Source organism: Dermacentor albipictus, unplaced genomic scaffold, assembly GCF_038994185.2.
Source record: "Dermacentor albipictus isolate Rhodes 1998 colony unplaced genomic scaffold, USDA_Dalb.pri_finalv2 scaffold_19, whole genome shotgun sequence".
Taxonomy (NCBI): Eukaryota; Metazoa; Arthropoda; class Arachnida; order Ixodida; family Ixodidae; genus Dermacentor; species Dermacentor albipictus.
Window position 1 is genome coordinate 5,463,523 of NW_027225573.1, and position 144,179 is coordinate 5,607,701.

Sequence of the window (144,179 nt, forward strand, 5' to 3'; positions counted from 1 at the left end):
GCGCTGCAACTTTTTTCACTTTATCGAATGTACCCACTCCTCTCTCTAATGCCCTCGTGCTCTGAGGGTAATGAAGTAAGCAAAATAAACAAATAAATATAAAACACAACTGAGCCCATCACAGGATATCACAGTGTATTTCGCACGCGCAAATTGCACCAAAAATGAGAAAATGGCACTTAAATCCTGTATAACAATCTAGTGCCGATTCCTTCACATTCATAGTGAAATCACAAATGCGACAGGTCTACGACCTTCACCCACCGCCATTTGTAATTGCTGCCGCTCCGTTCGCACGGTTGTGCCGGAGAAATGCAACAGGGCTTGTACACGCAATGAAATGTGGTATGGAGCACCACCGATCAAACCTATCCTGCTTTTTGTGTGTTTTTACTGTTCGCCTGCAAACAATGTTCCAACATCAACATCTGCTCTTGTATTATGTAACTGGCGGTGAGTGCAGAGACCATCTTTTCTTTATATTCTTTGCACGTTTATTTTTCGCTCATAACAATCTCATTTGCCCTCCACCTGAAATTACGGACAGCTCTCCGTATTTCAAAAACAGAGCTCACCTGCGTTTCGTTTACGTAGAATCACGCCGTTTTTCATAAGACACGTAATGTTTACGTAGGTTTTGCCTGCAAAATAACGGCAATTTTTCGCACTTTATGTGATATGAGGAATAAACATGAGCTTTGAGTCTAAAAGATTCGTAGGACTTGATGCTGGTTGCTTACTGAGAGGTTGCCTCCCTGGTCTGCAATAATTGAAATTGGTGTTAGATCACTCTTTCTTCAGAAGAGTACGAAAATACTATTTTTAGTGTCAATTCTAAACCCATTTTCATCTGCCTATTCGGTCAATTTGCTTGTTCCAAGGTGTCCTTCTCCATCGCAAATTGTGAATGGAGTAGCGGCACGACTGTCGCCTATAGAGCAAGTGAACAAAAAGATGGCTCACTTGCATGTATCGCGAGAAAAAAAAGATAATAAATGACAACAGTTCTTTTCTTCACCGCCAGATTCATGGGTGAAACCCGAGAGTGGGTTGCGCCATTTCACTAGGAAAAAAGAACAAGAACACAATAGCCCACTCTACCTGAGGGGCCGCGGTATCCGCTGCTCCCGAGATCACACGGCACCATGGCCGGCAGTCTTAAATAAACCGTGGCACGGCGGCTGTCCCCTTGCGCCGCCTCCCACGAATTGATGAACCGCATGACCGAGCCCATCCATGCCAGCGTCAGCGCAGCGACTCTACCAAGGCGTGAGTGACGTGGCGTCACGCGGTCCGGTGGACGATACGCGGTTGTAGAAAGTCCGGGAATGCTACATCCACATGCGGGACATCTTGTTTCTCTAGCCGGTCAGCCGGTTCCGTATCAACAAGGTTCCAGCTTTCCGTTGCCACACCCCGGCCCCGGCTTCTACGACGACTTGCAGGCCGCCGACATTGCTCACTATGCCACCTCGAGCGCTCAGTCACAACAACGCTCCATATTTGAACCGTCGCGTCCTTACGCGTTATGTCGTCCCATAACACGTGCGTCCACCCCACTGCGTCTACCCGGACACACACCTTCAGCGCCTGTATATCTCATAATAGTTCATGTGTGTGTGAATGCCTTTTCACCAAGTGCGCTGCTTCACCAAAATCATAGATCGCCATCTAGCCCGTCAGTTTTTATTGTGCTGAACGTTTCAATGAGATTCCTGCGATCTCAGTCAGTAATCTCCTCGATGATGATGATGATTATTATGATGATGAAGCGCCTTCAAAGTATGACATAATTTGCTTTGTAGCAGTTGCTACGAACGGGAGGATGTCGGATTTTCCCTTAAAAATTACCTACCCACAGCGGTGAAAAAAAAAACAACTGTTGGCCATCATAATCAACTGGCACGATAGAATTGCATCACTGTAAAAAATTTCCGTAATTTTACAGTCAAGGCTGTCGTAAAATAACGTAGACCATTCTGTTTCATGAAAAACGGCAGCGTTCCACGTAAAGAAACAACGGAAGTGAGCTCTGTTTTTGAAATACGGAGAGCCGTCCGTAATTTCACATGGAGGGCAACTGCACATGTTAAGAGCGAAACATCAACGCGCAAAGAATATAAAGAAAATACACACCCCACTCTCACCGGCAGTAACATCAACATAGGTAACGCTATATGAACATTATTCATATGCGAATGGCAAATGGTAAAGAAACGGAAGAGCAGAAGAACATCAGGAAACGGAAGAGGTTTTAGCGCTGGCGTTGTTACCACCCTTCATCGCTCCTACGTGACGGGTTGCATTTCTCCGGGACAACAGTACAGAGTGCACAGCGACTGGAAATGGCGGTGTGCGGAGGTGGTATGCCTCTTGTATTTGGGATTTCACTCAGAGAATAGGAAGGAATCGATGATGGATTGCTATGCAGGTGAGTGCCTCTTTTCCGTTGTTAGCGCACGTCAATGGCCGGTCACGGGCTCAACTGTGTTGTGGGAGCATGCCCTGTAACGACATGCCCGTTTGTCCATGAGGATTGATAAAGCGACGACATTGCGAGTCTGTGATAAAGGATGTAGCGTTTTTTGTGCTCATTTCATATATAGTACATTGAGAAACGTAGAGGATATCAGCGTCGATAACGTCGGTAGCAGTGCTTTATCGGCTCGGCTGTATGCAGCAGCTGGTTTACTGACCTTGGCATTGCAGTTTGCACTGTGTTGTGCTGTGTTATTCGCATTCAAAAATTAAGTGAAGTCAGTGTTCCCCTTAGCAATCTCTCACGCCGCTGTGCTAGCCGTATTCGGCGGCGCATTGCTTCACAGTGAAATTCTTAGCCGTTATTATTTTCCCTTGAGCACAGGACGCAGTGTCCTTGCTGGGCGTGCATTATCGCTGTGTTCATACCCGTAATTGCGTCTCAGTCATGGGGCCTGCTTGCAATACAAGTGGGCCACAGCCGTCTGTCGAGTGGTGCTCTTTGTTATGGTAAAATGCGCCGTTCTATCGTATAGCGGTCTTGCATATGCAGTCTTAATGGACAATGACTACAGATGTTGGTGGAATGACGGGATCTATGCAAGTAGAGTAATTTTCGCGCATACATCCAAAAGATAATTGATTTGTTTTCCTATGGCAAGTAAATTGGCTCAGCATGAGCACATCGACTTGAAGGGTATATTGTTTCATACCTGACTTGGGTGCACATATTAGTGGCGTTTATTGGTGCACCATATTAGTGTTTCAAAAACACTAATAGTGCCAGAATTCAGGATTTGAGGCAACAGATAAACCATGCACCAATAAAATAATTGTTTGCCTAATGTTGCCTTAATGAGTATGCAAAAACACTGCACACTGATCACTAGCACTGTCATGCATGCGCTCCATGGAAACTAAGTTTAGCCATTAGCAAGCTCACTCTGAGCTAGCGTTGAGCTAGCTATAATAGGGCGAATATGTGACGACGTAATTATTTAAGTGCGACTTTGGTAGAGAACATAACAATATAAAATTATAGTCGCAGCTCGCAACTGTGTCGTGCGGTCAGGCGACCAAAATAAGTGAGTATTTGAAAGATCATTGAAAGTGCTACTGTCAGTACGAAGTGACGGCGAGTGACACAGCAACATATTCCCTTGGTACTGTCTGTAGCCCTGTTGGATTCGCTTCTAAATAGGCACCAAGCAGCGCAATTCAGAACGCTCTGCAGTTTGATTTAATACATTAATTTTCAAAGCCGGTTAAGTAATGGCACGCTAGTATCATCATCAGCAGCAGCCTATTTTATGTCCACTGCAAGACTAAGGACGCTCCCTGCGATCTCCAATTACTCCTGTCCTGCGCCAACCGATTCCAACTAGCACCCGCAAATTTCCTAACTTCGTCGCACCACCTAGTCTTCTGCCGTCCTCTACTGCGCTTCCTTTCTCTTGGTACCCATTCTGTCACTCTAATGGTCCAACAGTCATCTAATCTGCGCATTACATGGCCTGCCCAGCGCCAATTTTTTCTCTTAATGTCTATTAGAATGTCGTCTATACCCATTTTCTCTCTGATACAAGCCGCCCTCTTTCTGTCTTCTGAAGTTATGCCTAGCATTTTTCGTTCCATCGCTCTTCGCACGGTCCTTGTTCTCAAGCTTCTTTGTCAGTATCCAAGTCTCTGCCCCATATGTCAGCACCGGTAAAATGCACTGATTGTATACTTTCCTTTTCAATTATCACGGTAAGCTCCCAGTCAGGAGCTCACGATGTCAGCCGTGTGCGATCCAGCATAGTAGGAGATATGCTGCAAGTTGAGTATCTTTTGAAAATGTGTCATGAAGATACTTCACTGCTAAATTTGGTGTACAACTGCACAAAGCAGCATCAATAGCTACGCTGCTCCCCCATGACGTGTCAAAGGTCTGTCCATGTTTCGTAAGATAATCCTTGAGTCGTCGGCCGGTTTGTCCAACGTAATTGCTGCTGCAGGACAGTGGGCTGTTGTAACCAGCACCAACGTTACTTTGTATGAACTATGAACTATGAACTATGCAAACTTCACGTCTCGGCCTAGTCTGGTTAACAGTTTGCACACGCCCAGGCTGCTTGGCGCTGAAAATTAAAAGGTGTGGTTCCAACTCTCCAAGAAAATTGGTTGAATTCACGGCTGTCTTTGTGTACAGACTGTATTAGCCCCGAGAGCGAACTACAGGGGCGCTGCGAGCGCCGCTTGCGTGACGTCAGGGCACGGACGCGCGCCTGTCGTCTGCTGCAGTTCGGGCTTTAGTTCGGGTGATGTCTGGGCGCAAGCTACAGTGTTTTCGTTTGTTCGCTCTCGTTCCCTCTCCGTGTATACTTATCGGGGTCGTCTCAAATATATTTTTATGGTGTCATCGTTCGCGAACATTCAATCAAGGAGCTAATTTCTTTGACGACAATACGTTTCTCAAAGGCAATGGTCGGCCGATGGAGCGCAGGCTACTCCATTGCACGTTTTTCATGCGGGGATAGACAACCGCAAAACTATAGGATATGAAAATCCAGTTATGGGATACCGTACCTGCAGCGCTGCAATACGTATGTCAGAAATGCTGGCTATATTTGACTTCTACAACAGTTGCCTTGATTTTAGTCCGCTAAAACAGGTTTGCTCACGACGAGTAGTTCATGGTATAACATTAAATTTTTGCATTTCTTCACAGAAACGCTCGGCAGTAACACGAGGACCTAATACTGCAGTTTAAGTTCTACCACCACCAGTTGCTTCTTTAAAGGGACACTAAAGTGAAAAGTGATTTCTTCTGCATCAGTAAATCACCGTTCTACAACACCAAAAACACCACTCTTACAACGATAAGACGTTTGGTAAGCCAGAAACAGCGCAAGAACGAAATGCGGGTGGCGACGCCTACTTGAGTTCCCGCACCTGGGGGCTGTGATGTCTTGGATTTTGATGGCATCTTCTAGGGCCTACTAATTATATATAGCGGTACAGATTGACTACATTGTGTTCTAAAGGAACCAAATATTAAACATGCCAAGTTTCGAGAACCTTTATTCAGCCAACACGGCCCAAATGCGCAAACAAACTTTGGAATCCCTGACGTCACGCTGATGTACCGGCGCTGGCGTTTCGGCGCGAAATTCAAATACTGATACTTGGACCTTCATTTTCTCATCTAATATTCAAACTATTTTCTTGAAATGACTGCCTGCAGGTTTCTCAAACAATGCTTTATTAGTCGAAACTGATTTATTGTTTCCCTTTAGTGTCCCTTTAACTGTTTCTCAAAATTAGGCGGATAAAAATATATGGTTTTACGTGCCAAAATCACTTTCTGATAATGAAGCACGCCGTAGTCGGGGACTCTGGAAATTCGGACCACCCGGAGCTCGTTAACGTGCACCTAAATCTAAGTACACGGGTGTTTTCGTCTTTCGCCCCCATCAAGATGTGGCCACCGTGGCTGGGATTCGATCCGGCAACCTCGTAGCTTACCAGCCCAACATCATAGCCGCTAAGTAACCATGGCGGGTAAAATTAAGCGGTTCTTTACGTGTTTATTTAAGTGGCGGTAATAATAAGCAAAGTTGATTGAGGCTTACAGCTGTTTGCAGGATACGAGAAGGAATGTACCAATATATAGGTATGTTCCCTTTTCCGTGCTACACGTTAAACTCCTTTGAGGTATATAGTGTTTGTTGCTTGAGGAATAGACATGACGAATCTGTGCGGCGAACTGACACAGGCTGCTCGGCCCACATTTTTTTGTGAAATATGCCTTTTGGGCAGTATGGCTGTAGCTAGAAAGAAGCCAAAGCGTCATTTATAAGTAGCATGGGACATATTGAAGATATCATAATTCCCCGGTGGAGAGTCAAAATCAAGTGGAATATATAAGGCTTGTGGTGTCTTCCTTATGAAGGTTTGCGAAATTCTCTTTTATGTACAGACGAAGCAAATAGTTCTCCGTTGTTATAATTAATTGTGGCCATGTTGTCCCTGCAAACTTCTTAATCTCATCCGCCCACCTAATTTTCTGCCGCCCTCTGTTACGCTTCCCTTCCCTTGGAATCCATTCCGTAACTCTTAATGACAATCGGTTATCTTCCCTCCTTATTACGTGTCCTGCCCATGCCCATTTCTTTTTCTAGATTTCAACTAAGATATCACTAACTCGCGTTTGTTCCCTCACCCAATCTGTTCTTTTCTGATCCCTTAACGTTACACCTACCATTCTTCTTTCCATAGCTCTTTGCGTCGTCCTCAATTTAAGTAGTATAATTAAGGAACGCTGGATCGAGACACGGTGAGGCAAAAGGTGCTTGAATTTCACTTTTCCAGACAGCCTAAGCTGCGCTGTAGTACCTCGAATGTACCTTAGGCATTGCGTTTGGCGCTGTAAACAACTGCTTCATGGTTTCAATTCGAAGTGGGAAAAACGACAAAGTGCGGCGACGGCTCGGATGGGCTGCACATCCTCTCTGAATCTCTTCAGTGATCTTACTCCCTTCGCCTTCCCGACTTCACACCTATAGTTCAGGCGGAATTATTAGCGATTATATTAGCATTATGAAAATTGCCCCAAAATGACCCATTAGCTGTTATTGTGACCGACTCGCTATCTGTATGCACAGCACTAACTGCATCTTTAAATTCAGCAATTCAAAGAACATTTCGTTCGATGGTGCCTCCGTACTTACGAAAAGTACGTTTTCTTTGGGTACTGGGACATCACGGGTTGCACTTGAATGAAATGGCTGATTCACTCGCACGAGCTGCCCTGAACGGCCCTATCATATCTGTTTTGCCGACATCAGCTTATGTCACCGCGGCTGGGTACAGAAATTTTGCTATACCTGAAAACTCTGCAGTATCCATTCTTACACGGTCTTCTGATTTCCACCATCTTGGCTTCCCATGGAATGCTAATTGGTGTCCTTCAAGGCAATTGGAAGTTTCTATTAGAAAATTGAGAGGTCGCATACCTCCTCTAAATTTTACTTACACAGGTCTGGTCTCGCAGTGTCCCCTCTATGTTCTTCTTGCAGTGAACCTGAAACTATCGAACATTACTTTCTCTCGTGCCGCCGCTTTCTAAGACAAAGAAAACTATTAGAATACTCATTTACCAAACTTCGCCTCTCGCTAACCTCGCCAACCATTCTTTTTTTGGGGGGCGACTTCACTGGGATCCAGCCACAGGGATGCTTTTCTGGCAGTTTACAATTTTATTAGAGTCACAAAAAGACTACCTTGGTGAATTTCTAAAATTACCCATAATTTAAAATATTTCATTTCGTTACGTTTACTTAGTTTATCGGAATTGCTAACAATATTTAATTACACTTCTAAATTACAGTACTATCGTCCCACGCTCCACTATACAAATCTAGTTTCTCTCTACTTCTAACCATACGGAAAACCACCTGCTTCTTGGCCAATCCCCCATAGTGGGTACCCGCCACTGTCTGGGACACAAGACAAGACAAGACATCTGCTAGGCACAGAAGCCACATTTCCGGCGAAATCACCTCGGCACCCAGATTCTACGTAATAAGCGTATGTCTGAAGTCAGCCAGAGCACGCCTACACCGAAGTTGAGGTTGTAAGTGCTATATTTTGCATTTTATGCTCACATCAAGTTTCGAAGCAGGGCCGCCCCGCTAAACCCACTACGCTAGTGGCGGGATCTCTGACCAGGTCCGCACGGTAGCAGGACACCCGGTCGCCGGTCATCGAGCGTTGAACTGCCGTTCTGCCAGCTGCCATTCGAGACTTCCGCTCGCTCTCACGCTCTGCGCGCTCTGCACGCCGCTTCCTTGTTGGTGGCACGTCGTCTTCTTCTGCCATCACCATCACCAATTCTCTTCTTGTTGCTGACACAACACAATCATCATTCCAAGCGGGTTGTCATCGCCACACGCCCCTATCCACATCATCACAACATGTATGTTGATCCCTTCTGCTACCAAGTTCGAGCGTTTACTTTTGAACGTGCAGGTTTAGTAGATAGTGTAGACGCGCTCTGTCCGAGACACACGTCGGGCCTTTACTAAAAGGTTTGACGAGATTTGAGGATGTCGGCGTGTGTTTGTGTGTGAACAGTGATGTGGTACCAGCGCGATTTGCTTATTTTTGTGTGACAATGTGCCGCTGAAATTTCGCAGCAATGAATGAGCTGATTTAAATACAGCGGTAATGAGCACAAAGAGCAACAGCGCTATGTACACTGTGCTTTGTGAACATGTTGAATGTGCTCAGGCTGCGATTCCAGCACCCAAGCTTTATCGTTGCGTCTGCGACATGGCGTCTGAGACTGCGCCATTTTGGAGGCCACGCTGCTGGATTCACTCGGTCAGGCGCTATGTACAACTAGCCAAGAGTAGACGACGGCAGCCAGGAGAGTGACTTCCGATCACAGTGCTTTCAAACAAAACCTCGGACAGTTCCCGACAGCTAGATCACGTAACTGTGATGCACTCCTCTGTCAGTGCTATACAGACCGGAAGGGACAGGCGGTTTGCGGAAACTCTCGGGCTGCATACTCGAACAGGACCAGTGATCTCACATACAATATGTCCACTGCCCAAAGGGGCTTTTTCCTAGTAATCTGTAAATATATCAGGCTTGCGTCAGCCGACTCCGTCCTATGGTTGCACATCTACAAATATCGTATTAGTGCCTAGTTCTTTACCGTCTTCAACAGCATCTTATTTATTTATCATGCGCATAATTTTTGTCATTCCGTTGCTTGTTGAGCAAGTTTTCGCTTCTGAAGCTTCATTTTTATCATGCCAGGTTTCACTCTCTCTTAGGCTAGTGTTAGCACAACGCAATGATGCTACTTTTTAAGAATAATAGTATGCTATATATTGTGACTCAGTAGTGTGTGTGTATGACATAAGCGTTCCAAACAATTTTTAGTCCTTAAATTTTTTTTCTACTGATCCAGGACTTCTGTGAAAAATTGCCTTCAGTGACTGATCGTTACGGAAGGATCAAAAAAGACAGGGGCAGAAGAAGATTGTGAGACATTGGCTGCTGCGTGTCGTTGGTAGTCAGCCATCTTCATTGCCCTCTTGCCTTAGAAAATATAACTGGTGCCTTTGTACTGGACATGTCTGGCGACCTGCCTGAGCCTGACCACAACGAAATCAACATTAGTTTCGCGAGAACAAAAGGTGTCCTTACTATATATATATATATATATATATATATATATATATATATATATATATATATATATATATATATATATTTATATATTATCACGTGTTTAGTTAAAAGCATTTTCCCTGGATTTTACCGAATCAGCATGTTGGATAGATCCCGAAGAAAAAGTGTTGTGGCTGCGGCTCTAAAATTATTTTGTCCCACACTGTTGGCCAATAGCAATAATTCCAATTAATTACTACAGAGTAGCCCCACTACGGTATAAAGAAGAAAAAAAAACACGTAACATTATAGGCAAAGCTTTTTCTTTGCGATTATTAGGAGCACAATATAGAATTTATTGATAGGAAAGACAGCGAGGTCGACGTGAGCTAGTGCGCTCTAGTCTGCTACTCTGCACTGGGGAAGAGGGAAGGGGAGTGAAAGTATTGGGATGGATGATGATGATAAGAGAAGTGGTGAGTGCTTATGTATACATGAGACAGTTGCCTCGCTAGAGCCGCTCGTCGAGCTTGGTGTCCTGCAGGAACTTCAACAATACTTTTGTTGCACGCACTGAAATTGCAGTGTCTGGCCATGGGCCGAGGATAGCTTCCTCCGACAGTAGTTGTCTGCCAACGCTGGCTAGGAAACTGTCTAACGTCCTTCGCTCCAGCATATATGCTGGGCAGTCGCACAATACGTGCACAAAATTTAGCTATCCTGTTGCCATGAAAGTCGCAGAAATGTGAGAAAATAGCTCTGTTGTCATTGGCTCTCAAAGTCCAAGCGAAGTGCTCATGTTCGGGCATGTTGATGAATTACCCTACTATAAGCTTTTTTAGGAGAGGCCTGATCCACTGCAGAATATTCCCGAATTAAGCGCATTCACATTGGGGATAAGAGTTAATGGAGAATACCTTAGTAACTTGCGATTCGCTGATTATATTGCCTTGCTTAGTAACTCTGGGGACCAATTGCAATGCATGCTCACTGACCTGGAGAGGCAAAGCTGAAGGGTGGGTCTAAAAATCAATCTGCAGAAAAGTAAAGTAATGTTTAACAGTCTCGGAAGAGAACACCAGTGCAGTGGAAGCAGTGGAAGAGGTAAGTGGGTACATCTACTTGGGGCCGGTAGTGTCCGTGGATCCGGATCATGAGACTGAAATAATCAGATGAATATAAATGGGCTGGGGTGCGCTTGGCAAGCATTCTCAGATCATGAACAGCAGGTTGCCATTAACCCCCAAGAAAAAAACGTACAACAGCGGTGTCTTACCAGTACTCACCTAGGGGGCAGAAGCCTGGAGGCTTGCGAAAAGGGTTCTACTTAAATTGAAAACGACACAACGAGCTATGGAAAGAAAAATGATGGGTGTAACGTTAAGGGGGCGGGGGGGATAAGCAGAGAACAGATTGTGTGAGGGAACAAACACGAGTTAGTGACATTTTAGTTGAAATCGAGAAAAAGAAATGGGCATGGGCAGGGCATGTAATGAGGAGGATTACGGAGTGGATTCCAAAAGAAAGGAAGCGTAGCTGGGGGCGGCGGAAAGTTTGGTAGGCGGATGAGATCATGAAGTTTGCAGGGACAACATGGCCACAATTAGCACATTGCCGAGATAGTTGGAGAAGTATGGGAGAGGACTTTGCCCTGCAGTGGGCGTAGCCAGGCTGATTAGTACTATTATTATTATTAACCCATTAAAGACCAGCGTGACCATATGGTCACGGTAGTCTGCACAGTGGATTTCAAAAAATTACGATTAACAACACGGCACCAAAATCGCCTTTGACGTGCCGTTTGACAGATTAGTGTTCCCTTTATGGATACCAAGTGGCAGCAGCTGTCAGTCGTTTTGTGGGAGACCCTTGCAAAGGAGGGAAGAAGTGTTGCTCTGAGAGTTGCGTTGCCATGCATTGCTCCAAGGGGTAAGCGTGTTTTTTTTTTTTCACTACTTCTGTAAGCAATAGTCAGACGTCCTTACCTCCGCATTGTTCTTCGAATACGTGACCTTCGATGAGCATTTGTGAAGGATTAATGTTTTATTTATCCATGAACGAGCGTGTTATCTTGCGTGTTGCCATATGGTCACGCTGGGCCTTTAAGCTACCTAACTTTTCATTCATTTTTTAACTGCATTCTCCTCTCTTGCATGGCTGTTGGCGCGTTCTCGCAGTGATTATTTCTTATTTGATTGTCTGAAAAGGTTGATCTTGGAAGAAATAGCAAAGCAGTCGTAGAGGAACATGACGACGTGTCAGTGATTTATATCGAGCCGCCAGAGGCTAGCACCTATTCGGGTGAAAACTCGGCCGATGAAGACTCAGGTGGGCTCATTGACATTCTAAGCAGGTGGTACCTATTAGCCGGGGCTGAAACTGTTTTCTCTGACGGACGCCACATTGGTGGATGCGACTCGGACAATAACGACCCCGGCGAGCAAGGTGACAGAATATCAGAGGCTTCTTCTTCTGTAGTTGATGCGGCCATCCACTGCTATTATCCACTGCTTCTAAGTGGACGAAGGGTGATCTCCAGAGAAGCCTTGGCATATTTCCCGACCCAAACTTTGCTGCTTAAAGGGACTTTTCACCAGTTGAGTTGTTCGATCTTTTTGACAACGCCGTACTCGATAGGGCAAGTACGCGTGTGTTGAGAAAAAGCGAATCAAGGTGGCCCATCCAAATACTGTTGCTAAGTACAAGATTTATAGGAGGTACGGACCAAATGGATGCAAATGCAGGCGCCTATAGGATTGCAATCCGTGGCAAAAAGTGGTGGTGGCTGATTTTCACTTCACTTTGTGATGTATCTGTCAGCAACGCTTGGGCGCTAATTCGTAGCACAGGGTTCAACGTCACGCAGGTAGAATTCTCCAGGCAAATTGCACAAAGCTACCTGATGCGATGGGACAATACGCATAGAGGACCTGGTCAATGCAGAATACCAAAGACTGGAGATGTCCTGACTGGTACGCGGTGACCAAGTGGCCCACTTTGTTGCACCAATACCTAATGGCAAGAGGTGGAGGTCTGCATGAGATAGTTGCAACAGCGTGGTGCACACACAATGCACAAAGTATGACGTCAGCACGTATATTCCAAGATTTAAACCATATCACACTAAATAAGTGCTCGACTATTCGCTATATATGTTTTTTGTGATGTTTCATGGCTTGAAATAAATGTTTTTAACTTCGCATTCTTTGCTGTAGCGTAAGAGCCCAGTGTGACCATATGGTCACGGGCTATATTTCAAAAACTAATTAGGCAAGAGTAATAATTTCTTGCATGTGAATTATTAGTATAAATGTAAGTTAAGATATGGCACTTATTTCAAGAGAGCAAGAAAATAAAGAAACCGGTCCCTAATGGGTTAATATTATTCATATTATTATTATTATTATTACAAGAAGGAACGCAATCTAGAAAAAGATGCTCAATTATTTGTTTGGTTGTGGAATTGCAAGTCAAGGAACGGACAGAATAAACAGTAGGCTGCAGTAGCCATGTATGGGGTCCAGGCATAGTTGCAGGTTCCTTTACGTCAAGAAAATCCTACAGGTTGCTTCAAAAAGTACAAACTAACAAAATGGCAAGTTTTGGGGTGAACACAGTGCAATATTATAAACTTTTAAAAAGATGGGGAGGGTACGTTCATCCATGCATGACCGTTACTTTCAATTTTCACTGCTTGAGTAAAAAGAATATCACAGATTGATACTTCTTTCGTCAGACAACAAGCCATATCTGAAAAGGCCTGACAGCTGTTGTGATACAGTTATCGTGCAGGCATGGTTTCTTTGTATTGTTGCTATGCTATCAGCTTGTCAGCTGGACAGTATCTTTGGCTTGCTTGTTCTGCGTCGGAAGTAAACAACATGCAAGGTTTGAGCTTGTTTTAAGAGTGCTTCATTGTTTTGGGAAACTGTAAAATCTGTAAGTTTCTTTAATGTGGCAGTGAAGGTTGAAAGCTATTATCCGCAGTATGTGGCCATGGCATCTAAACCTAAATGTGGGAAATGTAATCTCTGAATGTCATAATGTGTACGTGACATCTTTGCCTGTTCCAAGCAAACCATGAACTGACTTGGGTCCTTTCCATCTGAAGCTTTTTATGCGATAAGGCTACGAATGAATATTACTAAAATGACTGAATATGAACCATTTTTTTGTGAGGAGCACTTTTAATGAAAGTTCTCATTTAGAAACCATTTGCTTATCAGAGTAACAATGCTGCTGATGGTGGTAATATTGAAGAGCCTTCATCAATTAGTGTTTGGTTTTGTTTTCAGGCAAAGCCGAAGGCATCTGCAAGCAGCCAGTCATTCCAAATCTCAACAACCTTTCCCATAGTCAGTCGATTTCTAGTGTATAGTAATGCAAGTTCTTTTTTTCAGTAAAGCAGAATAAACACAGTTTTGTTCAGATTCAAGTGGCTTGTTGTTTCTCTTACACTAATTTGTATGTATGCTGTGTACATGTCATGTGCAGAACCCAAGTGCAACATGACAACACTGACACGAAGAAGAAATGATGTAGAAGACAATGACACTAGGAGGAAACGTGCAAACACAGGACGTTCGGTGAGGTGTATGTCCTATGTGCTTTGAGTTCTGCCCCGTTTCCAGCTATATCTTAAATGTTGTGAGTTATCCACATGTTAATGTACGCCTTGGTTGGTTCATCACCCAAAATTGGTTATTTCGATGAACGAAAAGTTTGACTGGAGATATACCCCAGCATTATCATTTACAAAATATAGAAGTTTTGCAAACAGCATTTGCACCTGTCAATACGACGCAAAATAAAAGTCTTGCAATTATTCTTTTCGTTCTTTTTGTGTCTTATGTTCATACATTTCCTTACCACGGTCTGTCCGCTTTTAAATCACTAGTAGTCTTTTCACTACCAAAGTGTGGGTATGTACTGTAATCACAAGTAATTTACAGAAGTTCCAGTTTACAGAACCCACAGTTTTTCTTATTTGCAATATACGGGCAATTGCGTGATCACAACTACAGATCCCTCCGTTTTTCATTTAACGGAAATTATTTTTAGGGGCTGACCATTTCACGTCGCACTCCGGCAGCAGTCCACTTTGGCATCGCACACTAAATCTCCGCCTCTTTCAGGTGAAAAATTTCCAGCTGCATTTAGCAGCAGATAAACTTCGCAAGCTGTGCACTGCTGCCGGACGTACTGTACTTGTCTTTGATGCTTTGGTAGTGATTTCATTTGTGTTGGCTAACTATGTCTAAAGAGGCGCGCGATACCGCCAAAGCCATTGAAGACTAACGACGTGAATTGAGAAAGGAACTTCGAGATATAAAAGATACTTTGAAGGAAGTGAAAGATCTGAGAGAAGATATTCAGTCAGTAATGAGGGTAAACGAAGAGCTCTAAGCTGAACATGACAGACGGCACCGCAGGATAGAGGAGGTTGAACAATATCAGTGCTAAAATATTTTGGAAATTAAGGGTGTTCCACCTGATGTTGAACCACTTGTAGCCGTTAAGAAAATCAGTGTTCTCATTCAAGAAGACGCAACTGCTGATGACGTCCATATCTGCCAAAGCACCCGCCTTGGTTACTGAGTGGCTATGGTGTTAGGCTGCTGAGCACAAGTTCGCGGGATCGAATCCCAGCCACGGCGGCCGCATTTCGATAGGGGCGAAATGCGAAAACACCCGTGTGCTTAGATTTAGGTTCACGTTAAAGAACCCCAGGTGGTCGAAATTTCCGGAGTCCCCCACTGCAGCGTGCCTCATAATCAGAAAGTGGTTTTGGCACGTAAAACCCCATAATTTTTAATATCTGCCACAGAGTACCGACTTCTCATCATGACCAAAGTAACATAATTGTCCGATTTGTACGTAGGACAAAGACGGCTGCTGTTTTAAGCTGGTCAAAGAAAGTCAGAATTGGTAGCAAGGAACTGGGCAGCCAGACGTCCTCTGCAGTATATGTCAATGAGTATATGACGAAACACGGCAAACAGCTTCTCTGGTCAGCTATACAGAGAAAGAAGGAAATGCGGTGGAAATTTGTTGGGACATCGGGCGGCAATGTCTTTTCACGTAGAAACGAGTGCTCGCCCGTACTGAAAATAAGAAACGCTAACGACCTCGATAAGAAGACTGCAGAAGCAGCAGGAACTGCTGGAGAATAAACACGGTATCTGAATGTGCCCAAATTTACAGATGGTCGCAAGTTTCAGGAACACTATTAGAGGAACACCTAGTGATGATTATCATGACAGCCATTCCTTGAATTGTCTACTTCGGGATGCGCACAGGCACATCAAGGCCTTTCATCTAAACACACGCAGTATACGCAAGAAGACAGACGTAATCCTTGATATCCTTAGCTCCTTTTCATTTAGTTTTGACTTCCTATTGTTTTCTGAAAGATGGCTATCTGTAGGAGAAGATCCACCATACTTTGAAAACTATATTTACAATGGCCTAGTGCGTCCTTTAGAACGAGGAGGTGCTGTGGCTATTTACGTTAAGCAGTCAATAAAACATGATGTTATCTCCCATTTCTCCATTATTAACGAGGTTGTAGAAAGTCTTGTGATATGCCTAGAAAAAGCATTTGCTGTGGTCATTTATCAACCACCTTCTGGGAGTAAATCTGGATTGGCTAAGTTCATGGAAGACGTGCTGGAATATTTGTGTCACACTGGCTTTCCATTTGTGGTAATGGGCGACGTGAATATCGATATGTTATCTCAGGATGCATCGTCACGCCAGTTAAGAGTACTAGCGAAATATTTTGCTTGCAAAAACGTAATTTCTAAGGCAACCCATCTCACTGCACAAACTGCGACTTTCCTTGATATCTGTTTGACGAACATACACCCGCCGCATTGCGTTGCTGGAGTGTTGGTGGTTGAAGTAAGCGAGCATTTACTTATCTCTTGTGCCCTTCCTTCTTCCAATGATAGTCACGAAGCTAATAAAGTGCGGTCATGCCTGACCAACACTAGGAAACTAGGAATATTCCGGCATCACGTTATTCAAACCGATTGGAATCACGTTTTTTTGAGAAAAGGATCCTAACTTGGCATACAACGTATTCATGTCAAAGCTGATCAAATGTTATGATTCTTTCCCGGTATCTGTAAGGTACGTAAAACGGCAGAAAATGAGAAAAGTCTAGATAACTAATATCTTACTTCCAAATAAAATAGAAGAATAGCATGTTCCATGAATTTGTAAAGACATGCGACATAAATTTATTATTTGAGTTTAAAAAGCACAGAAGCCAGCTAAATGGAGAACTAAGATGTGCAAAGTTCAGATATTATGAGAATTTATTTTGTAAAATTAGTAATGATCACAGGAGAATTTGGAATGAGGTTAGAAATCTTTCCGGTTGAATAAAACAAAACCACGTCACTAGCACTCTAGCTAACTCTAGCGGCCTTGGCAACAGAGAGGTTGCAACGGAAATGAACGATTACTTCGTTACTAGTAGTGGTTACGATGACATATGTGAGGACGATGATCCAAGATTATCGATAAATGACCGTAGTTTACCTAACTCCATACTTTTGCATTCTATTTCATGTCATGAGATTGAAGAATTAATTACCAAGATTAAAAACAACTGTGCGGCAGGACATGATGAAATCAAACCTATGCCAATAAAATACGTTGCTGATGTGATATCACGCGCGCTCTCTTAACTTAACTTTCTCTACTGGCATTTTTTCTGATCAACTGGAAATAGCTCGTGTGTGCCCGGTCTACAAATGTGGTAATGACAAAGAAATTGCAAATTATCGACCAATATCGGTACTTCGGATACTGTCGAAAGTGTTTGAAAGTGCTATTAATATTAGATTACGAATTTTTTAATAACTATTATATCATAAGTGAGGCCCAGTTTGGCTTTCAAGCAGGCAAATCCACCGAGCTTGCATTACTCGATATTAAAAGTGAGATACTAAATAATTTCAAGGGAAATCTTTACACGCTCGGACTGTTTGTAGATTTCCGTAAAGCATTCGATACCGTGTTTCATAGCGTTCTTATACAAAAACTGAAAAATTACGGCATCGATGGTATTGCCAATAGGTTACTACAAAATTACTTGACAGACCGTTAGCAATATGTAGTTATTATTCAGGAGACATCCTCTCATGCTAAGGTTAACAAAGGTGCCCCACAAGGATCTATACTCGGTCCATTGTTATTTATAATTTACGTAAATTCCGGATTCTCCTCAAGTAATTATGTATGCACATGATACATTTTTTTTGCGTCCACTGCAGGACGAAGGCCTGTCCCCGCGATCTCCAATTACCCCTGTCCTGCGCCAACCGATTCCAACTAGTGCCCGCGAGTTTCCTCATTTCATGGCTCCACCTAGTATTCTGCCGTCGTCGATTGCGTTTCCCTTCTTTTAGTACCCATTCTGTAACCCTTATGGTCCAATGCTTATCTTACCAGCGCATTACACAACCTCGATCTTGTTCTTTTTTCTCAAGAGCTCCATTTTTTTATCTTGATGTCAATTAGAATATTCACCTATACCCGTTTGCTCTCTGATCCAAACCACTCTCTTTTTGTCTCTTAACGTTAGTCCTAGCAATCTGCGTTCCATCGCTCTTTACACGGTCCTTCACTTGTCTCAAATTTCTTTGTCAGTCTCCAAGTCTCTGCCCCATATGTTAGCACTGGTAAAATGCGTTGATTGTACACCTTCCTTTTCAATGATAATGGTAAGTTTCCAGTCGGGAGCTGACGATGTCTGCCGTATGCTATCTCAATCCATTTTTATTCTTCTATGAATTTCCTTCTCATGACAAGGGTTCCCTGTGATTAATTGGCTTAGGTAAATTCTAGAGGCTCACTGGCGATCTTGAACTCTTGAACCCGGCTATTTATCATAATCTTTGTCTTCTACATATTATTCTTCAACCGCACTCTTACGCTCGCTCTGTTAAAGTCATCACTCATTTGTTGTAACTCGTCTGCATTGTTCCTGCATAGAAAAATGTGATCGGCAAACCGAAGTTTGCTAAGATATTCGCCGTCGATGCTCATTCCTAAGCCTTCCCAGTTTAATACCTTGAATGCTTCTTCGAAGCACGCAGTGAATATTGAAGAGATATTGTCTCCCTGCCTGACGCCTTCTTTATAGGTATCTTCCTGCTTTTATTGTGTAGAATTAAGGTAGCTGTTCAACCTCTGTAAATATTTTCGAAGGTATTTACGTAAGTGTTCTGTACTCCTTTATAACATAATGCCTCTATGAGTCCTGGTATCTCAATTGAGCCAAATTGCTTTTCATAGTCTATGAAAGCCACATAGAGAGGCTAATTGTACTCTGCGGATTTTTGGATAACCTGATTAATGATATGTGTGCGATCCATTGTGAAATATTCCTTCTTGACGTAATAGTTCTGCGGAAACCCGCAAGGCGGAGAGGTAAATTTAAGAAGGGTTTTCTTTGTAGCAATTGCTACGAACGGGTGGATGTCTGTTTTTCCCTTTATTCAATATTCATTCTTGAAGCCAGCCTGTTCCCTTGCTTGACTGAAGTCCAGTGTTGCCTGACGTTATTTTGGTAAAGACGTTATTTGGTAAATAATTTATATAATACTGGGAGTAAGCTAATGGGCCGATAATGTTTCAAATCTTTGACGTCTCCCTTTTTGTGAATTAGTATAGTACTTCCATTCTTCCAGTTTTCTGGGACCCTTGCACTCGATAGACACTTCGCATAAAGAGCCGCCAGTTTTCCAAGCATTATGTCTCCTCCATCTTTGAATAACTCGACTGTTATTCAATCTTCTCCTGCCACTCTTCCCTGTTTCATGCCTTGCAAGGCCCTTCTGCTATAGGAATTATAGGAGGAGTCTCTGCAACATGTTCATTACTGCTTCGAATGGAGGTATCGTGGCTCCTCTGGGTACTGTACAGGTCAGTATGCAATTCTTCCGCTACTTTTACTATACCTTCCAAATTTCTGATGATGTTACCGTGCTTATTTTTCAATGCATACTTTTTTTGTTTGTCTTATGCCAAGTTTTCTTCTCATTGATTTCAGGCTGCGTCCATCTTTTACTGCTTGTTCAGTCTTTCTTAGGTTATAATTTCGAATATCACTTATTTCCGCCTTGTTTATCACTTTTGACAGTTTCACGTATTCTATCTGATCTCTTGAGTTGGACGCTTTCTTTCTTTGTCGTTGCTATATTAGGTCCTTTGTTACCAGGGGGAGCTTGCCTACTGGTTGCCTTGGTGCCTTGCCTCCCAGTTACGCTGCTGCCTCTGAAGCCCGTCTAGTTACGATTTCATTCATTAGTTCTATTTCATCATCATCTCTCTGTACTAAAGCTACGTATTTTGTTTGCAATACCAGCCTGAATATGACTGCTTTTACCCTTACTGCCTATAGGTTGACCTGTTTCTTCTTGACCAATTTTGCTCGGTCGCTCTTCAAATTGAGGTGAATCCTAGCCCTGACTAACCTATGATCGCTGCACTTTACCCTACCTATCCCTTCTACATCCTGTATTATGCTGGGATCAGCAGAAAGTGTTAAGTCAATTTCATTCCTTGTTTCATTATTAGGGCTTTTACAGATCCACTTTCTCTTGTTCATCATCATTATCAGCCTGGTAACACCTACTACAGGGCAAAGGCCTCACCCATACTTCTCCAACTACTCCGGTCATGTACTAATTGTGGCCACGCTGTCCCTGAAAACTTCTTAATCTCCTCCGCCCACCTAACTTTCTGCTGCCCCCTGCTACGCTTCCCTTCCCTTGGAATTCAAACCGCAGCCCTTAATGACCATCAGTTATCTTCCCTCCTCATGACATGTCCTGCCCATGCCCTCTTGCTACGCTTCCTGAAAAAGGCGTTCATTATTCGAAGCTCATTCTTTTCTGCCGATTCTACCAGCATCTCTCCTCTAGCGTTCGTAAAATCGACAGCGTTGTTGCCAATTGCTTGTTCACCAGCATGCTTTTACCCCATTTTTGCATTGAAGTCACCCATTACTACAATATACTGAGTTTGCACTTTTCTCATCGCTCTTTCAACATCTTTATAAAGCTGATCTACTTACTCATAATGGTTACTGAATGTTAGAGCGTAGGCTTGTGGTACCTTTAATCTATGCCTATTATTAAGTTTGATTACGAATACAGCTACCCTCTCGTTAATGATGTAGAATTCATCAATATTGCCGGCTATGTTTTTCTGGATTAGGAATCGGACACCGTATTGCTTCTTGCCTAGGAGACTTTTACAGCAGAGGGTATGTCCGTTATTACGGTATGTATAAGCCTCACCAGTTCTAATCTCATTAAGGCCGATGGTATCCCAAACAATGTCTGATAGCTCATCAAAGAGTGCTGCTAAGCTAGCCTCACTCGAGAGGGTTCGGGTGTTGAACGATGCAACGGTTATTTTCTGTTGGCGGCTTGTCCGGACCCAAAGATGCTCAGCACCCTCTCCTGCGTGACAGGTCTGACCGCCGCCGTGGTCACGTGCTCCGCAGCTGCTGGGGACTGAGGGTTCATAGGGTAATTGAGTGAGTACTTTGGAGGGAGTGGTGGAATAGTGCACCAGGGTGGCCAAATCCTGTTCTGGTGAGCGAGTGTCTTGTTGATGCTTAGTGGGCCTTCCTAACGTGGTTGTACCTTGATTAGTGTAGCCCCTCTTGCTTTCGGCAACTTTTGCCGGTGACACGCGTCCCTCAAAGCCTGCAGATGTTGTGCAATGGAGGAGGTGAACTTCACGCTCACCATCGTCGAAGAAAAAATAAACTTTATAGAGGGATTTGAACTTCCGACTATGGCAGCCGAGCATTCAACATAGCTTAGTCAGATAATTCTACGGAAGGCAAGGCTACCTTATAGCCGACAAGTACAGCCCAGAGGGCTCTACGCGCCTAAAAGCTCATTTGATTTATCTGCAATAGATATACGCGGAAACTTTCGCCCCTGAAGGAATCGGAAGGTTCCGCCACCGGGTTCTCTGCGACAAAGGGCTCATACCGCTACTTGCGTTTTAAATAATAATACCGTGCACGATGCGCTCGCTTTGCACGCAAAAAAGGCGGCATCTCAATAGGCACATATCGGCAGCGCGCTTAGGAAATCTCTGCAACCCATTTCGTAATCCTTACGTGCCTAAAAACTTGTTGATGTAGCCGTGATAGAGGTGTTTTCCTGATCGCGATGGGGGAACCCAATATAGCACAATTTCTTAACGGTTCTAGCCTCCTACTTCCGTTTTCTCACGTGCGCATATGGCCATGAACTTGGCTGGGCAAACCGTACAGGCGTACCAACGACCTTTAGCAGTTGGGAATGCATGCTCGTGATCTACAGGAATACAAACAAAAACCCGCGACAACGAAAATAACTGCAAATGTAGAAGAAATAAACGGATGCAAGGAAGATCTGTATGTGAACTTTGCAACATTTGAAGTTCCGTTATTTATTTCTTATTGTTTGCATGCTACTCCAAACGTTCCTATCATTTTTTGTATTCTTTTAGCGTTGCAATATTTTTTTTGGGGGGGGGGGGGTGTGGCTCTCATTAGAAAATCAGCATGAGGCATGTCGGTAGAGTCAGTCTAAGTCAATTTAGTATGTCTCAGATGCCTGGAAACATGCTTGAATTGTCCGCGGTATACGGCTTTTGGTGATCGCGGCAGGTGGCACGGCATAATATTTCTCAATGGCTCTAACGTCATGGATTCGGAGTCAGCCATACGGAAGCAGCCATGAACGCGGCTAGATACACGATATACTTTCTGCGGAATTTAACAGCAATTAAAACTCATCATAACCATCATCAGCCTGTTTTATGCCCACTGCAGGACGAAGGCCTCTCCCTGCGATCGCCATTTACCCCTGTCCTGCGCCAACCGATTCCAAATAGCGCCAGCGAATTTCCTAATTTCATCACTCCACCAAGTCGTCTGCCGTCCTCGACTGCGTTTTCCTGCTCTTGGTACCCATTCTGTAACCCTAATGATCCAACGGTTATCTAACCGGCACATTACATGACCTGCCCAGACAGACAGACAGACAGACAGACAGACAGACAATGAACTTTAATGAGGTCCTGAGGGACTAGCCGGTGGAGACCCGTTGGGGCCCCCGGCTCGCCGCTGGCTGCTCCCATGTCGGAATCGGGAGGCCAAGCCTCTCCGCTCTTTCACGGGCCCTCTGGACGGCCATGGACTGGAACTTGAGTTGCGTACTCGATATGGCCTCGTCCCAGTCCTGTTCGCTGGTGAGGGACGTATCCCGTAACGCAGGACACTGCCAGAGCATATGAGGTAGCGTGCTAACCTCCCCACAATCCGGGCACTGTGGGTTAATTTCTGGATAAATCCTGCTTAAGAAACTTCGCGAGGGATATGACCTCGTCTGAAGCATCCTAAGCGTGATCGATTGTGATCTGCATAAATTTGGATGTGGAGGCGGGAAGCGCCTGCGTTCCTCTTTATAATGGGAGACAATCTCGTGAAATGTTAATAACGGGTCGCTATGGCCGAGCTCCTCCGGATCCAATGTAGCCCCATCGCCGTCGCGGCGCGTTAATTCTCGCGCACGGCGGTGAGCAATTTCATTGGGGTTCGGACGGCCCGGCAGCACGTTGTCGCCCTTGGCGCAGCATAGCCTCAGCCGCTTTTGCGCCACTAAACCCCATTTAACTAACTAACTAACGTTGTCGCCCATGTGAGCTGGGAACCATGTAATATAATGCACGGGGTCACAATTAGTACCGGACTTGTTTTTCAGAATCGCCTCCACCTGTCTCGCAACCATTCCCGAAGCGAAAGCCCTGACGGCCGCGCGTGAGTCAGTGTAGATATATGGCCTTTTTGAATCCTGCATCGCCAGCGCCACCGCCACCTGTTCTGCCACGTCGGCCGTCACAGCGCCTACCGAGGCCGCAGATAGGAGCTCGCCCTTTTCGCTGACCGCCGTGACCGTGAATTTACCGGAGCGCCCATATTGAGCTGCGTCCACGAAGGCTTCCATGCCGACCGTTTTCTTCAATATCGCCCTGGCACGAGCTGCTCGCCTGCCCGCATTATGTTGCGGGTGAACGTTTCTAGGGAACGGACTGACAACGTAGGTCCCTCTGGAGTTCTCGTCCAGCTGAACCACCTCGCTGTGATTGAAACGTGGCTGCAAGCCCGCAGCCTCCAAGAGGCACCTACCGGCGCTGGAGCCCGAAAGCCTCGTGATCTGCGCCGCTCGTTGCGCCTCTATGAGTTCGAGGGTCGTGTTATGAACGCCGAGCTGCATTAGCCTGTCCGTGCTCGCCGTGATCGGAATACCCAGTACCTTCTTGACGCTTTTCCGCATCAACGTGTCAAGCTTGTCCCTTTCAGTCTTTGTCCACTGCAGGGCCGAGACCACATAATTGATGTGGCTCATAAGAAAAGCGTGATGCACCCTAAGTAGGTTGTCCTCGCCTAGGCCCCCCTTCTTATTGGAGACTCTCATGATTAATCTGAGAATATTCTCGGTTTTGGCGGTCAGGTGCGCAATGGTTTTGGCATTACAGCCCCTGGCATCGAGCAACAATCCTAGAACTCTAATCGAATTCACCCTGGGGATCTTCTGGCCGTCCCGCGTGTATACATCTATGGGGATTTGCTCGAGCGGCACGAGCCCCCGAACCCCCTGCCTTGCCGGTCTGTATAACATAAGCTCTGACTTGGTCGGGGAGAGTTGGAGACCCGTGCCCTCCAGGAAGGACTGGGCATGACCTGCCCAGCTCCAGTTTTTTCTCTTTATGTCAATTAGAACATCGTCTATACCCGTTTGCTCTCTGATACAAACCGCTACCTTTCGGTCTCGTAACGTTATGCCTAGCAATCTTCTTTGCATCGCTCTTTGCGCGGCCCTTAACTTGTTCTCAAGCTTCTTTGTCAGTCTCGAAGTCTGTGTCCCATATGTAGTGTGAAAAAAAAGAGAATTAGAAAATGAGAAAGCTTTCAGCGCTTACCGCGAATTCACTAGTCGCGTCTGGAGGGAGGCACACCGAACAGTTCACGATCTCGGCTGCCTGTCTCATGCATCGAAGAAGTCTTTCCGAACGAAATAGAACAGGTACTGAACTGGAAACGAAACTCGTAGCGTAGATAATTGTACACTATTCAATGCTAATTCCATAGATATTGGGAAATTTATGCTCTTTATTAATTTGGAATATTCCGCCCATTTCTTGGCCAATCCGCCATCGTGGGTAGGAGCTACGCGCGTGATAGGCAACAACAACAATCGCCGTTTGCTTTGGTGCGGATCGAGTATCTTCGGGCTCCCAGCTTAGCCATGAGTGGGTCCCACGGAGACAGCATTGAAGAACTGCATGAGTTGCCGACGACTGGTAGTCCACTGCAGTCGCCGTCAGACATCCCGAGTGACATGTTCGACTGGAGGAGCGTTACGGTTGACGCTAGGCAAAGGCGCGAACCTACTCAGCGAGAATACGTGCGTCAGATGGACAATATGTCGCTAGATGGGAACGGGTTCGCTATGCAGGTCTTCTGGCGTGACGATTCGTCTTGGGTAGCCTTGCTGGAGCTAACCATGTGGAAGTTGAACATGATGCAGGCGAATATAGGTTAGGACGAATTCGACAAGGTGTTTTCGGTGGCAATCCTGAAAGTTCGCGTACTAAACGCTGTAGTCCGCTGTATCTATCTTGATATAAGGCATACCATGATCGTAGACGCGTCACACATTTCCATGGGGGCAAAATGCGAAAGCACCCGTGTACTTAGATTTAGGTGCACGTTAAAAAACCCCAGGTGGTCGAAATTTCCAGAGTCCCCCACTACGGCGTCCCTCATAATCAGAAAGTGGCTTCGGCACATAAAACCACATAATTTAAAATTTAAATGCCGTAACTCCCCCTCCCTCCCCACCCCCCGGGATTCCTGGCGGCGGCTACATTCTGCCACGCCAACCACCAAGGCACAACAACCATCTAGCGGATGGCGCTATGAACCCCACGGTGTTCGCGTTTGATTGCACAATGCCCGGTGGCTTGACGACCAACACGGCAACCGGTACTCAGCCACTATGTCATGAAGGCTCATTGGTCAACTTGACAAGGCAGTGTGACGGGAGGAGAAGGTTGTAGCGGAGCCAAGCCTGGCGGCTCAGCTGTGCGCGTGCCGAGGCGCACCGTTCCGACCATGACTGCGAGCATTCGTTCTGCTGCGACGCACGGAACTATGCCTTCGGGAATCCACACCTTTATTCTTTCTGCGATGGACCTCTTGACGCAGAGGATGTTGACAAGAAGTGAGCACGAGGAACAAGAGAGGGCCCGTTTCCTCACTGGATGGGTGACGCGCCATGGCAGCGGGACTACGCTTCTCATGACATCAGCTCAAAGAACGACACTGCCTAAGCTGCCAGCGATCGCTGTTATATGCTGGCACAAATAAAAAAAAGAATGAAACGTCTGGAAAGACTGCTGCCTCGCCTATTCGCAGTCTTTTCTAATATCACATAACTTCCAAAAAATTTCAGCAAATTTTATTACTTCCAGTAAGGGGCCTTCGGCTTTCTTGTCTTTGAGCGTAGCGCATGTAGCCTGTAACATTTGGATGCTCTCACGCAGTTGCTGCATAAAGAGGAAATCAATCGGGACTACAGTAGGCCAACTCGTTACTGTATCCGGCCGCAATCTACAACTTCACGATGATGAATTTGATGTTTTCTGGCGCAAGGGTCATATATAGCCAAAACGCACAAGGCTGGCTTTAATTAGTTGGCAAGGGAGCGATGAATTATGAGAGGTCCATGTGACGTGGCTGTAAAGGAGCCTAGAAACAGTCACTGCAAGCTGCGTAAAATGTACACGTAGGAAAATAATTACTATGAGTTGTGAGTTGTAATAATGAATATAAAGCATGCAGTTTGCAAGGATGATATGCTAAGAAGTAGCATGTAGTTCGCAAGGATGATATGCTATGACAGTAGCTCTACTGTTTCAGGGCACTTAAATACACGCCTTTGGAGGCACATGATATACCGGATGTAACTAACGGAGCATAAGCCTCTGCTGTTACGGTTGGCATCTAGCACGCCGTGCAAGAAGGATTTTCGCCCACCATGCATCGTCGAAACGAGGCGTGACTTCACAATTCGTCATGGTCATCTCGAGCGTCTGCCGGTCTGGCGGAAGCCCGCAGTATTTTCAGGTCTCGTGTGTGTTTGCACGACTTTAGAGGGACCCTTTCCTCGAACTGTCAAACTCTACAAGGAGAACTTCCACGAACCAGCAAGGCGCAAAAGAGGACAAGCGTCTACAATTCCCGGAGGCTTGGTATAGCCAGAGGCTTAGTATAAAGGGAGGTGGGGCCCTCTTTCCGCGAATGAGAGTCTGTGCCTGTCACGTGACGCCGACGGAAGCAAGATCCCTCCCTCGATTGTAGAGAGCCTATTTAGGGGCTCCGAAATGTGCCTATTGAACACTTCATTCTCTTCTCTTCATCTTTCACCAACCCTTGAATAAACCGTGCAAGTCTCGCACTAGAAATCGTCTCATCCCTGCTTGGTCACCATGGTCTGCTAGATGCCTGCAGCCCGCCGACAACGCCACGCTACCATATAGTAACGTCGGTCAAGCTTCGATAGGCAGGCGTCGCTACAACTTGGCAGCAGTACGATAAGCTACCCTAGAGTAGGCAACAAACTGGCTGGCAGCTATTGGGATACGCAACCCTGGAGACCCCAACTTGGTTGACAACTACGAGATCGTAGCCTCTTCCTGGTGACAACGTTCGGAAGGAAAGCGTGAGGATTCATGACTGCATATGGTGAGCGCACGGCTTTTCTTCACTAAGATATCACTAGGCTTTACGAATTTTTTGGAAAGTACAGTGCAGTGATTTTTCTTTAGCCGTTGACAGAAGTTTGAGCACGTCAAAGTTGTTATAGAGTGAAGAGTTAGCAGCACTAAGGGCCGCCTTGAACTTGAAGTCACTAAAGAAGCCGGAATTGTTGAGCTTGGCCAAATAGTTGGGCCTCCAAATTGCCGAATCAATGAGAAAGCCGGAGATCATTGAGGCGATCGAAGCGATCGGGGCAGACGACGATGAACTGAAGGAATGCCTAGAGAGCATTGCAGAGAAGGAAGAGCGTAAGCACCTGGAGGAAAAAGAAGGGGGCGACCGTGTTGCACGCGACGCACTCGAAATGAAGCACGTAGAGAGTGAAGGGCGCGAGCGGGTCGCACGCGAAGCCAAAGAAGAGCGCGACCTCGAAATGAAGCTCCCAGAGATTGAGCTTCTTAAAGCCCGAACTACTGAAAGACCTAGCACAGAGGCACGTGAAAGCGAGCGCAGAATGACAGACTTGATGGCACCCTACGAAGTAGGAGGGGACATAGTTCTTTTTCTGGTACAGTGTGAGCGCACGTGGGAAAAGACAAAATTCGCGAGAAACACGTGGCTGCAACGCTTGCTTACGTTACTGCCACGTGAGGTAGCTGATATCATTTCCCGCATGGGGAATGAAGAAGCAGAGGTCTTCGATGAAATCAAAGCGAATCTGCTTAAAAAGTATAGATTATCAGTTGAAGCATTCAGGCCAAAATTCAGAGAATTCGAGAAGGCCAAAAGGGAATCATACTCAGATTTTGCGTACACCTTGATAGTAAACCTAAAGGAATGGCTCAGAGAAGAGGGTGCACTCGGCGACGCCGAAAACACAGTGCAGTGCATTGCTTTAGAACAATTCTACCGCCGGCTGCCAGTAAACATCAGGTATTGGCTTCAGGATAGGCCAGGCGTAGACACTATAAGGAGAGCGGGAGATCTCGTTGAGGTGTACGTAACTCGCCGTGCGGACGAAGGCAACGAAGCTCCTAAGAAGGAGATCAATAAATACAGACTCGACAAGCCAAAGCGACGGTCAGCCGAGTTGATATAAAACAATGGAAAGGTCAGATTCCGTGAAAAATACTGAGGAGGACAGCGAGGGAGAGAAGGAACCACCCGAGCAGAGTGCAGAAAGGCAGAAGGAAAGAACTTTCGAGGCAAAGAAACCAGTAGTTTCCTACAACTGCCAGCAAACGGGGCATATCTGCGTGGGGTGATGAAATACAAGACTAATATTGATGGCACTAAGTAGTAACGTAGAAAATCTGAACTTGCTAGAAGCATACATTCGAGTCCTCGTGGTAAACGGGAAACCGTGTAGAGTGCTTCGCCACTCGGCAGCCACAATGGACGTGGTGCATCCGTCGTACGTAGAGGAAGGACAGTTTATGAGAGAATGTGCTTGGATAAGGCAAGCCGTGGAAACCTCCAGTATTTGGCTCCCTGTGGCCAAGATTCGTATCGAAGGCCCTTTTGGAGTACTGGACACTGAAGCTGCCGTCTCAGTACATCTCCCGCCTCAGTATCCATATTAGTTTTCTAACAAACCTGAGGATTTGCTACGACGCAAGGGAATCGGGTTTAGTGAGGGAACAGTGCAAGCCCTAGCTCGTTCCAAGGCACGGGAGCTCGCGGCTAAGGCAGTGAACGAATGTTCAGTGGTGGAGGAAACAGGTTTGACAGAGGATTCGTCAACCAGCACCAAACAGGACAGCCCTATAGGGCATAATGTGGAAAGAGCACCAGCTAAGGAAGAGGTCAGGCAAGCGCCGGAGCCTGAAATGTCTCGATAGGTAGAATGCAGGAGAAAGTTGCTGAACGTAAGCCTTGCCACAATGATTGCTGAGCAGGAAATGCGTAAGGCTTAACGCCATGCTAACAATTACTATGACAGGACAGCTCGGATGCGACGCTTTGAAGTTGGGGAAAAGGTAATGATCCTGAAATCCGCTGCAAAAAACAAACTAGAGGTTCAATGGAAAGGACCAGTTGACATAATTTAGAAATTATCTGAAACAAACTACGTAATCACGGTACCGGCAAAACGAAGGACACCACAAGTGTACCATAGCAATATACTTAAACCCTACCGGCAGAGGGAAGCCATTGTGAACATGTCCCTTGACTAACCTGGCGAGAAGCCTGTCGACTTTCTGGAGTTAACAGTAGCAACGGAGACAAAATACATTCACGAGGCCATTGACGAGCTAGTAGAACTGGCGGAGCTGAATCCCAATCAAAAGGCCGAACTGAGGGAACTCGTGTTTGAATTTAAAGATGTATTTTCAGACACACCGGGCAGGACCACTGCGATCGTTCACGATATCGAGTTAACCTCGTTGGACCCAATTCGTTCAAAAGCTTATCGCGTTTCACCTCGTCCTCGTGAAGTCATGGCCGCTGAAATAAACAAGATGTTAAAGCTAGGTGTAATTGAGCCAGGAGAGAGTGATTATACCTCGCTTATTATCTTGGTTGAGGTCCCAGGAAAGGAGCCGCGACCATGTATTGAATACCGCAGGCTCAATTTAGTCACGAATGTCCAGACTTATCCAATACCGCATATCGAGGCAGGCTTGAGAATGTGAGCAATGCTAATTTCATCTCTACGCTCGATTTAGTCAGAGGGTACTGCCAGGTACCGTTGACCGAGAATGCAAGCCGGCTTGCGGTGTTTATTTCCCCGATGGGAACCTATTTGCAATTCCGTATCTCGATGACATAGCAAATCTTTTCATCATCATGGGCGGACCAGATGCGACATCTGCGAACCGTGCTGTGTCATCTATGAGAGGCCAACTTAAGGCTCCCAAATGCCAATTAGGGCGCGCGGAGGTCGCTTATCTAAGTCATGTAACAGGGCAAGGCCATCGTCGGCCTTCCGAAGTTAAACTGACCGCAAGAGACAACTTCCCGCAACCACGCACCAAGTGGGACATCAGGTCATTTCTTGGCTTGGTGGGTTATTACCAAAGCTATATCCCACGGTATTCCTAGATTGCGAGTTCTTTAACGGATACTCTCAGAAAAACAGAACCACGAACGGTAAAGTGGGATGACGCAAAAGAAAAGGCGTTTTGAGAAGAAAGCACTAACGAGTCAGCCAGTGTTGAACACGCCCGACTACTCTAAGCCATTCATTCTTCAGTGCGATGCCAGTGACAGGGGTATGGGGGTGGTGCGCTGTCAAAAGAGAGATGACGAGAACGAACACCCGGTACTGTACCCCAGTAGACAGCTTTCATCTCGTGAGGAAGCATACCGTGCATCATAAAAGGAGTGCGCCTGCGTAGTATACTGAACTTGTTATCTGGTTGCTGTGCTCTCTTTAGTAGCCAATGCTTTTTTTTAAGATTTACTTATGGTCAGGATCCAGTGTGACAAATCCGGATCTTGCTTAGCATTGGGAGCTAGCTATCGCTTAAGCGTGTGAGATATTAACAAACATATTCAAGGAAAATCAATATTTAGAGCTCGATGTAATTGCAGAACATGACAAGGACGAAAGAACGATACACCGCATTACAACCAGGACAGGAACCCGAGGGCCTGCCTAAAACAGAAGACGTTATCTGGTATTTCTTCTACATTTTAATCTTTCCCTCGCCAGACTCATCTCGAATATCAGAGGAGTCGCGATCTTCCACGACAACTCTTCGCGTGCTATTAAGAGTCAAACGACCCATACACAAATGTTGACTCTTGTTTTGTGACTCCTCCCGCGCGAAAATGGGTCTTCGTAAGAAAAAAGAGAGTCAAGTTGCCGTGACTCACTTTTAACTCTCTTTTTCTTAGAGTGAACATATCACTGATATTTGCTCTACCGCTGAAAAAAAGTTATGGTTCGTACGTCGAAAACTAAAACTCGCTCCAGCCCCCGTAAAGGTAACAGCGTATTTAAGAATAGTAAGGCCTACACTGGAATATGCAAGCATCATATGGGCCCCCTACCAAAAAGTATTAATTCATAAAATTTAGTGAGTGCAATGAAGGGAGGCTAGATTTATTCTTTCAAGGTACTCCCGTACTGATTCTGTAACAGAGATGTTGCAAGAACTAAATTTACCCCCCCCCCCCCCCCCAACTCTTGGAACACCGTCGCATAGCCAGATTAAAATTCTTGTTTTTGCTTTCTCAAAATTTATTTAACTTTGATGCAGCGCAGTACCTAATTCCGCGACAAGTCCGGAGCCTACGAAGTGACTACCGCAGTAACTTTGTAGTATGTCAATCTCGTGTGAACACATATGCATACTCTTTATTCCCTGGAACCATAAGAGACTGGAATGATTTACCGAATGCGCTATGTGATTCTCAAACTGTAGAACATGTTGAAACCAAGGTTACAAAATATTTTCTAAATGAATTCTCATGATCTAACATTTCTCGTGTAAGTTGTAGAATGTAGTATTGTTATGTATATTGTTGCGATGCATGTGATGTAATATGTATCATGTAAGTTGTAGTATGTAGTATCGCGATGCATTTTCCGCTACACATTGCTGCTTTATGTTTGACATGATGGTTATTAAGTCAGATTTTGTATTATATTTATGTATAATGGCATGTTATGACTTGCAAATCTATGTATTAGCTATACAGTGCTGCTTTATGTAAGCCATGATGCGTTTTGTGCCATATTTGTACCCCACCCCTGCAACGGCCCAATCAGCCAACAATACCTGCAAATAAATAAATAAAAAGATGCCTGTGGCCCGATTACCTGCAGCACCCGGTCCATAACGGTCACTTGTGTATGATGGCCTCAAAGTGCGGAGCGCGAGCCTGTGCACTGCTGTAAATTTTAGCGCCGTGTTGCAGCAGATAAATGAAGAATACATAAGTTCCATCAGTTAGCTTTCGAAAGGGCTCTCTCTGCTTTGACGCCGGTGCTTTGTCGTTTCATTGCTCCCTTAGGTCATTGGTTACGTACTCGCACTAATAAGGTCTATCACTTCGCGACACATGGTCCCATCAACGCTCAGAATACTGAACATTACTGGTGGTTAAAGCGTCCACTAGTGAGGCAGCGGGGTCACATAAGGGACGTACAGCAGCCGCAAAGAGCCAGCGCGTGCAGTTCAATGAACCCCAGATTTTGTTTGGTTTGTGTGTGGTTTCTCTTTATTTTCTTTCTTTTAGTTCGTCCCTGGTTGCAGCGAACACGTCCGTGGGTATCGCTAAGAAAAGAAAAGTGTGGTTTGTACATGACGCGCATGTCAGATTTACGCGCCTGATTTCGCAAGTAATTTTGCCATCTGTGTGTCTCGCGACGCGATGGTCGTCAGAGCAAGGACGATCGAACAGCAATGACGTGTTCCGTTGTTAAAAAACGAGCAGGTGCGGCAAATCCGGCGGCCCAATTTCTGGAAGTGTCCTCCAGCTCGAAGAACCATCATCTAGCCTCACTACTGTAAGATCATAAGAAAAAATGGAAAACTACAGGAGCCCTCGGCAGCTGTGTATCCAATCCATCACGGGTAGTGCGGAGCAGGTGGGCTATCGAATGACCATTGTTCTTTGTCCGATCACGGAGTAATTCAGCGAAGTCAATATTAATTTTTATAAAAAGCTGAGGACTCCTAAGCACTTCTTGTGAGTTGTGAATGCGAAAGCATTGGGGTCCATTTGAGCGCCTCGGAGCGGTCCTTCGAGTTATTAATTCCTCGCGGGCAAATGAGCGCGTTGAGGCGCTTGGCCTGGTTTAGTCAAGTGCGTAAGGCACTCGGCTTCTGAGCGTGGGGTCGCGGGTTCAAAACTCATTACCACTAACGTTGTTCCTTTCGAATTTATTGTTTTTTATGCATTAATTTCTGTATAGCGATTGCCGAAGCAATGTTCAAGCGCAGGCAAGAGCTTGCGCGGATAACACCATATTGCGAGAGCGAGGATGACGTGGCGTCGCGGCGACGCCCTCTCCACTCACGCAACACCTGGCGCGCCTGCGCTGCAGCAAGTGTCCCCTTTCACCCACTCTGCTCCGTTGAGGCGTGTAGGCGACGTGGAGTCGCAGCCACTGGAAATTTAAGAGCCGCTTCACTGCAACCGACGCCGGCTTTCTCGCTCACTGGACCATTTCATGCTTTTGCGTAAAAAATAATATTAAGACAGCATGAGCCTCGCTAGTTCACAATCTTCTCATCTCGCAAACTTGGAAGGTGATATAAATATATGACGCTGGGGCTTCGCCGTTCCGAAGCCATCAAATTAGAAGAACTCTCACCGGTCTAAGCATGTACGTACGTTGAAGCAAGGTGTGATAGTGAACATATAAGTAGTTGCAAATTAAGATTTTTCATTTTATTGATATATGGCTTGGGTGCACTCAAGATCACTGGGAAATGAGAGTGCATCACTCGTGACGGATGAATGTTAAACACGAAGAGAGAGATGAATACAGAAAGGCAGGCAGATAAGCCGAACCAGAGGCGGGTTGGCTACCCTCGCAGGAGAAGGCGATTGCTGAAAGATTGCAGAATGAAACATAAGTGTCGTTGCAGGGTCATCATATGGATCTGGGAGAACGAACCTTTTTGCACATAAGCCTCGTGGTTTGGCTACAGCAGCACACAAGAAGCGGAATATTTTATACAGACATGCCGGTGAAGAACATCCTTCAATCATATTAATATACTATACTATTATCGTGAATTATTTAGCTATAACTGCACTTAATAGAACAACCACGAAAAACTGGGTCAAAAGGTAAAGTCACGGAGCGCTTATGTCGTGCTGAACCGTGACTCTACTGTTCTCTATGCTACTTTTCTCATTTCTAACAAAAGTAACGTATCCAAATGATCGCATAATAATAGGGACCATTTGGCAATCCGACTATTCTAAAGCGTTGTTTTACAGCAATAATGCTCGTCAACTTGCTGTATTTTGCAAGACAAGGCAGCTAACGCCAACGTGCTCGAAATAACGCTGTAAGCGAGCGTAGATTTAACGATAGCAATGAGCGGAGAAAACAGGCTATAGTAATGAAGAGCAAGTCACATTGGTTGCTTTTAACATGCGCAAAGAAAATGCCACGCAGTCGAAGGCGGTTACATAGGCATGTTGATAATAAAGGTCCGGAATGTGTTCCGAAATGGTGGTATCATTAAAGAGATCGTGTCTGAATGTAATAAAAGAGACACAGCTTCGTGCTTTGAATGAGAAATTGCATCTTCAATTCCACGCAACTATTCACGGCAACGCTGGATCAGCAGACACAGAGAAGTGAAACATTTCAATAAGATAGGTTGTCGTATCCACGTGTCACCGGATAATAAATTCGCATGCCTTCGCTGCTACTAAGTACGCAGTTTCTCATCTAAATTATGCGCTGCTAGCCTCTTACGCATTCATATTATTTTTCGGCGGGTCGCTACGGGGAGTTCAACGAAAAATTGTCCTTCTCTCGCGTCATCTTGTGCCACATCACCTACTGCGGGTAGCCTCGCGCCCATTAGTGTATACCGTTGCACTTTGACTCGCACGTTTAATTTATGCGCACCTGTCTTCCCCCGTCCGTCTTCCTCATGGAGTTCCGCGTGTAGATTGCATTTTCTTGTGGTTGCCAGTTTTCTCACATTCCCTCTCTAAGCAGTACCACCATCCGGCGAGTACCATCGCCGTCTTTCTAATGTGCGCAGGTAGCTGAAATGCACTTGCTTAATTACAATAGCAAGAAAATAATAAGAATAATGTCAGTATTATATTGCCAAAGTGTTACCGAAGCTTGCGACCCTTTGCGACACCAGCTGGCTGCTCTTGCCGTCACCTTCGCGACCTCAAGTAAACAGCCCCATTCATCCGTAAGGGTCATAAGCGGTCTCCTTCGCGCGTAATAATATTTTGTGTGCTGTCAACTATATAGATAATAAAGCTTTCTTTTTTCGACTGCTGCACTCGTACCTAGCTCAATTTTCGCCGCGTGAAATCGCTATTGCTTTCTGCTATTGTCCTTACTGACGCTTTTATATAAGTAATCAAGAGACCGAGTTGATTTCAAAAATAAAAGAGGCACATATAAATACTATTTATAATACGTCTCTTTTTTATTTTGTGAAGAAACAACTACGGTAAATCACTTTTGTGGAAATCCGCAGTGTGGGGAAATGTTTTTAAAGGAAACATGTGTCACATATTCGACTGTAGCACAAGGCTACATAGGAAACCCGTACGTTTTTTTCAAAAATGGAACTGTTCGTCTAATCTCATCTGTCGCACATAAAGTTTGATTGCTTACAACGCCAGACTGTCTAGTCTTCTACAAAGCATGCGCAAAGCGGCGCGTGTAATTGCTTCGCCGCACGTACGTTGCCTAAACGTAACTGTTATGAGGCAGTGGTTAGAACATCTCTTTACAGCAAGCGAAAGGTCATAAGCTTGAACCCCGACCGGAGCCACAATGTGTGCGACAATGTGTGGCCAAACACTGTCGATCGTTTTCTATGCCGGAGCAATGACAGTGGCGTGGCTAAGCTTTAGCTAACACTGATGTTGACCAGCACGCTAGGAACACTGTTGGCAAGCATGTTGTGTGGCATTAGGAAAGCATTTGCTGCAGTGTGAACAGGCCGTAAGCAATGCAGCTGACGTCGAAGTTGCACTATAGGTACGCAGGCTTCGCAATTTGCCGGGCAGAGATTTCGCCAAAAACTTAGAGCTGCACTACCGGCTTTCTTCCACCTCCCCGTCCCTCACTTAACTCGTCGTATATGTCAGCTATTTTCATCTGACTTTCGTCATTATTAGCGCAATCTTTCTAACCCTTGCATGGTGCGGTGATGAATAGTGAACTCAAACTTCTGTTGCTTTGTGGCTACGGTGTTGGGCTGCTGAGCACGAGGTCGCGGGATCGAATCTCGGCCACGGCGGCCGCATTTCGATGGGGGCGAAATGCGAAAACACCCGTGTGCTTAGATTTAGGTGCACGTTAAAGAACCCCAGGTGGTCGAAACTTCCGGAGTCCTCCACTACGGCGCGCCTCATAATCAGGAAGTGGTTTTGGCAAGTAAAACCCCGCAATTTAATTTTTTTTTCTGTTGCTTTGTTAAAATGATTCCTTGCTTTCCCTTCATGCCCAGCGCATTACTACAGCTGCTTTAGCTTCTTCGCGCGCGTGTCAGTGCTAATGGCCATCGGCGCATTTTACATTACAGTGGTTAAGGAATTACTTGCATTGAGAGTATGAGGGAGACCAACTTTATTTAGGAACGACTTGTCGCCGAGGCCGTCGGCGTTGGTAACACGATGTCGAGTAGTGCTCCATAAACTTTAATTGTGGGTCAGCCAGACATTGGTTGACGACTATATGTATGATAATCGACGTTTGATTCGTCTCACAACCAATAAATAAAATAGAGCAGAAGGATATTGGCATAATCAGCACAGCGGGAATGTAAAATTTATGAAATATACCGTTCAATTCGTGTGGTAACCGTGCTGAAGATTTTTTTTTGTCTGTATAAGGAACACTGAAGCCAACAGGTCGACGTACAGACGTCCCTTATTTTCCACTAAGAACCTAGCGTTGTTACGAATAGTCCTATATATGGCAATTAGTCAGGCCGAACTTCTTTTAGAATAAGCGAAGATTTCGCCCCTGATTTTTTTTTTCGAAGCTGTCCTGCCTTTGTCTCACCTGTTGACAAGTTTCTTGACGGGCCGAGCAACTGTTTTTTGTCGACAATGCCGGGATTCAACTGGACAGGTCTACAGCTGGTCGATATCTGATGATCATATAAATATTTTTTACAAAAACACTTTACAATCCAGATTTTTAAACCTGCTATTTCTTCCTGCTTTTAAAACAGCTCATTTGGATTTGTTATAACCGTGCAGCTATATAAGACGGAAGCAACTGAACGCGTAAGAAGGTATGCGTGCGTTTTTAGAAACCCTCACTTATGTTTATGTTTTCCATTTCAAGTAATTATTTTTGCTATTCACCAACGTTCAGCAATACGCAGCCTTTGTTGTATCTGAGCAAGCGACCCCCCCCCCCCAAAAAAAAAAAGATTTTAAATTGTCAGGTTATAATGCTTCTGAGGTGAGAAAAGACGTTCAACACGTCTCGACGCTTCTTAACGCAGCTCCATTCGCAACTTGAAAAAAAAAAAATATGGATCTGCTGTTGGAGAAGGCGTCCACAAGCATGTGCATATATAACTAGGTGCAGATGGCTGCCACGAAGTTGGGTTGAAGTGTCAGGAGTTGCCTGGGCTACCGATTTGTAAGGTAAGCGCCGATAAATGTAGGATAGTGATAAAACACATATTATTTAATAATGTGATTAGCACGTGCAAACCCTAAAATTGCAGTGCCAGTAGCATTAACTGCTCACATGATACAACCGATAACATTTATGCATGTCGAATAGTAGCCTACACGTGCAGAATAACTGAAAAAAAATTGAAATGCTGGGCATATGTGAATGGAACACAGCCGCTTAAGCGGGGGGTATCGCGAGTTCTCCACAATGCAGCTATTTTCTCGAACGCTTTCGTTCAGCGTGGAAACTTGGCTACCGCGCGCTCATTTTATTCACAATTTGTCACATTTCTCACGTAAGTTCCTTTTGTAAAGCTTAACAAATCTGCAGTGACAGAAAAAAGTACAAGTAGCACAGCAGCAAAAGTTGCAAGCAAAGGATACATTCTGAAGCTTATTGATTTAAATCAAGACTTGCGTTTGCGTTCACCACAGTGCATCTCTGAATTTAAAGAAATTTTGTTTTCTTTCTTTTTTTTTCACGGCCTCCCGTACGTGGTAAGAAAAACTTTTGCTCGTGTACGAAAACCCCTATACTAAAACCATTATACGGAAAGCTGAGCACTGAACACTCTAGGAAAGAGAACAGATATGTTTGATGTCGAGCATCTTTTCAAACCTCTGAATCCCTCCACGCTTCACCTTTTGACAATTGAGACATCTCGGCTTGCGCTATTGAAATGTCGGTCACCCCGCATTGTATGGAGTGCAGTGAACTGTTTCGTTGATATACGTTTTCGCTCTAACAGGACTACGCAGAAGAGACCACAAGTTTTGCTAGGGCAAACCTTCGTAGAAGAATGATTAAGCCACTGCCCACAGTAGCCTCCATGCTTCTAATAGCAGCTGGTGAGTAGAAACAACCCTCGATGAAAATGTGCCACAAATGGTGAAGTTTTATCTGGACCTTAGCTTTATGGCAGCATGGATTATCGCCATGAAAGAGACTGCATTTAGAATTTTTTAATGAGATTCTCAATGTGAGCTTATCTTTCGTATACGACTTTAATAGTGTGATATGTTAACAACCGCGATTATAACAGCACGTATGTTTGCTTAAGATAACCTTTGAAATGAAGACTGCGCATTAAATGGTTAAACGATAAAAAGTGCTGTCGTGTTCATTTCATGGCTTCATTAATGGGAACATCTACGTGTTAAGACTCTGTGCAAGAAAAGCGCTTAGTTCTTTCGACTGAGAGCCGTCAACAAGTTATAATGTGATTAGCATTCTTAGGGTACTTTATATACTTTCCGGAATTCTTCCATCACGGCCGCTGGATAAAAAAAGAAAGGTGCGGCCTGCTGCGTGCGCCGAAAACGCTGTTATCCGCCGCGGAGCTACCAGTCGTGGTCTGTTGTCCGGGATCGGCATAGAAAATGCACCGAAAGCTGCTGTCAGGCTGTATAGCCTTTTGCGTTTGCTTCGATTTCTGTTGATGTACAGAAAAAAAAATCAATAAATCAAATCAAATCAAATCAAATGCGCGAGGAACGCGCTTTGAACGCCGTCGCCCGCGGAAACCGACGCGTCGCGTCCCCGAGAGCTAGCGCCGTTCGGCCCGGCCAAGCGGCCGAGAATGCAACTTCGGCTGAGAAATTCGCTCCCATTGCAGCCTGCCTGACGTGATAGGCCGCGCCTTCTTTTTTTTTTGTCCAGCGGCCATGCTTCTATCTTTGTTTCCATGCCTCTAACCATTTTCCTGCCAACTTGGCCAACCGCGTGGTCCATGGTATAATGGGTAGAGCATCAGGCTGCTATGCTGAATGGACCATATTCTAAACCGACCGTCGGACCAACTTGGGTCTCTGGGTATGTGAGAGTCGGTACGTACCGCATTTCAATGAACCACTCTCACACCAACTTTGGTGTCTAGCTATATGCCACTATGTACGTTACGTTCTTAAATGTCAAAAAAACACTCCTTTAATGTTCCTCGGTGGCTGGACGGAAGAGAATCAGCGTCATATAGCATATATATTGATGCACACGCCACTCGCGAACTTCGTGGCGGTGGTGCCAGATGGCGCAGCGTACTCAGGGAGAGGCGCAAGAAAGGAGCCTCATACACACACATACAGGCATGATGCAGAAAAAGAAAGAAAGAGAGTAAGCACTGAGTGCCTGTGGGGGGGACACTATACACAGGGGCACTATAAACTGTCTCTTAAGTCGGTACACTTCAAGCCTTGCACTAGTGCACGAATCGCTTTTGGTGCCAGTGACGGGTGTGGCAACAGTACGAATATCTTTGACTTGGTGAACGGTCTTGAGTCCTCTTTCTCTTCCCCTTTCCCCAACCCCCAGTGTAGGGTAGCAAACCGGGTGCTCTTCTGGTTGACATTCCTGCCTTTCCTGTCCTTGCTTTCTCTCTCTCTCTCTCTATCTGATGCAGGACACCTTTTGGCAAAGGCAATACGATGCGTCGCTACATTGCTTCAATGCTGACCGCATTAGCGTAGACATTCATCGTTAGACGGCTTCTGCCAGAATTTTTTGCTGTTTAAGGAGTGATTGTTTAGCGCTTTCCGGCACATGGGTCATTCTGCCAGTGTGGTGAATTGCGCGACCAGCTGCTTCAGAAGGTTTGACGTATTGAAAATGCATCGGCTGCCGAAAGGCAAAGGTCGCATACAATATTATCCTTTTATTTTTCAATTCTCATCCAGGGATGGCTTTTGCAGCTCCACAAACACCTCCAGGGACCGTAGCCTTGGATGCGCTTCAGCATATGAACTTATTCGCTACTACACCAATTAAAACAGGTGAACAACTTTTTTTCTAGAAGCCGTGTAATTAGTCGAATAAGTGACGCGACGTATGTCCCTTGCCGTTCTTACGAAAGTAGCCCCAGTCACGTAAAGCCCACAGGAAAGAAGGTAATCATTAACTCTGATCAATAACTACTGATGTGAAACTTTCGCAGCAGCATGCCCGTAGGTAACAAAGAACGTGGTTGCTTCCCTCTCGTTGGGCTTGGGCTGCCGTCCTTGTTGTATTCCCGAGTTCAACTGCATATTTTGCCAGGTACCTAGCCTAAAATTAAATTTACCGTTCAGAAATTTTTTCTCTTCCTGTTGTTTCATTTCTTGCCAGTAACCGTGAGGACTGCGTCCACTATGGCCTCATATGTATCTAGTTCTAATACGTAAGCTGGCAAGTATAGTATGGTATGGTAAAACTTTAATGAAGGTCCTGCAGATCGTGAGTCTTCACGAAGCGGGCCGCTCCCACGTGGGAACCGAAAGGCCGAGCCTCTCGGCCGCATCGTGGGCCTGCTGGACAGCCCAGAGTTGGTCAGCCAGGAGAGGGCTGCGGAGAACCACCTCCCATCTGGCCGAGCTGTTAGCGATGATAGAGCGTGACCGGGCACACCTCCAGAGCATATGGTCTAACGTGGCTGTATCTCCACAATCGTGGCAGGTAGCGTTGGTGTAAGTATCCGGATAGATTTTATCTAAGAGCGACGGATTCGGATAGGTATTCGTTTGTAGTAGACGGAGCGTTAATCCTGGAGCTCTATTTAGGCACGGATAAGGAACAAAGTAGGTTCTACGGCTGAGATAGTAGTGTTTGGTAATCTCGTTGTAGGTGGAGGGCGTGTCCCGGTTCTCCGAGGAGTCGGCTTCCGATTGGTCGAGGATAGCGCGGTGGGCAAGTTCACGCGCAGCCCCGTGAGCCGACTCGTTGAGGTTGGGAGGAGCACCCTTTATCTGACCCTGATGTGCCGGAAACCAATAAATGAAGTGGTGCGTGATTGGCTTGCCCCCAATAAGTCTGAGGGCCTGTTTGCAAACGGTGCCTTTTTCAAATGCTCTGACTGCATATCTTGAATCACTATAGATGACATCCCGTGAGCTATCCAGCAGGGCTAGTGCCATAGCAATTTGTTCAGCTATTTCGGAGTCCCTCGTCCGAACCGAGGCAGCATTGGTGATTCCTTGCCGACCATCAACAGTGACGATGGTGAACGCCCGACGTCCCTTACAAGAAGCGGCATCCACAAAGCTGACCTGTCGCTGATCACTGTGTATTTGCCTAAGGAAGTTGGCCGCCCTTGCCCTCCTTCTACCGCGATTATGATCGGGGTGCATGTTCCTAGGTATTGGCGCGACCATAATGTTCTCACGAGTCGACGGAGGAACGTCAGAGAACTCCTCCGCTGCTCTATCGGGGTGATATCCGAGTTCCTGCAAGATGGATCTCCCTGCTTTCGTTGTTATGAGGCGAGTTAGCTGTGCGCGCTCCTGGGCCTCTGCAATCTCTTCAAGAGTGTTATGAATGCCAAGCTGCATTAAGCGCTCTGTACACGTGTAAACGGGTAACCCGAGAACCCGCTTGGTAATCTTCCTAAGCTGTGCATTCAATTTATCCCGCTCTGCCCGTTTCCATCGATGCATGGCTGCCACATATCTAAAGTGGCACAGAACGAAGGCATGCATTAGTCGAATGAGGTTATCCTCTTTGAGTCCATGATGCCGATTTGATACTCTCCGAACTAAACGAACAGCACTTTCAGGTTTACCAATTAGCTAGCGTATGGTCTTGCCATTTGTACCCCCTGACTCAACGATCATGCCCAAGACCTTGATTGAATCGACTCTGGGTATACGACAACAGAGAGAGAGAGAGAGGGCTCCTTATTAGAAAAACAGAGAATTTTGCCGGCGCGTATATAACCGCTGGCATGCTACTCTGTATAGGGATGGGGAATGGGATTAAAAGATTCCAGAAAAGAGTGGGAGAAAAGAAAAGGATAAAAATAAATATGAAATGTCCGAGTGGACCTGATACTAATTTTTACAGGTGAGATGGCACGTAAATTTAGGCTTTTGTACAGGAAGGATGCAATTCTTAAAGCTTTCCTATTTGACCAATTTCTGTCAGGTATCTGAACAATAAATCCAAAACCCGTCGCTGTTTTGAAGGGCCGGGCATTGGACCTAAGATGCTCGGTAACGTTGACGATTCGGGGCAAATCATGTCCATTTGGTGGTCAAAAAATTGTCTCTCGTCGCAGTACGCGGGGCATTCTAGTAATATGTGCTCAATTGTCTCTAAGTTGCGACAGTTATCACAGTATGGGTTAGTGGTAAGTCCTATGCGGTACGGATAATTGTTCGTGTATGCCACGTTCAGTCGAAGACGATGGTACAACGTCTCTAAGTGTCGAGGAAGGGGTCGTGGAATTTTCGGTCTGATTTCTGGGTCAATGTAACGTAGGAAGTTGTATTGGTGAAGCGGCAGATTCAAGATGCGGTCTTTTTCTTGATAGGCATATTTTTTTGCCATGGTTGGAGCGTCGGCTTTTGTAAAATATATTCTTCTGAATTTGCGGTAATGGAGTCCATTTCTGGCAGCTTCGTCCGCTTTTTCATTTCCCGAAATGCCGGCATGGCCAGGTATTCACTGGAACTTTATGCAATGCCCAGCAATCTTAGCACTGTGGTGAAGATAAGCAATGTCAAATGCTGCAGGTTGATTATTGCAACGCTTGTGCCTGTTCCACATACTTTGTAGGGCTGCTTTTGAACCTGTGAAAATCACCCACGTCTTTGGCACCTGCTGTCGAAGTACATACACAAGGGCCCCCTTAATGCCATATAGCTCCGCTGAAGTAGATGATGTCGCTCGCTCAAGACGAAACGAGAATCGTTGCCCTGTAGAGGGAACAAAAAGTCCTCATGATGAACGATGTGGAGTTGTAGAGCCATCTGTGAAAATGTGCGTTGCGGCCGCGTATTCTTTGTGCATATATTCTAAAGCTACCTGAGAAGTCGCTGCTTGAGGCATTTTCTTTTTCGCACTGATTCCAGGTATGTATGGCACGATTTCCAGTGGGGACAGTGTCCATGGTGAAATGTTTCGCGGCATAATTTGTGACGCCTGAGCAGGAATCGAAATAGATATGCTTCCGACGGCCTGCCCAAAGCTAGATGTCGCACGGGTTCGGGAAATATCCTTTAAAAATTGAGTCTTCGTATGAATGACGTGGCGGAGGTGTATCCGAAGTGTCTCCTGCGAACATAGCACTTCCAGAGGCAGGCATCCAGCTTCTGCTACAGTCCCTGAGCGGGACGACCCCTTCGGAAGGCCAAGACATACGCGAAGGCAGTTGTTTCGTGCTGCCTCGAGTTTTCTCTTGCTTGCGGGAGACACTTCGTGCAGGATCGGGAAGTAATATCGTAGTGTTCCATCAACGTAGGCCTTATGGAGGAGCACCATTGATCGACAGTTGCTGCCCCACTGTGATCCGGCTAAAAATCGGAATACGTGCGACGCCGAGGAAATCTTCTCACTCAATTTTTTTCACTTGGGGCGACCATGTGAGGTTCCTATCGATAGTCACTCCAAGAAACCTTTGCGTCTTGACGTATAGAAGGGCGCGACCACCCAACACTAGTGGGTATTTTTCCATACACCTCCGCGTGAAAGCCATGGCAACGCTTTCTTCGGGGGACAATTTCAGACCCCTTAGATTTAGGTAGGCCGATATATTTGCTAGCGCTCTCTGGAGGCGTTGTTGGGTGGTACTGCGGGAACGCGCCGCACTTCAAATGCAGATGTCGTCCGCATACAGTGTGATTTTGACGCCAGGGGGCAGGTTTCTTTTCAGATGGATTAGGACTAAATTAAATAATACCGGGCTTAACACAGCTCCTAGTGGCACTCCCTTCTCGACGGCGTAAAGCGCCGTGGGGCCATCCGGGTACACATGAAAAGTTGGCGTCCTTGAAGATAGTCTGCAGTCCATGCGTAGAGCCGTCCTCTAAGACCAAGGGTTTCCAAAGCGTGAAGTATTGCTTTATGATAGACCGAATCATATGCTGCCTTAATGTCTAAAAATAATGCAGTAGGTATGTTTCCAGAGACCAATTCCTCTTCAATTGATGAAACCAAGGCAATGACATAATCAATTGCGGATCTATTTTGCCGGAAGCCATTCATTTCCTCCGGGTAAACTTTTGCAGTTTCCAGGAACCAATTTAGTCGGTTGTAGATCATTTTTTCGAATAGCTTCCCTACGCAGCTAAGCAGAGATATGGGTCTGAAGGAGGCGTAATTTGTTGGCTGCTTCGATGGTTTCAATATAGGAATGACTTTCGCAAGCTTCCATTCCGTAGGAACCTCCCCAGTTATCCATGAGGCGTTGTAGTACTCCAGAAGGCGTGCGCGAGATGTGTGGCATAGATTTGCGAGCGCTTCATAACTCACGCCGTCATGGCCAGGTGATGATCGCTTGTTTACGTCGCTGATTGCTGCCGTGAGCTCTTCGATGGTGAATGGTAATTCTAAGTCAGGAAGGGTAGCTCGAGGTGGACTAGGCTGACGACTTGCAATTTGCTGCGAAGGTTGTGCCCCGTTGGAAAGGAGCCTGCAGTACTGCTCTGCTACCTCTTTCAGGGATGCGCGCTCATGTAATGAGAGGGCGATAAAAGGATAAAGCTGCTGCGGCTCTTTGCGAATGCCTCTGATGACTCACCAGATTTTGCTCAGCGGTTGTCGTATATCCAGTGTCCCGCAAAAGTCCCTCCACTTTTTTCGGTCCAGTTTGGTGAGGTAACGTCGTATATGTCTTCGTGCCCGTCGACAAGTTCTGAGGTCTTCGATATTCTTAGTACGTAGAGCCTTCCTTTCGGCACGCCTTCGAATGGCACATAACCTTTCAAATTCCTCGTCGTTTGTTTGTACATTACAATGCTTAGTGGCAGAGCGGGTACTTTGTTTGAGGCAATGAGCTATTGTCGGTATTATTTCTGTATTCGTAGTCGAGGCTGTGATGCCTTTGTCTACGGCTGCTGTGTAAGCTTCCCAGTCTACCGACTTCAGTTTCACTTTTCTGGGCGACGTCCGAAAATGAAGGGCAGAGATTAGGATCGGGCAGTGATCACTACCTCGAGTCTCGAAATCTGTACACAATCCGAACATAGGGGCCACTTGATTTGATACGAATGTGACGTCAATGCAGCTAACAGTCGTCGGATTTTTCAGGTACGTTATGGTGCCATCGTTCAAGGGCTCTATATTGTATTTTGCAAAAAGCTTCGCCAGCTTGGCCCCCCGAGCACATGTATGTGAACTGCCCCAGATCTCGTTATGTGCGTTGAAATCGCCCCATATAATATGTGGAGACTGAGTGTTTGTCAACAAGTTTTCCAATCTGGTCACGTCGAAAGGTGATCCTGGTTCCAAGTAGACGCCGATCAGGGTAAACACTTTGGATGCAATCACTGTGGTTGCGCAAATATATTCGTTTTTGTCATGTGGTGTTACGTCAATCGCAGAGGCAGGTATGTCGTTGCGAAATCCAACGAGCAGTCGCCTTGAATGATGAAAATAATACCCCTTTATCCTAAAGTGCTCGTCGACGCGAGACTCGGAAATGACTAAAAAAGGGAATCGGTACACTCGCGTAAGATGCTTAAAGTCTGCTAACTTCGAGCGCAATCCGCGAGCGTTCCACTGGAATATAGTACATCTGCGGAAGTGTTTGTTGGTGGACACCGCTTGTGAGACGATTGTTGGCGAAGCCATCGTTGCTACTACGAAAAATCACGGCTTTGCGCCGTGAAAGGAGACGACACTAGCGGTTCCAAAGCCAGGACGGCCTCTACTTCAGGGATGCTCTTAAATGATGGGCTGGCACGGAGAATAGCCTTGATTGCGGCGAACATCATGGGAATCAGCATACTTGATATCTCATTTGCAGTGCTACCATCTAGCAACCTTTCTTGGTTCTTCCTGTTCTTCTGATGCGACCTTGAGGACACTTGTTGCTATCGTGGGGTTGAGGTTATATCACTTGAGGGTTTTGATGGATTCGTTGCAGTTGAAGGCCTTTGCTGGTTTTCTTTCACAACTGAGGCGTAGGACTTTTTCAAAGCCGTGTCGCTGCGCTGCACCGTGTCGTGTTGCTTTTGGTTTGTAGATGTATACATCACATCCGGATTCGGTGGTGGTTCTCGTCGTTTCCGTACTTTTCCTTGGATTTGCTCCATAGTCCGTGCAAGAGTGGCTGATTTCTTTTTAGGACACCCTCCGTATGACGCAGCATGCTCAGCTCCACAGTTTGCACACCGAGGCTGGGAACGTGACGTACACTCCTTATGCGTATGTGGACCAGTGCATATCTTGCAGCGGATGGGGCCTTTACAATATTTCGTTATATGTCCATGTCTTTGACATCTGAAACATTGAGTAACAGACCCCACGTATTCCGTCACGGGATAACTGCAGAATCCAAGCGACACTCGGTTTGGTAAAGGGGCGTCCTTAAAGAATTCCAGGATGACCGAGCGTCATCGGGTTTCCGTTACTACGCCATTTTCGTTAGGGACGTAGAAAACTTGCCTTTTCGCAGATATGACTCCTTGTTCGCTCAAATACTCCTTGAGGTCGTCATCTGAGTACTCAACAGGAACGTCCTGCATCCCCCGTACGTGGCAGAGTAGGAGTATGGAACTCGAGCTTCTACAGGAATACCCCATAGATCTGTCACTGTGAGGAGATGATTGGCTGCGGGAAGTGTAGACATTGTCACAATGAGGCTTCCATCCTTGTTGAGACGGTGGCTGAGTATCTTTCCTTGGGCTGTTGTCACGACCGCAGAAGCCAGAAAATTTGGGTTTACTTTCCATAAACTGCTGCCAGGCTGAGTTGGCTTGAACAGGAACACCTGCGGCTCTTTTCTTTTTGTAAGAGACAACAGTGAAGGCTGTCTGATCCATCTCTCCGTTGTCTCCTGCAGATTCTCTTGTGTCGATGTCATCTTCACGTAGCCTTTTCCTTGCTTGCTCATCTTCTCCGTGGTCTACAGAAGCAACGTGCTGACCTGATTGCTGATTGCTTGTGACGGATGCCATCAGAGAATCACGAAGGGCGGCCGACGGCGGAGGCTCGCCGCGCTGCTTCGGTCCGGTGCGCTTCGGGAGCCGCTTGCTGTGCTTCTCTCGCAGGACGGTGACCCCCAGACCGGCGTTCGGTGAAAGAGAGGCACAAAGAGTAAAAATGAGCTCTACACTTGCTAAAAAAGACTTAAAATTACAGACGGGCGTTCGGAAGCCGGCTCAGGGCGGTCTCCTGTACATCTTGATTACCAGGGCCAGGCCAATTCCTACCTGGATGCAGAGTTTGGCGTTAAGGAGATTCGTAGGGTTCTACATGGACTCAATGGTAGATTGAGTCCAGATTGAGAGCAGTCTGCCAAGGTAATGGAACGGGTCCATTCCTCCAAATTTCATTAATGTCCTCTGTGAGGTATGCGATTGATTTTTCATCCAGATTTCGCAACGCCTTGTTGGAGATGCCATCCGGCCCTGGTGTGGATCTACCATTGAGTCCATGTAGTACCCTACGAATCTCCTTAACGCCAAACTCTGCATCCAGGTAGGAATTGGATTGGCCCTGGTAATCGAGATGTACAGGAGACCGCCCTGAGCCGACTCGGAGATATTTGTTAGCAAGCATGCGGATTATTTCGTCCTCAGAGGTCATTACTGCGGCCTCATGTATGGTATGGCCACCCTGAGCCGACTGGGAGATATTTGTTAGCAAGCGTGCGGATTAATTCGTCCTCAGAGGTCGGTGCGGCCTCATGTATGGTATGGCGTCATGTATGGCAAGTATGATTTTCTTTAATTATCCCGGCCGCGGCGGCCACATTTCCAGGGAGCGAAATGCAAAAACACCCGTGCCCAGAGCATTTGGGGCACGCTATACATCCCCCCGCAGTCAAAATTAATTCGGAGTCTCTGACTACACTATACGCGTGCCTCACAATCAAATCGTACGTTATGGCATGTAAGACACCAGAATTAATTCAGAATTTTTAAAATCTGACATATATATTTTGATATTTAGGACATTTTATTATGGCATTTTATTAGCATGGTGAACGTAAATGTCGTACAGCTGCTCCAATTACGCGGAAGAAATGCAATAAAAACGTGACAGAAGAAACGTGAGCTCGAACACATGAGGCTTTCATATAATGTTTATGGCCTGTAGATTTGCAGTAATTCTTAAAAGCACCGATGTAGAGAAAAAATAGGGTTTTTTTTCGGAATTATGGTATCAGAGAAGACATCAATTTAGCATAAGGTAAATAAATTTTGTAATTTGACGTGCAGAAACCACGATCTAAATTTGGAGCACGCACTAGTGAGTGATTCATTCTGACCACTTGTAGTTCAACTTGAGCCCAATGCACAGCACCCGAGCTTTCTTGCATTCCGCCTCCATCCTAATGCGGCCGCTACAGCCGGGATCGAACCCACGACCTCAAGCTCCGCAGTGTAAAGCCATAGCCACTGAGCTACTGCAGTGGGTTGGTGACGACAGGCATAAGCAAACATGCAAAAATCACTCATTAACTTTTAGTGCCCAAATAACCTTTGCGTAACTTTCTTTTCTAGCTTGCGACAGGTGTTTCAAATGCGGAATTGAAGCCAATCCATGCAAAAGGCATGACGGTTGGGTAGAATTCCTGAGGCCGGCGCTGAATGTCTAAACATTCATCGCTCTTGATCTATACGGAATGTTCCACGTAGTTTGACATTCTGAAAAAAATGAACTTTCCTGAGCCACATTCATGGATCATGAAGCATATCTTCTTAAAAGATATTTTATTTGTCAATGACGTGGTACTGACAATTGATAAAAATGTCGTCAGCAATTTCACTAGAAGGAGTTAGCAGCAGTTTTTTTTTCATCGGCTGGTCGATTTCATTATTGAAGAGAAAGTAAACTACGGGAGTTTACGAGAGTTTCAAACTACTTCTTTCACCATAATGACAGTGCACCCGAGAAATTTCTCCGCTCACAAAGGAAGAATCGACGGACTTCTGCCATCATTCGGAATGCAGCTTCGCTGCACGGCAGATTTCCTGAACAACATTGACGACAGGGCGTGTCCTTTCAAATACTTTCAAGTGCCACTCCGGGTGTCACAATCAAGCAGGGTGCGCAGTCACCAATAAAGAAAGTTCATGCGCTATAGATCTGTTTGTACAAGAACAGACGTCAGATGATCGTGGTGCATGTCGGGATATTATATGCGAATAAAGAGAACGCGACCGACCAATGGCAAACCGCACTTACGAACAAAAGGCTTTGCTAATCGGCACCAACGTCCGTGCTCACAAAGTAGTCCATATGCTAAAAATGTACTACGTAAGAGCAGATGCGAGCGAATCGTGCGCTTCTGTGGGACGATGCAAGCATCGCATTTGATCCACATACCTAAGAATGGTACACCGCCAACGCGAAAGAACAGTGCTAGGCAGAAAAGGCCTTTTCTAAAATACGAAAAAAAGGCACCAGACGAGAACTTGCAGCGTCTGCGCACTTCCTGCGCGTTGTTCCTCAAGTGACCGAACTCGTCAATCTCGTCGTCGACTGACTGCGCAGGCGTGTGGAAGCAGGGCGAGCCGTTCTTCCCATTCCTGCCTTTCAATCCTGCCATTGGATTCGTCCTGGGCGGCAAGAAAGGAGTCCTCTTCACAAAGCTGCCCGATGGACAGATCCAGTCAAAGAAGACCTTTTCTTATTTTTCAAACAGCCAGACACTCCCGGGCGGTATTCTTCTGTAGAAATAAACGCCTGATTTGAGAGCTGGTTCGAGGTACATTTATGTAATAAACAGGTTTATTCTCTCTGTCTGTCTGCGTTTGGCTGATTATTTATTTATTTATTCAACTATTTATTTATTTATTTATCTATTTATTTATTTTAGTAGCTTCTACGCCTGAAATCGTCACAGTCGTTAAAGAAAAGCACACATATCTATAGTCAGTTTAGTACATACAAAGGCAGCGTTAAAATGACCTAGCGCTGAGAATGGTAGGTATACGGAAGTGGGCAAGCCATACCATTCATTAGGTGCCTTCAGGATGCAAGAGTCTAAAGGCAAATTCGTGTGACAAAAATGGACGTCCGCTTTCTGACAGTGAATAATGACACCTCGCTTTGCACGCAAAGCAGTTCACTTTTGAGGTGTTAAAATATTTTTTTTTTACACTGTTAGGGAACAAGGATAAACGAGACACTCCTGCGCAGAGAGAGGTTGAAAAAGAGCCGAAGGTGTCTCTATAACGTAAGCCGCTATGGGCTCCTTCCAATAGCCGTCTCTTTTGGCGATGTTGTCCGCCGCCGCTGCCACTGCCACCCGTGTCCGTCACAGCTATCGCCAGAAATGAGAAAAAAATATGGTTGATTCCTCTTTCATAGAAATCGCTGGAACACAAAAGTGAAACGTGTCCTCATAGAAGCTGTTGCATGTTTGCTTCGTGAACTCGCGGTCGCCTCCAGCGAAAGGCGCACGATTTCCGGGTCGGCGACCGTGTTGCAGGTGTGCTAGGCGTCCTGTTGGCGAGCGGCATCCCGCTGCCGAGTCGCTTCGGCGAAGGGACGAGCATTTTGGTCCGGCTCCGTAGTGTCTTGGGCAGCCGGTTGAGTTGCAACGCGCGCAGCTTCCCGAATGCGAGTGGCAGAGCTCAGGCTCGAAGGGCAGGCGCGAAGGCGTTCTGCTTCACTATGGCGTGTCACTCGCCTGTCCAAAGCAAGATTCACCCGTCGAGGTCATTACCTCTCTGCACCGCTTAGCGAAGCAGGTTTCTTAGTTGGTACCATCGCAAGCGAAGCAATAGGTGGCGTGCAAGCACTGTTGATCAGCGGCGTAGCCGGAAATTTCGGTCGGTGGGGGTGGGGGGGTCTCACGTTGCAGCTTGGCCTCCTCGTTAAGAGGAAGCTTTAGCTCGGGTGCTGCTATTTAAATACATGTAGAAGGTGAATTCATTTTTCTCGGCAACCACTGCACCAAATTTCACGAGGTCTGTTGCATTTAAAATAAAAACTGAAATTCTACTGACTTCTCGTTTCGAATTTTTCATTTATGTTGTCAATTCTTTATTAAAGATAGGCAAAACTCGCAAATTTTCAGAACACGAAACAATCCCGCTTAAAACTCTAACTCAACAATGAAAAAGAATATCACAATTGTGTGAATTGCGTCGAATAGTACACCTACAGCGGACAAAATTGGTATGTTACACATGAATCTAAAAAATGTAATATTATGGAAATACAGCTTTTGCAGAACACTTGTACACCACGTAACCAATTCACGTAAGATACAACTTGACAAGCCCAATTTTTACACTTTGACTTTTATAATAGATGCCGTATACAGAATCGCGATATTTGTTCTTGATGCAGAGCTATTAGTTTGTAAACGTCGTGCTTCTATTTCTTCCGCACTTTCGAATTTTTCAAAATATCTTGAACAAAATTCAGGCCCTAAATCAAAATTACGCTTCAAACATATACTAGAATTTAACTTTCTCTCTCAAATGCAACAAATTTCCTTAAAAGCGATCCAGGAGTTATCTCAGAAAAGCGTTTTTGCCTTTTACATGTATTTGAATAGGCCGCTTAGGAGTTGGGCCCGAGCTTCCTCCTAAACAATTTTTCGAGGGATCAAATACATGAATAATAACGGCTTTGGCATGGCTAAAGATGCTACAAACGAATTCTTGAACGCTACGCACTGTCAAAACAAGTAAACTATGTATTTTTTCATTAAAAAAATTTACTTGTAGGTGCCAAGAATTGTGCCCAAAATAACTGATATCAATGCTTCCATGTTTTGTCTATTTAATAAGTAAAGATAATATCACATGAACTTTAGAACTATATCAGTTCGAAACCAGCAAAGCAGTGCATGCCACTGATATGAAAAATGTAAAGGCCATGAAAAGAACAAGTTGAGGACAAATATGTTAATGAAACTGTCATTCAAGAACCTTGCTGACATTTTTGTACATATGCAAGGGCCAGTGAAAAATCTCAATGACGCTGTCATTTATTCCAATGTATTACGCAGGAGCAGCTGCCATCGGTCGTGTATCGTGAGTAATTGCACCGAAATTATTGTCCCAACAGAGAGCACGTATATAAAGCCGTTCTGGAAAATATACGAGGGCGAGTCAAATGAAAGCGAGCCAATGCGAATATATGACAAACGGGGTACTTTATTTAAAAGTAGTCTCCATGATCGTTTAGACATTTGTCTAATTGACTAACGAGTCGCGTGATTCCTGTCTCATAAAATTCCGTGCGTTGCTGCTAGAAAAATTCTGCAACTGACTCTTTCACGTCATCGTCCGACAGGAATCTGTTTCCCTTTAGCTATTTTAGCCCCAAAATGTGGAAGTCGCAAGGCGACAAGTCTCAGCTCTATGGTGGATGTTGCAGCGTTTCTCACTTGAACTTTCTCAGTTTTGTATTAACAACATCAGCGACGTGGAAACGGGCAGTGTCATGGAAAAATTAAAAATTAAATTACGGGGTTTTACGTGCAAAAACCACTTCCTGATTGGCACGCCGTAGTGGAGGACCATGGAAATTTCGACCACCCGGGGTTCTTTAACGTGCACCTAAATCTAAGTACATGAGTGTTTTCGCATTTCGTCCCCATCGAAATGCGGCCGCCGTGGCCGGGATCCGATCACGCGACCTCGAGGTCTCGGGATCGGAGACTGCTGAGCACGATCGTGCTCAGCAGTCTAACACCATAACCACTGAGCAACCACGGCGGGTCCCGCGGAAGTTGTACGCCTCATTTAACCTACAGTGGTGCCCTACTTGATCAGTCAAGGTGGACCAATCTGAGCTCGGTTATACCGCACGGATGGCACTCGGCTAGAGAACCTGACCTGCACATGTGTGGGCATACATAATTGAGGATATATATAATTTTTTTTTAGGAGGGTTCCCACGTTACTTTCAAGCGCCATAGCTCCTGCTCCAAGCCTCATACTTACGTGGAAAGGGACTGATGTCCGCGATAGTCACTTTTTGTTGATTCTGAGTGGTTGGAAGGCATAATTTCTTGGAAAAATGGCCGCCAGAGGAGCAGCGCGAACTCGAGCGGCTTTAGAGACTAGGAAAACTGCCTTTAAATATTTAGACTTGAGGGGAAGCTTCGTTAACAAACTATAACACGGCAATCAGCACTCGAATATAATTATAACCCTAATAATAATTGTAAATATTCATCTCATCTATACGATCTAATGCACGCACTGTTGCTTTGTCTCTGCATGTAGTAGTTAAGAGAGCCAGTTTAAGGGCGGAGAAGAGGGAAGGAAAGGAGTCTCTGAAGCAAACTTGCAGCGCCGTGGTTTTAAAGCGCAACCGTGGTAGAGAAACGGAAGGCGATATAAGCGTGCGTGGCCATGATACGCACACGACAAACTGCCTTAAAATATTTAGACTTGAGGGAAAGCTTCGTTAACAAACTATAACACGGCAATCAGCACTCGAATACGACGAGAGAAATTATTGAGACGTGGAAAATTCCCTCGCAATAAATCTGGTTTGCGAGACAAATGCTTGTATGTATTGAACCTCTTAAAAGATGAGGGGGGGGGAAGTATGCGCTCACCGAGAGGGCGTCGTCAGCACGAAACCACCACCAGGCACCCGACAGAGATGTGGAGAACTTCGCGGCCGGAACGAAGCCTCCCCTCTCCGCCGGCCAAGAGTGGAAAACGCGCTTTCCGATCGCTCAAGGTTGCGCGGACATAGTATAGCTCTAGCGTCTAGGAAAAACCTTAAACAGGTGCGAGGGCGGCACGCATAGCGTGGGAAGCTAGCCGCCAGAATAGCTATCTCAAGGACTGCTGCTGAGGAGGGCGAAATACCTTCGTGTAACTATAATAACCCTAATAGGACTACTTTCAAAGAAAAAAAAAGGAAACGGCCCAGAAGGCTATACTACGAGAGCTATGACTGATACTTTTCTATATATATGTATTCATCTCATCTATGGGATCGCATGCGCGCGCTGTTGCTTTGTCTCTGCGTGTAGTAGTTGAGAGAGCCAGTTTAAGGGCGGAGAAGAAGGAAGGAGAGGAAAGCAATATTGCAGCGCCGTGGTTTTAAAGCGCAACCATGGTAGGGAAACGGAAGGCGATATAAGCATGCGTGGCCATGATACGCACACGACAAACTGCCTTAAAATATTTAGACTTGAGGGGAAGCTTCGTTAACTATAACACGGCAAGCAATTATAAATGCAGCACTGTCAGCTGTAAGGTACCTAATATCCTGTACTAACAAGTGCTCATCAAAGTGTCACTTCTGAAGCTATGTTCCTGCAACATTTATTTAACATTTAACAACATTTAACAAGCATTCTCTACAGTATACATTGAGTTTGTGTAGCCAACTATTTTTGTTAAGTATTCTGATAACAGAGAAGAGACTTTGCATGGGGAATTACAGCATGGACATTTGTATGGGATAACAGCAGTTAAGCTAAAGACCATGAGTACAAAGTCTTTTTCCAAACAGGCACATCAGCGCAGGTCAATGTAACTCAAGTGTATAGTTGCACGCACAACTCAAAGTTTTCATTACACAGGTGTGAGCCAGCACAGACTGCAACAGCAGTTGTATTGCCACTGGTCCAACAGCTAGTCTCAAATGGCCACTGGCCGTAAGAGTACCAAATGTACCAGTAATATCACTCATTGCACATTTATGGTGACCAAATGCATTTGTATCTCAAACTTTTTATTGTACAAGTGAGAGACGACAAAATCTGGAAGCACCACTAGTGGCACCTGCTACAGAGCAGCCTCAACGAGTGGCTGCTTTTATCGAAGACGGTGAATGTACTTGCAACATAGTTAATTGAACGTAATTTTGATGTGAACCTATTTTAATTATACTTATTGTTGTCCGTCTCACATTTGCTGCCTTAGCACCAGATTTGCCTGTGCCAGATGCCTTAGACGATACGAAAGGATGCCAGGACGGCAACTTTGTGGCCACATCTGATGGACGTGCGAGTATGGTTGTTGCTCACCTATACCACAAATTTATCGTTAGCACCCAAATTCAAATAAAACTTTTTCTTCAAGCTCTTCACATGGATGTGTTATAAGCAGCAGTAGCCTCTAGTGCTGTAATACTAGTTGAGTCTGTATATAGCGATAAACACCTTTTTTTCGCCTTCTTCCAGTTCCACTTGTCTGGTGGAATTTTCGTCATGCCTGAGCAAGCGGAAAAACTGTTCAGAAATAAAAAGCCAAGCATCCTTGTGAGAGACACGGCCCAGGTGATCTGGGGCAATGAACTATTGGCAAAAAGAAGTGTCAGCGGCAGACTCGCACCGACAAAAAGTGGCAGCAGCGAGCAGCCATCCAAGCAGCTGATGCCTGCAAAGGTGGAGGTTGTTTATGGTAGGTACTTATTGCTTAAGGTTTGTTAAAGAGTATGCATTTTTTCAGCTGATCACTGTGATCACCTTTTGAGATACATTATTTTGATTGTAGATTGTCTGCGGCACTGGGGTCAGATACACAACCAGGACATCGGCGTTGCGGAGCGTGCTCTGCCGAGGACCCTCAGTGAAATAATTCAAGATGTAAAAAGAAAACTTCGCCTTCCACACTGAGAAAGTGCTGTCAAGTACTAAAGTACCACTGTAAATATTTTTAAATATACATACATTGTTTTTTGACTGCTGGAGTTTTGTCCTCTATGCATATGGCTGAGTGGTTGCTCAAAACAACCAGCTATACGCCCTTTTCCTTGGAAGAAGGGCACTGTATGGAAGTGTGAAACGTAATTGATCTTGTTAAACCTTTTTTCCAGTGCAGAACTCGGCTTGATTTACTTCTGTCTATCAGGTCATTTCCAGCTCAGTAGCGGAGACTCCAAGTGGAAATCGCTTCATTTTCAGCTGGAAACGGCTTCGATTCCAGTTATTACAGGAATCCTTTCAAGCTAGATTGAGAGAATTCTCTAGCTGGAACAGGGACACTTTCCAGCTGGAATAGGAGCACTTTCCAGCTGGAAGAGGAACAAGTTCCAGCTGGATCAGAAGTTCCAATAACCCAGCTGGAAAGAGTCCTTTCCAACTGGAACATTTTCCAGCTGGGAAGGATTTCCGGTTCAATAATACAGCTGGAACTCAAAATTTTTTCCATCTGGGAAAGGTAACGTTCAATAGCTTGGCAACGGAACAAGAATTCAGGATTGCCAGTCAGCCTCTAGAGTCTGTGCAGGAGGATGCTTATCTAGATCACTTGCTCACAGCAGACCCTGATCATGAGAAGGAAATTTACATAATAAAATGAGATGGAGTACATATGGCAGGCATTACCAAATCCCGACTTAGAGCGTACCCCTTTAGTTGAAAACTGTAGTCATTGAATTATACCGGTGCTAACATATGCGGCATAAACTTGGATGTTGACAAAGAAGTCCAGGAACAGGTTAAGGAACGTGCAAAGAGTGATGGAACGAGAAATGTTCGGCCTAACGTTAAAGGACAGCAAGAGAGCGGTGTGGATCAGAGAGCAAACGGGGATAGCCAATATTCTAGTTGACATTAGGATAAAGAAATGCAGCAGATCCAACAAGCTGGAATCTATATAAAGCAAAGCTTTGTGCGAGTTCACAAAGAGTCGGAACACTAGCACACACACACACGTGTGGGTGCACACAAATTATACTGAGCCTTAAATGGAGTTGCTGGCTACTAGTGAGTATGAAGGACACCTTGAATGCATCATGGTTCCGGAGGCAGCGTGCGCATACGTATGTAGTGCAATTCTAATCCATTCTACCCGCAAAGCGTTTACTTCATTACCGTGCAGCCACGGATGCTCAAAGGTGAGCTTTCTGGCTTTGTCTTTATTCTGCACAGCTGGCACGATGGCTGGATGGATGGATGATTGAGGCTCAACCCTTTGAATCGGGCGGCAGCGGCGCGCGCCACCTAGTCTTGAATGGTACTATATGCATGCATACCTATGTATTTACTCCTTTACTTTTGCGTTGATATTATCCACCAATCAGATAGCCCCCGTTTAGTTATTTCTACCTGTTCAAAGTCTATTCTACTTTCACTGTCTTTAAAACCCAAAGCTTTGAATAGTTCCCCGTTACATTAAACTGCAGGGTGAAGTTGTTTACAAGCAAGTATCAGGTGTTCAGCCGTTTCCTCCTCCTCTCCGCACGCCTCGCACAACAAATGTATCTCCTGGTATTTGGCTCGGTACGTTTTAGTCCACAGTACACCTGTCCTGGCCTCAAACAACAATGAGATTTCCTTAGAGTTATTGTAAATATTTTCTTTTCACTATTTCTTGCTTAAACGTCCTGTATGTCTCTAATGCTGATCTGGTTTGCATCTGTTTTCCACATACCCCTCTCCGTCTCCTTAACCTTTTTCTTGACGGACATTGATTCCTTACCTGTCCCCCCATTGCTGTCCAAGTATTTGCTTGTCAATTTTCTAGTTCACTTGTGTCAACATTCCTCAACTTTGTTCCTCAACCTGGTGTCTCAACCTTGTGTCTCAACCTTGTGTCTCAACCTTGTTCCTCAACCTTGTTCCTCAACCTTGTTCCTCAACCTTGTGTCTCAACCTTGTTCCTCAACCTTGTGTCTCAACCCTGTGTTAACATTCCTCGTGTATAAGTAACTAAAAACCTTCCTAGCCCACCGCATTTCCCCCATTTTTCTCAATCGCTCCTCAAATGCTACCTTGCCACTAGCCTCTCTGCCCTCGAAAGAAGACCATCCGAGATCCCTCTGCACCCCAAGATTTGGTGTCAATATGACCATTGCTGAGACCAGAGCCACCTGGTGGTGATGCAAAGAACCGAACAAAGGTGGTGCGTGCCACCTACGCAAAGATTAGTTGGCCTATTCGGCAACAGAACGGGCACACAGCTCCCACGGTCATGAAAACCTGGTGATGTTCGTAAAGAAAAGCTGCATTTTAAAAATGGAGCTCAGCAGGCCATGTAATGTGTAGAGTAGATACAGAATGGGTGCCAAAGGAAGGAAGTGCAGTAGAGGAGGGCAGAAAACTATGTGGGTTGATTACGTTAGGAAATTTCTAGGCGCAAGTTGAAATCGGTTGGCACAAGACAGGGGTAATTGGAGATAGCAGGGAGAGGCCTTCGTCCTGCAGTAGACATAAAAAATGGGCCGATGATGAATGTAGCATAGCTCCTTGGAGCATTACCTGCCACAAGGGGCGAATCCTGGTGTGCTGTCAGTGTTATCAACTTTTCTATGTGAAACGATGCGCACAAAGTGGTTCACAATTATTCACGCACTCCATTTCCAAGACTGCGGCTTAATGAAAACTGGCACATGTGCACATGCTCTTGCAGTTTTAAGTTGTTGAGGGTATGCATACGTCTGGCAGCCTAATGGGCAGAGCATCAGAGTAGACTTTTGTTCAATATGTCCATTCTACACAATTTTTTTGTTGGAGAGGCCAGGAACAAGGCGGGACCGCAAAGTGCCGGGTATGATGCAAAGAATGTTTCCTGTTACAGTTTTGTCTAAACCAATCACGCATAAAGCAATTACTCACAATGGTAGTTGATATCTCTCTGCCAGTTCCTTGGGCAGGGGGACTTGCTTTACTGGAATCTCTTCTGGAATGTAGCAATTATTACTCTTTTGCTCACTTCTGAAAATAGTCTCAACTTAAGAAATGCACTATGCACGCCGTTTTTTGTCTTCATCCAGTTGTGCTGGACATTTTAATTGTGAATCCAAACCAACTAGCTTGCCAACGCGCTTTAGTCAAGTCTACATTTCTCTTTTCCCACACAAACCACACAATGTGGCTTTTGCCACAGACATTTTATCCGTACAAAACTAGAGGAAAACTCAAATAGGAAACAAGACAACACTACAACTTTCAGTAAGAGTTGTTTGTACAGTGTCGCAGCTGGATATCAGCACAGCTTCTATGCAAACATGTAGCAACGCATGAAAAAATACCTTCGCAGTCTAGAGTGCACACCCATTGGTGGAGGCTAATATGCATCCACCTTTGAGGGGCAAATGCCACTACCTCCTAAAGCTTTACCCTACTATAGTCTACTAGATTATGAAAACGGTGCATTCCTGCTATCATAAAGATTTACCATTATCAAATATATTTTGAGTAGCAAGGTTGACAAGGCAACATTGCGGTACTTGATCTGGAATGCACTGCGGAAGTCCATCTGCACAAGAGTAGCATAGATAGGTTACCACCCAGAAGAAACTTCTTTGCATGGGAAATGCACCTGTGGACGTTGGTCCTGTTCATTAAAATCTTTGCAAATGTGTGAAGTGTGCAATGACAAGATGGACCCTGAAGAGAAATGTGACCTTGTCGGACCTGGTAAGAGGTGGCAAGTGCAATTATTTGCATGCATGGTAAAATGTATAATGAAGATGATGCCACATTTTTAGTCACCCTCAAGTTATGGGTAAAGGACTTCAAGAGTTTTTTTCAAACCCAAATTTATTGTGATATCATAAATTTCATGATAATAATAACATATCATTATCATGATATTATGATAACAGTTTCAAGTGAACTAGCTTGACTTAGTCTTTCTTATAATGAAAATTTATGAATGACTACATGGTTGCACTGGTAGAAAAGAAATTCAACAGCAAGACAAAAAAGAACAGTAAACGACTTATATTTGCATTTTATGAACAAGAAACAACTTGCAGCAGTAGAAACAATAAAAAATTGCCAGTTCCGAGGACTTTCCATCTAAATCACCACCTCGCATCTGTACTTGCGTATACTAATCTCAGCCAGCACCAACCAGTCCAGTCAATTTACAGTCAACTTGCTAATCGTGGCAGGTACCAGCTTTTGGAAAGTTTCCTGGTCACAGCAAGTCCGGCCTGAGCCAGCTTGGATTTTCACGAAGCTCGTTGTCTACTGGTTATGTCAAAAGTTCTGAAGCTGCTCCGTGAGTGGAAAGATCTCTCGATGGACTTTCCTGTGGGGCGGTAAGGTGTCAGAGGGAAGTACCCAGGAATAAACCGCGCAACGGTTGCTGCAATAATAAAGTTCCTCCTCCTCCTCCTCCTCCTCCTGTGGGGCTACCACAGTATGCCTTGCAGCAAAAAAATACAAAGGTGGGCGGGCTCTCTCACACTTGTTTTTTGGAAAATGTGCAAACATTATAGGGGCCTAGCCAGCACCTTGAACTTTCGACCACAGTGCAAGAATTATTCAGAAGGAGAATCCTTTTACCTGTGCCAACCAACAATGCCAATGCACTCGGGCGGCACGGTAGCGTCACACCATGCGAGGACGAAACCAAATGTTTCCGGTGCGTCATAACATTTCCGTTGTTTACGTGCGCTTTGATGGAAGTGGCTCATGAAAAAAACTATGCTAATGCTCGACACTTAGCAAACTTTGCTTAATTTCATGCATAGTTATTCCTAGATACTGCTCCAAATACGTGCCACAAATCATCTCAAAAGAAATGTTAGCAGCAACTCGCCAGCAGAGAGTGCCTGCCGATGCCACAAAGTTACTAACCTGCATGCTTTTTGATTACGTGGGCAGATGTCCTCGTGAAACAATGCTGCGATTGCTCTGATCTGGGCAGGGTGTGATGAGCTGTGCAAGCTTTCGCGGCTAGCACTGACTGCTGCTTTTCTTTGTAGCCATGTGCTTTAGCAGTTGCTCTTGTATTACATTGCACTGGCTTTCAGCAGGCTCCCCATGCCCATGTGACCAAGAGACCAGGATCTTCGTGACAGCAAAGGCAAGCACCTTCCATCTGCACGATTTGAGTAGGGGGTGCAAATACATTGCACTGAACTACAGCAATGGTTACGCGTCCTGTAGGGAAAAGAAAATTACCCTTAAAGTTCCCAGTGAACCAGCACGATTGCAAGCGTGTGCTCGTACCATTCCAAGGAAAGATTGAGAGCTCACATTAGGACTATGGTTGCAACAATAAATTTATATATACAGACAAAGCAGTTCTACGGCGAGCGGTAAGGTGAAGAGACCTGTAGAAAATCGATTGTGCATCCTGTCACCTCCGATGTTTTCTAGAGTTCGTGGAGAGCAGTTCTTTTATTCTTAATTGGAACCCTTTGAGTGCAAGCACCAGTAGCAGTGAAGTAGCCAACCATGACACCAGATGCTACAGCACCTGTAACTCTATCGCAAATGTACATGCACAAATTGGACCACAGACATGTGATTCATCACCTCACATAGGCTTGTTAGGTAAGTTTGCAGGAGAACAAGACATTGTCTTGACCAAAAATACATAGTTCTTAATGCACTGATCTGCCAAAATTCGTGGAAGCTGCCAGATGTACTGCTTTTTCCAGCTAACGTGCCACTGTAAAATATATGTATTCTTGCAAAAATAAGAAGTGAAGGTGCTCCGACCAATACTGGATTTCGAAATAAAAAAAAAAGAAATCGTGCCTTCTGTTGCTTTACAACTCGTATTAAGAAAGCACCTCTTTTTGTCTCAAAAGTGGCGAGCGCCAGAATGACCCTTAATCAGTGCATGCTCTCCGCACCTTATCCTTTTCACTGTAAAAGGCGTACAAGAGAGGGAACCATTGCGCCACGCCCTGCAGAGTGACCGTATCGAGTTGCAAGGAGAAGGACTGTTTCACCTCCTGAATAATTCTTGCTCTGTGCTTTTGAAGTACTACAGTGTACCTCAACGCTTATGTCAATGAATTCTTGACAGTAAGGAGTCTTTTGCCCATTTCGCAGGGCTTGGTGCACCACGAATACCTTGCCATACAGCCTAGCAGAAGTTCTTGTCATGAACAGTAGTCGAAAAACTTTTGATACAAGTCACATTTAATAAATGTCATCTGAATTCAGAAGACAAAAGCCAAAACTAATTAAAATCACGCAGGTACCAGTAGGGTAAGTACACCCTTTGTACAGGGCAACTACAATCACTATGGTGAGTCTTCATCTGAGTCATCTGAGACTTCATTCTTCAAGAGAAATTTCATTGGTGGCCAACATGCCATCTCGTCCAGTATTTCTGCAAGTAGGTGGGAAAAGAAAAATAGCATCTTATAAGAACCGGAAGCATCTAGGTGCAGCAGGTGGGCCAGCCCCACCTGCAGCCCCACCTGTGCATATATTTCGTTTCTCACCCTCCATGCAATGAAGTTGGCAACCTGAACTCCAACCTGTCTATTCTCTTTTGCTCATTGATTCCATGCAACATGTCAAGGTACTACTACCAAAAATCAATCAACTACTAGCCTGTGAGAAAGCACATACTTACAAAGAGTAGTTCTTTCATCATACCACATTCCAAATGAACTGGCAAATAGCACAATTCTAATCCTTGGGCTTCATGTTCAAAGAGAGAGAGATTAACTTTCATTTATGAACAGTTTTGTTCCAGCCGTCATTTTTGATAACTCGATTGACCTACCAGCCACAATTTGTGAATTGCAATATAGGCCTTAAATTAATTAGTTATAAAGTTGTTAACTAAAATTGTTATTGATTTATTAGGGGTGGACAAATATATTCAAAATTTTGAATACAAATCAAATATTACACACCAATTATTCGTGTTCATATTCAAATATGAAATATATAGTATTTTAAGTAACCAAATATTTTGCAACAGACTTAAAGTTTGGTTACAGTTGCCTGTCTGCTAAACAAAGTATTTTGTAAAATCTCATGAGTGCTACAATGATAAAAGTTCTCGAAGCAATGCAGAAACAAAATGGGCAATGCAAGCTTCGTTTTGGGTTTTGCGGCGGAAGCCCACATGACAACCTAGAATTTGTAGTCTGTCATTTAGTGTTTTTGACAGTCTATAGCCATGTAACAGTTTTATCTTCTACTCTGCAACCTGCTAGGCTTTCCTTTCATAGGCCCTTTTTCATGTGTCTATGGTACACAAGTCCTTCAGCAGCTTTTTTTTCTTTACTTTTTCCACAACTTTTGCTCTTTTTTTTTGGCAACCATTTATTTAGCATACTTCGAATGCAAGTCATACAGAAGCCATTCTTCCTGGAAAATATTGCTTGCAACCAAGCTCTGAAGTTGTTGAAAGGCTATTCGTGCAGCTTCTTTAATGACAATAAGTCATCTTGTGCTTATAACTGAACTGTCTTTTCTGCACTAGTCAGTAATGGCTTGGCACGTAATTACACCGAAGTAAATATTCCTGCAGTAAATATAAGCGTCTGCACTTGACTATTCAATAATTACTACTTCATATCTGAAAAAGTTGACATTTGTCCACCTTTATTATTTCGTAAATTATGCATTTCGATTTCTCGCACATGTAATGTCCATCTCTTTGAGCAGAATCCACCCCAAGCTTTAAAATTGTGATGTCTGCCACAGGCAATTTTGAAAATTCGTAACTCATTCTGAAACACTATTAGCAGTAGCAGACAAAATGGTAGCAGTGACTAACATGCATAGTTTGTCATTGCACAATGTTTCAAACCGATGTCGATGAAACAAATTAGTTTTGCACTCTTTCATTTTACTTTTGCGGTGGTCAGCATTTTAGTGATGTCAAATAGGTAACGTCTTTCCTCTGAAAATGAAGAGCCTTAGAAGTGGTATATGTTATACTACATGCACATTCTGGACTTTACACTATTGTGGTACATTTTTATGTACTTGCATTTCCGACGGATAATCTCTGAGCATTACGATTTACTTATTGAAAAAGAAACTAGGCATAGCCACAATATGGTTGACAAAATTGTCTTTGCTGTTAACAATAAACATGAAACAAGAAACAAAAATTGGAGGACGCTTAAGCTTCGCCTTCAAGAGTGGAACGCGACAGCGTTCCCGTCGACCCGCCAAGGAGTGTAAGACAGTGGGCTACAGGGCAGCCATCACTTAGGAGGCGCCCCGCATCGGACGCGGAGAGCGCCGAGCCATATGGTCGAGCAACGCGGCGTTCGGCGCAGCAACGAAACGTGCGCCTGAGCAAGCGGAACGAACCGAAGAACTCGGTATCTCGGAGGGGGAAATGATGCACGCCAGCCAAACGTCGTGATCGGCACGGGCAGAGAGATAGACAGATAGCGATCTAAAGAAAGGAAGGACGCTTGATTCTGCAGAGAGAGCAAGGCGAAGCGTTGTCAGGGGAGAGGGAGTTGGGGCCGCGAACCGCCTCGCACCGGTCCTCGCAGCTCCCATGCGCGCGTGGCGCGCCATCTGTCGGGGCAGCGCCGTACATGGAGAGGAGGGGGTCTTCTGTGTTTGCCGCAAGATGGCTCTGCGTGTGCGGAAAGCGCAGAAGAAATGCAGCGGAAACGCACTTCGCTACTCGTGTAATTGCGACTTCTGTAAGTTACATTTTCATAATTACCGATATACACCGAAGTATAACTTTCCACGGCTCGTTTCGAAGGCAACACCGCATTCACTAGAGGCGCGTTTGTACCCCTTGGAAGCATCGAACTCGTGGCTGAGTGGCAGCGTCTCCGCCTCACACTCCGGAGACCCTGGTTCGATTCCCACCCAGCCCATCTTGGAAGTTGCTTTTTATTTATGAAGTGCGTGCCGTGATTTATCGCTCACGGTCAACGCCGCGGACGCCGACACCGACACCGACGCCGACGACACCGGCTTTTCTGCGACACGAGCTCCTTAACGCTATCGCGTTAAAACAGGGGAGCACTGTCACCATGCTGCCAGAACATTGACAATTTGTAGAGCGGCTTTTTTACATTACATAACTGACTATAATTTAGTTTTTCTTTCAAGGTTATTTTTAGCAAGGGTTAAAATGAAAATTTAACAGTTTTATACATTATTACTTCAATTGCTTAAAGTACAGTGCTACATTAATTTTATGGCTACAAAAGACCACTTATTTTCTCATAGAAGTTCATATTTGCTTCTTCAGTTATATAGTATATAGGTATTCGACTATGACGCATCCTTGCAGATCGTCAAGCTGCCTGAAAGTCATAACTGGAGATAAAGTGATCAAGAATGATTTCAAGTGGCCTCCTTATTGCACATAAGCGGCAGGATACATACCCTCTTTGACACTTTCTGCAGAACTGTGACTCTTCTGGATGGCTTCCTTTAACGGGCTTCTTGGCTCAGCATTTCCTGTACGTGAACTGAAAAGTGCACACAATGTCCAATGCCAATGTACAGCCAGTGTCAGAACTAACATGAACAATAAAGACATATCTAAAGGATTAACCTGAACAAATTCCAACTGATGGAGCAAAGTCTGAATGCTTTGAAAGGAAGGCACATTCAAGGGACACTAGAGAAAATGATAAGTTGAGTTGCAATGGTAAATGACCTAGAATACCAAAAAAGTTCCTTTTACGGAGAGCAGAAACTTGATAAGCCCAGAAAAAAATGCACTAGCTCGTTGGACATGGATTTTAACGGGCTTGGTTAACTTTTTCATCACTAAATATGGACCTAATTGTAGTCTAATAGAACCAAAGAATGAACCCAACAAGTTTTGAGAGCTTTTAGTGCCCCGAAGTGGCACTAAAAGTGGCACGTTGAAATCCCGAAGTGGCACGTTGAAATCCCGAAGTGGCACGTTGAAATCCCTGATGTCACACTGACATAGAAATTCTGGTGTTTTGATGAGAAATTTAAGAAATTAAACCCTGGCCTTCATTTTCTCTTCTACTACCAACCTCCTACCGCAAAATTAATTCCAATAGAGTTTGAAGAATAATTTAGCAGTTTCACTAAATATAATGTCCGTTGGTGTTTGTTTATGCTGTCACAATCAAATCACCCAAGAAGATCTGTAGCAGGCTTTACTGTAGTTGACATCTATGTAATGCGAAACATTGTCCGAAGTGCAGCAAGAGACGCAGACGTGCATTGAGCTAGCGGGGTTTGAGTGGTTTCAGATGCGCTTTGTAGCTTTCCCATTATCTAGTCATTTAGGACGCTACGGGGGAACTGAACCAGCTAAACCACTGGCGCTTGCCTGCGTCTCTCGCTTCTGCTAATACGGTGGCAGCCGGAAGGGCTTGTCCAAAGAGGAGATACTTTGTGCGTGCATGATAAGCCCACACAATGCATTTGGCGCCCCAGCCAACCACCAAGCGCGCCAGCAAATCTAGAGCAAGGGTAACCAGCCTTTCACGCAACACAGCTTCTGAAGAGGCTTATTGATATCATGGTTAATTATTCAGTTCTAGACACTTTATTTTGGGGCACGAAGCTTTAATTTAATTTGGGCAAAAGTCACGCGCGATGGCTATCCAAATAGCAGTTTCATTTTGCCAGCTGCTTCATGACAGAGGCCAGAGGCAAGCTGGGTTGACTGACAATGCTTTGCATTAAAAAAGAAAGAGAAACCAAAGGTGCACTCGAGGGATGCTTGGTAAAGTATAATGGAGCCTGTAAATCACGATTATGAGGCATGCCATAGTGGTGGACTTCAGAATAATTTTGACCACCTGTGGTTAACATGCACCTAAATCAAAGTAGACTAGCATTTCAACATTTTGCTCTTAACTACGTGCAGCATGTGTAAATTGCATAGGTGCCTCTGTTGCTCTATTAGTACTGGGATGGCCTAAGTATATGTACAGAGCAAAATTTGGCACACACTGAGTGAAAGAATACAAGCAGCCATAGATCTCATCCCAACACTAAAAGCAATGTTTCTTTAGACATGTTGAAAGTATTTAATTAACTGTAACATGTCATTGACGGTAACATGCGCTTCACAGCCAGGTAGTAAAAATGCAATGCGCTTGGCTGTTCACTTACAAAATTTTTATTAAAAGGGAGAATAACAATTTGTCCTTGGTAAAGAAATGACCTTCGTTCCACGAAGTGAACCCGCATTTCGTATGAGCATACTTTCTTCAATTTCTGCCGTCATTGATTATATTAATTTTTGCCCATTTCAAGACAGCGCAATTACGTACATTACTAAATGACTATTTAATTTCATGTCTCATTGACTAGGATCTGATGCTGTTTATTCATCTTCCAACCCACACACCTCCACCTCCTCCTCTTCCGATCCTGATTCTTCTTCATCTGCTGACAAGATATCTCTGCTTGTGTAATCGGGAGAAGGACCCGCTCCATCCATACTACTTCACAGCAATTAAGCACTGACTGTTCTTTCCAAGCACCGATACAGAATTGATTACGTGTATCACTGAGCGCCGAGTTATGCCTGGCGCTGAATCCATCCGCTCTCCGCTGTGCCATCTGTTTGAGTGGGACTGCGCCAGCTGTTACAATGACGTCATCTGCAGCGCCACTTGCCAATTCTTTTCTAACTCATCCATCATATGCTATGACAGCTGCGCTGCAGACCACATCCTTGGCGCTCTGCGAGCTTCATAGACCCGCGTCGCATATCTTGAAAGTGGGTGCATATACATACGCGCATAATAAGTTATTCTATCTGAGCCACAGTGGCATTAATCATTCTTGCTGTTGGACACCTTATCACTAGTATCAACAGCCCACAGCACCTCTTTGGTGCCATGTATGGCATTTGAGATACTGACTTGTAGACAATGGGAGCTTAATAAACTCACAAAGCAGGTATAATCGAGAGCATAAGTCCCCACAAATTTCTTTTTCTATTCACAACTTAGGCATAAACGCTGAAATCAAGTGGTACTGCCTACGTGTTCCTGTTTAACCAGCATCATGCATTAAGACTATTTCACGTTGCATGGTTGTGCTAGAAGAAATTAAATTTTTTTCTGACTCCGTGGTCTCTAGACTTTTGCCCTCGACTGTACAAACAATGCCGCATCAACTGCAGCTTCTACAGCTGCAGACGCGTGAACTAGACTGGATTAGAGCAATTTTTACTGCCAATGACAACAGCTTGTCACTATTGCAGTTCTGCCCTCATACACATACTAAGGCACATAATTGTAAACATTTTAAAGAAAAAGGTGCATGTTAGAATCGAACATGATACTTGATGCATGTTGTTTTGCTCACAACACTCTGTGTCCTTGTGTGAGTGTTGTGTCTTTGGAAATCATGGTTAGGGCCCTTCATTTCTGGGTTCCGTATTATTCGAAACTTACAGGAACAACTTTTAGATGCAGTTGGAAGAAGCAGGTTTTTCTACGAAATCTGTTCCAAAATTTCTTAATTCATTTGCACCAAAGAAAAAATACACACTGAAAAGCAGCCGGAGCTTGAGTGGCATACAACATCCCATACTCTGTTTCAGAAGTTCTGTGCAGCAGAACCAAGGCTAGGCGACCCATGAGCGCAAATTCTTGCATAGCGAGATATAATGCTACAGTTTCGCACCTGTTGGGTGACTAAACGGCCTTGACAAGTGGTCTTGTCAGCACGTTTACTTGGAAGCTCCTCTGCAAGTTGCACGACGGTTTGTTGCGTGACTTTGCTTCATTCTTTAATAAAATATTTATTGAGGTTCTACGATACTGAAAATACAGTTAATTCTCCACTTGTTCGAGTGAAAATGTGCAAACAACAAAAAAATTCACGCAATGTTGCCACGCAGACATTAATTTGCATTTAAAAAATACAAACAATTAATTCTTCTAACAGTGGCTAAATTCATACATGTCGGCACAGCCACTAGATTGCTTCATCCTTCACAAAAATGTTGTCTGCAGACTTGCTTGTTAGGTATTGTCCCAAGCTGCTCTTTTACGCAAAAGGGACAAATAAGTTGGTGTTGAACATGCTTGAAACGGTGCGGGATGAGCGAGATAAACGTGTGCAAATTCTAATTAAGAAAACAGCTCCGCTTACTGATACGAAGTGCTGTGCCACACGTGTTAAACATGATTCGTTCTTTTCATGTTACGTCATAGGCAAGCAGCCTATATATATAGTTGGCTGTCACTGAAATAAAACAGTGCTGTACGTGCTCTTGGATCGTCTCCGTCACTCTGCCACCCGCTACAACAGAGGCGACGAGGCTGACCACCCCGCGGGGCCCCCGCCACGAACAGTGGCGTCTCGGTAGCGCTGGCGGTCCGGCTGGGTACTGAAAGTAATCGAGTCTACGGAGCATCGGCAGTCATGGCCCTGGCTACGAACCTCCGTACCCCAAGTTTCGGCGAAAATCAAGATAAGTGGGATATTTACTTGACTTGACTGGAGGCATTTTTTGAAGCAAATAATATTAAGACAGATGATAAGAAAAGGGCACTCTTGGTTTCGACACTGTCAATGAAGACAGTAGGCGTTCTTGCTGGACACTGCGCCCCCCAGAAAGTAAATGGCCTGAGTTACAAGGACGCACTTACCATCCTAAATAACCACTATGTGCCGAAGACTAATGAGGTTGCTGCAAGTTACAAGTTCTTTACAAGAAATCAGGCTGCAAGCGAATCTGTCCGGGACTATGTTGTTGAGCTACGCAAGCTTGCAGATAATTGTCACTTTGGCACAAGTTTGGACCGTATGTTACGGGACTGCATTGTTTGTGGCATCCGGAATCGGGCGGTGCAGCAGACGCTGCTTGAAAAAACTGAGCTCACACTTGGCCAAGCTGAAACAATTGCCATAGTGGCAGAGACAGCTGACTGGAAGTAAGCACCATGACTAGACCTGATAATGAGGCAGCGGTGTGCACTGTAGCGAGTAAACCACGCCGATATCAGACTTTCACCAAAGATAAGCAAAGCCATACTGAGTGTGCACACTGCGGAAACTACGATCACGAAGCAAGCGACTGTCCGCACAAAAAGGAGCAGTGTTTTCGCTGTCGGAAGACTGGTCATTTTGCAAGAAAATGCCGCTCCCAATCGGGGCTTTGGGCTGGTCGTAGGCGCGATGGCGTCGCTAACGCAGTTCATTATGAGAGCGCTGTATCCGAAACAAAGGAAGGCAATATTTCATCAGTCTTCCCATTGCAGGAATCACGGGAAAAGAAATCTTTGCTCCAGGCGTTCCGCAGAGTTATCCGCTGGGGTGGCGTGCCCTTGAACATGATTATTGACACGGGATCACCATTTTCTATCATCCCACAGGAGGTGTATCTAAAGCACCGTCTGAGTTGGCCACGCTTATCGAAATGCAAACACACGCTCAACTGTTACTTGGGCAAGCTACCCATTGTCGGTGAACTGCACCTTGAAGCCCATTTTGCGGGGAAGACTGTACCTGCCACACATAGTTACAGGCTGCTCGGGTCCCAGCCTTTGCGGAAGGGGCTTAATCCAAGCGTTCTCGCTTTTGCTGTCCGGGTTTCTCGCTACGGTTCAATCAACGTCAGCAGATCCCGACAGCCTCAGGACCGAGTTTTCTGCCCTTTTTGAGCCAGGACTTGGAAACATTCAGGGGCCACCTGTGAAGTTCCACAAGGCGCGGTCAATCCCTTATGCTCTTCGTGAAAAAGTGGAAACTGAGCTGGACCATTTAGTAGAACAAAGCATATTATCGCCCATAGCACATTCTGAGTGGGCAGCGCCAATCGTACCAGTACTGAAGAACGACGGGCCCCTTCGCATCTGCGGCGATTTCAAAACCACAATCAATGCTGTGTGCATAAATGAGCAGTACGCTTTACCAAACAATGAAGACATTTTCGCGTCGCTACGTGGGGGATCATTTTTCACAACAATGCACCTTAAGGATGCTTATAACCAACTCTCTTTGGATGAGGAGGCGAGGAAGTTGGCCGTGATAAACACTCGCAAGAGGTTGCTCTGCTATAACCGTCTTCTATTTGGAGTTGCCTCGGCTCCCGCGATTTTTCAGCGGCACATGGAAACGGTCCTGGCCGGTCTTACAGCCGTGCAAGTGTATTTGGACGATGTATTGACAGCGGAACATCAAGAGGATAATGGCTCACTGCTTCGGAACGTTTTGCGCAGGCTTCAAGAAAATGATATCAAGCTGAAGGCTGAAAAATGCCATTTTCGCAAAGACTCAATCGTCTACCTGGGCAATCGCATTGACAAAGACAGCTTGCATCCGCTTGAGAAGAACTTAGCAGCAATATGCGACTCGCCACGGCCAGCGAATGTGAGCTAACTGCGCTCGTTTTTCCGTCTGTTGACTTATTATCAACAGTTCTTGCCACAGATGTCAACGATGCTGGCCCCGTTGTATCTTCTGCTTGAAAAAGAGCATAAATGGCACTGGGGAACGGCGCAGGAAAATTCATATCTCAAGGCTAAACAAACACTTCTGAGTTCACCTGTTCTGACGTATTTCGATCCCAACCAACCAGTGCGCTTGGAATGCGATGCGTCACCTTCGGGTTTAGGTGCCGTAATTTCGCACCGAATTGGGAAATTGGATAAGCCCATTGCCTTCCGTTCACGCATGTTTACACACGCCGAAAAGAATTATTCTCAGCTCGAGAAGGAAGCGCTCGCACTGGTATTCGGAGTAACAAAGTTTCGAGACTACCTGCTGGGCGGGGAGTTTGTATTGGTCACGGACCACCAACCACTGGTGGGACTTCTACGAGAAGATCGTCCTGTGCCCCGAATGGCGTCGGCACGCAGATGGGCTCTGTTTCTAAGCCAATATAGCTACCACATAGAGTACAAGGCCGGCAAGGAAAACGCCAACGCGGACGCACTGTAGGAGTTGAGGATGGACTTTGCGATGAAAAAACTTGGGAGGGTTTATTTTACATTATTTACAGTGAGACGTCAATGAACAGTCGTACAGTCATTACGGTCCGGCAGCAACTCGGATGCTGCGGCCCGCGGCAAGAAGTTCGAGACAGGTGAATCCGGGAATGCTCTACGAATCCTGAAATGCTCCTCTGCTGCTCCCGGTCTGCGTCTTTTAAACCCTTCGAGGTCTGGAAGACGTGTCATGTGGTCAATGGGAGAGTCCGGTCAGATGACGCCATTTTCGGCCAATGGTAGGCGCCCGTGGGGTGGTGTCACACCCTGCGGCTCCCTGCGGTCTTGCCTTGCTGACTTACGATGCTGACTTACGCGCCGTCACAAAGGCGGACGGGGGGGGGGGGGGCGACGCTTGGGCCCCAATTGTCCAAGGGCCCCCTACTCCCGGCGGTATGGCCTCACTGGCTTGCAAATGCCCTCTTCAAAGGCGGCCGGTGCGACGCTGCCAGGCCTTCCTGGTACATCACAGCCGTCTGGCTTCGGGACTCACGTTACCTGGAACAGTGCCGGGCTATTCCCTCGTTTTCTGGAAGAGTCAAGCAGTGAATAGCTCCACCGGCTGTGTACGAAGTGGGGGCCTTCAACTTGTTTGCACGTGCGCTCCTCTGGAATGTACTTTCCGTGTTTCTGTGCTGCGATTCGATGTGGTCTGGGGAACTCGAAGGGGGCTCAAAAAAAGGTCCTGTATCTAACAGCTCGTCCTCGCCCCGGAGGTTCTGAATGGCCGGTGAACTCAATTCGCTGGCCATGAGGAACACTGAAAGAACCTGCAGGGTACTGGGGTCAAGCCTCGTTTGACCACCTTCGGGATCCTGGGCCCTGGAGAACATACATCAAACAAACAAAATAACACAGCGCTGCACCACGCGTAAGCGCAGGCTCTTCACCCCTGACTCGCCAGGCTATTACCGAGTCAAAATCAACCCTAATCTTTTATTTCCCCAATTTCAACAAAGCAGTTCCAACCACCTTTCCAAACCGCTATCCATTTCTCCCCGAATGCCGACAAGACCAGAGTACTATTGTTGTTGCAAAACAAAGGGTCGTCGACGTTGCAAACAACAAATGAAAACAGCCGAACATAACTTAAGTGGCCTAACTACACGAACAGCATGTTTCCAATCTATCGCAGTGGCGTACTTATCGCACATATTGGTGCCACTGAACAATCTGGTCAACCTCACAATTACGTAATCACAAGCGCACTAGCCTTGTGGTCACTAAACAGAACGCGTACTTGCGTTGTAGGCAAACTTTTCATTTACGCTTACTCACGTTTCTTCCCTGAAAATCCTACAGGACACGTGACTTAAACGAACAATTAAACTTGCGGGACTTACACACTCAGCAATACCCTTAAAATAATGCGTCTTTTAATAACTCGTTCCACGCATGCTTATCGGAGAAGTCAGAATACGGCTGCCCTCAACACACGAGCAACCCAGTCATAAATCTGCTTCCTTCCGTCCACACAGGACATGTGCTAATGGAACTAAGAACGCTTCTCGGTGCAAATCATGCACTCACTGAAAATCTACGCGCTTAACCTTAGAAAATTAAAAAAACACTTAAAAAGAAAGAAGGTTAAATAACACACGTGTGCGTTACGATAGGCCTCTCAACGATAACCTTGACCTTCAGGTTACTCACACACACAAAAAAAGAAAGCCTAAATACTTATTAATGAACACCTCGCGATACTATATGTTTACAAAAACCGCGTCTTTCAAATCTCGAGCTTCTCGAACGAAAACACAAACAAAGCTCACACTTTTACATATTGAAAGAAACTTAAATCGCGAGAATTACCAAGTGCTCAAAAATAAAACAAAACACGTTTCACTTCTACGGAAGCTCTCGTGGCTTCCCCCCCGTTTCAAATGTTTATGACTGACTCATATTTTTGAGTCGTACTCGAGGTGGTCGCGGTCCGAAAGCTACTCTGGCTCCCGAGGAACAACAAAAGGGCTGACTTACTATCAGCTCCCTCAAGACGTTACGGTCTCCTGCAAATTTGCGTCCTGGCACCCCGCTTTCCTCACAAACTCGATTGACCGCGTCGCTACTCCCCACCTGGTCTCGTCCTGCCACCTTGCGCTTCTTCGTACTGCACGCTGAGCTTTGAAAAGAACTACGGCACGACGAGGAGTTTAACTGCCCCGTGCCCTTTGTCCGCGTCCGTGCAGAACATGCTTCGCGGTACCCCTTTGACCGGTGGCTCGAACGTTTTAGGTGCGTCAACATCGTCCGTGACGACCGCACCTTTTTCCTCGCGCCCTGCCCTTTTGTGTTTCTCGCCATCTTTGGCGGCGCTACATTAGTTACCGTGTTTCGGTCTTTACCGCGCTTCTTTTTACGGCGCTTTCTCTTTGCACTCGCTTTCACGTCGCCTTCTCGTGCCTCGTGCTGGCCGGTACACATTTCGTTGGCCCGGATCGGTCTCTTACCCGCACAGTCTGAGTGATTTACATTTAAATCTACTCTCACTTTGCCTCGACTGGCGGACAGCCCAACCGACTCTGGAACAATGCAGCAGGCTTTACTCGAGTTATGCAACTCGAACTCTTGCGAACTGCCCTCTACTGCATTGCCCAGCTCACGCTGTGCATCGGCTCACAGCCCGTCGGTATCGATCGCTGTCTCACGTGCACAGTCCGAATGATTAACAACGGAATCATCCCTATCTAGGCTATCTAGACTGGCGGAGAGCCGCACCGATCCCTGAACAATGCAGTTCTCTCGTGAACTACGGAGCTCGCCATCCCGAGAACTACTCTCAACTGCATCGTCCAGTTCGCACTTCACTTCTGCACGCAGATCTGGCTCTGCATGGGTGCTCGCGTCTGTCGGGTCAGCAGTACCCTTTTCTTCGCTAGCAACCTCGCTAACATTACAAGCGACGCACACGAGCGGTAACTGTGCCAATTTGTTCGCAGCTGGCCTAGCTGTCTCTACAGTCATCTGTTGGCACAGCACCTCGTCGCTCTCCTTGTGGCCTTTAACGGCCTCTGTTGCCACTAAGGCATCGTTAGCAGCTAGCCTTTTCCCTTCACTTATGAATCTGCAGCCAATCTCGTCGGCTTTTGGCGAAAATCCGCTCGATGCTGCCTCATTCTTCCGCTCTGTACTACCTACAGAATTCTCAGACAGCCGTTGTCTCTGTGCCATTAACTGATCACAATAGTGTATCTCTTTGATCAGTGCTGCCTTCTCTCTCTCATACTTTTGCTCACGCTCACGCTTACGTTCCTGATACTCACGTTCGCGTTCATTCTCACGTTCGTGACACTCACAGTTAAGAGTAAGTTCTTGAAGCTCACGCTTACGTTCATTCTCACGTTCTTCACGCTTACGCTCACTCTTACGTTCACGACGCTCTCGCTCACGTTCACGACGCTCACGCTCCCGTGGTTCCTGTATCACCTCCCAAGCAAGCTCAATGCTTTTGCCATCATTGCCACTATCATTAATCGCCTTTATGATAGCTGGCGTTTTCATCCGTTCGTCCACCTCAACTCCCAAATCGTCGCACACCAACAACAAGTCTAACCTCGTCAACCTTCTAAGATCCATGGCAGCTGCCCCGACAGGTGGTTAGAACTGTTTTCCTTAATTTGTGCAAACACACAATGCAACAAACTCCCGATTCCCAGAACTATCAAAATGAACACACAACATCTGAGTCTGGCGAATCAAAAGGGAAAAAACCACACGCTCACTTACGGTTGCAGCACCCTGCCATCCGGTTCATTTGTCCGCTGTTCCCGGCTCCTCCGGACTCCCTGGGTCGAAGGCTCGCTCTTCTTCGCCACTCCCAGTTTCTTCGGACCTCTTTCGACGAAGGCCCTCTCTTCTTCGCTCTCCCCGGTTCCTTAGGATCTCTCTCGACGAAGGTTGATCCGTAGCGCTGCCACCAGCTGTTGCATTCGGAGGCGATCTCACCACTGCCAACCAGTTGTAGGAGTTGCAGGAAATCCCACTGCTGGCGCCAGTTGAAGGAGTTGAGGACGGACTTTGCGATGAAAAAACTTGGGAAGGTTTATTTTACATTATTTACAGTGAGACGTCAATGAACAGTCGTACAGTCATTACGGGCCGGCAGCAACTCGGACGCTGCGGCCCGCGGCAAGAAGTTCGAGAGAGGTGAATCCGGGAATGCTCTACGAATCCTGGAATGCTCCTCTGCTGCTCCCGGTCTGCATCTTTTAAACCCTCCGAGGTCTGGAAGACGTGTCATGTGGTCAATGGGAGAGTCCGCTCAGATGACGCCATTTTCGGCCAATGGTAGGCGCCCGTGCGGTGGTGTCACACCCTGCGGCTCCCTGCGGTCTTGCCTTGCTGACTTACGATGCTGACTTACGCGCCGTCACAAAGGCGGACGGGGGGGCGACGCTTGGGCCCCAATTGTCCGAGGGCCCCCTACTCCCGGCGGTATGGCCTCGCTGGCTTGCAAATGCCCTCTTCAAATGCGGCTGGTGCGACGCTGCCAGGCCTTCCCGGTACATCACAGCCGTCTGGCTTCGGGACTCGCGTTACCTGGAACAGTGCCGGGCTATCCCCTCGTTTTCTGGAAGAGTCAAGCAGTGAATAGCTCCACCGGCTGTGTACGAAGTGGGGGCCTTCAACTTGTTTGCACGTGCGCTCCTCTGGAATGTGCTTTCCGTGTTTCTGCGCTTCTCAGTTAGCTGTACTGCGATTCGATGTGGTCTGGGGAACTCGAAGGGGGCTCAAAAAAAGGTCCCGTATCTAACAGCACTCAGCCGCTTGCCCGTGCCGATAACAGACGGCTGTCGATCGGGCACCTTACCAGAATACGTGTTGTCTTCAGAAACCCTTGACAGCTCGTTCGTGCCAGCGGATGCCACACGGGCGCTGACGAATGGAGATGAAAACCTTAGCGTTGTGCAGCACTTTGCACTCAATGGATGGCCTAAACGCTTGTCACCGTGTCACAATCACCTTCAACCTTATTTTTGCAGAAGACTGGAGCTGTCAAGCGTAGAAGGCCCCGCAAAGTGCGAGTCTCCATGCTCGCTGAGCTACATCGGTCACACCAGGGTGCATCTGTGATGAAGAGACTGGCTCGGACGCTGTTCTGGTGGCCTGGGTTGGATGGTGAGATCGAAAGCCTTGCACGTTCGTGCATCTCGTGTACAAGCTCAGCCAATGCCCCATCGACAGGTTCCTATCTGTTGGCCAGAAACGCGAACCAAATGGTCAAGGCTTCACATTGATTATGCCGGGCCGATAGAGGGACGCATGCTGTTGATAGTCGTCGACTCGCATACTAAATGGATTTAGGCACTTCCCGTCAAGTCGGCGACCGCAGAAGTCACAATCGCGCGGCTTCGAGAATTGTTTGCGCGTTTTGGCTTGCCGCAAACAGTTGTATCAGATAACAGGCCTCAGTTTGCAAGTCAGCAGTTTTCCCAGTTCATGACTGCCAACAACATAACTCATCTACGTAGTGCGCCGTACCACCCACAATCTAATGGTCTGGCAGAGCGTGCGGTCCGCACAATAAAGGATGGCCTTCTTAAGCATTCGATGGTGAATGATCTCGAAACAAAACTAGCGCGAGTGCTCCTAGGCTATCGACGTACCCCACTACCGTGCGGCAAGTCTCCTTCAGAGATGCTGCTGAACTACCAAATTCGTTCGCGCTTGGATACTTGCGTCCCTTCTCTACCTCGAAGTTACTCTCAGCCTCCCAGATTCCAGTCCAGCGACCAGGTGTGGGTGCGCAACTTTCGCCAAGGGAAGCGTTGGCGTCCAGGCATCGTCAAGAGCATAAAGGGTTCACGCCTTGTAACGGTCGACACTCCAGATGGCCTAGCCAGACGTCACTTCAACCAAATTTTCCGTCGCGTGCCTGTGTCACCCGTGACCCCAAAAGCGGAGGCTCCCGACTCGCTTCAACCCAGCCCGGACAACAAGAATCGGCCCACGTCAACGCCAGAAGGCCGGTGCAGCCTGGACACTTCAGAACCAACTGGCGCTGCGCCTGTTCCTTCGACAACACCTCCAATGTCCCTTCCAGCCGAACAGGCTCTCTGCCCCCCAAGTCCACTGGTCTTACGGAGGTCTACCCGACAACGAAAACCCGTGCAAAGACTGCAGTTTTGAAAGAAAGGGAGAAGTGATATGAAGTGCTGTGCCACACGTGTCAAACATGATTCATTCTTTTCATGTTACGTCATAGGCAAGCAGCCCATATATATAGTTTGCTGTCACTGAAATAAAACAGTGCGGTACGTGCTCTTGCAGCGTCTCCGTCACTCTGCCACCCGCTACAACACTTACGAATCTCAGCGAGAGCACCATGTACAAACGGATGTTACAAGAGGGACCAAGAGATGGCGCCACCAATCCATGCAACATGCTGGCTGAGTGCTCCTTGTGAAACCTCTGCTTCCGCTGTCTCTGCAAACCTCCTCCTCTTCTGTATCTTGAAATATCTTGAAGACGCACGCCTTTTTGGTGTCAGAGCAAATGCGGAATGAATTTTCTACCGCTGTTATCACGACAGCTCATCCCACTGGGCAGCTGGTCGTAGTAGATGCTGTCGCTGCCTACGGTGCAACGCTGACCGTTAACAGACAACAGGGCATGGAAGGGCACCTTTAAGATGTGTTCGCCCTCTGATTGGTCGAAGAAGACTATAGCTTCCGCAGTGTTGCACAGAACTACTGAAACAAAGTACTACCGTATTTACTCGCATAATAGGCGCACTTTTTTTTTCAGAAAATCCGGCTCGAAGTTCGGGGTGCGCCTATTACGCAGGGTAAAATTTACTAAATTTTTTCAACTCGCATTTTCGCGCTTTAAATTTTAACATAAGTCAGGAATATGGCTACTCTCACATAATTCACCAATAAATCCAGCATAAAAGGGAAAATAAAAGCTACCTACTTACCTTTTAATGAACAGGCGAGAGACGTTGACTGAACACACACGTAAAATTTATTAAGACTATTCAGAGTCCGAGTCGGAGAGAACATCCTCATCACCGCCGGGTGGAGACTCGTCTTCCTTGTCTGAGCTCCACAGCATGTCGTCTTCGCTTGCATCCAGTGCATTGGAAATCCCAGTCTTCTTGAAACTTTTCCTGATGACGTCATCAGAGATCTCTCGCCAAGCTTCCACGATCCATTCGCACAGCATTTCCATAGGCGGCCTCTTAATTTTGCCACCGGGGGTTAGTTGACGCTGTCCTCCAGCCATCCAATTGGTGTACAGCCTTCGAACGTTGTCCTTAAAAGGCTTATTTAGGGAAATGTCCAAAGGTTGCAGCACGGAAGTGAGGCATCCCGGAATCACGGCAATATCTGTACGCACCTCTCACAACTTCTCTTGTACACGTTCTACAAGGTGCCCGCGAAAACTGTCTAAAATGAGCATGGCCGGATACAACAGGCCGCCCGGCCGCCGGCCCCAGACGGTCTTGACCCAGTCCACAATCAATTCCGCGGACATCCAACCTTTCTCTTGGACCCTCACGTGTATGTCTCGAGGGAAATTTCCCTTTGGGAGCGTCTTTCTCTTAAAAATACCATAAGGCGGTAGTTTGCGCCCATCCGCAGTCACTGCCAACATGACAGTACACCTTTGTTTTTCAGCGCCAGATGTTCGAATAAGCACACTCCGTGCACCTTTTTCCTCTACTGTAGCATTTCTCGACATGTCGAAACAGAGAGGAGTCTGATCTGCATTACCTATTTGTGACAAAATGAAGTTCTTTTGCTGCCGGAGCCGTATGACGAAATGGTGGAACTCGAGTACCTTGTCCTCGTATGCCGAGGGCAAGCGCTGGCACAACATTGTGCGCCTCCTCAGGGTAAGTCCGTGGCGTCGCATGAAGCGCGTTGTCCATCCGGAGCTTGCTTTGAAGTCTTTCGCTTCGATGCCCTGCGCTCGGGCAATTCTGCGCGCCTCCGTCTGCACTATGTCGAGAGACACTGCACAACCGTCCTGTCGAAGGGCCCGTATGTGTTGAACAAGTTGATCTTCCACTTGCGGATACTTTCCTGACTTTGCACCGCGGAAGGCCCGTCGCGACTTCTTTGTGGCCTGAAGTTTTTCCTGCTGACCTCACCAGTAGCGAATGCTTGTCTCTCCGACACTGAAATGCCTGCTTGCAGCACGGTTCCCATGCTCGAGTGCATACTGCACAGCTTTCAGTTTGAATGCAGCCGTGTAGCTGCCGTACTTGCCCACTGCGGAACCCGCGACCACACAAACTGCACGCCGTTTGCAAAATGGCGAGGTGTGGCGCTTTGTCTTTTCTTTGCCTGTGTCAGCATGTATAGAGCATTGATGGTGATGGCACTGTCGCTTGTGTCGAGTCGCCCGGCCTCCGAGAGTTGCCCAGCTTTGCGAGCTGCCTAAGCGAAGGTAGCGAAAAGCTTATATCCGCGCGGCGGTTTGGAGAGGAGGGGGGTGTTATGGATAGTTGATGTAATAAGTATTTTTCGCTCGTTGATGCGTTTTTTTTCTTTTTTTTTGTTTCTACGGACGCGTTAGGTCGTCGTGCTCGCTGGCTTCGCGGCGGTTCGGGGAGGGGGGTGTTAATGGAAGAACTAGTTTTCGCGAGGTATATGTGCTGTGGGCCCTCAGCAGCTGCGACGGCAGCAACACTAATGACACTAGTAGTCCAGCAAATGCGTTGATAAGCTTGGGTTGTGAAATGGGCTTGCGTTTTTTTTTTTTTTCACCCGAGATGGAGGGGCAGGAGGGTGTCGGCTTGCAATAGTGTAAATGCGGTACTGATCACAGCGCCAAGTTCGGGGTGCGCCTATTATGCGCGGAAATAAAAAAATCAAATTTTCCGCGACCAAACTGGGGGTGCGCCTATTATGCGAGTGCGCCTATTATGCGAGTAAATACGGTACATACTAAGCAGCCAGTTGAGTGCAAGACGAAGGCTTTTCTTAGTGGTCTCCATTTATCTGTTTCACTATTTCGTCGGACCACCGAGTTCTTTGCAGTCCTTGACTGCATCTCCCCATTCCTTTGGAACTTTGTAACTAAGAGACCAACAATTATCCGTCCTACGCATTACATTGGCTGCCGAACTCCATTTTTATATTAACGATTACTTATGCATATAGTATATACAGAAAATCAAAGTAAAGCTAAAGGCCATTTGGCCTGATGTGGGTTCACCACAAGGAAAAATAGAAATTTAGTGACAGAAGTATACTTGGCAGAATAAATTCAGCAAACAATGCTGTTACATGTACCAAATACAAATGTGAAATGCAGAAAAAAATTATATTAACATAGACACAAGAAAATGTAATGGCAACATCTATGTGGTCATATACACAATTTTTTTTTCAGTGCGTTCCGCTATTTATACATGCAAAAGAAAAGAAAAAAAAGGATGCTAACACATCAAATGAAGCCCAATCCTTGACATGCACACAAATAGACATGTGGCCATAACACCCACTAACCCTGTTCGTTTTATAATCCACGCTGCTCTTGTCTTGCCTCTGGCATTCTATGTTCATGAGCAACTAAACTACCCACCCGAGCTCGGCCAAGGCCCGATGCCTCCTCTTTGCGTGTGCCAGCTGTTCGGTTTTGGAGGCAGCGGAGGCCCTACACTGTGCCATCTGCACCTCCTCAGCAATGGCCTGCTGCTTCAGACCCCGACCAAAGCAGTGGAGTCGAGCGCCCTCCGGTGAACGGGGAGTCATGGTCTTGAGCTGCTGGCCCAGAGATGCCGTGGACTTGGTGGCCAGGCGCTTGGCTGACGCCCCTGGTTTCCGAAGGGCCTCGCCTCCTGCCGAAGTTGCTGCTGCAGCCCGACTTCCACAGGAGGCCACTACTGTAGATCAGAACAAGGACAGGGACAGAATAAAGAATACATATGTGGCTTCCGATACAGAACAGATGAGCATATTATTGGCTGCCGGTTAACCAGCCTGTGTACAAACAGAGCATTGTAGCAAAGTGATTGGTTGATTGATTGATTGATTGATCGATCACCGAGCTATGTACAGATGGCGTGGCCCTTGACAGTCCTTGGTACACTTTAATGGGTCACTAAAAAGAAGAATTGAATCAGCTTTGATTGATAAAGCATTCGTAAAGAACGCTACTATTGTGGGATCTGCATTAATAGGTTGATAATTAAAAGAGAAAGCTATAACCAAAGTTATGTTTTTGAATTTTATGCCAATGCTCCAGAGTTCGCACCTTAGTGTGATGTCAAATACTGCAATGTATTTTTTCACATTTCAGCCATTGTGGGCAGGTAAATGTTCTAGAAAATTCTTAAGTTGTCCTTGGCTATATTATAATACAATGTAGTCCATTTTTACTGATCGAAATTTAACTTGGCCTGAGCAGACAATGTCAAAATCTATGACATCACGGCAGGCCGGTGCAGGAACTTCAAGGTGGCGCCGCCATCCATTATTTGTTTTTGAGCCTTTTCTGGTTTACCAGGTGCCTTCTTGTGGCAAGAGTGGCTTTCTTAGTATTGTGGAAGAGTAATTTACTAACATAGCCTAAACCATTTTTCTCTTTATTGTCCCTTTAACAGATGCACCGCTGTTTTGATCTCGACTTGTGACAGTGTCGCATAAATGTAGTCGCAGTTAAGATTTTATTACAGCAGACTCATTTATTCGACTCCTGTTAACTTGATTTTTCATTTATTCTATTCCAACCAAAGGTCACGGCTGGTGCTCAGGCATTTTAACAGACCTAAACTTTCGTTATTTCGATTCTACAACAGCCCTTTGATGGTTAATTTGAACTTGACCAGTCAACATGCACCGCCTGACCTTAGTGACCCTGACAGCGACCCCCTTAGTAGCGCTGTTTGTCCCGGCGATGCTTAGGGGACAGTGAATGCGTTGAACACATGTCCTCTCGCGTCGAAAATGCCTATTTTCAGATCACCCTGGGAAGATTTTCAAGTAATAACCATAGCTCACAGTGCATGATTAGAGTATTTACGTGATTCTAAAGTGCACCTTTCTTATATTTCCTTCTTTTAAGTTGGGCCAAAAATTGGCTGCACGGTACAGTCAGGCACAAAACTAAAACCGCCTTGGCAACAATTGTATGCTTTACCTCATAGCGATGTATTGCCGCAGAGCCAACTTTAAAAAATTGTGTGGCGAAGCTGACTTTAAAAAACCAGCTGCCTTTGAGCAACAATTTTTGTAGCTAAAAAATCGGCTGCGTGTTACATGTTTACTATGTTTAGGAGCTTTAATGTCTTTTTTACTTTGAACACATAGAAAGTCGGTGCGTGTTTCGATTTGGAGGTGTGTTAGAATAGGGCAAATACTGCCAAATAAATCAGTGGTGTTTTTTTTAGGACAAGGACTGCGAGAGACGACATAGACAGCGCTAACACACACAGCGCTGTGTATGCCATCTCTTGCAGGCCTTGTCCTTCGTGCTGTATGTCATTTTTTATCAGGTATTTGTAAATTTTCCAGGTACTAGTGGCAAAAATCACATGCACAATGTGCCAACTACTATAACCACTGTCACTACCATCATTCCCTAAGTACACTTTCTCTTGCAGTGTGCATGAGGATGCCAACAAAGTGTAGTCAACTAAGGTGACTAAGTTTGCCCCTCAGCAGGGATATAACATACTCTCACTCCAGTCAGCAACGTAGGTACTTTATACAAAGAGAGCGAGTTAGAAATAACGAGGTTTGGGCACAACTGCGCAATTTATTTTGATATTGGAAGGCAGAATACTTCTCAAAATTAATTGATGGCAATTAAGTAAAACAGTCATTCCGTATATGAAGTCAGATGCGTGCAGAACTGTACAGAAGTACTTAAATTCCCTCGTTGGTTTTAGAACTTGAGAAAATTGGCACGTATTGATCCTCCTAGCCATCGGCCAACGAAATATGTTCATGGCTGACACTGTTTTACTGATGACGATTCATTTGTCAATTGCATGAAGTGTTCCTAAATTATAAACTTCCAGTTATTAGTAATACATGCACAATTTAAATTTTTTGACACACCGACGTGCCATTGCAAAAAGAAAGTTCTTGCTGTACCGTAAAACCTCATTATTACTTAGTTGGCAGGGAACGTTGATCAGGTACACACTGTGTGACATACTAATTAATAGTCAGTGGTGGATGAGCGGCTATAAACTGAACGGCCAAGAAAAGCTTGTTAATTCTCACCCAAACCCACCCGCAGACATGTTTTACTTGCAAGCAGGCAGCAGAAAACTAATTTTCACTTGCCGCCATAGCGGCCTTGTAGCGACTACAGCATCCTCAAACAGCAAGGCTATGAGCCAGTTTCTCCATCAGGCCCCACTTCTGCGCTAATGCCTTCATGATGGTCAACGCATTAGCCACGTCAGATATGGAAGGGCATTGTCCTCCATGATGGCACCATGGAAGCGCTAGAAGCTATGGGAGCATGAAACACATCATAGCTACCATGTTTTTATGTCGCTATTGGTGGCGACTGCAGTCCAGGAATGGCCCACGCACCGAAACTTCGATATGTATGATCTGCACGCACAACATTTTGCCATTTGCAAGTTTGTACATGCCGAAATATGAAGTAAATACGATGCACTAACCGTTAGGTTTGCGTTAAGCGACTATGGCTTAAAGGGCCCCTCAGTAGGTCTGGCCATTTTGAGCTGACAAGCACAGAGCATACAATGCGCTAAAATGATTGTGCCTGTAAAGTATTACATCGCTAAGCGCCGCGAAAAGATCTGAAATTTCAAACCAAATGCCGTTTGCCCTTCTCCTCGTGGCTGCCATGTTCCAAGTCGGAGGGTGACACACAAGCGCTAGTGCACCTATGTACACGTGTTTGTGCTGAAACGTCGCTCGTGGTGACACGTGACTTCCAGAATTATTCAAGGCAACATCTGTTATTTGTGTAATATGTTGCTTGAATAGGCGAATTAAAGCTTAGAGCAATAATAAAACACACAAACCGAATGTCAGCTTTAATTTGTTTTACTTTGCATCACAGCAAGAGAGATGTGCCGTGTTTACTTGGTTCTAACGAGCCCTCAATAGTAATGCGCACCTGTTTGCCATGACCTAAAGAAAGTCCTTTACAGTACCGCGCACCTCATTCTTTCATACAGAAATACAACTTTCTCTAATTTGGAAAAAAACAAAGATTTACTCCCAATCCACCAACATTGCGATAAATAAGAAGAAAAGTCACAGTTTCGCCCGACAGGTGAAGCATCGATTACAACAGCAAATTAGTAGACAGCTGTACTAAAAGTAAGGACAGCAGTTTTATTGGCCGTATAAACTTTTAAACATTCACTTACTAACCAAATTAACAGGCATGGTGTCACATGCGCACAAGCAAACATGAATACGTCTCACTCAACGACCGTGGATTTATCAAAACGCTGGAGTGAGGAAGTGTGGTAGCAGGAGTGAGGGAATTGATCTTTGTGCAGCCTCTCGCTTTAATGTGAACTAAGCGGTGAGAACACAGCGTGGTGCACCTAGGTCCGTAGGCTGTCTCCATTGCAGATCGCTTTCAAGACAAAGGCCACGTGGTCGTGCTGTACGTAGCAGCCGCCAGTGTAGAACGCCTCTAATGTTTGTGCCAGTCCCGCAGGCAAGTTTTGGGAACTCCGAATGCTCATGATGCGGCCCGATTTCTGTCTGTCTCCGCACACATGATCACTTTCCTTTTAATTGCAGCATCGTGATGAGCCCGGCATTGCTTTGCAGTCGGCACTTCCATGCTGACAGGGCAAATGCAGAAGACAAGAAGACCGGGAAGACGGACGGTGCACTAAACTAAGTCAAAGGAGGCATTGCCTAAGCACACATACTACAGCACAGGGAGGAAGCTACGGTAGCTAGACTCGAAGTGCTTGGGAGGCAAACAAATTGAAATGCCGATGGTGATATGGTAATGCAGATTTAGAGTTGTACTTGATTCTAAGGCCTATGCAATTTTAGGACCCATTTCATCGGAAAAAAGTGCGCGATAGATTCGAGTAAGTACGGTACTTCTGTTTTGTCTGCTTGTTCCCACATCGTGCAGCTGCACGTGCAGACACCGAAACTATGTCATTTTCTACAGTGTTCCAGTGCGGGATCATGCTCTGTGATCCACTTGTGTCTGCCTCGGTATTCGTGTAGCACTGACTTATACCACTAGTCAGGTGTCCTTGTGCACAGCGTGCAAAATAGTGTGCCGCGCGAAATGAGACAATCACAACAGCTCGCGTGCGATGCCATCAGGGGAAGTGCACCGTGTCGGGGAAAAAAAAGAAAGAAAAAGAAAGAAAGAGATGAGGAAGAAGATAGGTAGATACAAAGAAACCCGTGACATATGCATTATGCGATCCTCGGGCTCCTGTATGGGAGAACACAGGGAAGGAATTTCGCTGGCGGAGGCTAGACTGAGCAAGTGGAGAGAACGTCTATGTTTGCAGTGAAGCTCGCCTCCTGAAATCATGGGTTCACGGCACTGAAATATTGCTATCTCGGCTATTAATAACCAGTTAAAAAATATTTTTGCGGCAGAACATTCCCTAGAGAACACGTAACAACGTCCAGCATATAACTGAAGTTTGCTGTGTGGCCTGGTGAGGGGCCTTTTAAGCGGTCAGCCAACACATTAGGTGCAATGACAACAAGGCAGGGGATTCATCGCGACAATATTTAAACTGGAATTACTTATTAGGCAGGTACATAGTAACGAGGTTTATTTTGTCTTCTTGTTTAGTTGTGAAGGCTAAGAAGTTGTGCTACCTTGTTTTATAAATTGTTGTGCCCCCTTATGTAATGCCTACTGGAGTGATGATGTACTTGAATGAACAAATCTAACATTGTGTCTTCATAGACAAAAAACACCTATTGTGCACGTTTCGAATACTGCAATGACAGAAACTGTGGATGCAGCATCGATGTGCCAGCCCTGTTTCATCATCTCTGTATTAAGGTAGGAAAAAAAGCTGTTTTTAGTTTCACAAACAGGAGAGGGTCCCTTTGTCCATGTACAGTACACGAAGGTGCTGCTTTCAGCATCTAACTGATATTTCTTTTTCAGGTTCTTATTGTGACGGAGGTGAGATATAGGGGAAAGGTATAATGTATTTGCAGAATATTTACCATGAAAGACAGTACAAGAGGGCTAAAGTGCCATGGCAAACATCACACAGAATCGTCATCGCTCTGTTGAGCACTGCAGTCATCTAGGTACGGAAAGCTCTGTAGCCTACCAGTCGGTATTAAGAACTGAACTGAAATGGGATGATGTTCCTGGGTGTTAAAATGTCACATACCTGAGGTGTCCGCATTCTTGTTTCTCAGCTGGTGGATTACGGCGTTAAGCTCTTTCTCTTGCTTCTTGGCTTCCTCATTCAGACGCTTGTACTTGAATTCCCATTCTTGCGATGCTTTTTTATATTTTTCCATGCTGCATGTAAACCACACCCATTGGCAGATTACTAATATGCAGTATTAGTGTGGCTGAAGAGCAGTCTCAACTAAAGGATAGTGCACAGTAAAAAAAAAAGGCACTCTAATACTTCTAATGCATTTCTCATAATGTTACATGTTACTCAAAACAAGGTCAACCCCTCATGGAAGCAGCAGAACCTGCAACCAACGAAATGAAATAGAAGAAAGAAAGTAAAAAAAAGAAGGCTGGTCTTTATTTATGACATACACTTCCCTTTTGCAGGGTGGAGTAGACAGCCATGTAGGAAGGCCTGCTTTGAAAAGAAAACCAATTTTTCTTCAAGACAATACGGTGGGGATAATGCCTTATTTTTTTTTTCAGCAATACACTCTTAGAAATAGCAGTGAGGTGATCAGAGGTGGCTCACTAACCCATGAAATTTACCTAACGAAGTAAACTATTAAATTACTTTATGGCACATTCTCCAACAGCTAAGTTATACCAGTCAGTGCTCAAGCACATTCACTTAGTGGGAATCTCAAGTAGGGTGTCTAACCAAACAAAGTACCGGTTCGGTTAGGGTTCAGTGTGCTCGATTTTTTCCCAGTTCAGTATCGGATTGGTGCAATAAAATTTTATGACGATTCACAAATTGGCTCGCAACATTTAACCGGTTCATGAACCGAATCGGCACAGTGAACTTTATCTTGTCCTATGATGATGGCATGCTACAGTGCTATTGATGTATCGGCATGGTGCAAGTGCAGGTTTTGTGAGAAGGTGGAAGGAGTGGGCTCCCTGGCCTATGGCCACAGTAGAAATTTATAGAGGCATTCGAATAGTGAAATTTTCTAATATAATAGAATGTTCAAGAAAACCTAACGTCGAATATAGAATCAAATATAGAATGGAATATCAAACACTCACAATTCCTAGAAAAAAGCGAAATAAAAAGATTGGTGAAGTCTGTTGAGAAACAAAAGGGTTGTTTACATTATTTGATACATGTACACAGGATGTGGTGCAATAAGATATCTGATTTACAATGAAAACAAATGTAATGGAAAAGAGTAAGGGCATGTCCCAGATGCCTCAAGTAGACTGTAGTGCTAGTTGAAAGAGGTAAAGGAAATACTGTAGTGCGGTGCATTGTTTTGAAGGAATACAAACATGCTGTGAAGGGTAAAATAATAAATTGCTTTGTCTAAATCAAGACAGAGAATTTATAGCCTGCCTAATACGCGACATGCTTACTCGGTGGCTGGTAACTACTGTGCATAGGTGACCTTCTCTGTGTGTTTCCTCAAGAACTCAATCACCACGATTAGGGCTACGCGAACTGAGGGGGCAACAAAAGCAGCGCGTGTGGAAAGCATGGGAGCATGTGTGAAGATTGGGCCGACCAGCCACCAGAGGGCACGCTTATCGCATCAAATACGCCAGTTCAGTGTTTCCGGACGCAGGTTTGTGCAGTTTGGACTATACCACCCACATGCAAGTACACAGACTAAACTGACACGCGTGATCACGGTAGTTGCTGGTTGGTCTACCGCAGACCCGAATGCCGCTTTAACAGCCATCAATCTAACCTGTATGCATGATCTTGCGGCCAATCACTGATGAGCCACCTGTAGGAACATATTAGCAACCAGCTTTCCACGACTGTTTGAGGCCCGTTATCACATTGGCCGGTGGCGAATTTTCGTCACGGCAATATCATCGGCCATACTGTCCAGCCCATTAGGCCTGATTGGGCCTGCGATGTCAGGTGTTGGGGGGCACACGTCAACCAAACATGTCGCGGGTCTCTCGATTTGAGAGCTCGACATTTACCGCCACCAAGTGACGTGATGTGCATTCCCCGCAGATTAGCCTTAACTAGCTGATTATCCACAAAAGCCCCCAGCCATAAAGATGGAAAACCCTTCCCGCTTTTTTTGGAAGAAAATCGGAGAGCAATACTTTCTAAGCAATAGAAGATCTCCATTATCCGCATTATGGCCTACTATTAAATTGAAAACCTCATTGTTATTTAGGGCAACTTCGCCAATGTTTCTCTAGCTTTAGAGGTAAAAAAGCACTTAATTCTATTTGACAGTAGTGGTAAACTTCATTTAGAAAAAAAAATTGGTGCGACAGACATTTGCTCCATAAAGATATTTTCTACACTTTCTTGTATGAACCGAGTTATCAGTGCTGCCATACTAATTTGGTGTTCCCTTTATAATAGCAGAGCATACTATACACCTCAATTCACAGGTACCTATGTTATTGATAGCTAGCAAGCTGCTTGTTCAGTAATGTGATTAGCTGCCAGAGCAGGTGCACTTTGGTCTTTGCACAATATTTGGAAGCATAAAAGTTTCTGAGAAATTTTCTGACATTCAATTCAATATTCAGTTTTGTTTTCTTGATTCAATTCAATATTCGATTCGAAATTTATTATTTGGTATTTGCACACCCCTAGTTTTCTCTTATAATATTCAAATGGCACTAAGAAATTGCCATGAGGATGCAGCATAGATCTGGGCTGGATCCTTTTTTTTTTCTTTGCACACTTTTTGTATGCTTTGCTTTGTCGAATAGTGTCCACATTCACATTATATTATATAAATTACAACTACAAACTTCTAGTTTGTAACAATTAAAAAAGCCAACAATTTACATGTCACTCAGGTTTTGCTTTGTTTTTTTAATAAAAGCAGGTGAGGACATCAATGTTTCTGAACAATGAACAAGGACAGTGTGTGCTAAATACCACAATAGTCTTGCTGCATGTGCAACAGTATCTTCCACTGACTAAGCATGGACCAAAAAATCAAAATTATGCATACTGTGCCCCAGGAAAGATTTGGAAAATCAAAGAGTTTTTTAATCTGCTTGGAGCCTACAAACGTGCGTTAAACCATGGCACACAACAAAAAGCATACTTTCCTTTTCATTAAGTATTAGTATTGCCGTAATTGCACTACACTGTCATGGTGACGGCATTAATATTAGCGACTCAGTGTTATAGTTACAAGAAGCCATACTAATGAACTAGGTTTTCCTATATTCCCTACTCGAGAACACTGTCACTCTTGCTATCTGTGTATCCTGGCATGTGCATTTTACAGTTTACCTAGTAATAGTAGCAAGCCGACCTATAACAGCCGAACTGGGAGCTTCAACAGAAACGGTGATTCAGCAGAGCCCATGAAACAAAGTTTCGGCTTTAAGACAGAACTGGCATTGCCGAGTTCAGAAGTGCGAGCGTCTCTCCTGATGCGCAGTGGGAGGCGATCCTCCGTCCCTTCAAGCCTCAGGTCTGGCTGGCCCTGAAATGACGAGCACGAGCGGTAGCGACAGCCATTGGGGCCCTGGACTGAGGGCCCCAACCACATAAATCCTTTCACTTTATAATAAAGTTTCTTCTCTCTCTCTCCCTCTCTCTCTCTCTAGGTCTATACCCATTGTCGCACACAACACAACTCATGAGTTGTAGTAATACGCTAGTGGGGTAGGCCAAATGAAGGAGTTCATATTTTGAAAAATTATGCTATTGAACACCTTATATATATCGAACGATTTCGTGCCGAATTGATAGCAGGTATTTTCTTTTCGGCTCAGGTTCAGTTCGGGTTCAAGCACATTCTAAGGATATTGGGTCGGGTTCAGTTTTGGCTAAAACTTCGGTTTGGGTTTGGTTCGACATGCTAATATTAAAACTAGCATCAGTTGGACCTGGTCTCAGTGCACAAGAAATTGCACTGGAGTTCCACTCGTACTTTATAACAAAGGCTTCCATGTACAAAGAAGCAGGACAAGACCACGAAAAAGGCAAAAGCATTTTGAGACAGTTTTCAGGTTTGAGACAACAGGCGTGAGTCAGAAGACTAGAGAAGAAACGTACCAAAGCTGCATGTTGCTGATTTCCTGATGAAGTTCTTGCATTTTTTGCACACTCCAGATGTCTACCTGGACAGCAACAGATACTCTGACCTAGAAAAAAGGGTAAGGCATAGCCCACCTAAATGATTCTGCAAAATCATACAGGCATGTTCAAGAGACACCAACAGGACCAAGAAAATTAGCCAAGTCCTCTATGTATGGGCACATTCTGAAGAAAAATGCAGTAAAATTGCTTAAAACAAAAACGTTAAAAGAAGAACGGAAGGGCACAAGCAGAATAATTTACGTCATTTCACCAGACAAGTGGAAGAGATGAAACTACACCATGAAAAAGGCTATTAAAAAAAAGCCATGAAATGATAATCAGCTTGAACAGGCAAGAAAAATTTCAAAAGCATTAACAACAATGGCTAAATGATAGCCCGGAGAACAAGAAAAGAAAAAAGACAGGCACACAAAATAGGGCACCAGCTGGCTCGAGTGAAGTCTGCGAGTACCAAAATTCAAATAAGGCTACAATCTATACACAAAGTATCCACCACTTTACAGTGCGGGCTGTTTCTCAGGCCCCTTATTCATGGGATGGGCATGAACAACCAGTATCATGCATACCCCCCAGAATACCAAATGCAAACCATGTTAGCTACACGAAGTAGCCACATGCTGAATGCTGGTGATGACTGCAGTTGAAATACAATTCAAAAGTAAGGGTCCTTGAATAGCGAAATTTCCTAATTGAATTGACTAATAATTAAGACACACAATTGAATATTGAATCAGACATTGAACATTTTATATTGAAATAAAAGCTGTAAGGGTTGCATTGAAACTGTTTAACAAGGAAGAGGTGTAATTACATTATCTGATACATGTAATGCCCTTCATAACTAAACGTCTGCAAGGTGGAGTGTGTAAATGAGGAAGCAAGTGAAAAATGATCTTATCTGGTGCATCGCAACAATGACAGTAGTGAACCAGAGGAACGGCATATCACCAGATACATGAGAAGTTGTGTTCCTTACAGGAGCTAAGTTTAATACTACAGTACTTCACACTGTCTTAAATAATAACGTATTGGCACTGGCTAATTAATGAAGTGCCTTGCATCTATCAAATTAAAAATTAAATTCTCTGGTTATATGTGTCAAAACCCCTATATGATTATGAGGCATGCAGTAATGGGCGACTCCGTATGAATTTTGATCACCTGGAGTTATTTAACGTGCACCCAAAGAACAGTACATGGGCGTTTTTGCATTTTGCCCCTATCTATATGCGGGCGCCACAGCAGGGATTTGATTCTGCACCCTAGGGCTTAGCAGCGCAGCACTCAAGCCACTACGCTACCATGGGTGCCTTGCATCTATCGTGACTACAAATTCTTAGGTTGTTTAAGAGGAAGCTTTAGCTCGGGCCCAACTCCGACTCGGCCTATTCAAATACATGTAAAAACGCAAAAACGTTTTTCTGAGATAACCCATGGACCGATTTTAATGAAATTTGTTGCATTTGAGAGAAAAAGTTAAATTCTAGTGACTGTTGGAAGTGGAATTTTGATTTAGGGCTTGAATTTTGTTAAAATGATTTTCAAAAATTCAGACGTTTGAAAAAAAATAGAAGCACGAAGTTTAAAACTAATAGCTCTGCATCAAAAACAGATATCGCGATTCTGTAAACGGCATCCATTAGACCATTCAAAGCGGACAAATTTGTTATGTCAGTTTTCATCTTACGTGAATTTGTTACGTTGTTTACGAGGGTTCTGCAAAAGTTGTAATTACACACTTTCCCATTTTTGAGGTTCATGTGTAACATATCAATTTTGTCCGCTTTAGATGTGCTATCAGGTACAATTCACAGAATTGCGATATCATTTTTTCTTGCTGAATTACGGAGTTGTAAACTTGATAGTTTCGTTATCTGAAAATTTGCGATATTTCCCAAATTTTTATAAAAAAGTGATGACCTAAATCGAAAATTCGAAACCAACAGTCACTAGATGTTAAGTTTTTCTTTTAAATGCAGCAAACCTCGTCAAATTTGGTGCAGTGGTTGCCTAGAAAAACGAACTCTCCTTTTACATGTATTTAGATAGGAGCACCCGAGCTAAAGCTCTCCTCTTAAAGGCATCACATCTTCATTTAATCACAAGAAATTATTGAATAGAAGTTTTCTGCTTTGTGCATTCGCTCAAGAAATGGTTCCCCTTCACAACAGGCACTGCTCTCCAGCAGAAAAGTAATCGAGAACAGTCGACCACATGCATCGACCTTTCCCTCCTGTAGTCCATTGTCCTCTTACAGGGCTTGTAGCAGCTTCTGCGGAAGTTGTGCAGAAACCATTGACAATGGTTGTCAGCATAAGTGAATATAGCGAAGAGCTTCTAGAAAGCCATTTGCTTTATTAAACGGATGATGCGCTTGAAGGCGTACTTGTTGTAGTAAGGACATTTAGGCAATATTTGTTGTTTAATCGTGTAATTCTGTCAAGAACAGGGCAGTTAATCAGCCCATATTTAGTGGCAGTATAGATCGCTATACAGTGTAGTCCACTTATAATGACACCACATATAACAATATATCAGTACTAATGATGAGTCAAGTGAAGAATACAAACTTATGAATCAGGGCTACGAGAAAAAAAGAAATAGATAATGATGTGTTATGACTGCATGCTGGACACGACGACGAAAATTTTGCCTTCCAGATAGCATTTTCCATGCAGACTGCACTTGAGATTTGCATTGCTAACCACCGTATCATAGAACATTCCTCCACTTAGCCCTCCACCTCGACTAGAGGAAGTGGATGGCAACACCACTTATCGGCCGATGTGGTCACTGCTCTTTATTGGCGCTCCACGACAATTCTCGAGAAGTGCAGTGTCTTTTCCAATCGAGGGGTCGCACTGTGCTAAACTGGATTGCATGGAGGAAGAGCTCCGAGCGAAGGATAGTTTTTGAATACGGGGTTAAGTTCCCCATAAATGAACGATGCTGAGACGGGGCAAAAGGTTTGCCTACCTGAGTTCATATCAGCCACCATTACTGTGCAGTGCATCCCACCCACATGCAGATTGCGAAAGCCATGGAGAGTGAAAGCATTCTAAAGCCCCTCCATCCACATGCCACTGCCGCTTTTTCTAAGTAGTGGCAACCTTTCACATGCACTGCTGTTCCCTGATTCGCCGTTCACACCGGTTCCACTACAAATTCCACTTCTGAGGTTTCCGTTTCCAGTTGTTCCACTTCCAAGATTTGTTTCCTCAACGTAACGGCAAGACCATTGCAACATGCCAGCATGCCGCAGTAGTTTCCGCTTCTGGCCAACTAGAATACTTCAATATCGTATGCACAGTGCACTTGTGTCCCACTGATTGCAAAATATATTAGGCTCTCTCTCACAAAGAAAAAAAAAATGCAACTGCACTTGCAGTTTCAAACTGGCAGGCGATCGGAAGCGGCCAGGCGCTGTTTTGAAAGCTACGCCGCCGCATTTCATTCTTTAAGTGGAAGTTTTCAATGGAAACTTACAACTAGATGCCAGAAAGTGCTGGGAACAAATATGAAGATATTGAAGATCCAATTTTCAGATCAAAGTGTTGTTGAATGCTGACTGCTGACACCAGATTTGGTGTCTAATTTTAACAAGTTCAGATATAAAAGAGCTACTGATAACAATGACCACTTCTCGTGGAACTACTGAGTTCATTATAACTGGGCTTGAGTGTACCATGTTTTCGAGCTCACTTAACCACTTTAACCGCTTCAAAAAGATGAATGCGCAAAAATTTCATAAAATCTGTGACGTTATTCTGATGTCATCAGCGTTGAAGTTTGGATGCGAATCCAAAGAAAGAATAAGAAACGAGGTTTGAATCTCGCCAGCGGATACACTTTTCTTTCTTTAAGAGCAAGGTGGAATCTACTCATCATGAACCCGACCAGCGACTAGCCGATTGACCGATGTTTGACCGACCAACCAACCTAGGTGAAACCATGGATGGTAGGGAAAGAAAGCTTCACATCAAAAAAATAAAAAGAAACATACAATATACTTTCACAATGTCCTTGCACAAAGGTAACAGAACAAGGCAAAACAAGAAACGGCAAAATGTGAAGGAGCTTGCCTGTGGGAGGGTGGAGACAAGCAGCTTTTTTTCCAACGATTGAATTTGGTTCTTGAGCTCGTCAATCTGGCTGTTTTTCTCCTGCAGAGTCTTAGTCAGCGTACTTCCTTCCAAGTCCTGCATGCATTTTAAAGTAAAGCAGTGTTTTCCTGAGACCCCGCTATGGGGATTTGTCCAATATATTGGACATTCATATATGAGACAGTACTCCTCTGACAAGGCTTTCATCCTCATAAAACCACGCTGTCCAACTTATTGGACACCTGCTTGCGCCATCTATGCAGCATTGATGAAAATACATCGTTCAAATTCCCGCAGAAACAGTTCCACGATGGCGGCATTCAGCTGCGCGGCGTTCTGCGGGACATGCCGGAGAAGTAAGCAGTGTTTCTCGTATTTATACCTGCTTTTAAGGCATATATTTCATTTTATATTAAAGTTAATACAACAGCGTACGCGCAGAATACGAAATTTAAACTGTTCGCACGCTTACTTTTTTTACGGTTCCTTTGATTTCGCGTGTCCATTACGTTGGACGCTAGGACTCAACCAGGTTATTTTGACCGCGCTTTTGCGATGGCCTTGTTATGAACAGCAGGCGAGCACTGTTGAAATTTAGCAGCTTGTGGATGGAATCGCGTCTCTTTTTTTCTTTAGTAACCAGCCTCGGGTGTCTGATGAATTAGGCCAATAATTTCTTTTTTCAATCCATGGCTTGGATCCGCAAGACACCAGCTGTCGCAGGTGGTCTCGTAAGGGAAAAAAACATATCGATATCCCTCTGCCAGATATTGTTCGCATGTACAACGACAACATGGGTGGTGTTGACAAGGCAGACCATATGATAAGTTACAACAGGATAAAAGCACGCGTCAACAAGGGGACAATCAGAGCAATCTTTCACCTCTGCAACATTGCCCACAGAAACTCCTCGGTGCAGTACACGTGGGACATACACTCCGCAAAAAAACAGCGGAAAGAAATACTCAAATATATGCAGTTCCGCTAATCGGTTGCTGCGACTCTCGTGGCTCAAGGGAAGAAGCAGGGTGAAATGGAGAGTGAGAACGAAGCCGAGTGGCATCCGCCATCAAAGCAGGCTCCACTGTCTCCTCGAGAACCCCAAGAAAAGAGCACTGCCCACTGCTCAATACTGGAAGACACTGCAAACGCTGCCCGTTGCAGACTACAGGGCTGCGACATGAAAACAAAGTTCTTTTGCACCAAGTGTCGTCTCTTCTGCTGCATCACCAAGGACAAAAACGTGTTTTGAAATTGCCCACAGGAAGTGAACACAAGATCAAAAATTTTGTTGAGGAGTAGAGTTCTCTTTTTATGTACTTTATTCACTACTTTGCCTTTTGAGTTGATAAAATATTTTTGCGCACGAGTTTGAGCGCAATATCTACGGTACGACATTACATGCGCGCTGGGTGGAAAAAGACCGGGTAGCATCCCAGTGTCCAATATATTGGACATCGCGCTGAGCTGAAACTATCAGGGCTATTTAAAAATGCTTTAACACTTTTCACCTTCATAACCCTACTGATTTATTCTGAAAGTATGGGGAATATCTGTGCACCCAAATGCATCCCGGCTCTCAGGAGGATATACAAGGATTAAATTTTGCAGAGAACAGCCTGGAGTATTCAGGCACTGCTCTGGCATCACTTGAATCTGTTGTACAAGAGCAAAGGGCAACCACAAAAGGCACTAGAGAAAATGTCTGCCCAGCATGATGAAGCTTAAAATAATAAATTCTGGGGTTTTACGTGCCAGAAACACCCCCCATCATGAGGCATGCCATAGTAGGGGACTCCAGATTAATTTGGCCATCTGGGGTTCTTTAACGTGCACCCAAATTAACGGCACTTAGGATTGGCAAAAAACCTGAATTTCCTAAAAGCGTGGGCACAGGCTCAAATGAGATGGTTTAACCTGAAGTAGGTTCTGTAAACTACACAGTGATCTCCCTTTAATTATAAGTGCCATGCCAGAGCAGAAATTAGTTTGTCATGGAGCCTTTGCCCGGTAAACTTTTGTAGTAAACTGTACTGGCCAATTTGCACTTGAGTAGGGCCCAGGCCCAGCCCAAGCCCTGCCAACCAATTGAGCCAGCAGACAATACTGCTAGCTCAGCGTGGGGCTAGGCTCACACTGCACACGCTGAAGAGGTACACAATGGTGTTATACAGTAGAACCTCGCTCATGTTTCGTAAGAACTCCAGAGAAAACTTACAGACTGGGAAAACGTACAAACCAAAGTGATTAAAAAATGTGACAGACTCAACTGTAGTTTACACCTCGGTTATGTGAACTGTCGCATGAATCAAAGCACGAGTTGCAGATGTATGCCGAGCTGGTGGGGCCTGAGCAGCTAAAGACATGCTTTGTCGTTTTTGTGGCTTTGGCGAGCTTTACGATTGCAATGCTCGATCTTGGCCTTGGTCAGCAGCTTCTTCGAGCAGGGAATTTTGGTGGGAAGTTTTGACATGCCCGCTACGCGCGATATGTAGCAGCATAAGGCACCGACCTGCGTCGAGCTGGCAATGGCCAAGCGACCCAAGACACACGTCGTTTTCCTACAGCAACGGGAAGACGAAACAAAATCGATCTGGTAGGCGGCACCGGAATACAATGCCTACAATGCTGCCAGAGCAAAACGCGACATTCACTTTGTGCCACCTGCAGCCTATTAAAAGTGTGCAGCATAGATGCAACGGCACTGTGTCCCTCTGTGAAACAGATAGGCGAAGATACTTATGAATAACACTGGCGGCGATGGCTCTGAATGCAGCGTGTGACATCCTGCGAGGAGATTTCCTGGTACCGGAATAGGAAACTGAGAGCGTGCCGGCATTTTTACGCGAGGCGGGCGGCGAGTATTGCGGGGAAGCTGCTGCTGCGGGCTGGTATTGTTCTCTATCGCACACACATCGCACCTCTTCTTAATTATGTGGGATCTAGCACCCGGAAAATGTATCATACAATCACAATTTGATGATGTACTGAATGTTGGTGCCAAAAGATCGTGTTTTCCGGGAGTGCATGAACTGGTAAAAAAGATGCGTAATTGTATTAAGTGATTTTTTGTTTTCAATTCTGGACGTTGTCACTGGGAAATCATATGTAACGGGATCATATCAATGAGGTTCTACAATGAGGTTCACGAGCTATCCAACATGTGCACACCACCTATGATTTAGCTTTGTTACTTCCTTCACCTACATGTTAAGGCAGTGCTGTACACTAGAAAAGAGGGCTGTCAACTGATGCTTTAACAAGTTTATGATCACAATAAGAAAGCCTTTCAGCTAGGAAGCTAGACATTTCAACAGAATCGCCAGTCTGGATGGGCTATTTAAAGAGTAATGACACCAAGCAAAAGGTGGGGTTCATTAAACCTTATTTTAAGGACCAACTCTGTTCCTTCTGCAGGGGTTAAACGACGAATGGTGGTGGGTGCAGCTTTTTTAGGAAGTTCTTCAACCTAATAGGGGAAGAGAAGAGAAACATCACTTGGGATGATAAAAATGGCCCAGTTGCGGGTTTAATAAATGCCTTCTGGTTGGATACCTTAACTCCTTAATAAATTGAGCTTAGATTGCAGGTCAGGACAAACTTGGGCATTTGGTTAATTCAAGTCCCCATGCAATGCTGTGGTTTGAGGCACCATACTATACTCTTGTAAGACTAAAACTTCCCGAATAGAACAATGCAAGAGAAAAAGTGATAACATACCCTCACTTTACCCTTGAGCTCTTCAATTTGCATGTGATAGCGGCGGATCTGAGCATCACTGGTCACAATCTCGTTCACCTTGGGAGTGTTCTGTATATTCTTCGCAGAGCTTGCAAACTGCAGAATGCAAAACACACATGGCTCAACATAACCTGTAGGCAACTAGTGTGTCAGTGAAGAAAATCTGAAGGCAGCACACAAGGCATGACATTCCTCACTACATGACATGGCACAAAATATAAAGTATTCACACTAGTCATTGGCAAGCAGCACAGTGAAAAAGTTAGAAGGCGACTCAACCTCCACTCGACGTCAATCAGAGAATGCCTTACTGATCAAGTAGTGGATGACAATGGGGTGTATGTACCGCACAAGTTATCGTGCAATCGAGCGCCCCACTCTGGTGGTGTCTCGGCAGTTCTTTACGCACATTGAGCATCTCTAACCTACTGGAGTCGAGCAGGCTCACATGTTGTGTGCTACTGATTCTTTTATGAAGCTTCTATTCAGCTGGCGTCGTGCCGAGGGCCAATAAAGGGTGGGCCAATGGAGGAGCTTTCCTTCTATGGTGTTTATGCAACCTGTAGCTTTCGCTGCACGGTGCGGAGTTGGTGAGAGCATGCAGCAAAAGAAGAGAGCGCCTGTGGGGTGGGGTGGTAGCGAAGGTAAGGAAGAAACGGTGGAGGCCCCATTTTCACTAATTAAATGCATGCAACTTTGCTATTACAGCAACATTTCGAAATGTTCAGGTGTATTGTCATTGTTGACTGGCACAGAGCACCTGTGGGGGAGGGTAGTGAAGGTAAGGAAGAAACAGTGGAGGCCCCCCCGTATTCGCTCATGAAATGCATAGAACTTTAATATATTACAACACCATATCAAAATTTCAGAGTGCATTTTCATTGTTGCCTGGCAAGCACCATTGTATTTCTGTATTTCATACAGAAATACAACTGTGCTTGTTTCATACCGAAATACAACTTTCTCTAATTTGGAAAAACAAAGATTTATTTTCAATATATTAAAGTTGCAATATATAAAAGAAGTCGCAAGTTTCGCCTGAAAGGCGAAGCATTGATTGCGATGGTAAATTAGTAGACAGGTACACGAAAAGTAAGGATAGTTTTCTTACAGGCCGTATAAACTTTTCAACATTCACTTAAAGGGACACTAAAGGTAACCAGAAACCCAAGTTAAAGTGGTAGAGCAATGTTCTAGAATGTCTAAGGCATCAATATAATCACGAACAGAGCTTTAGTAACCGAGAAATTGAGGTAAATGCATGACACGATTTGAGACGCCCCAGCGACATTCCGGTACTAGCCCGATGACGAAAGCACTCCTCATAATTTTAGTTACTAATACTCAACTACTCGTATTAAAAAAATCATTTCATTCGATTATAAGACGGAAAAAATGCTACTTGTCTACGTCTATTTGATTCTAAGAAAAAATAACATTTTGACGTTACCCTTTTGTAATCTGGGTGTTCGAAAGGTTTCGTTTTCGCTCAACTCTGTGCCACGCACGCTTTGGAGTTTCAGTAGTTTCGTTATCGCGTTGTGCTGTGAGGGTTCTGCTGGCTCGCGAAACTTTAGTTTGGAACAAGCAGCGAGAATGCCACGTCCATGTGATGTCGTGGGAAGCCCTCGTTGCTTTCCCGCTCTGGAGAGCCGGTGTCGAGGCCGCCATCGTAGTACGCAACGACGCCGGCAGCGCGAGCCTTCAGCAGAAGGTCGCGCTCGTCGGTGCTTAAATTCCTGAAGTTGAGCCCACCATCGCGAGCCAATCTGTCGGTGTCAGGATCCATTGCGACGAGCATCGAAGTTTGCGTCATATATATAATGAAGTACCAGCTTATGGGCGTCTTGCGCTGGAGTTTGAGGTATAGTAGCGGCGCCTGGTGGCGGTGCGGGAAACGACATCTGGGTCGTGCCAGCTTGGGTCGTATTGAGCCCTTGCTGTGGCGAAGCACGTTGCTAGGCCGAGTTTTGCGTCGATTCGCACTTTTTTATGCCCTGTTGCGAGTGCGAAAAAGCTTGTCACTTCTCGCAGACCATGCCGACCACGCTGCGAGCTCGCCGTAGCCTATAGTTTAACGAAAACGAACTCTCCGTGTGCTGTGGGACGTAATGCTGGGACCAGAAGGAATCGGTGATGCCGACCCGGAGAGACCTAGCCCAGCCTCGAAAAGGCGTCACCGTCATTACTTCTGCGTCGTGGGCTGCCATGAACAAGAAGGCCTGAATCCCAACATCAGATTCTACCGTTTTCCTTCAAGGCCTCACGAAGTGGAGCGTCGGGCGCGCTGCATAGCTGCAGTTCACGCTGAATAAGCGAAACTTCGTGCCATGCTGACTGCTTCGCCTGCTTTGAAGCTTGCTTGATTATCTGCGTTCGAAATTTCGGTCTTTTGCACCTACAGTCCCGACAGCAGACCGACATAGCAGCAGGCATGGCTGGTAATTTACGATTCGAGACCCGGCCACAGCGACAATTAACAATTCGACCGAAGTGAAGTGTGTGCAAATGAGCACAAATGGTCGGGCTCATTCGATGACAATTCAATACTCCACTATGAGCAGCACAGGTTAAGAGAGTTGAATGCGCTCATCCTTGACCTCAAGCCAGCACATTGAGGCAGCGCAGCAAGGCAGTATTGATTGCAGCACATCGATGTTCGAGCGCTGTCATTAAAAGCTACATCAAGCGAGCAGCGCACGAGCTCGCTCTGCAGCGCAATACGGACGTACGTGCGAGCTCACATGCATTGCATCAGTTTAGCGGCATGCACTCAACAAAGGTTGCAGGAGGCCCGCCGTTTGGCGGCATGTTGAAAGACAGCTGCCATCGCGGCGCGTAACGTCGTGTGCTTGAACAGTTCCGTACACATGATGTCTGCTTATCGCTGCTGTAGATTCATTTATAGCACGCATTTCCTCGCGTTTGCGCGCCTGACTCTAGCAACTAGCGTGCAAACCTTATCTGTAGTTCCACTTCATACGCGACTCGCTTCACTTGCGATTGACACCGCGCTAAAACTTCGCCGCCTAATTCTTGAACGGCGTACACGTATTCGGCACTGCATAATTTCCTGCCTTTACGCAGCGTGCCACCCCTGAAAAAATCTTCGGCACCCGATATACGGAGCAGGCCGTGCTACAACACAACCGAAAGTGGCGGGTCCATATTGTAAACGTGCTTTCCAAAGCAGACGACCGAGCTTGGTACGACCCATTTTAGGACAGAGGGCGCTTTTTAGCACCTTTCTCGCAGCGCCCCCTGGGCAATGCAAGAGCCCCATGGCCGCGCGTTTCTCCTTCCGCTAGCCACCATACTAGGGTGGCTAACCATACTCCCGCTTTCGCTCTGCTGTCGGCTCTGTCTTGGCTCTGTTTCTGGCCGCGTGTTTGCGTTTTGCGCAGAAAAGCCGTAGCGCCGTCTGCGGACGGCGTTCTACTCACCGTTGGTGTGTGTGAAAACTTTTATTGTACAGAGGTCCGGAGGCTCGACTTCTCAAGCCAAGGCGGGCCGCTCCCACGTTGGCACTGTCAGGCCAAGCCTTTCAGCGACATCATGGGCCCTCTGGACTGCCCTTAGTTGGTCCTGAAACAATGGGCTTTGAATCCTTTTCTCCCACTGTGTCCATTCTTCAACGAGGTTGGGGAGAGTCGCGGGACACCCCGCCAGCATATGTCTGATTCCAATGATGCCATTACAATCATTGCATTCCATCTTAATCTCCCTCTCTGGATATATTTTATTAATGGTGTACGGTGTGGGATATGTACCCGTTTGCAATAAGCGCAGTGAGACTGCCTGAGCCCTGTTCAGTTTTGAATGTGGCAATGGGAATTGTCGGCGTCCTAAATAGTAATGTTTGGTAACATCATTGTATGTTAGTAAATGATCTCTGGATTCCCTCGCTTGATGGTGAACGGCTCGGTTGTGACTGTCACGGTTAGCAAGTCCTCGTGCCAAGTCATGAGCAACCTCATTGAGGTTTACCCGAGTCTCGTCCACTTTCCCCATATGCGCAGGAAACCATCGGATTTCAGTTGTCATAATCACAATGTTTTCAAAAAGTTTAGCTGCAACTCCAGCTACGTAGCCTTTGTCAAAACACTTTACAGCGGTTTTCGAATCACTGTAAATGAAGGCCCACTTATTACTCCTGATGGCTAGAGCAATTGCCGCTTGTTCCGCCACCGTGGGGTCCTTGGTAAAAATTGTGAGAGCGTCTTGCACCTTCCCTTGATAATTTGATACAATGGCCGTATAGGCTTCTTTACCGTTCACCCAGGCGGCATCAACTATAGCTGCCAGTTGGTTCTGCTGCTCTATTTCCTTCAAGAGTGCTTTAGCTCTTGCCTTTCTCCTTTCGACATTATATTCTGGATGCATGTTTCTGGGGAGTGGGTTGGTTCTGATCTTGCTCCTAACTTCAGTCATTAATTTTACTTCAGCCTCTATTGGACTCCTCGATGTATTCAGTTCTGCACCTATTGCCTGCAATATGTTCCTGCCAGCTCGTGACTTTGTCAATCTTTCGTGTTGCGCTAGCTGTTGGGCCTCCGCAATTTCTTGCATTGTATTGTGCACCCCTAGACTCATGAGTTTGTCGGTTGCAGCGTTACTGGGTATACCTAGGGCTACTTTAACGAGCTTCCTGAGCATCACATTAAGTTTGTTAAGTTCTGCCTGCTTCCATTTGAATAATCCAGCCACATAAGTGAAGTGACAGAGAGCAAAGGCATGTATTATCCTCAAAGCGCTGTCTTCTCCCAGGCCTCTGTGTCTATTGGTAATTCTCCTTAGTAACCTAATGACCTCATCTGTTTTATTCGAGATATGTTGTATTGTTCTGTAGTTAGTATTGTTTCCGTCTATGTGATACCCAAGAACCTTGATTTTTTCAACTAGCCTGATTGCGGATCCTTCATGAGTATATAAGCACACTTTAGGCTCATCTTCCGGAATGTAACCTCTTGGTTTACGACCCTTTCTGCAATGTTTAATGACTAAGAGTTCTGATTTGGCTGCCGAGCATTTCATCCCCATGGCTTTCAGTGTGTTCTCTACAACGTATAAACTTTCCTGTAATCTGTTCTCTGTCTGTCCTATATTGCCCTTGGCACTCCATATGGTTATGTCGTCTGCATATATCACATAACATATACCCTCAATTTTCTCCAGATTTCTTGCAACCTTGGACATTGCTAAATTGAATAGCATGGGTGAGAGCACAGCCCCTTGTGGAGTGCCCCTATTTCCCAAATTCTTAGCTTCTGATTTAAGCTCACCCAGCATGAGTTGTGCAGTTCTATTTCTAAGAAAGTCCTTAATCATGTTAAAAAGTCTCTTACCCAAACCCATCTCCGAGAGAACGTCAAGTATTGCCTTATGCTTTATACGATCAAAAGCTTTTTCCACATCCAATCCCAAAAGAGCTTTCGTATGCGCTGGGCTAGCCTGTATAAGTTGATGTTTGATCAGCAGCATAGCATCCTGAGTTGACAGCCCTGGACGAAAGCCGATCAAGTTGTATGGGAGGATCTCGTTCTGCTCAACGTATTTCGTGAGTCGATTTAGGATGACATGTTCCATAGCTTTGCCTAGACATGACGTTAAGGAAATAGGACGGAGGTTGTCTAGAGTGAGTTGTTTGCCTGGCTTTGGTATGAGGATAGTATTGGCCACCCTCCATTCCTCTGAGTATACCCCTTTTCTCCAACATTCATTGAAGTGTTCAGTTAGATGATAGATTGATGCATCATCTAGATTTCTTAACATCTTGTTAGTTATTCCGTCAGGTCCAGCCGCCGATCTACCATTAAGACTGTGAAGAGCGGCCCTCACTTCACTCTCAGTGAAGTCCCGGTCAAGTTCTTCACATATGCCTCCCGTATACTCGGGGCTCTCCTCTCCTTCGTTTGGTTGTTTAAGTGGGAGATATTTGGCTGCGAGACTATCCATGATATCCCTCTCTGTTTTATCTTGGCTTTCCTGATGAACCAACTTAGCTATAGCTGTTCTCTTGCTTGTCCTTCTTTCATTCTCGTTGAGCAAGTGCTTGAGGAGGTTCCAGCTACCTCCATGTTTGAGTCTACCATCAGCCGAATTACAGATCTCATCCCACTGTTGCTTCACGAGGGTCTTCGAATGATCATCAATTTCTCTGTTTAATTGCGCTATTTTTTTTCTTAGCCTTCTGTTAAGTCTCTGCGTTTTCCATCTCTGTAATATAGCCTGTTTGGCCTCAATCAGATGCGCCAGCCTGCTGTCCATAGCTTCAATATTTTCCTCTGTCCTGATTTCTTTAGTGGCCTCCTTGACGTCCTCTCTGAGCTGGATGACCCATGTCTGAAGGGGCTCCTGCTCGGCATGTGGAGGCCCCACTGTCCCTCTGTTCGCCCTAATTTTTCTGAAGTGATCCCAATCAGTGAATTTGAAGATTCTTGTTTCCTGCCTCGGTATGCGTATGGTTATGTGTATGATGTAATGATCGCTTCCGAGATCCAAGTTTGAATTTTCCCAATTGGCTCCTCCTGAATTGTTCACAAAAGTAAGATCTGGCGTGGAGTCCCTGCTTGTGGAAGTGCCACAACGGGTGGGATACGCAGGATCAGTAATCAAGCATAATCCCAGATCCATGGCAAGACTCCATAGCTCCTCTCCCTTCTTTGTGTTCCAAGCGTATCCCCATGTATGATAGGGAGCATTAAAGTCGCCTCCAATAATGAGAGGGGAGTTTTTGGCAACCGAAAGCACCTTGTTGAAGAGTGCTCTAAACCTTTGTCTCATGTCGTTAGGACTGCTGTAAATATTCAAGCAGAAAATGCTTTGCGTCTTACCTATGTTTCTTTTAAGTATAATCTCAACTAGAATAAATTCAAACCTGGAATGTCTAAGGTGAATCTCATGCTCAATGTACGGCAACTTTTTGTCAATGAGGGTCGCCAACCCCCTCCCCATTCTTTTGTCTCTACATATAACTTTGTACCCAGTGAGCATAATTTCGTCCGCTAAGGTTTCCTGCAGCATAATTACCTTTGGCCTGGCCTCAGATGACCTGATCACCTGTTGCAGTGCTGCTTTTTTGTGTTGGAACCCACGACAATTCCATTGCCACACGTTAAATCCATGATTACTGTCCATTGTTATTAAGTGAGGATGCCTTTCTATTACCTGCTATTTTCCTCTTTGTGATGGCCCCGGACAATCCAGGAATGGACTTTATACTATCCGCCTCCGATGGCAGATACTCATCGTCGTCATCCCCTCGCGCCTCCATTTTCCTAAGTCTTTTCTCTGCCGTTAGCCTCCATTTCCACAATTTGTCCACTTTAAAGTTGGTCGTTTCCACTGTCTCTCTTAACGCTTTAATTGCCTCTTTTATTTCACTGAGGGCTGAGAAGACTGAATCACCCTCGGAACTCACCGCTCTCTTTTTAGGGGCAGGGGAGCTGGATTCCCCTGGATCGTTGCTTTTGCTCACAGGTCTATCTATCTCTACACTAGCAGGGCTTGACTGCTCTTTTTTACGAAGCTCTACTACCTGCCTGGTCAATTCTTGATTAGCTTTTCTTAAAGAGGCTACTTCTTTAATTAATTGCTCTATTCTGGCATCATTGTCATCACCCACAGCCGCCGAGGCGCCCCCAGCAACCCTCGCCATACCTTTGACTTTGTCAGCCCAGGTGGTTCCTGGCGTCGTCTTCTCGCCAGGGATTGAGTCTCTTTGCACGAAGTGCACCTGCGCGTCCCTTGACTTGGAGCGCCTTCTCTCCCTGGATAGCGAACGATGCCTGGATCTGGTGCGACTCCTGGAGCGCGAGTGCTCCCTGTCCTCGGGGCGATGGTTGGGCGCCAGCTGATGCGCCTCCGACTGCGCTCTTGTTGACGACCGAGTCCTGTTGCGCTCTCTTCGACGGAGTCGTACGACGTAAGGGACTTGAAATCTTTTCTTACAAAATTTGTCGCCGGTAGGGTGATCGCCGTCACAAAATTTACACCTAGGTACACACACATGTTCATCTCCTGGGTTGCGAGTTCCACAACCTCTGCACTGAACAAAGTCAGGTGTTGGACACACATCAGAGCGGTGCCCGACCCTTCCGCAGGTGAAGCAGACGTCGAATTGCTTCCTGTAAAGGTAGCACCTCACTAGTGTGGATCCATACCTGACAAAATTGGGCACTTTGAGTCCATCGAAAAGTACTATGACCGATTCCGACGTCTTGATGCGCTTAGCAGCCAGCGCAAGCGGGTTCAAGTCATGCACGATATTTCTTGTTATCATAGCTTGGGAGTCTCTGATGTCCACTCTTCGGATGACGCCTTTGCATGTGGCATGTGGTGCCGCTTTGTATGCATTTACCTCGTACTCCGCTGCCATGATCCTGAAAGACTTGATTCTGACGTACTTCGCAGCATGTTCGGGCTTAGGTGTGCTGACTACGATGATATTTTGAGTGAAGTTTGGGCAGACAACATCTTCACGGGCCTCGTCTTCCGTTAGGCCGGACGCCTCAATGACTGCAGAACCAATCATGGTGGTGCTCACCTTGTTCAAATTGAGCCCTCCTCGAGGCCGTATAATGATCTTGCTGTGCTCCTCAGGCAGTTGAGGCATTCTCGAAGCTCTGATAACCCGATTCTTAATCATTCCACCAACGGCGGTTTTCTTGGCGCCATGATCTCGCTCACTGCGTGGCAATGTGCTCCCCTCATCCACAGCCTTTGTGCTAGCTCGTGATCTTCGGCCAGCCACGACTTGCCAGCCGAAGTCTTCCTGAGCATTCTTTCTTTCATTTCCAGAAAAATCTTCATCTTCCATGCTTGAATCCGCCATGCCTGCGGGCAGGTGGGCTTACTAGGCCCAACAAGGGCCCTACTCCTCACTAAGCTTAGCTCCGCTAAGCTCAAGTCGGCGTCTAGGAGCAGAAAAGGTTCTGTAAAATTGTGAAAATAGGAGCCCCACCTCGAATCTTGGTGTCAGTCGATTCGCCGTCGCTTCGTGGATCCAGTGGTATGCTTCTTTTCGTTGTACTCTCACAATTGGCGAGCGGAGCATGGAAAAAGAAACGGAGCCGATGCTTCCACGTCTGCACTGCTCGGCGCTTCTTCTTCTTCCTCACTCACCGTTGGTGCAACGTCACTATCAGACCATGATGTCAGTACTCCTTGATCGGAGGGCAGGCGACTTGAACTGCGCTAGAGGTACGCGGACGCTTCAGAACGCCTTTTCTCTTAAAATAAGTCTCTCCTTGGCACGAAACAAGCGTTTTGAGGTTTCTGTGATGGTATTTCAACAGTCCACGTTGACTTAATAGTAACCTTTAGTGTCCCTTTAACAAATAAAGTAACAAGCATGGTGTCACGCGCACACAAGCAAACATGAACACGTCTCGCCCAATGACCGCAGAAACTTTTTATCAGCGGTAGCAGGAGCAAGCGAATCATGGAGCGAATTGACCTTCGTGCAGCTGCCATAGTAGTAGCCGCTGTAGTAGAATGCATCTCCTGTTTGCGCAAGTCCCGTTCGCAAGTTTCGAGAACTCTGAACACCCGTGATGCAGCCCGATTTCCGTCCATCTTCACATGCTTGACCACTTTCCTTTTAATTACGGCATAGTGATGAAGTCGGCATGTCTTTGCAGTCGGCACTTCCATGCTGACAGCACAAATGCAGAAAATGGGAAGACAGATGGTGCAACACATACAGCAGGCTCGAAGCGCGCTGGAGGCGACCATTTTGAAATCCCAATGGCGATATGGCAATGCAGATTTAGGGTCGTACTCGATTCTAATACGCACGCAATTTTTGGACCCGTTCTTTTGGAAAATAAAGTGCGCATTAGATTCAAGTAAATATGATATCTGGCATCATTAAAGAATGTACATTTTCAGAAACCTACTAAAGTTGGGGAGGGGTAGAAGGAGGGAGGGTCTCAGGAGGTTCACTACAATGCAATCCCGATATTTCGAAATCTCTATTCCAATTTCCGGATAATTCGAACTGCTCCGCTGGTCCCTGCAAAGTCCTATGTATATAAATATAGAAAAAGTCCCGCAAGTTCAAACTCCAAAAACCATGCAACGATTATTTCTAACAGGATCTCTCACGCCCACACACTGCTTTTTGGACAAAACTGAGCCAAAGGCGAGGGTTTGATGCATCGCCAGGTACCGTAAAGCAACAAGGAAAGATACGTGCGTAGCCAAGACTGAACGGGAGCAAACAGAGCAGCACACATCCTCCTTTCCAATCCGGCTTAAAAGTATCAGTAAGGAGCCCCTAGCCAGTGTTCGATCACATCTTCTCCAACACTGGGCTTGCAAAAGTACAGCACGCATCAAGCCACCATCCTTCTCAACTCACCCTTGGATGCTTTCCCTCGCACCAGTCAAGCGGCAGTCGAGTGGCAGTCAAGGCATGATCTTATTTAACTTGGACTTTATAGGGAACCTAGGCTTCTTCCAGCACATATCACATGCCGATGTAGGAAAGATTAGACTTCTTCAATGCGAGCCCAGTGACTGTTTTGGTTTTGCAGACAGTACCACACTTTTATTGATCAGGTGCCATATTCAAAGGGGCTCTTCTTCGTTCGAACTCAGCTTTACTCTAATAAATTTCCAGTCGCCTTCGAGCTTGAGTTAATGAGGTTCTACTGTACTGCTAAAAGGGGTAACATACTGCAAAACTTGGGAAACACTGTTTTATGTGGAATTATGTTGCAGTCATAGTAATCATCAATCTCGTGGTTAATTTGTAGCAAGAAAATTCTATTTTCCTGCCAAGAACACAATGCGTCACAGAGACACAGGTGCACATGGGATGTTCATATGTGCCTTTTCATGCTGCTCTTACAACAAAAGATAGCTTTACTACCTCATTGATGACAGTGACAAAACGACATAATTATTGCTACATAATCACCTCGAGAGTGCGAAGTGTCTGCTCCAAGCAGCATGGGTTGACTGTGCACACAATGGCAGTATGTGCATTGCCACCCAGCGAGTTCCTAAGAATGCGAGTCAGTTTAGAGTTCCTGAAGTTGATGTGACCCCTGGAAAGAACACGGGTGGATGTGCTTAGGTACGCAGTGAAATTAAAGCCACATAATATCAAGAAAACCATGAAGGTATATATTCACCATGATAGCAGCATGCAATCATATCCTTTCTAATTTGCATGCAGCTGCACCTGCATCTTATAATTCCGTCAAAAACTCTCACAACTTGTTTTTAGCAGTGTCTGTCACATGCTTGCAAGCTAATCCCTGCTCCAAGATTAGAAATGACAGAGCAATAGGCTGTCTAATAGAAGCTAGAACGCAGCTAGGAAATAACAGCACAACATGCTCAATGAACAGAAACAATTATACATATAAGCAATGTGTTGTCACTTCTGTTTGTAGCGAGTCCATCACACTTATTTCTTGTCATGAATTCATGCAGTTATCATCTAGCTTACAGTCCTAACCGCAGCTCACCAAGAGTAGCCCAGATTTCTATCCCTCTCAGTCTTGCAAAACAAATAATAGAGATTGCAAATGTAAGCCTTTTACTTAATTTTCTTTTAGAGGGACACTAAAGGCAAGTATTCAGGGTGTCTACCAAGTTGACATTTCTAAATTCCCTGAATTTTCCAGGCTTTCCCCGAGTGCCCTTGCAAAATTACGTGAGTTATGCAGAACTATGTTTTATGTCAAGACGGGCTGAAATCATATCGCCCAATGCTGTCACTGTCTAGTAAGCATATGAAAAAAAAGGGGGCTTAATCCAATTTGAATATTGAGGAATGTTGTTTATGATATTCAAAAAGAGAGTAGAAAGGAGGGTTTAGTAAAATGCACAACAAATAAAATGTCTTTAAAAAAAATTGCAAACGAGTCAGACATTTTCAAATACAAACAAAAAGGAGATGCATACAGAAGCAAATATTTTTGAATATGAGCTATTTCTATCAAATGATAGGAAGCTCAGTGGTATGAGGCCCGAACTTTGTCACAATTGAGATTCTCTTTTAGCAGCTCGTGAGTCAACCTTAACTGTCCTGACATACTCTCAGCCCGCGCATGACGCCTCAGTGTTGTGTTTCACTGCTTTAAAGAGGTTATTTAGGTTTGGATGAGGGGGGACACTTGCATCTCGGCATCAGCCAACACTTTGTTTTTTGAGCTCAAGCTCCTTCAAAACGGCGGCAGCATGCTTCCTTTCCCATTCATTCTTCAACGCATAGGTCCCTTCTGTTCTTGTCCTTCTTCCGCCACTCGTTCACCCCACAGACCATTTGAAGCATCTTTTTGATCAGTTGCACAGTCCACGTCCGATTTTTCGAACTCCTTAGGGGCTTCGAAAACGTACGCAAAATCGGCCAGTTGGAAAAAATAAATGCATGCCACTTACTGCCCTTAAGGGCTCAAACTGCCACAGGCACATTCGAAAATGCTCCGAGGGCCTGTCGGTACACGTATTAGGCATATCGGTGCTCGTACTCCAACAGGAAATACCGGGTGCATGCGCGTATAATTAAGGAATACATACATACTGTGTCCAGCGACAGTTGCCCCTTCCCAGACTTGTTACGCTTCACAGTGTAACATTACTGTAATGAGGTGGAGCTGACTTTCGGGAACCGGCAGTAAGCAATGCGCCATGCTTTCCGAACTTCGAAGCCAATTGCGAGGACCACAAAGGCGGAGTCGGTGCCATTGCTGACAGCAGCGAATTCTTTCAATGAAAACACAGGCACCCAACAGCAAGAAGCTTAATAGCGAACGTCGAAGCAGCTAGGTCTAGCGTTTCCGCAGTGGTGGCAATAGCTGCCAGCAGATCTGCGTGCGAGAGCACCAGTTCGAGGCAGCGAGCTAATCAAAACAGCAATGGCGGTGGATTTGATTAATGCCATTTCAGACTTGCGGTCACGGCAAAACGTCCGGAAAATTGGATGGCGAAGGGTCCTTGCGTCTGAAATTTCAAACGTTCCGATACATTGACTCTATGGGAAATGTGGTGGTGCCGCGAAGCCGTCCAAATTGTCGGGCATCCGGAAAGTCGGACGTTGACTGTACACTGGCAACTCCTCCAGCCGACGACAGGGCGTGAAAGACAGTTCATTACGATTCCTGTCTGTTGCTTGAGCCAGCATTACCGCGACTTTCGACGCTTTCAATAAAATTACAGCTAATTTTCCTTGACAGAGGCACAAACTGCCCGAGTTTTCCACAAGTTTTTCCAGACTACACAATATCCCTGAGAATTCCTGGTTTTCTCGGTTTTCCCGGTTGGTAGACACCCTGGTATTAAGTTAACGTGAACTGTTAAAATATCATTCCAGAAACCTCGAAACGATTGTTTCATGCCAAGAAAGGACTTCACTTAAGAGAAAATCATGTCTGAAGGGCCTGCATAGAATTGAGAAACTATAGGCCCATTAGCTTACTCCCAGTATTATATAAAATATTTACCAAAATAATCTCTAATAGAATAAGGGCAACATAGGACTTTAGTCAACCAAGGGAACAGGCTGGCTTCAGGAAGGGATACTCCACAATGTATCACATCCAAGTCATTAATCAGGTTATCGAGAAATATGCAGAGTACAATAAGCCTCTCTATATGGCTTTCATAGATTACGAAAAGGCATTTGATTCAGAAGAGATACCAACAGTCATAGAGGCATTACGTAATCAAGGAGTACAGACCGCTTACGTAAATACCTTGAAAAATATCTACAGAAGTTCCAGAGCTACCTTAATTCTACACAAGAAAAGCAGGACGATACCTAAAAAGAAAGGCATCAGACAGGAAGACAGAATCTCTCCAATGCTATTCACTGCGTGCTTGGAAGTAGTCAAATTATTAAACTGGGAAGCTTTAGGAGCACGGATCGAAGGCGAATATCTCAGCAACCTTCGGTTTGCCGATGACATTGTTCTATTCAGCAACAATGCAGACGAATTACAACAAATGGTTGAGGACCTTAACAGAGAAGGTGTGATAGTGGGGTTGAATATTAATATGCAGAAGACAAAGATAATGAAGAATAGTCGGGCTAGGGAACAAGAGTTCAAGATTGCCTGTCAGCCTCTAGAGTCTATGAAGAAATAAGTTTACCTAGGTCAATTAATCGCAGGGAACCCCGATCATGAGAATGAAATTCATAGAAAAATAAAAATGGGTTTGTTCGCATACGGCAGACATCGTCAGCTCCTGAATGGAAGCTTACCATTATCATTGAAAACGAAGGTGTATAATCAGTGCATTTTACCAGTGCTGACATACAGGGCAGAGACTTGGAGACTGACAAAGAAGCTTGAGAACAAGTTAAGGAGCATGCAAAGAGCTATGGAACGAAGATTGCTAGGCATAATGTTAAGAGACAGAAAGAGCAGTTTGGATCAGAGAGCAAACGGGTATAGACGATATTCTAATTGACGTCAACAGAAAAAAAATGGAGCTGGGAAGGTCATGTAATGCGCCTGTTATATAACCGTTGGACTATTAGGGTTACGGAATGGGTACCAAGAGAAGGGAAATGCAGTCATGGACGGCAGAAGATTAGGTGGAGTGATGAAATTAGGAAATTCGCGGGCGCTAGTTGGAATCAGTTGATGCAGTACAAGGATAATTGGAGATCACAGGGAGAGGCCTTCATCCTGCAGTGGACATAAAATAGGCTGATGATGATGAAATCGCCAGCTTCCGAGCGGGAGGTGGTGGCTGCATACGTGATCCCCGCCTTTTACAGCCGTCTGTGAGTAAAATGGCATTTGAAAGACAGTGCTAGGGTTTTTTGTGCAAAACAACTGTGCGGTCATGGAGAAATCAAGCCAAAACAGATAGTTGGATTCGCCGCTGCAGCTGCTCTTGGTCAAGTGGTATAGACCGCTCGGGAATCCCACTACATTACAGGGAAGTTGGAGTTCTTCGCTACTTGCAGTTTGCGGGAATTTCGTGAACTGACAAAACCAGCGCAGCACCATGCATAACAATACTACTGAAACGCGAAGCCGTGGGCGGCGTGGAGTCCATCGAAAATGAAACCTTTCGACCGACCATGTCGTTGTCAAGAGTAATGTCAATGAGTCTTTTTTTCTAAACATCGAATAGAACTGGTCAAGTAGCATTTTCGTCCATCTTTTAATGCAATGCCATTATCTCTTAGGAGAGGTTGAGTACTGGTGACAGAAATAAAATGAGGAGTGCCTTCGTCATCAGGCTAGTACTTGAATGTCACGGGTGAGTCGCAAAACATATCCTACATTTGCCTCAATTTCTCTATTAATAAAACTGTGTCCGCGATAATACTGATGCCTTTGGCTTCCTCGAGCATTAATCTAACACTTCAGCTTGACTTACTATTTGCCTTTAGTGTCCCTTTAAAAGATAACATAAGTAGTTGCCGACTTAGAATAGGAACAAAGGTGAAAACAAGTACAATTGAAGAAAAAGGTAGCCTTCACAAACAAGCAATCACACTCATAATTGAACAAGTTCTTTTTGTAGACAACGCACTGAACTCATTGGCAAGAAGTTAATTCTTGGAGTAGCCCGAAACTCATTTTAAAAGGTAAGCTGAAGAAGAAGTTTACATCGGTGAATATTTTTGAGAAATTATTGTATTTAACATCCCAAAGCTGGACAGTGGGTTATGAGGGACACCTTAGTGGAGGGTTGTGGATTATTCTCGACGACCTGAGGTTTCTATCTCCAACATGCGACTAAATCTAAATACATTAGCATTTTTGCATTCCATTCCTATCGGGATGTGGATGCGGGAATCGAGGCCATAGCCTAGTGCTTAGCAAGGTTCATAATTTTTCTAAATTTGGAAGAACAGTCTCTAAAGACCACGGCTGGTGCTTTCCTGTGTTATTGGTTGTGAACAACAAGGTTTCCCACACACATGTATCACATGTTTCGACTTTAAAATGTTTACTGACCGTGGTACCGAATTTTCTTTCATTCATTCCAACCAAACTCCTGCTGTAACCAGGTTGTTAAAAGTGAAAACGCCTTCCGTAGCCCACCTCCTTGCAAAGCTCATTGAACGACAAAAAACTAAGTGAAAGTTCTCTTTCAACTAGGGCTCTGTAACTGGCCTTTCCTGTTTTTGTTAAACTTTATTCTTATTCACTAAAAAGCCATGTCATCACTGAGAAATAAATACTGGAGTACGCTTTGTGCTGGGAAACGTTATGTATACTATGGTAGGCAGTGAGTGACTTGCAGAGGCCGACAATAGTATGATTGAACCCACTCATAACTATATTTAAGAGCCAAGAAAATTCCATTGTAAATACCGATAACTGTTAAACCTTGTTGCACGAAGAAAGCATAGGAGACAAACATTCAAACATTTTAATCAGACAGAAGGAAGTGCAGTGAAATCCAGCATTACTAGTTTTAACACTACTCAGATGCAACAATGAGCTGCTACTGCACTGTGAACTTCTGTGTGTGTTCTATGGCAAAATAAACTGCTTACTACAATGTTCCCATTCTGCATTTTGACTATAACAAGTAAATGTGGCTACTGGGTGTCTGTGCCAAAAATAAATGCGAAATGCATGGGGAAAAAAAATGTGACCTGCTTCATCACACCTGCCTTTGTGCCGTGCACGCTGCAATGCGTACCTTTGTTACCATGGTAACAAAGGCATGCTCTGTCTCTCTTCCACCCCTCCGACATCGGCAAGAGGGCGAATGGAGGATAGACAGAAGGCGAGTGCATGAGACAGGTGATGCGATGAACCAATAATGCGGCATGGGAGCAATGTAGTAAGTGGCTTATTTTACCATAGAACCCACACAAAAGTTGGCGGTGCATCAGCTGCTCATTGTTACATCCGATATAGTGTTAAAACTGGTATCATTAGAAGTGTGTTCGACTGTAGTGTCCTATTGAAGCCATGTCCACATACTTAGCAACATAATCGAGACTTTCCTGCAACCTTCACATTTTTTAATAACAATGTTACCAATCAAATGTTAACCAATCGAATTCTGCACTTCCTTTGTCTGACAGGTGTGTCTAAAATTGGTGTGTTAGAAAAAAAAAAGCCATGCACTTATCCATAGCTGATATCAGACCTGCGTTGCATGCAACTCTTTTTAATGTGAAAATACTGTGTGTGTGAGCTGTGCACACTTCACAAAATGGCGTGTGGCTGTGTATGCACAGGAAATTGATCAGAGGGAGAGTTTCAGTATGCGCATGTAGCATTTCTTTCTAGTATAAAAGCCAACGCTGATTCTAAAATGTGTAGGCCCACGTGAAAAATTCCATCTAACTTCTGCTCATGCAAGCAATTTTTGTGTGAACACCAGCCAAGCTTGTACACAGCTCATGCACACAAAGTATTTTTGCATGTGAGTCATAGGGCATGTGTTAAGATCAGGGCAGTCACATTTTCCTCTTTTCTCATCATTAAAACCAGGCACGCATTTCAGTACAATAAATGGAGCATTAGAATCCAGTGAGTGCACTATCGTTAATACAATGAACTGCTGAAGCTTTCCCACACAAGATTCAATGCGCTAGCATCCTTAGGGTACATCACGCACTTCATGGGGGCTGTGTATTTATGTAGGTTTGCATCTTTGTTTCCAACTGCATTCCTGCCTATGTGGTTCACTGGGAAAACAGAGGTCAAATGGGTAGCACATTGAGCTAGTGTGCTGAGGGTTTCAAACCAACAATAAGACCAACTTGGGTCATTGAGTATGTGTCAATGTGTACATAAGTGCCGCTCTCCAACAAACCTCGACATGGGTCACTGCAGACGCGGGTCTGGGTAGGTACCGCTGTTCAAAGAAACTCTGACGACTTGGAGCACTGAATATGTGCCACTCGGTCTGTGCTGGTTTCCAATGAACCTACCGTAAAAACCCGCACATAATACGAGGTATTTTTTTCCTAATATTAGCGTCCCAAATTTTCGCCTCGTGCTATAAGTGGATCCGAACAAAAACTTCAGTCAGAAATTTGGGCTAGAAGTTTTGGTTTCGTTATTGCTGCATGGCTATGGCTTGGCTTCGTTATTGCTGCGTGGCTATGGCTTGGTTTCATTGTTGCTGCGTGACTACACCATCATTTCTTTGTTTTTGAGTGCACACCTTGGCAGCACACATGCAAACCACGCTTCGCAAAGTGCATCTTTTTTATTCCGCATTGAAGGGCCAAGTTGTCCGGACCACGAAAACAGTACTCGGCTGCTTTCAAGCGAAAGGTTATTTTAGCCGCACAGGACATCGGCAACAGTGTGGCCGGGAGGCAGTTTGGTGTCAACGAGGGAAGCATTCGCGGGCGGCGTCGACAGAAGGAAGACCTTTTCGCGTGCAGCGGAACGCGAAGAAGCTTTCATGGCCCGAAGAGGGCGACGTTCCCGGAAATCTAACTCGCCCTGACGGAATTCGTTTGCCAACAGCGAGCTGTACAACTAGCTGTGAGTGTGGAGCTTATGCAGGGAAAAGCTAAGGAGCTTGCAAGAGAAAAAGGGCTACCGAGCTCCACCTTCAAAGCGAGCAAGCACTGGATTTATCGCTACATGTCCTGAGCTGGATTTTCCTTACGCCGCTGAACTTCGATTTCGCAAAAGGTGCCCGAATCATTCAAGAGCTGCTTGTGGCTTTCCAGCACCACCGTATTTCGCTGCACAAGTCCAAGAGCTTTTAGCTAGGGCAAATCGGCAATGCTGACCAAACGCCAGTTTATCTGGACATGTCATCGCCCCTCACCATGCACGAAAAGGCTCTAAACAAGTTTATGTCCAAGTTTATGTCCAGTCCACTGGTAATGACCAAACGCAAGTTACCGTCATGTTGTCGTGTACGGCAGACGGATGCAAGCTCCCACGCTATGTCGTCTTCAAGCGCAAGACAGTGCCTAAAGGTGAGAAGCTGCCAAGAAATATCGCCGTGAGATGCCATGAAAAAGGCTGGATGAACGAAAATCTTGTGCTCGACTGGATAAAGTCTGTCTGGTATAGGCGGCCACGCGCACTGTTGTTGTTCCCATCCATCCTCGTGCTGGACGCATTTTGTTGCCATTTGGCTGACTCAGTGAAGAGGCTGTTGCACGAATCCGGCACTGAACTCGTCGTTATCCCAGGTGGGATGACATCTCAGTTGCAGCCTTAAGATGTTGGCGTGAACAAGCCGTTTAAGGATGCAGTCAAGTGGTGTTACGCAGACTGGATGCGCTCAGGTGAGCCTGCAGTAACACCGACCGGACGGCTGAAGCCGGCTTCACCAGCCACGCTATGCAAGTGGATTGTGGACGCATGGGCCAGCATACCAGAGGACCTTGTGCGTCGCGCATTCAAGAAGTGCAGGATCTCGTATGCACTCATGTCACAGAGGATGAGTACCTCTGAGAAGATATGTCCGACAAGGAACTATCCGAAGAGAGCGCAGCTGAGGAAGACAGCGATTGAAGTGCGGAGTGCAATTTAATGTATTCTTCGAGTTTTCTTAACTCGTATTATAAAGGGCTAAAACTTGCTTTTTTCCATTTCGCGTCTCAAAAATTTCACCTCGTGCTATATGTGGGTTCGTATTATACGCAGGTTTATATGGTATTTGATGCCAGCATTGGTCACAGGGTATATTCCACTAAGTGTATGCTGTCATTCAATGAACCTCTTTGACACCAACTTGGGTAATTAGGTACGTGACACTGGGGATGTGCTGTTCTGCTATGCCTGGATGGATGGAAAAGCTTTATTGAGGTCCATTAGAATGTGCACTTGCACGTAGTGGGCCGCTCCCACGCCAAGACAGAAAGACCTAGCCTCTCCACCACTGTGTATGATGAAAAGGATTCCTTAAATTCTGAAAAGGATTCCTCCAATGCTAAATGCTATCGAACCAAAGTCACAAGGGTTTCTCAGGGACAGCAAGCTGATGCATAAGAAGCAGGCTGCATCACAAATGCGCCACTTTTAAATGAATGCCTTTCACCCCAACACTTTAGCTATCTGCACCATGAGTGCTGCTCTTCAATGAACCTCTTGCCAACTTGGGTCACTGAGTATGCGCCACTGAGTGTGCGGCAAGCGAGGGAACAATTTTCAGTGTAGCGAAGGCACCGGAGCACCACGCTTCTCGTCTCTGAGGCCGCGGGTGGACTTGTCGGTGGCGCAGCATGACCAGAAAGAAGCGTGAGAGAGAAGTCCAGTTGCCACATGACACGCTCCTCAGTGTTCGCACGCATCGGTGCGCGTTGCATTTCGGAGGCCATGCACAGGCTTTGCAGCGTCGGCACTAGATGGCGTCGACCGTTCTTAGACAAGTGCGAAAGGTTGAGTTCCGCCACAGTACACGCTTCGTATATAACTTGTTTCTATGGTGGTAATACGTTGTGTCGCTATACTGACTCAACGCTAACGCATAACTGTCGACAGTCATCAAGAGATCGGCTCTGCCATAATTTTTTTTGCATGACATTAAGTAAACTTGGAAAATATATTTTCTCACCAAAAAGTATTTGTTGCTGTGACCCTGAGGGATGCCACAATCTTAAAATTTCTACAGTAACAAGACTGCTGCTGCTCTCACAGAAAATGGCAGTATTGAAAATGGCATATGGCAGTATCCATCCATCTATCCTTCCATCAATCCACGGATGGACGAACGGACACACGGATAGATAGGATAGACCCCCAGAAAGTATGTGAAGTACCCTAAGAATACTGATGCATTAACATATATTTCACAACTTAGTGGTGTGAAATTACTGCACACTGAAAACTGAAGTTGCACACAAATTATGCAACGAATTCTGAGGTTACCTTTCTCCTTGGCTGAGCTTGGAAATGACTTGCGTGAGGAATGGGAGAGAGAGGTTGACACGGGTGCTCTCTCGAAAACGTTCTCCTATGTCCCCACACTGCTCTGTGCGCTCTGACCCCGAAAGGTCTACTAAGTTCTGCACAAAAAGCAAACACATTACTAAGTGTATTAGGGCTACTCGAGCAAAATTTAGGGTTGCTTTCACATACCTGCCAACTTGTGAACCGAAATTAAAGAAGCCATGAACATGACATTGATAACACCAATATTATACCATATTGCCAGTAACATTGGTAGTAGCACTCAGTGTGCCCTGAGAAAATGCTTCTTGTGGAATATATGCATTTTATTAACAATGATTTACCTATAGATGCCACAAAGTTTGAACAGCAAAGACTGACAAGCAACATATCTACAAGTAACTGACGCTTTTAGCAACATCCCTGTTGCCGATTTCGTCTGATTCAGGAAAGTGTCTATATATAATGTCACTTGAACCAAGTGCCACTCTGGTTCTTTCGCCATCAGAAGACTCCCAATGGAAGGTGCGGAGACCAGCAAGCGAAAAGTTTTGTGAACAAATTATTTTTCTTAAGACTTCATGCAGCATTCGTAAGATTGTAAAACGAGCCTAAATTCACAAACATTACGTAAAATTTGGGAGAGTTGGCAGGTATGCTCTGGTACTGACACACACTTGACATTAAATTTATTTTGTAGATGCCTTTACAGCGCAGTGAAATATGGTTTTAATCTGTTTATGAAGCAGCTGCACACATACTCAACAATTTTTTCTTCCCATCTGATCTAACCTTTCATACTAATAAGGAATAACCATCATTATACGACGACAAAGCATCTGTTCATATATTTTACACCAGTTAAAAGAAAAAATGTGTAGCATCACATTGGCAAAGCCGCACTTATACTTTTTGCATTCTGAGGGAAAAGAATAAGATCGCTCACCAACTGGCCAATGGCGACGGCCCCATCTGTTCCATCCCTGAGACTGCTTTCAATCACCTGGATGAGAAAAAAAGAAAATTTTGAGATTATGCAATACAGGCGAACTTGCATGGTAACAACAAAATGTGTGCTTTTCATGAACCCTTTAAATGCAAACTCAGCTACCAATGCTTTAGGAGGTCCTTTATCAGGTTTGGATATTGCAAAGAGACAATCACAGTGCACAGATCACGCAGCGACAACAGTGGCTGTAAACTATTACAGTCAAACTTCCTTGTAATGACACCGTATCCAACACAAAGATACTTCCCTTATAATATTTGGTGTAAGTGTACATTCATTACTTGCTAATATCAGTGGGAAACACTTCAGGTTTACTACTCCAGCATATCTGATAACTGCATATGTTGATGTTCGAGTGGACGCAAAAGTAAGCTGTGAAACAGCTGAAAATTTAAGCAAGAGCCTGTCAGCTCTCCTCCTTGAAGGAGGCATTCCAGCTGCAAGCAATGTGACGTCGCATGTAATGTTGCTTCAACTTCATGCGGATGTTCACTCGCCAGAAGCGGAAACTGCGTAGGGATTTTCATGAAATTTGATGTGCACAGGACAGCTTCTGAAAAGCACAATGCAACAAGGCAGAAAAAAAGGGGGGGAACAGATTTCTGAACCAAAATAGTTTACCGCAGAAGCTGCGGCCACTGAGTGCCATAGAAACAGTGAAAGTAGTGAAGAATAGGTTTGCAAATGCATGGCATCGAAATATGTATTACCCATGGAAGAACAGCACATTTTGAGCGCAAGGACAAGAAGGCAAAAAAATATTTAGTGACGGAGAAATGTCTCGTAGCATCACCACTGACCACAGCATCTTAACCGTTGTGTGTCTCAAGAGTTGGTGTTCGATGACGAATGCACCCATTGAAGTACGAAAACAATTAAGGAAACCAGGAAAGCTATTTGCTTTAAAACAGCATAAAGATGCAAAGGAATGAATTCAACTTATTAAAGGAGGATGCACTTGAAGGCTTATATATGCGTTTCAGTGAGGATATTTAAGCAGTATTTGTTGTTTTGCGGCATGATTTCATAGAGAACAGAGCCAGCCGCTGGTAAACCTAAGGCTAGTACTGTAGATAAACGTTGACTCTATATATGGGTGCTGTCCTGTGTTGAACCATGCAGGGCGATGACGTAGCTTCTGTGTGATGCAAGTCTACAAGATATTTCACGAGACAAACAAACTCTGCAATAAAAAAAAGAAGCATTGGAGGCAGTAGTTACGAGGCAGTGGCTCTAACATGCGAGATGAAAGGGTAATGGCGCTTGTGGATACTAGTTGAGGCAAGTGGAAAGAACTTGGGCACGAGGAAGGGGTCCACCCTCTTGCACCATTGCTTTAGGACATTTCTTTGCTTCTGTCATGGCTACTAAAATACTCAGTTTAATACTTGGCAAGCAACGCTGCAGAAGCTACACAAAATGTGGTTCCAGGAGTCTAACTCTTCGTCATTTGCAGTGCAGTTGTTTTTGATCTCCAATGCCTTCTTTGGAACAATTACTGTCATATATTGAAACATAAGTATGAGACTTCATGTCCTGTGACATATACTAATAGGATAGACTTGCATTATTTCAACTCTGGTTAATTTGATTTTTCGATTAATTTGATCACAGGTTATGGCCAAAGGTTATAACCCGAAGGTTATGAAGGTTATGGCCGGTGCCCATGCATTTTTATGGGTCCAAACTTTCGTTATTTCAATCCTGAAATTGGCCTTCACCAGATAATTCAACCTTGACCAGTCAGCATGCATGTGCCTGACCCCTGTGGTGGCCCCAATAGCGAGCCCATTAGTGGCAGCGTCTGTCTCGGCAGAGCTTAGGGGGACAGCAAATGCGTTGAACATCATTTCCCATCAAAAACGCCCATTTTTGGCCTGCCCTAGGAAGATCTTCAAGCAATAATAGTAACTCGCAATGTTTGATTACAATATTTACCAAGTTCTATTGTGCACCTTTCTTTTTTTATTGTGATAACAATTATGTATACGGACACTCCAGGCACATTTCTGCCTTTGCCGTGATGTTTCTTATAAAGTCCAAGGGTCGTCCAGTCGCGTGCCCTACGTTGTATGTGCAAGTGAAAGCGTGCAAGGGGAGCCAATGATCGCAACTCAATCTTGCCCGTGCGAAAGGGAGGAAAGCTGGGAGGAAGCATGCCACCTCTCATAGCACGCGAGGCGCCTAACGTTGCGAGGCATAGAGGGGCGGGGGTTCAAAATGAGTTATCCAAAATAATTTTTTTTTGTCTTCTTCAACAATGGCCACATTGGTACTTCAGAGCGGCACCTGTCGATTAGGTGGGACGGCACCTTTCTAAAACACGAAAACCATATTAAACTACTTGGCGTGGTCTTGGAAGACAAACTCAATTTTCATGCTCATGTTGATTACATGAAGACTAAAGCCAAGGCGTTGGTTACACAATCATACTAAATTTCATTCGACTGTATTACATGCTCAATCCTGCAATTATTTGTCGTTTATACAAACAAGTCAAGCTGCTAGCAATTCTATATGCATCCCCGTTTGGTGCCCCCTTTCTCCATGACGCATCTCACCACCTGTGTACTGTCTGTGCAATGATCCATCCTTGTTGCGCTGACAGGCACACATCATACCACTAAAACATCGGCACTTCATGCCCTGGCCAACTGCCCTCTGCTCACAGTGGAGCTGGACAGATTGAAACCGTGTTTCTCACTGTTCACCTTTTGTCAGGTGACACGCTATGGCCAGGACACATTCCATCTAGGCCTAATAGATTTCCCTTGTGACCCGTTTTTGGACCACCCTTAGAAGAAGTACCATTTCCGGTTTGTCAGACTGACTCCTGCTCAGGCCAGCCAGATATCTTGCACTCCTGTGTATCATTTATGAATGAACAGTGCCCTTACTAGCACCGCGGCGGGCGCAGCATTTGTCATGTTCGACCAATTTCGTCACTTGACTAGCATACTGAAGTTTCGGGTGATGAAAGCAACCAGCGCATATAGCGCTGAGGTAACCATCTTCCCTGAAGCACTCGTGTACGTTAACACCTTGTACGCCACGGTCTTACTACATATCTACACATATTGCCTATCGCTGCAGGTCACCCTCTCAAGCCTTCAAGTCACAAACGCAGGAGTTCGACTGATCAAGCAAGCGCTCCACTCCCAGGCGCTCAGAGGGTGCCACACGTCCCGGGACACAAAGGCATGGTAGGCACTGAGTTCGCCAACACGGAACTACTTCTGCTCTGCTTCTTCCACGGGAACTATTGAGATGCTCTGGGAAAGCCTTTTATCTGTAAAATCATTTCGAACACGCCTCTACAAAATTTCACATAACCAATGGCACCATTATTGGCAGCATGAAGGGAAGGGTACCAATTTAAATCAATGGATACGAAGTGTCCACGAAAGCCGAGTTGGTTCCTTCCCAATCGGCCTCTTGAACACCTCTTTACTGGCCATTTCCTATACTACCGTAAAAACTGGACTATAGGTCGGACCGGAATATAGGTCGATCCCCCAACTAACAAATTCTAAAAATAAAAAAAATCTTCAGTGGCAAAAGTACCGAAAGACATGACACCCTTACCTATAAACAAATGCGACTCAGCGGGTTGCACAATGGTGACAGTATTTATTTAAATGCTGCTCGCATGTGCACCTGGCCATGTCTTCAGCGGTATCGCGCAACCATCGACCCGCGTGCTTGTCAACACCGTATCAACGGCGCTGAGCAGCGAAACAAACGAGATACGCGCATGTGTACACATGCCCTTACTTTCGCTATTTCGCCGCTCCGTGCCGTGATAAAAGGTGCTGAAAAATACGCGGGTCGACGGTCGCGCGATACTGTTAAAAATTCGTCGGGTGTGCAGTATACAGAAGGGCACAAAGTGCGCAAGCGCTACACCGAATCACAGCAACACGTTTGAACAGAGTCGGATGATGAGCGATTCTCGCTGTCCAGTCCATAGGCGCATGCGATCTCTACCGCTTTCAAACGAATGCATTCGACAACAGGCAGCGATCTTACACGCAGCTCTCGGACGGACTCCACAACCTTGCCTTCCAGTTCTACAGTCCGCTGCGATCCGGCCACGAAATGACGTTTTCTTTTGGTTGCTGCAAGATGTAATACGTTGCTTTTACCTCCGCCACTACTGAATGCTATTTTCGGATACTCCAAGTTCGCGCTGTGCCGCCAGGTTGCCGTGGGCTTCCGCGTACTCAATCGCCTTTTTCTTGAAGGCGACAGTGAATTGACGTCGGCTTCCGCTCATTTTGAAACAAAATGAAAATGCAGCCTTTCATTTATATAACTTTGCGACAGTGGAAACGCAAAATGCCGGTGCCACAATGTCGCCACGCCATAGAATAAAGAACCAACGCCGCGCTGCTGATGATGGCGATGGCGAAGGCTGCTGTTTACTTCACGACCGGCTTAAGTACAGTGTTCTAGAAGGGGGCAGTGTGCTCACTGTTGTATCCCTGCGCCGCTCCGCCGCGGCGCACTCAGCGTCGACTTCCCGCATGCCCGCCAGGGGCGCTGACGCATGTTTCACCTGAAAAACTTCTCTTGCCTCGTGTTGCGGTTGCGGTGGTGCGCTCGGTACAGCTCGGTTGGTTCGGCGTTGTCAGCGCTCGACTGCAAATACCGCCGGCGTTGTATGCGTGGCAATATCTCTCTGTGCCTGTGCTGTGCTTGGTGCTTGGCTCAATGTGCAGTATGTGTGCGTGAGAATGCCTGGCCGCCGTCGAAATTACTGTTTCGCGCACGGGTGCCGGACTGGATACAGTCGTACGAAGGATGCACCAAAGGCGTCTTTGTTCAGCGTCCCACATGATGAAGAACGGCGAAAGTAGTGGGAGAGGAATCTCCACCGGGCAGATAAGAAGCTATACGAGTCTTGTGAAGTCTGCGAGCTCCATTTTAACCGCGTTTTGTAATCAGGGACTTCGTGCACATAATAGACGGCAAAGAGCTGCGCATTCCTCATGACAAGCCGCTGCTGTCGAAGGATGCCGTCCCCACGATTCTTCCGAATTTGCCGCAGTACCTTACGAAGAAGACACCGGTCGATCACGACCAGCAGATGGAGAGGAGCGACTCTCGGATAACTTACTATGTGTCTGGATATGTCGCACGAAAGTGCGTAATGAAAACCAACTGCCAGGATTGCATGAATGCGCTAACCGTGTCGTCCGAAGATGAGAATCCTAGGCTTGCTGCGTTGACAATGAACAGGGATAGAGGCGGGCTTCTCTACCCACGTGGAACACTTTTTTCGTTTGTAAAAATGCTTGAAGACATGTTTACTGAATGCTTCAGCAAAAAACAACTACATGCTGATAGCATCTTGGATGTGCTTAGTCTGGTGAAAGCAGTGCTCGCACAAAATTGGCTGCAGTGAGCATTCAGCTGAACTCACCAAGAATATAATAAGCTTTTATATTACAACGCGGCTCCATTTTTTTACAAAGGGCATTAACTCGGAAAAATACGAGAGAAGGAAAACAGTCATGCACAGGAAGATCGCAAAAACTTCCTGAGGCGAGTCTGTAGGTGCATGTTTATATCAATTTGTAAACATCTCCACTTATAAACGTTCAGCCTTCTTGAGCCTGATTTTCCTGGTCCACATTCCTTCCTCGTTTCTTTGTAAATAAACATTGCATAAATGCACCTGGATTTTATATTTCCTTTCTATAGGCTGTGTCGTGTTAACAGTGCGAACGATGTCATGCATATAAATCAAGAGCTTAACACTCGAAAAAGCGATTATCTAATGTTAAGTGTCGTGGAAAAAATTTTGCTTTGTAGCGCGCATTCCCGCTGCAGGCCAGCGATTACGAAAAAAAAAAGGCAATGCTAAAATTCTGTCCAATGTGACTGCTGCATTAGCGAAGCCACATTGCACATTTTAATAGCGGGAAATAAAAGAGGATCGCCCGTTGCTTCGCGCCCTGTATATGCGTTAATAGCCAGGCGAGTTCATCCGCACTTCCGGTACAAGACATCGCCTACGCTCCATAGATCAGCCACAGCGGCGGTAATTCTTTTCTCTGTACACTGATAAGACGCACCAGAACAAGTATCGTGCATTGCACATCGTGAGTGTTGCATTTCTTTCGGGAACTGCAGCAATGCGCGGTACCCGTTCTACTCCGACATGGCAGCGAGTTTCAGGTGACGCTGCGAACCGCGCCACCTGTCGGCGGCGACACAAAGTGCATCAAGCGCCGCCACCATGTGAGCGCACTACCTCCTTCTAGAACACTGTAGGCTTAAGTAATAAAGCTGCTCGTGGTTTACTCCATCCGGCCATTGTTGCAAGACTTCCGTAGTTTTTCCGCCAATGTCCGGTATATAAGTCGAGGGTCGACTTTTCGCGATGCTTTTCGGAAAAAAAGTTCGACCTATATTCCGGTTTTTACTGCACTTCTACCGTTTTAACCTTTGCAATACAAACCTTTGCACGTGTGCTATGGTGTGTGAGGACGAGACATTACTTCACCACATGTCTGCATTGCGCACATTGTCGCCCAACTGTGTGACATCTCATACATCACTGACATTTCACCGGCCTCTTATCCTGCATTTATCGTTAGCAATGACATGCGTGGCATGCTTTTGCAGCTGGTACACAAGATTGCAGTTTCTGTCACGCTCACTTCTAGTGCTTCCTCCCTTCCGGATGCCTATTGACATTCCTGCTTTCCTTTTTCGCCCTTCTCAGTACCTTTCTTCGTCCCGCCTCGCCCTGTCATTTCTCGTCTTTTTCATTTTGCTTTTGCATGTCTATTAGCTGCCATTTCCACTGCTTAAGCCAACTATGGCGGGGTTCCCTTTGTGCCAAATGGCTCTAATTAACTGCTTCATTCTCACTGTCTCCTTTGTTGTTAATGCAAAAAAGAAGAGAAGTTCCTCTAGCCCTTGTAACGCTGCTTGCTATGGGGAAAGAAAGTATGGACCCTTTTAAATATGTTTGCTGTAGTGCTCTGTGAACAAAAAGTGCACGCACACACAGAAGGCCCAGCTTTTAACCATTCTTGCAGTAAAATGTAGCAGGGATGGCAACAGCTAGACCATTATCAAGCACAACAATACTTGAATTTTTTCGTGCAGTATTAATTGCATAAAACATTGGCAGCAATATGCGAGCAATTTGATTCGGAAAAAGCACAGATTTTTCCTTGTTTGTCTTTTGTTCCTTTCCTTTACTCCTTTATTTTTTTGGGCTTCACTTAGCTCTTTCCATGTCACTGCTAGCTTATTCATGTCTTGACTGCAATGCACACCTAGGTGCACATTGCTGTCACTGCTTAGTGAAGAAACGCAGCTCTTGGCACTTCCGCTTACACTTTCACCTGTTTTCATTGCGCAATTGGTTGTAGTGCATATTAATGCAATTAGCTTTTCTTTTTAAGGTCCTCCACTTTAATGTATGTTTGTTTGTCTGTATCTAATATCTTTCCGGCCAACTTTAGTCAATGGGCATTCCACGGTCTAGCACACAGGGCTGCTGTACCAAATTAACCCAGGTTCGAAACCAACTGTTGGACCAATGTAGGGCCACTTCATACATTACGCTCTTCGATGAACCTCTTCACGACACCAAACAGTCACTGGGTATGTGCTGCTCTCCAATGACAAAGAAAAAATCCTTTAACATTTTTTTGGTGCTGTGTGGAATCAAACCTGACTGAACATTGGCAGCAGCTGCATACGGTGCAGTCAAGCGGGCTCTACCTTGCAAGCGATCTGTGATGGGTACAGAGTCTAGGCACTGCGACGGCTGATAGCTTCTTGTGTGCTGTGTTCTGGCTGCTTAGTTGGCGTTGAAGCGAGAGGAAGCAAGAAGGTTGATTCACTCACTGCTGCTGCTGCTGCTCTTCTCACACCAACGTTTTGACAGCGAGTGTCTGCGGTCACTGTGTGAGATGTGTTCATGTTTGCCTGTGCTCACCTGACACCATGCTTGTTAATCCAGTTAGTAAGTGAATGTTTACAAGTTTATACAGTAAAAAAAACTACTCTCCTTACTTTGTATAACTAACTAATAATTTAATATTGTAATACATACTTCACCTATCAGGTGCAATTTTTTTTTACGTTCATCTAATATTGACTGCAAATGATTTTCACGTTGGATTTCTTTTTCAACACTTTGAAAGCATAGGTACAGCATATTATTACGATATCAGTAGATACCCGAGAGACGAGCCGCCGCGAGAAAGACGAAGTGGGTCTGTGCCCTTGGCGCGAGTGAATGTCGGCCTGGCGCTCTGGCTCTAGTCCAGTGTAAATAGCCTCTTTCGTCTGTGTCTTTCTACACGTAACATTCTGGTGGAGGTGCAAGGTATAAGTGGCGGTGTATGTCCAAGGAGGCGGTGGCCATCGGTTGCGACGTGGCCGATGCGACAGCAGTGGAAGCAGATTGGTCTGTCGTCAGAGGTACTCCATTCGGACGGGTTGCGGCGAGATGTGGTAGAAAAGGACTGTCGGGGACGAGGAGGGCCGGTAGAGAACTGGGGGACGCTGGGTGTAGATGTTGAACACACGGAGTTCAGACCCATGTTCTCAAATTCCTGCCTGACTATGGCCTGAACCATGGCAATCGTTGTTGCTGGCGGATCGGGAGGCGTCGTGGAGAAAGTTGGCGAACAGGCGGCCTCGAGCTCGTGGCGAACAATACGGGTGACATCGTCACAGGTGGTGGCCTGACGCGGTCGATCCTCACATGTCGACGTAGCAGCGGTGTTGGGTAGCCGCGTGATGTGGTGCGTGATACGGCGGCTCTTGGCTTGTTCAAGGCGACGGCATTCTTTAATGATGGCGTCGATTGTCGAGACGTTGCCGAAAACAAGCAAATTGAAAGCGTCGTCAGTAATGCCTTTTAGAACATGGGACACTTTATCCGATTCAGACATAGCATCGTCAGCTTTGCGACATAGAGCCAAGACGTAGAAGATGTATGAAACGTACGGCTCTGTAGATGTCTGAACACGAGACGCAAGAGCCTTTCTCGCGGCAACCTTGCGGCCAATGGGGTCGCCGAACAGTTCCCGTAGCTTTTCTTTGAAACTGTCCCAACTGTTTATCTCGTCGTCATGCGTTTGGTACCACACGCGTGGGGTGCCGCCCAGATAAAAGATGACAGTGGCGAGCATACTGGTGGGGAGTACCATCAGGTACTCCCCACCATACTCCCCCCATTTCTCTTCTATCGATCTTCGTTCTGGATACTGGCAGATTGCTGTTGAGGATATGGACAGAGAAAAAACCGGGTTCAGCACACCTGATGGCCTATACCAATTTAAAGTAATGCCATTTGGATTATGCAACGCTCCGCCACCTTTGAGCGTATGATGGACTTTTTGCTCCGTGGTTTCAAATGGTCCACTTGTCTCTGCTACCTCGACGACGTCATCGTCTTCTCACCCACGTTCGACACTCACCTTGAGCGTCTAACAACTATACTTGATGTATTTCGAAAGGCGAAGCTGCAACCAAACTCGTCGAAATGTTGTTACGGTCACCGCCAAATTACTGTTCTGGGCCACCTCGTTGATGCTTCCGGAGTACAGCCTGATCCAGACAAAACTCGCATTGTCCGAGACTTTCCGGTTCCGAAGACGGCCACAGACGTTCGAAGTTTTGTCGAGCTATGCTCGTACTTTCGTCGTTATGTTCAAGATTTTGCCGCAATTGCTAGACCCCACACTAATCTTTTGAAGAAAGGTGTACAATTCTTGTGGGGTACTGCAGAAGCCGCCGCCTTCTCTCGTCTCGTCACTCTTCTCTCCTCACCACCCATTCTCGCCCACTTCGACCCGGATGCCCCTACAGAATTGTGTACAGATGCCAGCAGTCATGGCGTAGGTGCCGTCTTAGCCCAGCGTCAGCGTGGCCAGGATCGCATTACTGCTTATGCAAGCCGCCTCCTCACACCATCGGAGCGCAACTATTCTATTACGCAACGAGAATGCCTTGCTGTAGTCTGGGCGGTTGCGAAGTTCAGTCCTTACCTCTACGGTCGCCCTTTTTCCGTAGTCACTGACCATCATGCTCTCTGCTGGCTCTCATCGCTAAAAGATCCTACAGGCCGGCTTGGTCGATGGGCTTTGAAACTACAAGAATTTTCGTATTCTGTGGTCTACAAGTCTGGCCGCATGCACCAAGACGCTGACAGCCTGTCGCGTTACCCTGTTGACGACCCTGACTCCTCCAATATTACCAGTGCTGTTTGTGTATTCTCTGTGTCGCAGCTGCTTCATTTCGCCGACGAGCAACGTCGTGACGCCAACATCAGAGGACTCATCGACCATTTTGAACACTCTCCAACCGACGCCACTCTACGCCTCTTCGTCCTTCGCGACGGTACTCTGTACCGTCGTAACCTTCATCCGGAGGGCTCCGAGTTCCTACTTGTCATACCTAAACACCTCCGCTCAACCATTCTAGAAGAGCTCCACGACGCACCAACAGCAGGACACCTTGGCGTATCTCGAACCTATGACAGTGTACGTTGCCGTTTTTTCTGGCCGGGCCTTGCCCGTTCAGTACGACGTTACGACGCCGCTTGTGAACTTTGCCAATGACGCAAGACGCCTTCCCAGCCCCCTGCTGGTTACCTGCAGCCGCTTGACATCCCTGCCGAGCCCTTCCATTGTGTTGGCTTAGACCTTCTCGGCCCATTTCCGGATCCACATCAGGAAACAAGTGGGTTGCAGTCGCGGCTGACTACGCGACCCCCTACGCTGTAACCCGCGCTCTTCCGACCAGTTGCGCAACTGACGTTGTGGACTTCCTTCTACATGATATCATTTTGATGCATGGTGCTCCGCGTCAGCTGCTAATAGACCATGGCCGTACGTTTTTGGCGAAAGTCATTGACAACATCATGCGGGCGGCCTGCTCCATTCAGCATAAATTTACTACCTCCTACCACCCTCAAATGAATGACTTCACTGAGCGTTTGAACCGCACCCTTACAGACATGCTATCGAAATACGTTTCAGACGACCACCGTGACTGGGACAAGGCTCTTTCCTACATTACCTTTGCATACAACTCTCCCCGTCTCGAAACTGCCGGCTTTTCGCCGTTTTACCTCTTGTATGGCCGCGAACCGACGCTACTATTAGACACCGTGCTTCCGTCCACCACAGCTTCAACTAGCGCTTATGCCCATGATGCAATCGCCCGTGCTGACCATGCTCGTCAACTTGCGTGCGTTTGTCTACAAGTCTCTCAAGACAAACAGAAGCGACGATACGACCTCCGTCACCGTGATGTCCATTTTGCGCCCGGCACCCTAGTGTTGCTTTGGTCATCATCGCGTAAAGTTGGCCTTTGTGAGAAACTGCTTTCCTGTTACACCGGCCCATATCGCGTGCTCCGCCAAGCGACCGATGTCACCTATGAAATTGTTCTAGCCACGCCCACTATGTCTTCCAGTGTGACAACCAGTGACATTGTCCACGTCACCCGACTCAAGCCCTACAACTCTCCACGTGCCTTGGATATTTAAAAGCACCGTGACGGCGCTTTTGCCGCCGGGGGGTAGTATTACGATATTATCGGTAGATACCCGAGAGACGAGCCGCCGCAAGAACGACGAAGTGGGTCTGTGCCCTTGGCGCGAGTGAATGTCGGCCTGGCGCTCTGGCTCCAGTCCAGTGTAAATAGCCTGTAAATAGCCTCTTTCGTCTGTGTCTTTCTGCACGTAACAATATTATGGGAAATCGTTTCCATCATGTGGAGTTCACTCATACAAGTGAAATCACAGACTAACCTTCCACAAGCTTGACTAGCAGCCTAACCTCTTAATGTTTAAGCACAACCTGCGTAAGTGTTGTTATTACTGGAAATGCAGCAGAAAGCATACGAAGGCTCCAGTGTCATTTCATTTCATTTACATTTCATTTTATTACCTTAAAGGCTCCAATAAATGGAGCGTTACATCATCATCAGCCTGGTTACGCCCACTGCAGGGCAAAGGCCTCTCCCATACTTCTCCAACAACCCCGGTCATGTACTAATTGTGGCCATACCGTGCCTGCAAACTTCTTAATCTCATCCACCCATCTAACTTTCTGCCGCCCCCTGCTACGCGTCCCTTCCGTTGGGATCCAGTCCGTAACTCTTAATGACCATCGGTTATCTTCCCTCCTCATTACATGTCCTGCCCATTTCTTTTTCTTGATTTCAAGATGTCATTAACTCGCGTTTGTTCCCTCACCCAATCTGCTCTTTTCTTATCCCTTAACGTTACACCTATCATTCTTCTTTCCATAGCTCGTTGCGTCGTCCTCAATTTGAGTAGAACCCTTTTCGTAAGCCTCCAGGTTTCTGCCCCGTAGGTGAGTACTGGTAAGACACAGCTATTATATACTTTTCTCTTGAGGGATAATGGCAACCTGCTGTTCATGATCTGAGAATGCCTGCCAAATGAACCCCAGCCCATTCTTATTCTTCTGATTATTTCCGTCTCATGATCCGGATCCGCCGTCACTACCTGCCCTAAGTAGATGTATTCCCTTACGACTTCCAGTGCCTTGCTGCCTATTGTAAATTGCTGTTCTCTTCCGAGACTGTTAAGCATTACTTTAGTTTTCTGCAGATTAATTTTTAGACCCACTCTTCTGCTTTGCCTCTCCAGGTCAGTGAGCATGCATTGCAATTGGTCCCCTGAGTTACTAAGCAAGGCAATATCATCAGCGAATCGCAAGTTACTAAGGTATTCTCCATTAACTTTTATCCCCAATTCTTCCCAAGAATAAAAATACATAGTCACAATAACAGGAAGTTTTTTACATTTTCGATGAACTTAGATGGGCACATAATGACAGCAACGTCGTTAGGAAGGCCGTTCCAGTCTGCAGCTGTGCGTGAGCGTGGACGGGCAACCTGTAGCTTGGCTGGTGCGGTGAGATATGCGTGTAGGAGGAAGGATATAAGGTGCGATGTGCATAGGGCTATGAAAGAATTTGTGAAATAAAGATAGGCTGGCAATGCAACGACGGAGCGATAAGGGGAATAATGCGGATGCAGTTTTTAAGGAGGAAACGCTGATGTCAAAGGAATATGACGAGTGGATGAAACGAGCGGCGTGATTTTGTACAGATTCAAGATCATTAATTAGGTATGCCTGATGAGGATTCTAAATAGGCGATGCAAATTCTAGTTTTGACCTGACAAATGATTTGTAGGCTAACAATTTTACATGTTGAGGAGCATGATGTAGATGGCGTTTTAGAAATCCTGACGTCCTGTTCGCGGATGATATTGGGTTAGTAACATGAGGATTCCAGGAAAGATCGCTCGAAAGTGTTACTCCTATATACTTGTACGAATGAACTAGTTCTACCGGAACTTCAGATATTACGTAAGGAAATAGGAGAGAATTACGGCGACGGTGAATGGACAAATATTTACACTTACGCGGGTTAAGTTCCATTAGCCACTCGTTACACCAGTCCTGGACTGCATTAAGATCACTTTGAAGAGAAGATTGGTCAGCGGTGGAAGTAATAGCATGATATATCACACAGTCATCCGCGAACATACGTATGCTAGATGTTACGTTTAATGGTAAATCATTTATGTATATTAGGAAAAGTAGCGGGCTCAAGTTCAAGATGCACGACTATTAATCTTGCTTACAGAAAGAAGCTGATCAAACATGATAACTGAGAATTAGGAGGTTAGCAGATCTTCCCCATCTTGACAACCCTTGCTTGAAGAGCCTAAAGAATACATAAATTGAACCAGGCACCTATTACAAGGAGTCAAAACAAACACTCTCGGTACCAATAGGTGCACAACTGTTTTCACATTTCAAAGCCGTAGTTTTGCTGCATATATAGCATGGGCACTCTAAGGCTAGTTCTCATGCCACCAAATCCGAATAAATTTTCTGCCACGGAAACCAGGAGGAAGGCGCATATTCTGTATATTTCCGATTTTCTGTTGCTATCAGTGCTTTCATTAAAATGGCAAATTATTTCTCATTTACACTTAAAAGCCTTCCTTGCAATTTCATGCAAGAATTCTCAAAAACATTTCAAGCAATTATTTCTGCTGTACTTCCATTCAGAACACCAACAGTTAGGCTGCAATTTTATGTATAACAGCATGTTTTGCAACACATACATCTTGAAATAAGATGGTAAAACATGAATGCCGTGAAAACGAGTACACATTTCGAGTAGTAAGTAATTGTTACCACGGTGGTTTCTTTAAGCTCTCTAACTATTTCCTCAGTGGCAAGGAAGGAGTTAGGCTATATGTGATGGTCACTATTGAGGAGCTACTATAACAATGGCCCACAGCCCATACGGGCAAAGTGCAGGCTGCCATCAAACCCGCTGATGAAGTGGTGACTGATAAGAAATGTCCACATAGAAATAAGCTACTAATCAACAAATTACAGAAAAACAGGGAGGGTTCTTGCTGTACAAGGAACCACAATTGCAAGCATATGGTTTACATAAAGTTAGTTTAATTTCTTTGTAATTCATTATTATTCATTATTCATTAATCATTATGTGATTGTTGGTTGATTAGTAATGTTGAATAAATATTTTTATTGTTGGCAAAAGGGCTTCACAGGTGTTTTTATTATACCTATTCAAATTTCCATAGCCTCATCGCAGCATACTTCTACCGGCAGCTGCAGTCAAAACAATAAACGTAGTGCAGAATTTAGTTCAGCCGATGGATCTGGCCCTCCAATTAAGTAAATTTCTCGTGCAGCCCCCAAGGAGAAATAGTTGCCCACCCCTGGCCTATGACAACAACCTATGGTGGCAACATGCACTACAAATGAAGCTAGAAAGTAACAACATGCCACTGTAATATCCTTAAGCTGGAACCACATGGCGCGATTGACATGCAGCAGAGGCGCTCGGGTGTCGTTACGATGAACGTGCCCAAAGAAATTGCATAGCTGCATAGTACTGTTGGGAGTGGAAAAGAACGTGCCACGTCGCGCTGCCGCTCCCACGTCCACCAATGAGAGCGCAGCACAAGTGCCACGTCACGCTATACGTCAGGCTTTAGTTCTCTTAACGCCACCAGATGGTGCTGCCCTCTGCACATCTCGGTGGAAAAGCTCGGTGGAACACCCGGCAAATGCGACACGACCTGCGCCCGCCCGCCGTGCTTAGGCGGCTGCTGTCGAGTCAGTGGTGGTGCGGGCGTTCGCCGCGCGTCGTGCTTTTGCGAACAAAAAACGCACCATGCGGTTCCAGCTTAAGTCACCAGAATTTTGAGGTACTGCATACTGATTACAATTTCAGGCTACTAACAAACCATTCTGAATATTGAATGGGACCGGGAACTTCCCTGATTTGCTTCAGTGTCGGCCACGTGGCGACGACCTGCAAGAAATAAAATTGGATGATATTAGCTGAAAGATTTGCATTTTCGTAACTGCCAATAGGGGCACTCAGCATTCAGATTTGCTCTTAGCATTCTTAGGGTACTTCACCTACTTTTGAGGGGATGTTTGTCTATCTGTATCTCTAACCACTTTCCAACCAACTTGGGTTTTGGGAAGCCCATGGTCTAATGAGTAGAGCTGAGGGAACTGGGTTCAAAACCCACAGCCGGACAATCTTGAATCGCTGGGTATGTGACACTGCCTATGTGCCGCTTTTTCAATGAAACTCTTTGACGCAGCTTGGGTAACTATGTGCCACTCTACAATGGCAGAAAAACAAGACATTTAAGATTTCTCCAGTGCTTAGGCAGAATTGAACGTGCGTCATACAAATTCAGACAAGCTTCTCTTAATGTATATTCACACAAGTCCCACGCACGGTATTGGAGATGGTGCCGCTGAATGACCCAGCGTGCCCAGAGGGAAGCATGAGAGTGGAACCCGGCTGCATACATGCTTCGTACAAGACGCGTCTTTGTGGTGTGTCGATAATTTGCTTCATTGCTGAACGTATTATTGTCGATATTCATCATGAGATGGGTTCCGCTGCAATTTTTTTTTCAGGGCCACAGCAAAATCAGAAACAGCCCTCAGTACAGTGATTAGAGGTCTCTGTGCTCCTACAGTGACCAGAAGTGCCACGCGCATGCATTTATAATCAAGGAACCTATACTATGTCAAGTGACAGTGGCCCCTTTACATTTTTAATGTGTCACTGTACATCGTGGCTGCATAAAAGCAAAGCTGACTTAAGAAAACCAGCCATTATGCAACATAGACTAAACCTCTGCCTCACCCACTCTCCTCAACACAACTGGCTTAGATTCAAATCTCACTTCAATTAGCTACCTAGCACATAACGACAATTACGATGCAGCTGTGCTAAATCAAATTATTTTTGTTTCAGGGTAGAGTTGAGGAAGCCTCTCTGGCGATTTATGGCTGTGTAAATACAATCTGGTGGGTTGGCAGGTAAGCATATCCATGCAAAATAAAACTAAAAGAAAGCTCATGTGAATGCAATATCAACCATAGTGGAAAGATAGGTATATGCTATCATCAATGTTATGACAGCGTGATGTTTAATGGCCAGCAAAGCTGCACAATAATTTTCTTTGCATGTGAAATGCATGACAGGAGACTTACGTTCGCCATTGTTCATTGCAGACTCAATTTCTTCCTTGGAGCCAACAGGAACTTCAGTCAAATCCACAATGACAGGCTGGCCATCCTAAGTGAGCCAAGAAAGCATTGAAGCGAGTTGTACCAAGGCTGTATACAAGGTGGGGTTAACACTTTGAGGGTTGATCTTTTTCGCCATATGTGACCGCCCAAAGTCGATTTTTTTTTAATTGCAGATTCCAATTTTTCTAGGGACTTATTTCGAAAAAAATTTACCGTAATTTTTCTAGGGTGACCGTAGAGTGAGAAAAATATATTTTGCGTTGGCATATATGTACTATTCATTCATGAATAACAACAAAAAAGGAAGTAAACTTATATGAATTAAAAATTTCATGCATTCTTATAACATAGTTCAAGGCTTTGAAAATGCGCACACGAGAATATTTCTCAAGACTAAAATGTTCCTGCTCTTACACCAATAGTATGTACATCCATAGCATAATCGAACTGCGTAGGTGCACACACTCAAGAAAACTGTGTGGTTGTGTGCCCATCAAAAAAGCAAAACGTGTGACAAATTTCTGCTAATCTTCATCTTATCGCCAACCAGAGGCAATTAGTTTTCGCGAGTGTAAAAAAAAAAGAAGCATCAGGAACGCATGCATGGCGGCATTCTTCCTATGCGCACCCCTGTGAGCACTAAACGAGCGAGAAACAGGTGGTCGCCCTTTGAGCAATTAGTAATGAGATAGCCATCAGTTTTGAGAGCGCAAGAAGCCGAAATCGCCCGCAGAACAAAAACCAAACCGCCACCTGCGCGCGCGCACCAATGCGCGGGAGCAAACTACTCTAAAACAAACCATGCAATGAAAACCAAGAGAGGGAGGCGCGCGAAAAAAGTTCCCTGTATTCCCACATAGTGGCAGCACATGACAGAAAAGAAAAAGTTAGAAAATTGGCGTGCTTTTTAAATGTACAGACGGCACCGTAATTATACGCCATCGACTATTTTTGGACTTGTTCGCGACGCCGCAGATTTACATCATTGACCCTCAAAGGGTTAATAAAGCTTTAGTTTGTCCATAAATCCCTTATTGTTTACGGATTACCAGAGCTATTGACAGTAATAGTGAAGCTGATAGTGACATAGTGTGACACTTTGTAAATACAGTAAACCCTCATTAACTGTAACTCCAATATCTAAATATATCGGTTGAGTAGAAATTTTTTTCTGGCCCTGGTTTCAACACATTCGTTTCTCATCTATCTCGAAAAGTTTTTGCACCAGACTCCACATATATTGGAACCTTGGATTAAAAAATACCAGGAAAAAGGCAACCGGGCAGTGTCAGTAGAGTCGCTTCCACTCGCTTTTTACCAGGTGGCAGCTTGCTAACCAGCCGCAATCCTAATTTATCTCCCCCCTCCTCTTTTTCTATAATCATCATCAGCCTATATTTATGCCCACTGCAGGACAAGGGCCTCTCCAAGCGATCTCCAATTATTACTGTCTTGCACTAACAGATTCCAACTTGTGTCTGCAAATTTGCTCATTTCATCCCCCCCCCTTATTTTCTGCCATTCTCAACAGCACATCTCCGTTTTCTTGGCACCCATTCTGCAACTAATGGTCCCCAGGTTACCTACCGTATGCACTACATGGCCTGCCCAGCTCCATCATTTTCTCTTAATGTAAACAAGAATATTGGCTATCTCCGTTTGCTCTCCGATTCACACCGCTCTCTTTATGTCTCAACGTTATGCCTAACATTTTTCGTTCCATTGCCATTTGCGCGGTCCTTAACTTGCTTTTAACTTCCAAGTTTCTGCCCCAAATGTTAACATCAGTAGAATGCAACGATTGTACACTTCTCTTTTCAACGATGGTGGAAAGCTGCCAGCCAGGATCTGGTAATGCCTACCGTACGCACTCCAACCAATTTTTATTCTGTATATTTTCGTCTCATGGTCAGGGTGTGAGTAGTTTACTTAGAGAAACATACTCCTGTACAGACTGCAGAGGCTGACTGGCAATCATGAATTCTTGTTTCCTTGCCAGGCTATTGTACATTACCTTTGTCATCGGCATATTAATCTTCAACCCCACTCTTGCGCTTTCTCAGTTAAGGGCCTCGGTCATTTGTTGCAATTCATCTCCAGTGTTACTGTTTATGCATGTATATTGCTGCTAGGTGTCACGAGCCAGCGCCGAGAAAGAAGTTGGGACTAGAATGTGCGCTCGGCAAGAGGCGGGCGCTGAAGAAGAAGTAGAAGCTGAGGACGCTGCGCTGGCTTGAGTTATTGCACCCCTTCTTGTACAACTGTCTGCCTCGCCGATGTCGGGTACATCTTCCATTGTCTTTTCGTGACAAAACTGGTGGAGGTGCTGGGTACAGTTCATCCGATGCCACAAACCCCTCGTGGTAGCAGGAGTACCAGCCCTCTACTAGTGAACACACCTGTTCACTGGGCAAGCAGAATCCGAGGATTGCCTCTGAAGCTTGATCATCTTTCCACAACAACATCGATGCCCCCACGAACCGATATGGAAGAAACGTCGATGTCCCTATCGACCATTAGGCAAGGTACGGCCACAATGGGAGCTCAGTTCCTGCTGCAGAATCTGCAAATGCCGAAAGTGTTCCACGGGGATATCTTCGAGGATGTAGAAGACTGGCTAGTCCAGTTTGAGTGTGTTGCCGAGATAAACGAATGGAGCGACGCGGCGAAGTTGAGGAATGTCTACTTCAGCTTGGAGGATGGTGCCCGCACTTGGTACGAGAACCGATAAGGGCTCATCAAATCGTGGCTCGAGTTCCGTCTTGCCTTGCTGGAGACCTAAACCAATGCTGATCGCCGCGAACCAGCCGAACGGGCACTCCAATCCCGCATTCATCTGCCGAACGGGAGCGTGACGTCGTACGTCGAGGATATGACGCGTCTTTTCTGTCGGGTGGACCCAACCATGTCCGAGGAACAGAAGCTACATCATCTAATGCAGGGAGTTAAGGAACAGCTATTTGCAGGGCTTGTTCAAAGCCCGCCGAAGACCGTGGCTGAATTCTTAACTGAAGCTGCCACGATGGAAAAGATGTTACATCAGCGCTCAGCTCTCTATGAAAGGCAATCGAACGCAACTTCACCTTCGGACCAGCGCTCGGCTCCGTATGACGGGCACGCGAAACTGCTTCACTGACTGACGCGGTTGCCTTTGGAAACGTGGACGTTCTCCGAGACCTTATCCGCTCTGTGGTGCGTGATGAGTTTCAACGGCCCAGCTGCCTGCCTCAGCCCACGCTGGGTTCCATTTCTGCCCTTGTGAGGAATGAAGTGCAGCAAGTGATCCAAGGTCTCGTTCCAAGCAGCAATGCAGTGCCTAGGACAGCACAGTTACAGCAGCCGTCGTATGCATAAGTTTTGGGGCGAGTCCCTGTCCCTGCTCCAACCCATTTCGTCCCCGCCACGTCTTATGCCGCGACATACGTCCCGCCACTCCCATCAGTGCAACTGATCCAACGTATGAAAGATTGGTGCCTGCTCGAAAGGAAATCTGTCGTCTGGCGTACCTCAGACAGAAGGCCTCTGTGCTATCACTGTGGAGAAGCCGGTCACGTATACCGCAAGTGCCCGTACTGCCGCCTCGGACTGCAAGGTTTTGCCACGGATTCACCAAGGCTCAGATATGGCGAAAGGCCTAGGGCAATTGAAGAATACCTGAACCAGCAGAGTATGCCACTTTTCCCGCAGGTACATGGCGGCCGCCGAGCACAACAGGCATGTCTAGCGAGAGTCTGCAGCTAGACATACCTGTTGTGCTCGACGACCGCCACATTAGTGCTTTATCGGACACAGGTGTCGACTACTCAATCTTGTGCGGAAAACTAGCAAGTTATCACGCCTTGGTCTGGAACACAAATTCGTACTGCTGGCGGGCATATCATAACACCGTTGGGCATGTGCACGGTCAGAGTACAAATTCGTAGGTGTATGTTTCCAGCCACCTAGCTGCCTTATACTCTGCGATTGTTCTCGGGACCTCATATTGAGCGTTGACTTTCTGCGAGAGTATGGTGCTATTATAGACCTCCGGTAGCGCACAGTGACTTCTTCGACAAAAAGAGCAGCGAACAGCCGCGACAATTGCCAACGTAACGCACTTCAGGTTTATGCTGACAGTGAAACTTTACCACCACATGCAATTGTCCTGGTAGCGGTAGTATGCTACGACCTGCGTGACGGCGAAGCTGTTGCAGAGGGCAATTCCTTTCTTATGCTGACTCATGGTGTATGTGCAGCCCGCAGTCTCATTATGCTTTGAGGTGGACTTTCGGCTCTCCTCGTGATGAATTTCAGCCATGAACATCGGCACTTATTTCGTCGTACTACTATTGCTTTCGTTGAGCCCATAGCAGACGTTGCTGAATGCTTTGCATCCATGATGAAGGAGGACCCAGCTCAGACACTCAGCCTTCATATAGCCTTCATATAGTCTACGCTGATTACAACGGACCTGCGTACAACAGACTTTCTGTTATAATGGACCATTTTTCAACCTTAGTTTGGTCTGCCTATTTTATCAATGCAACGAAGTTCGCTTTTAACGGACCGCACTACAACGGACTACGTATTGGCTACAGTGGACAAAATTAGCGGCAATTTTTGTCGAAATCGGGTGCATAAAATGGGCTTTTGCCGTGTTGACAGGGGCTGGCAACCTACTTGCGAGAGTCAGCCGACGATGGCAGCTCAATACCAATACATCTTTGACAATGAGCTACAATAATCAGTTCATATAATGTATGTCAGAATAAGCATGAATAGTGGCAATCTCGCTTCCATTGTTATCAGGTGATTCCAGTGTGCAAATGTGTCTTGCTAGTCTGTTACGAGAAGTGCATGACCACAATAGACAATAGCATTTTGTTGAGCTACTTCACTGCAAACACAGGAGTAAGCTCACAATCGAATTCATGTTGTTTCTTTCTATCCACTGTGCATGTTTTATTCTATTGCACCAATAACAGATGAATGACGTAATATAGACGCGCTACAAGCACATGCACTGGCAGATAATTCTATCACCATCTTTCTTGGGGTAAAACAACAAAAATAAAAATAAAAAAGGATTAAAACAATCAGCTAGGGCCCAAACAAACCATATGATGACTACACTACATTTGTAGGATCAGTGCGAGTCTATTTGAACGATCCCGTCAGCACTGCTTAACATCGGACCTGCTCACAAAGATAAGAGAGCTAACAGTTGCTTTCGACAATAGTCGTGAATATCACTGGCGTGGGTGCATTATTGTTTAGATCAAAACGGTACAGCTTTCTATCCACCTACTTCAACACATGTGCACGGTCCTTTTGTTCCAGAAAAACAAATAGTTCTTGCACCTTTGGCACAGCTAACAAGGCCTAGTACAACCTGTCAGTGGCAAATGCAACTACTCTGGCTATAAGATATTGAGTTATAAAAGACAATCCCACATCTTTCTTTGCATTTCTGCAAAAATTGCACCTTGCTACTTTCTGCGTTCTTCCAGTTTTTTTTTACTTTTTCTTTACTTTTGGATTGCTCTGTATATACAAGCTCACAAGCCACAACAGTGAACAAGTTGACTGCCTGCAGATAAAACAGTTGCAAGTCTATGACAGTGACAAATAAATACCAAAGAAAATATTGCAAATGCAAACGAGTCACTGACCACACTGTCTCTAATCTGCAGGTGCTTTTCGTCACCATTGTCCAAGAGGTCTAGAATATTTTCGTTGTAGATTTCCATGTAGGAGACTCGTAATAAGTACTCCCGTTCTGGCACCTGTACCAAAATGAACACACCTTTTGGTAAGTGAGCACTTCAAACAAAACTACGACTATATTTGCTTGCATAAAACCTGAACATTTTGGGGAATCATGGCAGGGTAGTAGGGCACAGCTCTTGTGCCAGTTGAGTGCCCAAATATTCTGTAAAGATTCAGACGACGTTGCGAATGATATACAGAATATAGGAGCAAACATTGACTAGGCACTATGGCCGCATTTATTCAAGATTCAGCACTAGTGATCAAGTTCAGCTTAATTCATTTGCTTTGGTTGGGATAGTTTTGTTCATTCCCGTGAGGTGGCACTGCAAAAATAATCTTTCAATGTTAAAAAGTTTAATTTTGCTTTTATTCCTCCATGTTATTCCTTCACTCTTTCTTGCCTTACATAGCAACGGAAGCAAGTATTAAGCAGCAGTATAAATATAAAAATCAAAGCGTGAAGTATTAAAGGAAAAGAGAAAAACACTACACCTTGCCGAGATTCGAACCCAGGTCTTTTGCGTGGGAAGCAGACAATCTACCTCTGCACC

At 45.5% G+C, this 144,179-nt stretch overlaps 1 protein-coding gene and 2 long non-coding RNA genes across 3 annotated transcripts; 1 reads left to right on the forward strand and 2 right to left on the reverse strand.

Moving 5' to 3' along the window:
* Positions 1–37,646: 37,646 nt before the first annotated feature.
* Positions 37,647–50,464, forward strand: LOC135917099 (uncharacterized). Its single transcript, XR_010569180.1, has 4 exons — positions 37,647–37,771; positions 38,554–38,653; positions 40,475–40,570; positions 50,214–50,464. It is a non-coding gene; the product is annotated as an uncharacterized lncRNA (long non-coding RNA).
* A 9,842-nt stretch (positions 50,465–60,306) lies between these two features.
* LOC135917086 (uncharacterized) lies at positions 60,307–61,368 on the reverse strand. Its single transcript, XR_010569173.2, has 2 exons — positions 61,186–61,368; positions 60,307–60,634 (listed from the first exon to the last, which is right to left on the reverse strand). It is a non-coding gene; the product is annotated as an uncharacterized lncRNA (long non-coding RNA).
* A 1,220-nt stretch (positions 61,369–62,588) lies between these two features.
* Positions 62,589–91,619, reverse strand: LOC139052196 (uncharacterized). Its single transcript, XM_070529268.1, has 5 exons — positions 91,543–91,619; positions 87,532–87,665; positions 81,774–82,074; positions 65,677–65,762; positions 62,589–62,677 (listed from the first exon to the last, which is right to left on the reverse strand). The coding sequence occupies exons 1-5, from the start codon at positions 91,581–91,583 to the stop codon at positions 62,589–62,591; spliced, it is 651 nt and encodes a 216-aa protein (XP_070385369.1). The 5' UTR covers positions 91,584–91,619.
* Positions 91,620–144,179: the final 52,560 nt, after the last annotated feature.

Bases quoted from the DNA above. Each gene is read 5' to 3' on its own strand.
- LOC139052196 (XM_070529268.1), bottom strand. From the start codon at position 91,583: ATGCAAGAACTTCATCAGGAAATCAGCAACATGCAGCTTTG. The intron at 87,666-91,542 runs GTACGTTTCTTC...GTTTACATGCAG, and splicing joins ATCAGCAACATGCAGCTTTG to CATGGAAAAATATAAAAAAG. The intron at 65,763-81,773 runs GTGGGTAGTTTA...TGCACTTTTCAG, and splicing joins CGGGCCTTGGCCGAGCTCGG to TTCACGTACAGGAAATGCTG.